Here is a 144,179-nt window from a genome sequence, read left to right as displayed (position 1 = left end):
GTGGGTTCACCGGGTTATGTCAGTGAGACCTTCACCTGCAGTGTCCTATGAGACACACCTACTTAGGTAGTATAATGAGTAACAGCTGTGTGTTGCACTGGACCTGTATTGCTTTTGACAGCGTGAAATAAACATCACAAAAGAACATTTGGACTGGACCTTTACATTATTACATTGGCGACGAGGATAAACTAAACAGCTTGGAGTTTTAGCCGAACGTTAGAAAAATGACGACGTATGGGAAAATCCAGGAGTTTGATCAAGAAACAGATGATTGGCAGCAGTACGTGGAACATCTGGAATTCTACTTTGTGGCTAACAATATCACAGATGCAGGACAAAAGCGAGCCATATTCCTGAGTGCATGTGGAGGAAAAGTCTACGCTCTGCTGCGCGATTTGTGTCTGCCGGGTAAGCCAGGAGATTCGGACTTGACGGGGCTATTGAAACTGTTGAGTGATCACTTCACGCCTAAACCCAGTGCCATTGTGGAGCGTTTTAAATTTCATTCGAAAACGAGACAGCAAGGACAGTCTGTGTCATCATTTGTAGCCGAGCTGAAGAGAATCACTGAACATTGTGGGTTTGGCGCTACGTTAAATGACATGATTCGAGACAGACTGGTGTGCGGGATAAATGACGATCGCATTCAAAGGCGTCTGTTAACAGAACCAGATGACAGACTCACGTTGGCCAGGGCTATTGAGTACACTAAGATGGGAGGGGGGCCACTCCATCAAACAAAAATAAAACTGTACACATACACCAGAGACAGAGTAGGAGTGTTAGGCAAGATGCACGCACAAGTCACCTACAAAGGGCAGACCAAGAAATTAGCATTGCTGGTGGTAAAATTGGAAATTTGAAATTGGCTCAAAGCTATGCGGCTAGACTGGAGAGCCATTTTCAGACTACAGATAGGTCAGCAGCAGGAGTTAAATGCTCTGCTAGCACAACATGAGGATGTTTTTAAAGGCGAGCTGGGCACTTTAATAGGGGCTACAGCCAAGATATATGTTGACCCAGAAGCCAAGCCACGGTATTTTAAAGCCAGGCCATTACCCTATGCTCTCAAGGAGAAAGTGGAGGCAGAGTTGGTCAGATTGGAGAGGGCAGGCATAATTGAGCCTGTGGATTTTTCAGAGTGGGCAGCTCCCATAGTGCCCATACTAAAACCAGACAAGACAACCCGAATATGTGGGGACTATAAAGTGACAGTGAATCCAGTGTCCAAGTTGGACAACTACCCTATTCCCAAAACGGAGGACTTGCTGGCGGTATTAGGGGGGGGACAGAAATTCACAAAATTGGACATGTCACAGGCCTATCAACAGCTCCCACTGAATGAAGAATCTAAGAAATTCACAACAATAAACACCCACAGGGTCTGTTTCAGTACACCAGGCTACCCTATGGGGTGTCATCAGCACCAGGCATATTCCAGCGCACCATGGATAACCTACTACAAGGCCTTCCCCAGGTGGTGGTGAGAATAGATGATATTCTGGTGACCGGTGACGACGATGCCAGCCATCTACACAACTTAGAGGTAGTGCTGAAGAGACTCTCAGCTGCAGGACTGCGTCTGAGGAGAGACAAATGTGTGTTCATGGTACCAGAGGTGGTTTACCTGGGTTATCGAATTAACCACAAAGGGATTCAACCAGTGGCTGACAAGGTACAGGCCATTGTAAATGCCCCACAGCCGACTGACCAGACACAGTTAAAGTCTTTTCTGGGCATGCTAAACTATTATCACAAGTTCCTGCCAAATGTGTCGACCATATTGGAGCCACTACACAAGCTTTTGAGAAAAGAGATCCCATGGAGATGGGGAAAATGTCAGACCCAGGCATTTGAGGAGGCAAAAAAATGCCTCCAGTCTGAAACATTATTAGTGCACTTTGATGAGACAAAGCCGCTCTACTTGGCTTGTGATGCATCACCTTATGGCGTCGGAGCAGTATTATCACACCGGTTTCCAGATGGCTCCGACAGGCCAATCGGATACATGTCACGGTCACTGTCATCAGCAGAACGGGGCTATTCACAGCTAGAGAAAGAGGCGTTGTCTATCATTTTTGGTCTAAAGAAATTCCACCAGTATCTGTTTGGAAAACACTGCACTATTGCGACGGATCACAAACCACTACTAGGCCTTTTGGGAGAGAGTAAGGGAATCCCACAGCTCGCGGCAGCCAGAATGCAAAGATGGGCATTAATTTTAGCCGCCTATGAGTACACCTTGGAGTATAAGGAGGGCTCAAAAAACGGGAATGCAGACTCCCACTGCCCATAAAGCCCGGAAATGTACCACAGGAGGAAGAGGTGGTGCTGCTTATGGAGCATATGAATGGTACACCACTGCAGGTAAAAAACATCCGAGACTGGACTCGTCGGGACCCTATCCTGTCCAGGGTCCACCAGTGGTTGTTGCAGGGCTCCTGGCCCTCACAGAGCACAGACCCAGAAATACAGCCTTACACGAGACGACAATATGAACTGAGTGTGGAGGACGGGTGCATCCTGTGGGGAAGTAGAGTGATAATACCACCACAAGGAAGACAGACTGGACCTTTACATTATTACAAAATGTCTCCAAATGTTCAGGTTTGAAGGAAAAATATATTTGGATATCATCCACGTAGCAGTGGTAGGAGATGCCCTTAAATGAGCTTATGAGAAGGCCTAGGGGGAGCATGTAGAGCGCAAACAGGATTGGCGCTAGCACAGATCCCTGTGGTATGCCGCAGGAGAGGGGTGAAGGGTCAGATTTAAAAAGGCCAACAGCCACAGCAAAACTCCTCTCCTGAAGGTAGGAGGTAAACCAACTTTAGTAAACCAACCCTAGTGGGTAGAGCACTCATCCACGATCCCAGTCATTGTTGGTTCGTCTCCCGGTCAGTTTCTTTTGGACTTTGGCTGATACAAAACGTAAATATATTACTTACTGTATCCCCTTTACTCCTATGGTTCCATATATGACCATATTCTGAGCTTGACCTTCATGGGTTTGTGATGGATTATTTAGTTATTGGGTATTTCAAAGTACCTCATATATTTGGTACTGTTAGGGTTTGAACCGACCTCAATCGCACGGCACAGATAGGAAGTTCAGAGTTAGCCAAATACTAGGGCGTATTTATTTACAGAGTCACAAAAGGGGTAAAGTAACAATTATGAAACAACAAGGGAGACTGCCATCGGCAGAGTTCTCTGCGGCTCTGCAGATCCTCCTGGTGATAGCAGTGGGGAATCGGTATTTGACGTTGTAGCGGCTCTGCAGATACTCCCAGCTTTAACTCGAGGTGGAAAACGGAGAGAGAGAGAGATATCAATAACAGTCCAACGAAACACAGAGGCAGTGTGGTTCCCTCCTCCCTTAGCTGTGTCCAGAACCAATGAACAGTAACAATCTTCAGTGTTCTCCACAACACACAAGTTAGCTGAGTTTAGTGCGAACAGAAATTATATCTTCAGTGTCTCTTCAAAACACACACTTCAACTGAGTCCAGTGCAAGCAAAAATGATAATCTTCGGTGTTCGTCACACACACAGACAGAATAATCCAGAGGGGTTTGGTTCCAACTCACCCAAGCGCAAACGCGTAAAGCGGGTAAACGAGGCGCAGCTCCAAACGGGGAACAAGGTTCTCATCAGCGGATCTCCACAAAAAGTCCTGGAGGGAAAGAAGACGTGGCACAGCAACGGGGAAAAAGCAGGCAAAAGCAGTTGTATTCCAAAACGACCCGACCTCGATTGAAGGGAAGTCCCAGTATAAAAAGCCTCTGGGGCGCTAATCAAAAACTAAGACCGGTGCGCACTGGAATTGATACTTGCTCCAAAAGCGTGTGGCGGGGAATGCACCAATCAACACAGCACCTTAAAGGAGCGGAGCGTGTGGCGGGGAATGCATCAATCAACACAGTACCTTAAAGGAGCGGAGCGTGTGGCGGGGAATGAACCAATCCTCACAGTACCCCCCCCTCCACGGGAGCCACCCGGCGACCAGCCCGACCCGGCTCGTTCGGGTGAGCACGATGGAAGTCGGTGATCAGGCCGGGGTCCATGATGAGCTGGCGGGAGACCCAGCTCCGTTCCTCCGGGCCGTACCCCTCCCAGTCCACCAGGTACTGGAACCCCCGACCCTGCCGTCGAACGCCCATCAACCGGCGGACCTGCCACTGGGGGTGTCCGTCCACCATCTCGGGAGGAGGCGGGTCCGGAGCAGGAGGCATCAGGGGACTGAGAGAGACAGGCTTAACCCGGGATACATGGAAAACGGGGTGAATGCGCATGGACGCAGGAAGCTTAAGACTCTCCGCCGCCGGACTGAGCACCTTCAGAACCTCAAAAGGACCGACGAACCGGGGGTTGAGCTTCTTGGCCGAGGACCGAAGCGGAAGGTCCTTTGCGGACAGCCACACCCTCTGCCCAGGGTGGTACGTCGGCGCAGGGACCCGGCGCCGGTCGGCCCCACGACTGGCACGCTCCGATGACCGGAGCACCGCAGTCCTGGCGATCTCCCAGACCCGACGGCACCGGTCGAGATGCTCCTGTACGGAGGGAACTGCCACTTCCGACTCCTGTGCAGGGAAAAGAGGGGGTTGGTAGCCCAGGGATACCTCAAAAGGTGAGAGGCCGGTGGCGGAACTGACCATGGAGTTGATGGAGTACTCGACCCAGGGAAGGAAACGGCTCCAAGAAGCGGGTTTCTCGGCAGCCACACACCGGAGAGCAGACTCCACGCTCTGGTTCATCCTCTCCGTTTGTCCGTTAGTCTGGGGATGATAACCAGAGGAAAGACTGACCGTTGCCCCCAATCCCTTGCAAAAAGCCAGCCATACCTGGGAAGTGAACTGGGGCCCCCGGTCCGAGACGACGTCCTGGGGAAACCCATGCAGGCGAAACACGTGGCGTGTCAGGAGGTCCGCCGTCTCGGCCGCCGAGGGAAGCTTGGGAAGGGCCACAAGGTGAACCCCCTTGCTGAACCGATCCACCACGGTCAGTAGGCATGTGTTCCCCTGGGAAGAAGGAAGACCCGTGACGAAGTCCAACGCCACATGGGACCAAGGGCGGCTCGGAATGGGAAGCGGCTGCAATAGCCCGGAGGGTGCCTGGTGGGAGGCCTTGCTGCGGGCGCAGACCGCGCAGGCCAGTACGAACTCCTTGATGTCGTTCCTCATGGTGGGCCACCAGAATCGACGAGCCAGGAAGGAGAACGTGCGATGAACGCCCGGGTGGCAGGCGAACCGGCTGATATGGCCCCACTGGAGGACCCGGGACCGGACTGAGTCGGGGACGAAGAGACGATGAACCGGTACATTGCCTGGAGTGCGATGGAAGCGTAGGGCACGCCTTACCACCCCCTCGATGCCCAAGGTGACTACTCCTACCACCCTGGCCTCTGGGAGGATGGGAGTCGGGTCCTCAGTGGTTGGAGCCCCCTTGGAGTGTAACCGGGACAGGGAGTCGGCCTTCGTGTTGCGGGAACCAGGGCGAAACATCAGCGAGAAGTCGAACCGACTGAGGAAGCTGGCCCATCTTGCCTGCCGGCCATTGAGGCGCTTGGAAGCACGGATGTACGTCAGGTTCTTGTGGTCCGTCCAAATGCTAAATGGCTCCTCGGCCCCCTCTAGCCAATGACGCCACTCCTCCAAGGCGGCCACAACCGCCAGCAGCTCCCGATTGCCGATGTCGTAGTTCTTCTCGGCAGGGAGGAAACGACGCGAGTAGAAGGCGCACGGATGTACCTTCTGGTCCGTTGCCGACCGCTGGGATAAGATAGCTCCTAGTCCGGTATCCGAGGCGTCCACCTCTACGATGAACTGTCTCTTGGGGTCTGGATGGAGCAAGACCGGGGCGGAAGTGAACCTCTTCTTGAGGGAGCGGAACGCAGCACATGCCGCTGGGGACCAGTCGAACGGCAGGGCGGGAGAGGTCAGCCTGGTGAGTGGTTCCGCCACCTGACTGTAGTTCCGGATGAATCTTCGGTAGAAGTTGGCGAACCCGAGGAAGCTCTGTAACTCCTTCCGAGAGGTGGGTTCCGGCCACTCCTCCACGGCCCGGAACTTGCTCGGGTCAGCTCGGGTCAAGCCTCTCTCCATGATGAAGCCCAGGTAATCGACGGAGTCGGAGTGGAATCGACACTTCTCTGCCTTGACGAAGAGCCGATTGTGGAGGAGGCGCTCCAGCACACGGCGGACATGCTGGATGTGTTCCTCGAGGGTCTTGGAGAAAATGAGGATGTCGTCTAGGTATACCACCACAAACTCCTCCAGCATGTCACGAAGGACGTCGTTCATGAGCGCCTGGAATACCGCCGGAGTGTTGGTGAGGCCGAACGGCATTACCAGGTACTCGTAGTGGCCCCTGGGAGTCTTGAAGGCGGTCTTCCACTCATCGCCCTCTCGGATACGGACCAGATGGTAGGCACTCCGGAGGTCCAGCTTGGTAAAGACGGTAGCCTGGGTGAGAGGCTCGAAGGTGGAGTTCATGAGAGGAAGAGGGTACTTGTTCTTAATGGTGATCTCATTGAGCTGGCGATAGTCGATGCAGGGTCGAAGGTCTCCGTCCTTCTTCCCAACAAAGAAGAAACCGGCCGCCACAGGGGAGGAGGAAGGCCGAATGAGTCCTGCTTCCAAGGACTCAGAGATATATTGATCCATCGCTGCCTTCTCAGGGACGGTCAGACTGTAGAGGCGGCTGCCGGGAAGGGGAGCCCCTGAGCGGAGGTCGATGGCACAGTCGTAAGGCCGGTGAGGCGGAAGGGCCTGAGCCCTGGACTTACTGAAAACCTCCTCGAGGTCGTGGTACTCGGGGGGTATGGTCGAGAGGTCCGGAGGCGGCTCACAAACGGATCTCCGGGGCGAGGGACAGGACGCCGCCTGAAGACACTGGGCATGACAGGAGGAGCTCCACCCCCTGATGGTACCGGAGGACCAGGCGATGTGGGGCTCGTGCAGCGCGAGCCAGGGCCGGCCCAGGACTACTGGGACAAGAGGGGATCTGGTGATAAAAAACTGGAGTCTCTCAACGTGGTTACCAGCAATGGTGAGCAGGACAGGACAGGTGCGTTGAGTGATGTCAGCCAGGCGGTGTTGGTCCAATGCGAACACCTCCAATGGCCTCACGAGGTCCTCTAGTGGAATGTTGGCCCGGGTAGCAAACTCGAAGTCTAGGAAACTCTCGTCAGCACCCGAGTCAATGAGTGCCTCCACCGTGGCCCGTTGGTCCGCCCAGGCCAGGGTGACGCTCATCAGATGGCTAGGTGGTGCACGGCTCTGGGAATGAGAAAAACGGCTCACCAGGATCTCCCGGGGTCCCGGCGAGCCTGGTCTTTTGGCCGGGTGGGGCAGTTGGAGATACGGTGTCCATCCCGACCGTAGTAGAGGCAAAGGCCGGACCTTTACCTTGCCTCCCGTTCAGCTTGGCTAAGATGTGAACGTCCCAGCTGCATGGGTTCCTCCCCGGGCACCGAACGGGAGGGGAAGGAACCACCAGTTGTGTTGGGAGCAGGGTGGACCGCAGTACCGTCACGAGTACGGGGGGTCTGGGGAACCTCTGGAGGTCCCGGTCAGGTTCTCTCACGTCTTCTCTCCTGGAGGCATCCGTCGATGCGAATGGCGAGGCTGAATAGGTCCTCGAGGGACTCAGGTTCCTCACGGGTCGCGAGCTGGTCCCTGACAGCGTCGTTGAGCCCCCTCATGAAGGTGAGACGAAGCGCTTGATCGTTCCAACCGCTCTCCATTGCCACCAGTCTGAACTCCAGCACGTAGTCGGTGACCCTGCCACTGCCCTGCCGGAAGGTGCCCAACCGAGCTCCAGGGTCCTGGCCACGGGCTGGGTGGTGGAAAATCCTGCGGAGCTCTGCCACGAAGTCTGGGTAGGAAAAACAGAAATCAGCCCCCATTGCCCAGGAGGCAGTAACCCACTGTGCTGCCCGGCCTGAGAGCAGGTTAGTCGGGCTCCCCTTGAAGTGAATCGGCTGGGTTGATGACGAAAAACCAACTCACATTGCATGATGAATGTGGCACAATCCTCGAAGTTACCATTGAACAACCGTGGTTCGGAGAGACGGGGCTCCCGAGGTGCGGGATCGGGAGGCGCAGGGCCTGCCACGGCTGCGGGTGATGCTCCGGCCGAGGCTCCTGTAGTAGGTGGGGTTACAAGCAAGGTGTTAACAGCTTCACTCAGCGCTTGTAATTGGTGGAGAATATTAGTCTGCTGATTACCCTGGGCTGTCTGCAGGCTAGCCAGAGAGCCAAGGGACTCCTGAATAGGCAGGACCTGGTCTCGGAGCTCCTGTACAGCAGCCGCAGCCGCACCTAGCTGTAGGCTGTGGTCGTTGGTTAATTCAATCTGGACCGCCAACGCTGTTCTGACCCTGTCTGTGTCGGCTGAGGTCGTCATGGTCGGGTCGTAATGTTAGGGTTTGAACCGACCTCAATCGCACGGCACAGACAGGAAGTTCAGAGTTAGCCAAATACTAGGGCGTATTTATTTACAGAGTCACAAAAGGGGTAAAGTAACAATTATGAAACAACAAGGGAGACTGCCATCGGCAGAGTTCTCTGCGGCTCTGCAGATCCTCCTGGTGATAGCAGTGGGGAATCGGTATTTGACGTTGTAGCGGCTCTGCAGATACTCCCAGCTTTAACTCGAGGTGGAAAACGGAGAGAGAGAGATATCAATAACAGTCCAACGAAACACAGAGGCAGTGTGGTTCCCTCCTCCCTTAGCTGTGTCCAGAACCAATGAACAGTAACAATCTTCAGTGTTCTCCACAACACACAAGTTAGCTGAGTTTAGTGCAAACAGAAATTATATCTTCAGTGTCTCTTCAAAACACACACTTCAACTGAGTCCAGTGCAAGCAAAAATGATAATCTTCGGTGTTCGTCACACACACAGACAGAATAATCCAGATGGGTTTGGTTCCAACTCACCCAAGCGCAAACGCGTAAAGCGGGTAAACGAGGAACAAGGTTCTCATCAGCGGATCTCCACAGAAAGTCCTGGAGGGAAAGAAGACGAGGCACAGCAACGGGGAAAAAGCAGGCAAAAGCAGTTGTATTCCAAAATGACCCGACCTCGATTGAAGGGAAGTCCCAGTATAAAAAGCCTCTTGGGCGCTAATCAAAAACTATGACAGGTGCGCGCTGGAATGGATACTTGCTCCAAAAGCGTGTGGCGGGGAATGCACCAATCAACACCTTAAAGGAGCGGAGCATGTGGCGGGGAATGCATCAATCAACACAGTACCTTAAAGGAGCGGAGCGTGTGGCGGGGAATGAACCAATCCTCACAGGTACCATTTTGAATCTAACAACTGGGGTTTCCAATGATATAAAATATGTGTATGATTATCATCATTATTATTATTCATATGAACTTGAACTTGAAATTGTTGAAATTGAACGTGGAAGATACAAATGAATTTTCAAGCACTTTCCTTACTTGGTATAAGGAAATATGTTGGCAATATAGAACAGCTGACAGATTAGAAATTGCATCTATTGTTCAAAAGTTATGAATGAATTAGTGAGATGAAATATTATTAAAAAAGAAAGAAAAAAATTATATTACATATTAATTCATAAAATAATTGAATGTGTGCGTTGAAATGTTTCTTCAAACTTACCCCGTTTTCTTCCTAGAGCCTTGTCTTCCTCTGTGTCCTCTGCCGTATATGGAAGCATGACGTATAGGCAGAGTCAGCCTGGAGGCAGCCTGGATTTCAGTACTGGATCGCTAGCTCAAGTACTCTTTGAACTGCTGCGGTCAGGCAAGCGATACCGGAGTCTCATGGCAAGCACAGAAAGACTCAGAAGAAGCTTCTATCCCCAGGCCATCAGGTTGCTCAACGAACAATAACACTATGCAACAACCATCAAAAGCACTCACAGCACACACATCCACACGCACACACTCACTTTAAACAAACAACTCACTGCAGCACCCACTCTACACACTTTAGAACACCTAAACACACTTTATATTTATTGGCAAATAATTTGCACTACAACCCATACCTCAGTACACCTTACTGTAAATTATACCTAAATTGTACCTCATCCCATTTCTGCTTTGCACTATATAGTATATTGTAATTAGTATATTGTATAGTATATTGTATGGTAACTCAGTTACCTCTACTCTGCATTGAACATTGTACATATGTACATACTGAACACTTGTGTCTACGTACGTGACTTCTATTTTATACTTGCTATACTTATTTTATTTTATACTTATCCTTTTGTCTAGCACAGTCTCTGGAGCGTAACAGAAAGAAGCATTTTGTATAAAAGTATTCTGTACTTCTGTATTGTTGTGTCCTCACATTACATGTTGTAGCTGTACTCCCAAGAGTCTCCACTATGGGGCGTAGTTGATACAATGCCATGTTATGCATACAGAAGGAGAGAAGAAGAAGAGTCCTTCCTTGCTGTAGGATGATACGTGCAGAAGAAGAGTACACGATGCTGTATGATGATACCCTGCTGTACCATGCTGTAACCTAACGTGCTTGACTAAAAGGCTAACGAGTAACCTGCTTCCTGAGTCTTATTACTACACCTCTACCTACATACAAAATACTACGTACGTACTACGTACATAACAATTGGCGACGAGGAAGTTGAACCGGGGAATTTTTTAACAGACATTTTTACTGCAGGAGAGATGGCTAATTTACATGTAGCTTCTCCGACATCGTTTTGACCATGCCCTGGGGAACCTACTATGCCGCTCAAGACTTGGCACCAGATGTTCAAGAATTACATGCTGGTAATAAATGCGACTGGAAACGGTTGGTCCGAGGCTCGGAAGAGGGCTACCCATCTATATTGCCTTGGTACCGAGGGTCAGTAGATTTTCTACACATTGCCAGATACAGGTGATTCCGTGGCTGACGCTGTGGCAGCGTTGAATGCACATTTTACTCCAAGAATCAACGTAGTAGTCGAGCGACACACGTTCAGAAAGCGTGCACAAGCACCGCATGAAAGCATTGCACAATACGTCGTTGCTTTGCGTGACCTAGCTACCAGATGTGACTTTTATAATAAAACTGAGGAAAATCTCCGGGATCAGTTGATTGAACATGTAGCTAGCCCACAGATAAGGGAACGTCTGCTGCTTGAACCAGGTTTGACGCTGGACAAGGCTATTAATCTAGCTACGCAGTTTGAAGCGGCTGTACTCCACGCTAAAGCTATGAGTACCGAGCGTGCTGCTCCAGTACATGCCGTGATGCCGCGGTCTCAGAATACTTTCAAGAAACGGGACTGGCAGCACTACCGTCCAGCTGAACCTGCTGATGCTACTGATTCTGCTTCCACTCGCTCTTGCTACCGATGTGGCTCGGGGAACCACCTGGCGAACTCTTCACAATATCCAGCGGTAAAAGAGACTTGCAAATTATGCCAGAAAACAGGACATTTTGCTCGTGTCTGCCGTGCTAAAACACAGTACTATGCTTGGAAGCTTCTGACATTACAAAAAGGATTGTATGCAATGTGCATGTACACACACCTACTACCCAGGCTCAAGAATTGAGACTGGTTGTGGACACAGGTTCAACAGTATCCATAATGCCACTGTCTACTTATGAGAAATACTTCAGTGAAACTACCCTATCTGCACCTACTGTTCGGCTGGTGTCGTACACCAAGGCTAGCATACCTGTCATGGGGTGCCTACAGGCTCAGGTGAGGAGAGACAATGTCACGGTCCCTGCTACATTTTACGTCGTGGATAAAAGAACTCCCCTGCTGGGAATGGACCTGTTGACTGCACTCCACCTCTGCATTAGTGGAACGACTGTCCTTCCCTCCTCCGCTCCTACGCCGTCTACACCTGCCCCTGTGATGGCTACTACTGTCACAGCTCCTACGGCATTTGGCTGTGCAAAAGGCTTTGTGCATTGTGTAAAAATGTACCCTACTGTTAAGCCAGTCCACCAGAAGTTACGCCGCTTGCCTTTCGCGGTCAGGGACGCCGTCTCTACGGATACTACTACTACTACTACTGCTGCTGCGGATACTACTACTACTACTACTGCTACTACTGCTGCTGCGGATACTACTGCTACTACTGATACTACTACTGCTGCTGCTACTACTACTGCTGATACTACTACTGCTGCTGCTATTACTGCTTCTACTGACTCTGCTATGGATGTGGAGCCCGAGATAGTAGCACAAATCTTTGCTACACTCAGTGCCCTGTCGGTGACTGAGTTTGGGGATGCTTGCTCTACCTGCCCTGAAGTGACTGCACTGCGTGGTCAGATTAACAGGGGTTGGCCTCACTCAGCGAAATCAGTGAGCCAAGATCTGATCGCATATTTCAAGATCAGAGAGGAACTGTCAGTCAAGGACAATTACGTCCTCAGAGGCAACCGCCTCATCGCACCAGTGTCCTTACGCCATACATTGCTCACACTGGCACACGAGAGCCACCAGGGGGTCGTACGCACTAAGCAGCGTCTACGGGATCTCTATTGGTGGCCGAAGAGGGACGCTCAGGTTCAGGCCGACATATCCAAATGTGTCTCTTGTCAGTCTAATGACAAGACGGCCAAGATTTATTTTGCACCTCTACAGCCAGTTCCACTGCCAGACGGCCCGTGGAAGAAGCTAGGCCTCGACATAGTCGGGCCCTTCGAGTCAGCTGTGCCAGCCTGCCATTACGCGATCACACTGACGGACTACTATTCTAAGTGGCCAGAGGTAGCCTTTTTCTCACAACGCTACAACTACGGATGTAACCAAGTTCCTAAGCTCTGTGTTCGGTCGCCATGGTAACCCAGAGAGCGTCGTCACAGACAATGGACCTCAATTCACATCAGCAGCCTTCGCCGAGTACCTCAAGGAAAGAGACATTGCTCACAATCGGATTTCAGTTTACTATCCGGCTGCTAATGGTGCTGTCGAACGCTTCCATCGTGTTCTGAGGAGTTGCATTCAGACAGTGATCCAGCAGTCTCAACCGTGGAAAGAGGCTGTGTTGGGTTGTCTGCAAATATACAGAGCCACTCCCCACGTCACCACTGGCGTTTCACCACATGAACTGCTTTACGGTCGTAAAAAATGCGCACCAAACTGGACGTACTGCCCTTGCAGCCTACTGTGAGTGCACAGGACGAGACTGTGAGAGAAACGGTCCAAAACAAGCAAGCCAAAATGAAGCGCTACACAGATGATAAGCGTGGCGCTCGTGCACCTGTTTTTCGGGAGGGGGAGAGAGTCAGGATTAGAATACCACATCACGTCCCCAAAGCACACCCGAGATACAGTGCACCAATGACAGTGAAAAAGAAGATTGGCAAAAGCACCTTTCTGCTCAGTGATGGAAAGAAATGGAACGCATCCCGTCTGGCTCACACTTCTAACATTCCAGATGAGCATGACTTAGGGATCCGCCCTGCCCTGACAGCGCTCAGCGGTCACACTCCAGCACAGTCGCGTGCAAGAAACAAACCTAGTTGGCATCAGGACTTTGTTGCACACTGAGTGAGAACTAAGAGTAATATTGGTTGAGCATATATAATTATATCTTGATAATGATTGAATAACCTGTGCTCCCTTTGTTTAATGATTACCTTGAGTTACCCGTTTTATGATACTGACTGTTGGTTCAGTTTACTTAAGAAAGTGAAAAAGCAAAAGTTCTAAATTTGCATAATGCTGAGTAGCAAGTAACATTCTTTCCACAGAGAAGGGAGATGTTGTGTCCTCACATTACATGTTGTAGCTGTACTCCCAAGAGTCTCCACTATGGGGCGTAGTTGATACAATGCGATGTTATGCATACAGAAGGAGAGAAGAAGAAGAGTCCTTCCTTGCTGTAGGATGATACGTGCAGAAGAAGAGTACACAATTCTGTATGATGATACCCTGCTGTACCATGCTGTAACCCAGTGCTTCTCAAACTTTTTCTGTCAGGCCCCCCTTTGGCGGACAAAAATATCTTGGCCCCCCCCCCCCCCCCCCTCGCCCCAACAAAATAGTCATGAAATGGGCCATGTTTAAATTTATTGAAATAACACCAATATCGTGACCTTTCAAATTGACAACACCTTCCCTCGCGAGAGCCACCTTGCCTCGCTGTGAAACAGCACTGCAGAATGGTCAGCTCCCATCTCCTCACACAGCGCAGAGAACAGGCGCGCTTTCAGGGGTCGGGTTTTGATTAAATTTACCACGTTTATAACTTCTGTCAAAACCTCATTCAGCTCAGGGCTAAGCTGTCTTGACGCTGGCGCCTCTCTGTGAATTTACAGTGCGTCCATTGCGCGTTTGGCAAGACCCCCTTGATGAGCGCCTGTAGCCCCCTCCTTTTCCCTGCCATGGCCTGCGCACCGTCAGAGCAAAAGCCCACACAGTTCTCCCATTTCAGTCCATGTTCTGTGAGGTAACTGTCAATAATTTTGAAGAGCTCATCAGCTGTCGCTCTGTTTTTGACATATTTGCAAAACAGCAGATCTTCACTCAGAGACTGGGAATTTACAAAGCGAACATAGGAAATAAGCAAACAGTCTTTATGGCTGTCAGTCTTTGACAAGGCAACACGCATGTCATCCTCAAGGCTCAACTTGGCCCTATATATTGTTTTCAGAGCTGTCATGGATGAAAAGCCAGCTTCACACAGATATGTGGTGCTGAATGGTATCAACACCTTAACTGCTGCATCATGAGATACTTGGTACTCAGCACCACACTCTGAAACTAGCTCTCCAGGTGGTATCAGATGAGATTTCAATGAGTTCTTCCAAGAGTTTGGATGGAGATGTGTCAGGAAGCTTTGTCTCAATGTTGTCTGTAAAGTTTTTTTTTATTGAGAGTAACTTGGTGATCCTTTTCTGTGTTTTATTAAATAATGATTTTCAGATTTTGAGAAATGGTCAAACTTATCCAAATATGGTATTTTCATGGAGAACAGTGCAGCTGCAACAGATAGCTAGCACTTTAGTGATCATTTTCTGTAATCCAAAAAAAAAAAAAAAAAAAAAATCTTTTCTTTTTTTTTATAAATCTCAAGGCCCCCCCTGTCATGCCTCTGCGCCCCCCCTGGGGGGCGCGCCCCCCACTTTGAGAAACACTGCTGTAACCTAACGTGCTTGACTAAAAGGCTAACGAGTAACCTGCTTCCTGAGTCTTATTACTACACCTCTACCTACATAAAAAATACTACGTACGTACTACATAACATGTATGACAACTAATAAAGAAACTTGAACTACTCCCTCTGCGTCTTGAACCACACATCTCGCACATCCATCGGCCTATTTTGTCCGATCTGGGCCGATACAATGAAATATATTATATATCGAATAAGGCCCAGTTATGAATAAACTAACATTATGTTTCATAAACATTTGAAAATATTCCATTCGCTAAATAAATACATCAATTATGCATCTGCAAAGATCGCTAGCTCAAGGCTAAACCCGGCCATTTTCATCCACTTCCGGACTTTTAGAAATGTGTTTTATAGTGGAAAAGCATTACTAAAACGTCCAGACAAACCTTACGGGAGCATTACAGTCTATCATACAAATGTACAAATGCTATAAGGTGGCTAAAAATACACTATAAACCATACTTTGGTCGTCGTTTCTTGCGCTAGCTTTTGTTAGCCGGCCTTAGCCAACATTAGCGTGCATGGCTGGGGTAGCAGACCTCATGTTGAATGCCGAGTGAGGGGGCCCACGCTCTGCGTAAAAATTCACCATAACCCGGCGATTTCCAAACTGGCTTTTTATAAGTGAAAACATCACGGAAGCACTATAGACTGTCATACAAATGTAAAAATGATATAATTTTACCAACAATGACGTAGACAATGTACTTACGTCGTCGTTTGAAACTGCGTGAAAGAAGTTATTTGCTAGGCGAGAGCGCCCGCTCTGGATAAAATTGGCAAAAGGTTAGTCTCTCACTCCAACAGCTCTTATATAGACCATGTAGCGTCATGCGGAGTGATACTTCTGTGGAAAAATGCTGCTTTTGAGTACTCGATTAGAAATATAAAACAAAGGGCGGTCAGGTGGCGTAGCGGAGATTGCGCACGTCACCAATGCAAGAGGCTGCGGTCTCGACTCCCGGAGTCAGCATTGCCTTGGCTTGGGCTGATCGCTATACTAACTCGCTTGGCTGGGTTAGGGGGAGGGAAGCCGTGGGTGGGAAACTGGCGTTGTGGACAGCGACGCCTACAGGTCAGGTCTGGGCGCTTGCTCAGCGGAGGCAGGACTTGAGGAAGGCAGCGTGACCTCCCACGTGTTACACTTCACCAATCAAAGTCAAACAACTCAATCTGCATGTTCGAAAAGGAGTAGGAAGAAGTATACACTTATTTAATCCTACCCCTTTTCCATTACTCAAATGAGTGTACTATTTTAAACATAAAAAATAAAAGAAAGAAAAGAAGAAAAAAAATATATATGCAAAACAAAAAACAAAAACTATATATGTATAAAAGAAATAAAATAGAAAACAAAATAAAAATGTAAACACCCGTGAATATCAAGTCCCTTCCTCATCCCTGTACCTTGTGAACATAATTTCCTTATACATCAGTTTGAATTGTCTCATGTTTGGACATTGCTTTAGCACCACATTTAGACTGTATAAAAAGGACAAATGCTAAAATTGATATCGAACATCCCCTAAAAGTGCATATCATAGTTAAAACAGCGCTTCCACAAACCTGACTAATAACACTAATAAAAACACAGAAACTAAATAGGATAAAATACAAAACTAGCCTTTGGAGTCATTCAGGCTCCGCATAGCACTGGGGAAAAAGCTCTTTGTAAACCGAGAGGTAGAGCATGTGATAGAGCGGTAACGTCTGCCCGAGGGGAGGGGGACAAAGAGGTTTGCGGCTGGGTGACCAGAGGGGTCGTTGATAATGCCAGAGGCACGGGAAAGCAGCCTAGCACCATAGATCTCTTCTAGAGCTTGCAGGCTAGACCCGATTGTCTTGCGTGCAAGACGCACAATTCTATTCAGAGATTTCTTCTCCTGGTCTGTGATGTTACCAAACCATATTGTACAGGAGGAAGTAAGGACGCTCTCGATCACACAGCGATAGAAGTTGTGTAGAATCACCCTGTTATTTGTGAACTCTTTCAGTTTCCTGAGAAAGAAAAGACGTTGCTGGGACTTTTTAACAATGGTTCTGGTATTGGAGTGCCAGCTCAGGTCATTTGAAATAGTGACCCAGAGAAATTTAAAACTGCTCACCATCTCCACCTCTGAGCCATTTATGGTAATGGGGAGATGGGATACCTTGCTATGTCTAAAATCGATGACTAGCTCCTTCGTTTGGAAACATTCAGGGTGAGGTTATTGGTCTCACTCCACCTAACTAGGTTCTGTACCTCTGATCTATAAAATGACTCGTCGTTTGAGTTTATATGCCCAATGACCGTGGTATCATCAGCATACTTTACTATCAGATTGTTATCATAGGAAGCAGTACAGTCATGAGTGCAGAGAGAGAACAGTAAAGGGCTTAGAATGCAGCCTTGTGGAAAACCAGTACTTAAAACAAGTTCAATGAGAGCCCTCGCTGCCAGGTGAGAAGAGAGCCACTGGCTGTCGCCGCACGTGTCGGAGGAAGCGTGAATGAATGAATGAATGAAAACTTTATTTAACAGATTGCAGAATGGGTACAATACAGTACGGCTCAATACATACAATTGTTAAGGGGATGCAGACCTGAGAAAGACGTTTGTCTTGTTTCCATCAGGGTCCCCCATTTTCAATTAATATAGACATTTATGACATACACAACAACATACATGACATTTATGGATGACGTGCGGATACTTCAGGGTTCCCTTGTACCGACCAGTAGGAGAACATGCGCACAACAACCAGGTAGGGGAGGGGGGGGGGGGAATTGGCACAACGACTAAATTGGGATGGGGAGAAAACAGAAAAATCGGAGAAAGAGAGATACAAAAATAAAAATAAAAAAATAAATATAAAACAATGAATCTTTTTGAGAAAAACCTTACAGATGTGTTTCATAGACTCACAGGAATTGTGTAAAATGTTCCAAATAGTGAAAGAAACAGTTCCCCTTTAAGTTTAAGTTTATTTGGATCCCCATTCTTCCTGGGGTCCATAACACGTACAATACAGTTACAGACTTTATACACTCACAACCGTCACATGGCATTCAGACAATTAAAACAACAATTTAAATTAATTGATAATACAATACAGCATAACATACTATTTAGATTTTACATACATTATCTATGTTCATATCAACCAATTATACAATCTTCTAATAATATATCCATATCAGACCCATACCTTTTCATCCACGTATATCCCTATCTCTTTATCAGACACATACATTTTCATTTATGTACACACTATCTATTAGGGAATGTCAATTTCTTTGGTTGAAAATGTTGTTTTACCAAGATTCTGAAATGACATTTACTATTCTCCTGCTTAACTCTTTGGACTCCAGACCCGAGGATAGTCGGGTTATCTCACTGACCGTTCAGCACCAGACCCGAGTATAGTCGGGTTTTCATCGTTATTTCTTTTATTCGATATTTCCATTCATTACAGGCACACGAACTCGGGGGCTAAGAAATGACGTAAACTCCATGATCAAAACTGCTAAAAAAGAAATTCATCAATGACAAAACAGAGGAAAACAAAAATAAACCACGTGAACTTTGGAAATTACTCAACAATCAACTAGGCTGCAGTAAAAAACTTAAAACCAGGTTCTCAAACATAAACATAAAGACGGACAACACGCTCATCACAGACAAGCTGGATGTAGCCAATTACTTAAAGACTCACTTCTTCAACCATTATCTGAAATGATAAAAAAAAAAAAAAAAAAAAAAAAAATCTAACCCCGACTAACCTTACTGTCATGCACTTGTCCTAATAAACTAACCTACACTGTAACACGCAACACTTTGATGAACATTGTTACTCAGCTGATAGAGTTATACCCTTCTTGCTGTCTTGTCGCACAGAACTTGTAAGTCGCTTTGGATAAAAGCGTCAGCTAAATGACTAAATGTAAATGTACTTAAACACTTTCTTCACAAACATAGCCACAACACTGGTAAACAAACTACCCTCCCACTCAGGGCAGTATGGGGTTGAACACATAGTAGCATACTACAAGAACCTAGGCGTCCACAAAGACGACTTCAAACTGGAAATGGTAACTACAGATGAGGTACTCAAAAAACTGAGCGCCCTCCAACCAAACAAGGCCACTGGCCATGACAACATCCCCTCCAAATTCCTCAGAGACTCAGCAGCAGCCATCACCCCAGTCATCACACACATAATAAACCTCTCCATTAAACAGGGACACGTCCCCAAGGACTTCAAAATTGCGAGAGTAACACCCCTGCACAAAAAGGGCAGCAAATTAGACCCGGGCAACTACCGCCCTGTTTCTATCCTTACATCCATCTCGAAAGTCATGGAAAAAATAGTATACGAACAGATCGAAAAGTACCTTGCGGAAAAAAATCTAATCTACGAATTCCAATCTGGCTTCAGAACATCCCACTCCACTGACACATGCCTTCTCTATTTGAACGACCACATCAAACAAGAGGTGGACGCGGGCAAATACTGCGGCATGGTCATGCTGGACCTACAAAAGGCCTTCGACACTGTCAATCACACCATTCTGATTGACAAGCTAAAAGCAATTGGTTTTGATAGTCTATCAGTGAGCTGGATACAATCCTACCTGGAGGGGAGAGAACAGATGGTGGAGGTAAACGGTACCCTATCCCCCCCCTCACAGTGAGCTGTGGTGTTCCACAAGGAAGCATACTAGGACCGCTACTATTCCTAATTTATGCAAATGACATGTCGTCAGCTTGTGACTGCAACTTGTTCCTGTTTGCGGACGACTCAGCCCTGCTGGTCTCTGACAAGAACAAATTACAGGTTGAAAAAGCCCTCAGCTCGGAACTAGGCAAAATCTGCTTATGGCTCGCCGACAACAAACGTTACACATGGGCAAAACAGAGTCCATTCTCTTCGGTTCAAATAACAAACTCAGCAAGACCGACGGATTCTCGGTTACAGTGGGTGACAATATTGTCACAAGGAAAGATGAAATTACCTACCTGGGTTCCATCCTTTCCTGTGACAAAATGGCATCCAGTGTAATAAAAAAAGTCAACCAACGAACTCGATTCTTGTACCGGATCTCCTCTCTGGTAAACAAGAATACCCTGAAGACTCTAGCAGGAGCACTCATTCAAGGGTACTACGACTATACTTGCACCTCATGGTACCAAAGCACCTCAAAGGCACTAAAAAACAAATTACAAACATCTCAAAACAAGCTGGTCAGACTACTGCTTGACCTGACTCCTAGAACCCACCTCACCCCTGCCCACTTTGACAACCTAGGATGGCTTAGAGCAGGGGCGTTTTTAGGGTTAGAAAACATTGGGGGCTTCAGCCCTTTTTTTTTTTCTTTTTTTTTTTTTAAGCACAGAAATACGCAATTTTAGATTAATTAGAGATGGATACTGAATAACTAGAATCATTAGAGGTTCTCAAAGTGAGGTCCAGGTCCATGAGAGGGATATGGGCAGTCCCTAGAAAATTCAAAGTTAACAGGACCAAATCATCAGTTTCTTATTTATTTATTTATTTATTTAGCCAGATAAAACATTGATCTGGTCCAAGAAGCCCCAACAGGAGTACAAATATACATATATACACATATATATACATATAATATATATACATATACTGTACATACATACACATATACACCAATAACAAAATAAAAACACAGTTAATTGTAGATACACAATCAGGTTTAAGCACTATAAAAATGCAGCAGGTGAGTTCACCTGTCTTCAACCAAAATGGAAGGAGAGTGAAGTACTGTACACAGAGAACATGAAAATATACAATACATTCACCAAACACTACACAAGACAACCAATGATGCAGACTGATGAAAATATACATTTTCTCCCATTTTCCCAAATCAGTCAACATGGAGAATCACAACAAAAATTTATCTTGCCAGGTCCAGCTAGGCAAAGAGATAATGTCTAGTATTTTCTGTTTACATTTTTTCAAAAAAAAAAAATTGTGTTACTGTAATTTTAACCTGTACTGGATACAGTATTTTAGGTTTGTCTGATATTTGCTGAGCTTACAGTGTTATGCACATAGTAGCAGGAAAACTGGGACATGTATTGTTGTGATTCTCCATGTTGAAATGTTGACTGATTTGGTTATATGGAGAGAAAATGTTATTTTTTTCATCAGTCTGCATCATTGATTTGGGTATATGTAGATAAATAAATTATATTTTCATCAGTCTACAGCATTGGTCTTGTGTAGTGTTTGGTGAATTTATTGTATATTTGCACATTATCTGCGTACTTCACTTACAGTACTCTAATCACTGAGAAGTAGAATTGCTAAATGTGTTTTAGGTTAAGCACAGCAGTGTGTGTAACTGGTTCAAACAGAATTAAGTCATTATGTAACGTGTGTTTCATATGGTAACAAAATTAGTGTATGGTTTTGACAAGTGTTTAATTTAGCAAAGGATCTGAGGTGTTCTGATAATTGTGTGTGTGGTTGTGCTAATTGTGTGTTTTGAAACACCGGGCCCCGTTTTCAAAATCATGCTTAGGCAATCGAAAAAAAACTATTGTGTGTTTCATTATATACATATGTTTCAGTCTTCTCATTAAAAAAAGATTCGATTTTTGGGTCTTTTCCTGCCTTTGGTCCGCTTTGCATTCACATCACAAATGAACCGCAGCAGGGTTCACTTGCAAGAGTGAATGAGCTTTCACACCACCCCAAACCAACCGGACTATCCGAGGTTCGATTAAAGCTTATTATAGGACACTGGACATGGGTATGGATGGCTCCAGGTGCTGCTGCGTTAAAGTGCACATCTTCAATATCTGTACTATTTAAAAGCACAGTGCAGGACACACTCAAAGGTTATCGCACATCAGAGATGGCAGTGGACATGTATGACAGGACAAAGGCCATATGTAATGGCCTTTGGATTGAGGAACATACTACCAGCCAAAGGAGGAAGCAGAAAAGGATGGACGAGTATGTAGTTGAGTCATCTTGTGGCACAAGCTCAGACCTCAGCTCAGGAGATCAGCTGAGACAGAGACTGTTCTATCCAGTCGTCGACAGAATGCTGCAAGAGCTTGAGAGCAGGTTCTCATGAGTTGGATAACAATTTATGAGAGGCATACAGGCATGTTATCCAGCCTCAGACCAGTTTCTCTCAGTGGAATTGCTGCAACCCCTCGCCACACATTACAATATCCAACTATTGCCAGAGGAGATCACAGTTGCAAAGTGTTTCCTGGTCAGGACAGGCAGAGATGCAGTCCCTACTATCCAAAGTGTCTTTTCCCTCCTGGATGATAATAATAATAATAATAATGCATTTGATTTATAAGGCGCCTTTCAGGACACTAAAAAAAAAGTCCACAAATCGGTGAATGAAAGAATTATAGGATCAAATGAAAACTACTTACTAAAAATGTTTAAAAGTACTAAAAACCAACAAAAAATACCAAACACTAACAAACATTCAGCACAGACAATGGGGATGCTGACATAAAAAAAAAAAAAAATGTAAACAATTTTTTTTTTTTTTTTTTTTTTTTAAGATCCGGGGCTAGGAGAAAAACATCCGGGGCTAAAGCCCCGGAAGCCCAGGGCTAACGACGCCACTGGCTTAGAGTAGACGACAGAGTACAGCAACTTGCAATGGGCCTGGTCTACAAGATACACTATGCGACCAAGGTACCCATGTACATGTCAAAATACTTCCCAAAGGTCAGTGAATACCACGATCACAACACCAGAGGGAGCTCCACAAATCATGTTAAACCCAGATTCGGCTCAAACAAGGGACTAAACACGTTTCGCAATTATGCCACATCAATGTGGAATGCCCTACCCAAAGCTGTAAAGGAATGTGAATCACTACCCACTTTCAAAAACACTCTCAAAAAACACCTACGGGAGACTGCAATTCGAAACTGGCCCCTACAAATGTCCTAACCTAGTTGTACAGTAAATGACCAAGTATGGCTTTGTCAGTATTCCAATGTACAGAGTACAATGTGTGTGTGTCCCCTACCCAACCCCCCCCCCCCCCCTCCCCCCCACCTCCAATGTACAGCCCCCACCCACCCACCCAACCCCACCCAACCTCCTCCAATGTACAGTTTCTATGTCAAATGTATATACACTCTTTTTCTGGACACTTTTGTATCACAAACAGTACTGTATTTGCAAATCTGATATGTCATAAATGTATAGATGTAGCAGTACTGTCTATCTGTATGTCATGTATGTCATATATGTTATGATGAATTGAAAATGGGGGACCCTGATGTAAACAAGACGAAAGTCTTTCTCTGGTCTGCATCCCCTTAACAATTGTATGTATTGAGCTGTACTGTACTGTACCCATTCTGCAATCTGTTAATAAACTTTTCAATCAATCAATCAATTAACATGGGGAATCATCCTGAGAATGCCAAAGTGCAATACCAGCCGCATCCACCCAGGTGGCAGTATCGAGCACCCTTTGAAACATTATATCTTGGCCTGTGCGGCTCAGTGGCCTCGTGGGTAGAGTGTCCGCCCTGAGTTCGGGAGGCTGGGAGTTCAAGCCCCGGCTGAGTCATACCAAAGACTATTTAAAAATGGTACCCATAGCCTCCCTGCTTGACACTCAGCATCAAGGGTTGGTTTGGGGGGAAGTCCTTGCGACATACTAGCGTCATGTCCAAGGTGTTTTCTGGGATTAGACAGGATCACTCTAAAACTATACTTATATTCACCACGGTATAACACGCGAACGTATTGACGAATTTTTTTTCTTCTTTTTAACATATTGAACAATAGATAGTTGATGTCAAATGGGCCATAGTATTGTATCCATAGCTATAATATAGAATATATATATATCCCTGCAAACACTGCCACTTATTCCTATCTTTTAGAGCGTTGGCGTGGTAGGAACTAAGATGCTCTAGGCCTCCGGCGCTCAAAGAGTTAACATGTCTGGGAAGAGAGTTCCATTCCTGCATACCACGGAACATGACAGTTCGCTTCATTCAACCTCACTATTGGAAGTGTAAAACCTTGTGTAGAGAGCATGTCTGGTGGAATGGTTGTGTCTGTCAAGACTTATAGATAAATTGTTATATAAAATTGAGGGGATCTTTGTAACAAGAATATTCCTAGTGAATACAAGGAGTGAGCAGAGTAACTTATGTTTGACAAGTAACCAAGTTAAACAACTGTGCATTGCTGCAACATTAGTTCTGTACTCACAGCGAAGCGCTATACGTGCTGCTTTGAGTATGGTTTGAACCGAAAATGATGCTACTTGTCTTTGATATGTTTAGAACTAGTTTGTTATTCTTTATCCATTCCATCACTGATTGCAACTCTGCCTTTAGGACCGTATTTAATTAATTGGCTGTAGAGGCTGATGTGTAAATCGTTGAATCATCCGCATACATTTAAATATAGGACTTATTTAGGATAGCACTCATTCATCTCATCTTCAAAAAATTATTTTACTTCAAAAAAGATTTGTTAGACTGGCAACCCTCTCAGATCGATTTTAACAATCCGCTCCTCTTTTCAAGAAGCTAAACATTCTGACTGTGTCTGAGGTTAATTCTTTACAGATATGTATATTTGTGTACAAATGCATTTATGATCACAATCTACCAAATGGTTTTAATAGTTTTTTTTCTTTTAATTCAGATGTTCATTCATATGTTACACGTCAGTCCAGGGACCTGCATATACCTTATTGTGGTACTTCACTTAGGCAGTTTTCAGTGAGGTAAACTATAGAGGGTCCAATCTTTGGTATGCAGCTGATCCTATACTGAGGAAATCTCCATCTCTGTAGTAGATAGATAAATAGGTCATACATGTAGGTATGCATTTGGTTATGTGGGTGGGTAGGTTTGTAGGCAGGTGGGTGGGTGGTTATGTATTATTATGTACACAGTAGGGCTGACCCCTATTAGTCGATTAGTCGACTAATCGGTCTAAAGGAGCCGTAGTCGACTGGCCAACCTCTTAGTCGAATATAATAAAAAAATGTATTAATTTCTTTTTTTTATATATATTTTGTATCATTCTTTCCAAAAGAAAAGAGGCCTAGAAGCGTGGCTAACGCTAATGGCACGCATACCAGAGGCTAACTGCCTACGAAAACAGGCACAGAGGCACTGAAAGAGGATTTCACCCATCTAATGAACACACTAGACTATAGACAAATATCAAGATGTATCCATCAGTGGACCAATTGCATGCTTTTGCAGAGGACAAGAAGCCTTCAGTCGACTCCTTCAGACATTAAGCACCCCCACAGCCCAAATGGAATGATAAAAAAAATAAAAATTTTAAAACAAAATTTAAAATATTATATTTTTTTTTTTTACCAATAGTCGACTAACGGCAAATTTTGGCCAATCATAGTCGACCATCCAAATCCTTAGTCGGGGACAGCCCTAGTACACAGTATACAGTATATGCATGTATGTACTGTGTGTATGTATGTTTGTATTAACACGTATCTTTGGAATGTATTCTGGTATTTTATAACATGTATATTTTTGTATGTTTGATTTTACAAAACAGGGGAAGTTCTCGATAAGCCTCTAGGCTTCTAATTCTCCTTCACAATATGGTTATAACTTATTATGTATTTTTTTTACTTTTGTTTAACTGTGTTAATAAATAAATACAAATACAAGAGGCATGTCATTTGTAAATATGGTGTAGAGTAAAGGCCCAAGGCAACTTCCTTGGGGTACTCCACACCTTACCGTTTTAACTTCTGAGTAACTCCCATTAAAAAAAACTATTTCTTTCCGGTTTGCTAAATAAGTTTGAATCCAAGATAATGCAGATAAGGAGAAACCGTAACATTCAAGTTTTTTAAGTAACAATTTGTGATCAATGATGTCGAATGCTGCAGTAAAATCAAGCAAGACAGCACCAACCATTTTCTTTTTATCTATCTCTTTCAGCCAATCATCCGTCATTTGGGTTAAAGCAGTCACTGTTGAATTTCCTTCACGATATGCATGTTGAAAACCGGTGGTTAAGGTGTTCAAAGAAAAATAGCATTTAATCTGTTCACTTACTATTTTTTCCATCAGTTTACTGAAAACTGGCAGTAGACTTAAAACTGTCATTAGATCCTGAGAATGGCAATTTCAAATGTTTTGGCAGTGGTATTACTTTGGCAGTTTTCCACTGTTGCGGATACAAACATTCACTAAAGGATTGATTTATAATATGACAGATAGCAGGGGCAATTAAATCAGGGACCAGATGTTTCCCATCAAGACCGTCAACACCCGGTGGTTTGTTTTTAGTGGTACTTAACAGATGTTCTACAATACTTATAGTCACACTATCAAAATTTTATTGACTATTTTTATCTTTCATTATTTTATTCTTTATTAATAAATACGATTTTTCATTACCTATTGTTTGTATATTATTCCTTAAATTATCTACTTTTCCAATAAAATAATTGTTAACCCTTTCACTGCCACACGACAGAAGGTTAACCCTTTACTATCACACAACCGACGGCGATGCTCCATCATTAGCATCATTAGCTCCGCATCCGCGGAGCTAATGATGCTAATCTTCTTCTTCTTTCGTGTAACGTCAGAGGTCCAACTCCGTATCTTGTAGCCATGCCCTTAACTCTGGTCCCACATCAAAGAGGCTGGCTTCCGAGGGTGGTTTGTATAGGGGGCAGATGGTCAGGATGTGGTCAACAGTCTGCTCAGGGTCTCCACACTCACATGCAGCGCTGTCTGCCAGGCCCCACTTCTTTAATGATGCTTTAAAGCGACCAACCCCAGATCTGAAACGGTTTTGTCACCGGCTGTCGTGTGGCAGTGTTGTGGCTGATGGTTGTTTAACACAGCAGGAGACGATATTTCCAATTGTAACAAGTAGGTAATTTATTTAGGAAAAGAAGTTCTTAACAGCAAAAGCTATGGATCGAGCAGAGGATCACCACAGCTTGAACAAAAAACACTCTAACTCTCAATCCCTCTGCTTGTCCCCTAAATCCCCTCTCAGTCCTGCCCCCCCATGACAGATATGATGACGTATCATATCATGTCAGATCTGACATGACGTACATTAAGATGATACGTAGATTTAACATCGGAGAGAGATAAGAACATTAAGAACATGAAGAGAGATAAACAAGATATGATGTACACACACGATATGATGTAAAACATTAAGAACATTGAAGAGAGAGTGAGATGTGTGTGTGTGTGTGTGTGTGTGTGTATGTGTGTGTGTGTCTGTGTGTGTGTGCGTCTGCGTACAGACGTATGTGTATTGTATGTGTGTATTGTGTCACAGGGAATGTGTGTGTGTGTGTGTGTCGGTGTGTATGTCTGTGCGACTGTGTGTGTCTGTGTGTGTGTGTGTGTGTGTGTGTCTGTGTGACTGTGTGTGTCTGTGTGTCTGTGTGTGTGTGCTGTGTCTGTGTGTGTGTGCTGTGTATGTGTGTGTCCGTGTGTCTGTGTGTGTGTGCTGTGTCTGTGTGTGTGTGCTGTGTATGTGTGTGTCCGTGTGTCTGTGTGTGTGTGCTGTGTATGTGTGTGTCCGTGTGTCTGTGTGTATGAAAGAGAGAAAAGAACAAGATATGAAAGCGATACGATGTACGAGATTACAAGCACACAACGTGCCGTACTGAAATGTCCATCTGTCCAAGTTGTTTTAAGAACGTCAGCCAGACCGTCTTTCAGCACTGCTAGTTGACCTATATTAAACTAGTCCACCCCATACACATTTTCCACAACATTCCCCCATTTGGGGCTATCCCTAGTCCCACCCAAATCATATAACCAAGAAAATGTGAACGTCTAACTAAACGAGAAACCATATTTATATAATAAAAGTTTAAATGGCTGATCTAAACAAGAAACCTAGCCATATAATACATTTTAAATGTCTAACTAAACAAGAAACCTTACTTCATTCACTGGACCCCTAACGGACCAACAAAGGCTGACTACCGTTCTCACAATAAACACAAAACCGCTCAAAACAAGAGTAATAATAAAACATAAAAAAAAAATACCCCAATTTATAATCCTAACCTGACAGACAAATCCCCCCAACCTCCACCGCTTACCAAATGAGCCACAGTTCCGGCCGGAAACCGCGACTCTCATCAGGGAAAGGAGAAGTTGACCGTCAGAACTAAACATAGAACATCCCTCCCAAAAAAAAAATGACATTGTCTCTTCCATAACATTGAGTCCCAGTGTCCATCGCTCAGCCCCCCTTCCATGCCCACGCCATAGTCTCCTCACCGTATTGCCAAAAGTCACATTTTGCCAATACAGCAACCACCACGCCACACCTCCAGTCCTCGTAGAAGCATGTCCCCATGCCTGGACGGGAGGCGCTGGTACCGACCTCACCACGTGTCCCCCCATCTTCGACGGGAGGTGCCCATCTTGCCCACTGCGTTAGCCCCCCCCTTTGTCCCTCCAGTCCCCAGAACCGATCCCCAGACCACTTCTTCTCAATGCTTCCTCAGGCTCAGAACCGACACTCTGCCGATGCCCCTTCCCATTCCGGTTTGACCAGGACCACAAGTAAAATAAACAAAAAATAATAAAAAAATAAAAAACAATGCAATGATTTTCAATGGTTGCAATCTCTATGCCGAAGGATCATTAGAAAATCAGACTAAAATTCCTAGTTAAAGGAATAAACCAACAAAACTGCACTCAGACCATCCCCCGTCACTCTTAAAGGAAAGAACCAACAAAAAGAAAATGTCCCTACCTCACCATACCCCTAATCCTCTATCCCCTCGTCTCCCTCTAAGGCAGCATAAAGCTGAGGATATGGCCCGATTTGTGGCTCAATCTCTTTCTGTCCCACCATCAGCATTTGGCTCGTTACGTGTGAAGTTACCAGCCTACCCAAGAGAGGCATACCACAACAGAAAAGGAGAACCAATATCAACCCTGCCACCCCAATGGATATCCCCGTCTGCATCACTATGCTTCCCCACTGTCCCAATCTTTCCAACACCCCACTCCCCCACCATTCTTCATTCCGGCCAGAATTCCCCCTCAACTCCTCCCTCAAATCCTTCAGCTTAGCCATGGCCTCGGAGAACTTTCCCCCTGGCCCCACATTCGTCGGAATGAATGTGCAGCAGTACTGTCCAAACATGGAACAGACTCCACCCTTCTCCGCCATTAACCAGTTCAGAGCCTGTCTATTCTGCCACGCCACCGTACTGGTCGCGTGCATCTGGTCCCCCATTGCATCCAACGCCTCCTCGGTGTAGTTGAGATACCGCTGCTGATTGTAAAACAAATAGTTGATCCACCCGGTGTTCTTATTGACCGATATCCATGGTAGAATAGACTCAAACCCTGCCGCAATCTCATTCTTAGCCATGAACTCGGCTGGAATGCCCCTTGGCTGTCCTATGCTGTCCAGATACACCCTTGGGTCTGCCTTGTAGCTACGCTTCGTTCGAGAGATAGGAGACTCAGAAGGTCCTTCCGTCACTGATAATGGTAGGACCACCATTGGCATGATCGCCTGAACCCGGGCACATCTACCTGACCAATCTAAAGGAAGTGTATTCCTCAACCTCCTACCGCCGCAAAGCCAGTATTGGTCCGCCAGTGCCATATCCTGGACATGAAAAGGGCAAGCTACAGGCCGTGGGTTGGTATCCACTCCCTTTAACACGACCCCGTGTCCACACTTTCCTTCTTTCGTGCAGTTAGTCGTGATGCTCCAAATAGTAGTGCACCGCCCCTCTGCCACCTCCCCTACATCCCGGGTCCCCTCCTTTTGCAAGCACTCGAAATCCTTGGTCAGCCATAGTTTGACACCTCTGGGTATTGGCAACCCCGTCGCTACCCCCTGCACACGTACATCCAATTTCCTACAACGTTCCCGCATAGTGACATCCTTGAAATCCGTGACGTTTCCTGCCGCCTTAAAACGACTAGAGCCGAGAAACCCCAAACACTCTGCCTCGCACCAAGGGCGACTATTATGCGTCCCTGTCACACTGAGCCCAACTGAACTTCATGCCCTTCACCAGCAGCCTATCCGGACGTGCCTTGGAGCAGACATAACAATCCTCTATCTGATTCTGCGCGCTCGTGTACTGGACCCACTTAAACCACTCATTCCCTAAAGCCGCCCTATACATCGGGTCAGCCTCCGGGTCTTCCTCGTCATAGTCATAGTCGCCCCCATCTTGTTCCCCGGAAGGAAGCAAACCCCTCAACCTGGCCCAGAGTGAGCCCACTGAGTCCCTCAACGTTCCGGCTGTCCTCTGGAACATATCCTGTCCCCCCACCTCTTCCGACTCAGTGTCCTTGACCTCCCTTTTTCCCCTCACCCCTGTCCCCTGTGATTGGTTTGGGACAGGCTCAACCCTCCTATCTACCCCCACAACCCGATCCTCGTTAGTATAATGGTAAGTATCCCCGCCTGTAACGGGGGAATGGTCAAAATCAAAAACATGCCCTTGCGGTCCTACGGGAAACACCCCTTTTGGTTGTAGTCTTATCTTCTCCCCCCCTTCCTCGATGGAGGGAAGAGGGGGCGCCTGATTCTGAGCCTGGTCATGAAAGCCTGCTGGTACTTGAGCCTGAGCGGGACCCCGTGGGACTCCTACCCACTCAAACCCGTCATCCTCAAGGACGGGTCGACCGTGACGGTTCTCAATGACGTCGTTGTGCCCGGCCGACCGTCCGCACACTGCTGCCAACATCTGCGGGAGCATCAGCAGGCACTGCACCTTCCAGTTGCCGTCTCGGACCCTCCATGTCGGGTTCTGCATAACTGCGATCGATTGTATCCCCCAAGAGATCGCCGCTGGCCTTTATGCAGTGATTGAAGTGGAACCAGGTCGCTGATCCTTTGACTTGGACTGCCGTTCCAGTCGATCGGATCACCTCGTACGGGCCCTCTCTCCGGGGTGATGACCACTTTCTCTTGTGGACCTTTACGAAGACCAAGTCCCCAGGGATCAGTCTCGGTTTGGTGGCTTCCTTCTCCGCCTCCTTCACCCCCTTTCTCTCCTTTCTCTGCTCCTGTCGAAACACAGCTTCATGTATTTTAGTCACTTGCTGAAGATATTTTTTCAGATCTTGCTCAAAAATATCTAATGCCGGGCCCCTAGCCAGGTGTCTAAATGGCGGTGCTGGCATGCTGCGGCCTGTAAGCATTTCATGCGGTGTTAGCTGTGTTTGGCGGTTTACGCTGCTTCTAATAGCCATCAGAGCAAGTGGCAAAGCATCAATCCAGTTAAGCTTAGTTTGCATACAGATTTTCAACAGTTTGTTTTTAATGACCAGATTGGCCCTTTCCACCTTCCCCTGCGACCCGGGACTATAGACACAGGAAAGGCGCTGTCTTATACCTAATTTCTGCATCAGCCCTTTAACCACCTTGTCGATGAACTCGCGGCCATTATCGCTTTGTAATATCGTGGGAATTCCAAATCTCGGAATGACCTCGCGACACAGGAACTTGATCACTGTGTCCGCGTTCTTGTGTTTAGATGGAATGGCCTCAATCCAGCGACTAAAGCAGTCCTCTACTACCAGGAGGTATCGTTTGCCCTGCACTGGCGTTATCATGTCTGTATAGTCCATAATCAGATGTCTGAATGGTCCCTCAGGGAGGGGTGTGTAAGCCGCCACTGTCGGTACTCCTTTGCGCACATTGCCCTGTAAGCATGTTAAACACCTGGCTAGTGTAACGTCAATTTGTGCCTGAAGCTTTGGGGACCAAAATCCCATTTTCGTGATTCGTTTCAGGGTCTCTGCTCTTCCACAGTGATCAACACCATGAGCCTCAGGTATCACTAAGGACAGAAGATCGATGGAGGCGACTATCAAACCGTTATGACTCCTCCACAGACCATCTGCCCCCCTTACAGCCCCCCTCTCCGTCCACGACTGTTTCTCGGCCTGCGTGGCTGAGTCCTGAAGATCACTCAAATTATCCTCAGTTACCTCAGTCGTCAGTTCGGCCGCAAACATCAGAACAGCCGTGGACGGCACCGCAGCCGCCGCCTTCGCGGCCTCGTCCGCCGCGTTGTTTCCCGTCGTCACAAAGGACAGGTCTTTTCTGTGTGCCTGGCACTTTACGATAGCAATGCTTTTGGGCAACTTTACAGCCTGAATAAGCGCCACAACCTGCTTGTGGTGAAGGATCGGTGAGCCGTCCGATTTCTTAAAGCCTCTTGCCTTCCAAATGGCCGCGAATAGGTGGCATACGCCATGCGCATACGCAGAGTCTGTAAAGATGTTAACCGTGCGATCTTTAGCTATTATGCATGCTTCTGTTAGTGCTATTAGTTCTGCAAGCTGGGCCGAACATGGTTGCATGCATTGTTCGGCCTTTCTTGTTAGTGTTTCTCCGTTAGGTTTGCACTGTACGACGGCGTATCTTGACCTTAAATTTTCCCCCTCCCGATAGCAGGACCCATCCACAAAAAGTGAGAGTTCTGCTATCGCGAGCGGGTCGACTCCCAAATCAGGACGGAGTTTCACGAAAGCCTGTACCTCCACCTCACACTCATGCGGTTGACCCTCGCTCGGGAGTGGTACCAGATCCGCCGGGTTACTGCCGTGGCATGTTTTTATCGTAACGTCCGAGTACTGCAGGAGCCTCATGTAAGCCTGTTGCCGTTGGCTGGTCAGAACAAATTTGCCTCTTTCAATCAAGTTTGCCAATTTGTGATGTGTCCAAATGCAAATGTCATATCCCATTGTCACAGCCGTTGCCTTCTCATACATCAAATGTGCTGCGGCCAGGGCCTGATAACAAGGTGGCAGACCCTGCTCCACCGGCGAAAGAGCTCTAGAGTAATATGCTATCGGTTGTTTTTTCCCACTCCCCCCCTGTGTTTGAGTCAGGACAGCTGTCGCATGCTGCGCTCTATGTGAGACGAATAGGTGGAAACACTTCTCATAATCCGGCAGCGCCAGGGCAGGGGCCTGTAACAACAGACGCTTAATGTTTATGAACGCGTCCTCCCCCTCCTCGGTCCATGTCAAGGGAGCGCAAAGCTTGTCTGTACCCGCCTCTTTTATCATCATCCTCAACGGCGCTGTCGCTATCGTATAGTCCTCCACCCACTCAGAGCTGTACCCAGTCATCCCTAAAAACGTCATCATCTGTCGGACCGTCAATGGCCTAGGTGCCTTGGATACAGCTTCGAGTTGCGTGGGTGAGATGTTTTTTATGCCCTTTTGAATGACGCGAGACAAGTACTCAACTTTTGGCTGGCAGTACTGCAGTTTTGAACGGGATGCCTTGTGGCCTCCCACGGCTAATCCACTCAAAACTTTGATGGAGTCCTCATGGCACTGCTGACGTGTATCCGAGCAGATTAGAATGTCATCTGCATACAGTAAAACCGTGCTGAGTAGTGTGTCGCACACTCCTTGCAAGTCTTCCTTGAGCGCCTTCGAGAAGTAATGCGGCGAGTGCGCGAACCCTTGTGGCAACCGGGTGTAAGAGTATTGTTTCCCCCTGTGGGTAAAAGCAAACAGATACTGAGACTCTTTTTCCAATGGAACACTGAAGAATGCCTGCGTGAGATCAATGACCGTATAGTACTGCGAGCTACTCGGGATGTTTGTCAGGAGGGTGTGTGGATTAGCGACTTCCGCCTCTGGTCCAGACACCACGTCGTTCACCGCCCTCAAATCGTGTACCAGTCTGTACCTAGCCCTGTCCGCCTTTAGCACTGGGTGGATAGGTGTATTACATCTGGATTTGAAAGGGACGAGCACTCCCCCCTTTAACAGTCCCTCAATCTGATGTGATATAGCTTCCTCCGACTCTGGCTTCATTGTATACTGTCTGATAAAGGGTGGTCTACAACCCTTCTTTAACCTGACCTTCACTGGCTGTGCCGACAATATTAGACCCACATCTGTGTCGTGTTTTGACCACAACCGTTCCGGGGTGCGCGCCAACATGTCCTGTTCCAGCAAAGCATCCGCCTCTGGAATAACGCAAGGGTCTCCTGGTAATCTGATTACTTGCGGTTTTGCCAAAACTGAAAAGGAAATCATTATTTTTATGAAACTCCCATCTGCGCTGTTCCAAATTAGCGGAGATTCCGTGGAGACCCACCTTTGAGTCTCGGATTCCTGTATCATTGAACCTAGATGTTCGGATTCGTAACCAGGATTTATTCTCAGAGTGATGTGTGGGGCGGCGTCTCTTAGTCTATGTTGTTCCCGTAGATACTTACCCGTGTTAACCCTCAACGCCGCGCCCTGTCTCCCTACAATTATCGTAGATGAGTCAATCTGCACCTGCTCGGGCTGTCCCTGCAACCATGCCTTGTTCCTAACTAGGTCACTATTCGTCAAATATTGTAGTGTGCAATGTGCCTCCATGTTTGTTTGTCTAGACTGAGGCAGTTGGGTTTTCAGAAATGGCTCCCAGGGGTCACAGACCCTTTGCAGCTCTGCATCTATGTTGCCCAGCCAGAACACAGTGGCCTCTTTCTCCCCCATCCCTTGTAGCATCATTTGGTACACGTCTTGTTCAATTTGAATCCCCTCAGGCGTACATAGGATTTTACAGCCTAGTTTACACATTGCATCTCGTCCCAAGAGATTGCGCGGGGTGCTGTCCGAAATTAATACAGGTATTGTTATGGTCTTGTTGTTATACGTCATAGAGATTGGATCTGATGTGGGTATTAATTGTGTTTTTCCCGAGAATCCGACCGTCCGAACATACTGTCCAGACTGGGGTAAGTGAGCGGCGTATTTTTGCTTTATGCAGGAAAAACCTGCTCCAGTGTCTGCCATCATCTCTGTTAATTTGCCCTCCACTAGGACCTGCAGAATAGGTTCTTGCTCAGCTCCCTTGGAAACCACAATCATTTGATTTCCCCCCGTCGCATTCTCTGGGCACCCCTAGTGATTACCCCCCTGGTTTCGGGGCCCTCCTGTCTCCCCCTGGTCGTGGGGCCCTTGTGACTCCCCCTGGCGCACGGGTCTTCCATACTCCGAGCCGGGACGGTATGGTTGCCTACATCTCATTTCCCTGTGTCCCTGCATGCCGCAGTTCCAACAGTGGAAACGGGGAAACTGTTGTTCGTTCCCCGGTCCCTGTGTAAACCGTGGGCCTGATTGCCCATTCCCTGCCTGCCGCCTGGACGCCTGGTTCTGTGAACTATAGCCATAGCTTCTCACTACCTGAGGTGCAGGCGGGGGTCCCTGGTCCTGCATGGGTGGAGAGGTAGCAGATGACACCATTACTGCCTGCAACCTCCTTTGGGGCTGCAGTTGTTGCTGAGTTAACTTCCTTGAGTCATTTCTATCCTGATCCCTGACTTTCTGCTCCTGAGCCCTTTGCTTCTCCACACTATGTGTTACATGTGCACAGAACAAAGGATAAGTCATGTCCATTAACCCCACCACGTCTTCCAGTCTATTCTTAACCACCTCTGGAAGCCCTCTCATCACACTTTCTCTAAACATCGCCCTCTGCAACGGGTCTATTTCTGGGTTGTGTCCTAGCTCACCTCTCCACTCCTTCAGTATTTTGTTCACATAGGTGCCAGGCCCTTCCGTCTCCATTATGGGGTTGCCCGCCAGTTTTGCCGGATTAATACGTGATGGATATTGATTCCTGAGTTTGTACCACAACGCCGCTCTATGCGCGTTGAATATGTCTCCATCATGGGCCTGCGTGTCGCATGCCACTCGCATCGATGTATCACCCATGATGTCCCGGCAGGCACCAATTCCTAGCAAGCGCGTCAACAGGGATTTGACGTCACCCACTGCTAGCAGAAAAGATGACGTATTTTCCTCAAACTGCGTGATCCACCTGGAGGCTCCTTCTGAAAGGTCCGGTAGTCTTGCTATTATGCCATCGATGTCTAGAGGTGACCATGGCATGTGAAAGATATCGTTCCCCTTTATTAGCAGGGGAAACTGGCCTGTACTTGTCACACTTCCCAGGAATGTAGGGGCGAAAGTCAGGGTTCCTGTAATGTTTCCTTTCTCCTGTGCTGGTTTCGTGTCGTTCTCATCTTCCTCATCAGTCAACAGTTTGGTGTGGCCACACGCCCCGTGTTTCCCTGATGTCTGCTGTGCCATATTTTGACGGGCCTCTTCCTCTATCTTCCCCCCGACTCCCTCCCTCTGCCTGCCCAGGTTCTCTACCTCCTCTTCCTCTGCATCATACAACTTCCGACGTACTGTCTCGCCATATGCCGCCAGGACTTTCGGATAGAGATCCTGCGGGGTCAGTTTGGGGGGGGTATCTCGCCTAAGGGAGGTCTCTGATCTAGCGGAGGTTTCTGACCTAGCGGGGGTTTCTGACCTAGCGGGGGTCCCTAATTCCGTCTCCTCATATTCTCCTCTTATTGTCACAGTGCCCACCGGCAATTGCGTGACATAAGGTGGGGATGTTGGTTTCTCTATATCCGTCTCTCTCTGATTTAGCGCTAAAGCTTCCTGCCTGTATGCTCTCCCCTTCTGGGCGTAGAGCTTCATTACCCCCAACTCTTCTGTCCTCTTTTTCAACCTCTTTTTGCTGCTGTCACCTGGCTTGTGGTTACGAATCATTACATTCATCTCTTCGCATATGTCGAGATCAAAAGTACCTCCGGAAGGCCATTTTGTGTCCCCGGCCTTTGTACGCCTCTGCCAACGGACACCAACCTTGAGAATTAGGTTCTTTATCAGCGGGTTCCGGTCTAACAGTATGTCCTCTGCTGTATGCATCGTTGTTTAGTGTGTATATGTGTTTATTGTGTTGTGTGTGTGTGTGTGTGGTTGTACTTCAGCTACTACTACTCTACAACTACCACTCCAGGACACAGTTAACCTAGATCTACTACTCTACAACTACCACTCCAGGACACAGTTAACCTAGATCTACTACTCTACAACTACCACTCCAGGACACAGTTAACCTAGATCTACTACTCTACAACTACCTACTACTCTACAACTACCACTCCAGGACACAGTTAACCTAGATCTACTACTCTACAACTACCCCAGGACACAGTTAACCTAGATCTACAACTACAACGCTACTACAACTCGGTGTGTGTGTGTCTGTGTGTGACTGTGTGTGTGTGTGTGTGTGTGTGTGTATGTCGGTGTGTGTGTCTGTGTGTGTGTGTGTATGTGTGTATGTCGGTGTGTGTGTGTGTTTGTGTGTGATTGTGTGTGTGTGTGTGTGTGACTGTGTGTGTGTGACTGTGTGTGTGTGCGTCACAACCCGCTGTCTACCGGGACACAGGAATGTGTGTGTGTGTGTGTGTGTCTGTGTGTGTGTCGGTGTGTGTGTGTGTTTGTGTGTGATTGTGTGTGTGTGTGTGTGTGTGACCGTGTGTGTGTGACTGTGTGTGTGTGCGTCACAACCCGCTGTCTACCGGGACACAGGAATGTGTGTGTGTGTGTGTGTGTCTGTGTGTGTGTCGGTGTGTGTGTGTGTTTGTGTGTGATTGTGTGTGTGTGTGTGTGTGTGACCGTGTGTGTGTGACTGTGTGTGTGTGCGTCACAACCCGCTGTCTACCGGGACACAGGAATGTGTGTGTCACAACCCGCTGTCTACCGGGACACAGGAATGTGTGTGTGTGTGTGTGTGTGTCGGTGTGTGTGTGTGTCACAACCCGCTGTCTACCGGGACACAGGAATGTGTGTGTGTGTGTGTGTGTCTATGTGTGTGTGTGTGTGTGTGTCTGTGTGTGTGTGTGACTGTGTGTGTGTGTGTGTGTGTGTGTGTGTCTGTGTGTAGTGACTGTGTGTGTGTGTGTCGTGTGTGTGACTGTGTGTGTGTATTGTATGTGTGACTGTGTGTGTGTGTGTGTGTGTGTGTGTGTGTGTATTGTATGTGTGACTGTGTGTGTGTGTGTGTGACTGTGTATGTGTGTGTGTGTGACACAACCCGCTGTCTACCGGGACACAGGAATGTGTGTGTGTGTGTGTGTGTGTCTATGTGTGTGTGTGTGTGTGTGTGTGTGTCTGTGTGTGTGTGTGTGTGACTGTGTATGTGTGTGTGTGTGGTTGTGTGTGTGTGTGTTTTCTACCACCAGGGGTCAGCAAACCCAAGAGAGCAGCAAACCCAGGAGAGAGAGAGAGAGAGAGAGAGAGAGAGAGAGAGAGAGAGAGAGAGAGAGAGAGAGAGAGAGAGAGAGAGATAAAGATTTAGTGAGATGTGTGTGTGTGTGTGTGTGTTTGTGTGTGTGTGTGTGTGTATGTGTCTGTGTGTGTGTGCGTCTGTGTACAGACGTGTGTGTCTGTGTATGTGTGTTTATATGTGTGACTGTGTGTGTGTACGTGTGTGTGACTGTGTGTGTGTGTGCGTGTGTGTGTGTGTGTGTATTGTATGTGTGACTGTGTGTGTGTGTGTGTGTGTGTAGGACAGCTAGCCTCTCTGTAGCAACAACCTCACAAGCCAATAAGAAAACGAACAATAGTGTTTGACACAGAGAATGCCAGCTGTGATAGTGTGTTTTGAATAACAGCAGAGCGGTACCGGTTTTTGTTTTTGAAAATTGAGAGTCTTATCTACAGAGGACAGAAGGCACAGTTATGTGTGTATGTGGAGAGTGTCGTAAAGAAATCAGGGAAAAGGGTCGGGGAGAGGTTTGAAGAGATGGAGAAAAATTTGACCAGAGGTCGAAAACATGCAATTAAAATTGATTAGTGGCGTACTTATAGCCTGTTAAAAGAGGAATCGCCCCAGTGTAAACACCTCATCAGTCGTGTTCTTTTTAGCCGTCCATCCAGAAAACCAGTTCACACAACCAGCTCACTTTTTCCTCCCGCAGAAACTCTGACGGATATTTATATAACAAGCCCAACGCTTACCTTTTTGTCGACAACCGGCAGAATGTTTACGGGAGATTCCAGGAACTGGCCGTATGAAAAGGCCCGGTGGAGCGATCTACAGGTCAAGGGTCACCAAATGTTGTGGCTGATGGTTGTTTAACACAGCAGGAGACGATATTTCCAATTGTAACAAGTAGGTAATTTATTTAGGAAAAGAAGTTCTTAACAGCAAAAGCTATGGATCGAGCAGAGGATCACCACAGCTTGAACAAAAAACACTCTAACTCTCAATCCCTCTGCTTGTCCCCTAAATCCCCTCTCAGTCCTGCCCCCCCATGACAGATATGATGACGTATCATATCATGTCAGATCTGACATGACGTACATTAAGATGATACGTAGATTTAACATCGGAGAGAGATAAGAACATTAAGAACATGAAGAGAGATAAACAAGATATGATGTACACACACGATATGATGTAAAACATTAAGAACATTGAAGAGAGAGTGAGATGTGTGTGTGTGTGTGTGTGTGTGTATGTGTGTGTGTGTCTGTGTGTGTGTGCGTCTGCGTACAGACGTATGTGTATTGTATGTGTGTATTGTGTCACAGGGAATGTGTGTGTGTGTGTGTGTGTCGGTGTGTATGTCTGTGCGACTGTGTGTGTCTGTGTGTGTGTGTGTGTGTGTCTGTGTGACTGTGTGTGTCTGTGTGTCTGTGTGTGTGTGCTGTGTCTGTGTGTGTGTGCTGTGTATGTGTGTGTCCGTGTGTCTGTGTGTGTGTGCTGTGTCTGTGTGTGTGTGCTGTGTATGTGTGTGTCCGTGTGTCTGTGTGTGTGTGCTGTGTATGTGTGTGTCCGTGTGTCTGTGTGTATGAAAGAGAGAAAAGAACAAGATATGAAAGCGATACGATGTACGAGATTACAAGCACACAACGTGCCGTACTGAAATGTCCATCTGTCCAAGTTGTTTTAAGAACGTCAGCCAGACCGTCTTTCAGCACTGCTAGTTGACCTATATTAAACTAGTCCACCCCATACACATTTTCCACAACAGCAGTGAAAGGGTTAATTAGCAACCTCAACTGGTTTGGTGAGGAATTTTCCTTCTGTTTCTAGAAAGGATGGGATAGGTTTCTTATTCCTGCCCATTATTTCATTTAGAGTATTCCATAATAATTGACTGTCATTTTTAATATGATTAAACCTATTTTCATAATACAATTTCTTCTTCTTTTTATTACATTTTGTAACAACCTTTCTTAATTTACAATATACCTCCCAGTCTGATTTATAACCTGATGTATTTGCTATTAATTTAGCTTGATTACGTTCTATCATAATACTTTTAGTTCATTATCCAACCATGGTGTTCTGACGCTGCTGACGGTAAACTCTCTCAATGGTGCATGTTTGTCAACAAGTGGTATAAAAATGGTATCAAATTCCCATAGAGATTTTTCGGGATCTTTTTCCCTCAATACCTTTGACCAACATAGACTTTTAACATCCTTAACAAAGCTGTCTTGAATACCTCACAAGGTACAATAATACCTCACACAGAGAGCATACACAGGACAACATAACATGTAATTGGAAAGAAACTCAAATAAGAAAGAAAATGCCAAAGCACAAAAGGTCTCAACCTCAGCTGGAGAAACGCTGGATATGAAGGTTGTTGAAATGATGCACATCCTGCTGTATACTCACTCTGTGCCTTCAATTAAACCTCTCTTCTCAAAGGATTTTATCCTTAGTCATCACACACACACACACACACACACACACACACACACACACACACACACACACACACACACACACACACACACACACACACACACACACACACACACACACACACACACACACACACACACACACACACACACACACACACACACACACACCTTGGCTAGAACAATGGCTGTCCCTCCTTGCAGCCAAATTCAATGGATTGAATGTTGAATGATCACTCATTCAACTCACACATGTACACACATGTACACACACACACACACACACACACACACACACACACACACACACACACACACACACACACACACACACCAAAACTTACCACAGTTTTCTGTGTCTTCTGCATCAGCATGAGCATATTTCCTCAACTATTTCTTCAAATATATACTATATATCTCAAGTTCAAGTTCAAGTTCTTTAATAGTTGTCATACAGAAGTACAGAATACTTTCATACAAAATGCTTCTTACTGTTACGCTCTAGAGACTGTGCTAGACAAGATAGTATCAAATAACATAATATAGCATGTAATTTAGAAGAAGAAAAATGAGGTCACAGTGTTCGGTATAGACATATGTACAATGTTCTGAGTTACCATATAATATACAATACTATGCAGTGTACTAATGTACAGTACTATCTAGTGCAAAGCAGAAATGGGATGAGGTACAATTTTAGGTACAATTTACAGTAAGGTGTACGAGTTGTAGTGCAATCCTTCATCAATAAATATAAAGTGTGGGGAGTGGGTGCTACAGTGTGTTTGTTTAAAGTGGGTGTGTGCTATAAAGTGTGTGGAGTGGGTGCTACAGTGTGTTTGTTTAAAGTGAGTGTGTGCGTGTGGATGTGTGTGCTATGTGCGTTTGGTGGTTGTTGTTGTGTAGTGTTCATTCATTGTTCGTTTAGCAGCCTGATGGCCTGGGGATAGAAGCTTCTTCTGAGTCTTTCTGTGCTCGCCTTGAGACTCCGGTATCGCTTGCCTGACCGCAGCAGTTCAAAGAGGCAGTTGTTCGGGTGACTGGAGTCTTTAATGATTCTCTTAGCCTTGCCCATGCAACGCTTGTTGTAAATGTTCTGGAGGGTGGGGAGCCCCCCTCCAATTGTGCGTTCGGCTGAACGTGTCACTCTTTGTAGTCTGCTTCGGTCTTGTGCAGTGCTATTCCCAAACCAGGAGGTGATGTTGCCGGTCAAGATGCTCTCTATTGTACATGAGTAGAAGTTCTTAAGGATCTTCTGACTGACTTGGAACTTCCTTAGGCGCCTGAGGAAGTAGAGGCGTTGTCGTGCCTTCTTCACAACACTGTCAATGTGTGTGGTCCATGTCAAGTCCTCGGATATGTAGGCTCCGAGGTACTTAAAGCTGTTGACTCTCTCGACCGGTGCCCCGTCGATGCTGAGGGGGCTGTAGTCCTTGACCCCCGACCTCCTGAAGTCCACAATCATCTCCTTTGTTTTGCTGACGTTCAGGGAGAGGCTGTTTTCCTGGCACCATCCCGCCAGGACCTTGACCTCTTCCAGGTAGGCCCTCTCGTCGTTGGCAGAGATCAGGCCCACCACCACTGTGTCGTCAGCAAATTTGATGATTGTATTGCTACTCCGCTGAGCCACACAATCGTGTGTGTACAGGGAGTAGAGGAGGGGACTCAGAACACAGCCCTGGGAGGCCCCTATGTTGAGGGTGATGGATGAGGAGGTGCAGTTGCCTGCTCTCACCACCTGGGGTCTGCCAGTCAGGAAGTCCAAGACCCACTGGCAGAGGTCATAGCCCAAGCCCAGGTCCCTGAGCTTGGCTATGAGTATGGAGGGGACTATGGTATTGAATGCCGAGCTGTAGTCGATGAATAGCATTCTCACATAGTTCCCCTGCCTCTTGTCCAGGTGTGATGCTGCTGTGTGCAGCACATGGGCTATGGCGTCCTCCGTGGACCTGTTGGGGCGGTATGCAAATTGCAGGGGGTCCATGTCCATCTACTGCCTTCACTGCTTATAAACTGCCTTACACTGTAATCATACCTACCTACAGTACCTCATCCTATAGTCTACCCATATAACACTGTATGATAGTCATGTACAATATCAATGTATATATTGTATATATATATTTAGTTAAATATCTGCATACTGTATATAAGATAAGATAAGATAAGATAAGATATTCCTTTATTGATCCCCTTGGGGAAATTCAGGCATCATAGCAGCATGGGGGGGAGGGGGGAGGGGTACAGGTAGTAAAACAACACAGTATACAGGTAGTAAAAGACAACACAGGCAGTGTAAACAATTTGATCAATATGGTCAATATAATTTACTATCTGACTAGCTGAGGAATATTCACATTATTCACAGTGTCACATGAGGTGCAGTATGCAAGAGGTAGTGTTATAATTTACTATCTACTGAGTATACATTAATCAAAGTACCAGGGTAGTCTACTTTGTCCCCCTTGGGTTCCTATAAGTCCCAGGTCAATGTCTGGTAGCAGTCGCTGTCGCTGCCCCCTGTTGTGGGGCCTGGAGGCTGCTAGTCGCTGCCCACTGTTGTGGAGCCTGATGGCCGCTGGTATGAAGGACTGTCCGAGGCGGTTAGTTGAGTGTCGGGGGGGGATGAGTCTGTGGCTGAACGAGCTTCTCATCTTGACTAGCTCGTCGTAGAGGGGGTAGATATTCCTGTTTACATACCTGTGCATACCCACTCTGTACACTGTACACACATTTGCATATCTTGTATGTCACAAATGTACCAGGACTGTATATCTGTATGTCATAAATGTCATGATTAGATGATTAGATTAGATTATTATATCTGTATATCTGTTGTGTATGTCATAAATGTCATTAGGAATTGAAAATGGGGGACCCTGATGTAAACAAGACGATAGTCTTTCTCTGGTCTGCATCCCCTTAACAATTGTGTCTATTGAGCTGTACTGTACCCATTCTGCAATCTGTTAATTTTTTTTTATCCACTTTTTCTCCCATTTTCTATATTTTTCTCCCATCCCAATTTCGTATCATCCAATTCAACCCTCCCCTGTCACGGACGCTGTTTCTTGCCTCCCACAAGCCGGCTGCAATGTGGACTAAGTCATACATAGCACAAGTCCCCTCCGGTACTTGAGGTAACAGCAGTCGCATCTTTTCACCTGCGCAGCTCGATCTCTCAGTGGCGAGGCTCACGCTGCCCCCGACACTTCCTGATTCTACTGCGCAGGCGCACCAACCGACCTGTAGGAGTCGCTGTCCACAACGCCCGATCCCCACCCATCAGTTTCCCACCCCCTAATACGGCCAATGTGTATTAGTACGGACGACCAGCTAAACTGAAAGCAAATGTGGAGCGCTGGGCTCGAACAGGCAAGCCCAGCGTCTCCAGATTTTGTGGCGAGCGCCTTGCCCACTACGCCACGTAGCCGCCCCCAATCTGTTAATTAAAGTTTCAATCAATCAATCAAAAACCTGACATGGTCAACACACATACAGTAGATTCTGTGGTGAAAAAGGTGAAACAGCGCCTCTATCACCTGAGACAGTTAAGGAAGTTCAGAGTATCGGGGAAGATACTCCACTCCTTCTATTCCGGGGCTGTAGAGAGCATCCTGACTGGAAACATCACTGCCTGGTTTGGAAACAGCACGGCACAGGACAGGAAGGCCCTCCAGAGAGTGGTGCGCTCAGAAGAGCGTACTACGGGTATTGCACCATGACCCCTGCAGGACTTGTAGCGGTTACGTCATTGCCGTTTTTCGTGTTCCACCCTCTGTCCAACGCAATGTATTTCCCCATTGCCCATTTCTAAATAGTCTCGTTTAAAACAAATAAAGCATTAACATTTGCATGGTGTACCTTTCTGTGCTTATTCATCCACAATCTATAGCTCAACATGAAAATATTCGCAATTAATCATAAAAAAAATCGCAAAATTTTATTTCAACCTAAAATGCTTAAACAATAATGTTAGTGATAGAAGGGAACACATTTTTTCAAAAATGGAAAGCTTTTCAATTTCCGATAATCCAATTTCCCAATAATAAATCCCTATACGGGTGGAACAACCAGTGACGTCAGACTACACCTCCCTATAACAGGAGGTGCAAATCCAGAGCCTGCAGAATAATGAAAGACCCCCATCACCCCAACAACAGCCTGTTCAAGCTGCTGCGGTCAGGCAAGCGCCTACGTACACATGCAACGAGAACAGAGAGACTCCGGCTCAGCTTCTTCCCCCAGGCCATCAGAACACTGAACACTGAACTCTCTACACACAAGTACACATGAGCACACACACACATGCTGCAATCGCTTTAAAGTTTAAACAAAATGTCACTTTAAAACAAAATGGAAAAGTCACTTTAAAAGAATGAGGAATATAAAAGTCACTTTAACTGGTTCTGCGCCAAAAACGAGTATACTTGTTATTGCCGTCCAATCGAATAACGCCAACGAGTCAACTCGTTATTGTGATCGTTATTTCTTTTATTCGCTATTTCCATTCATAATTCATCCAGCAAGGCTCTGGGAAACTCTGGCACTCTGTCTGCGATTGCAACGGCCCGATACCGCCGCCTGGTGGATTTCGGCCGATGTTGCACTTACTTTTTACAGGAAGTATGACTCTGTGCATCGGTGAATGTCGTCCCGGCGCAGTTTTCTTGTAATGTGAATCCAGATGAACAGTTGAGTGCATTGAATCGCCTTCGAGACGCAAGAATCATTATGCTTTTGGAGTTTATGGTGTCGGCCAAATGGACATACGATCTAGCAGATGGCAATCAAATAATTGGAATATTTTTTCTGCAGTATGATCGGCCGGAGGTAAGAGCAATCTAACGTTAATTCCAGCTTGATTGTCCATTTCTTTCATTGCAATCCATCTGATCAACGTATGCTGATGCACTAAAGAAAGACGTTATTGACAATCAATTAATCATAAACGACCCCCCCCCATTTCCTTCATGCATGATGGAACATAATATATACCGATTATAATAATAATAATAATAATAATAATAATAATAATAATAATAATAATAATAATAATAATAATAATAATAATAATAATAATAATAATAATAATAATAATAATAATAATAATAATAACTTTATTTGTATAGCACTTTCAAAGTGCTTCACAACAGTAAAAATACAGGCATGACTTCCGGTTTAGCTTTAGAATGGAGTAGGTCGCATGTGACACAGCTGCTCACCCGTTATTTTTTTTTCGTTTTAAAATCATATTTATATACCATTAATGCGTTTAAAACTTGACGCATATATCAACTGAGACTATCAACTAACTATATTGACCAAAAGAATCGAGATGCCATCAAGGAAAGACCCAAAGAAAGACCAAAAACCAGTCGAAGAGGTCCCGCCGCGGGACCCAGGATACGTACAGCGGACAGCAGAAAGTATTGACTTGACAGAGGCCGCTTCAAGTTCAACCCCATCAAAGACCTCCGCAGATACCGAACATATCATCCGGAAAATGGAGGAAATGGGGAAGACAACGGAGAAGAGAATGGAGGAAATGATCACAGAATCACAGAAGATAATAACTCAAAAAGTAGATGCTATTATCACAGAATCACAGAAGATAATAACTCAAAAAGTAGATGCTATTAAAGAATCTATTGAAGGCAAAATTGATGCGCTGAGAGCGGACGCCGACGCACAGAATAAACGCACCGAGGCTCTGGAGAAAGTAGTGGAAGCCCACGAAATCAAATTCACTCATATCTACTTAAGCATTACATCACACGCAGGAGTGGTTTGTGACCAATAAACCATGCCTAGGGGTGGTTGTTAGGCCCGAGGCGCAGCCGAGGGTCGTTAGACCCCCCTAGGCATGGTTTATTGGTCACAAACCACGACTGCACGTGGTGTAAAGCTTTTATATAACTGCCAGATTCATCCAACCTTATTTCTATACAATAAACACACATTAATCGAAGATTTATTGAAAAAACCATCCGCCAGAAAAAGTAGTTCCCACAACTCCATGTGGAAGCAGCTTGAAGTGCATCCAACCAAACTAACACATCCAACTGTATTATTGGAATGATTGAGAGAAGTTGCCTCATGTGGAAGCAGCTTGAAGTGCATCCAACCAACTAACACATCCAACTGTGTATTATTGGAATGATTGATTGAAAATTTTATTACCAGATGCAGAATATAAAGTAGGTAAAACAAATTAAAACGTTTTCTTTGCCCTATAGGAAAAAAACGTTTTCTTCGCCCTAATTTTTTATTTATTTATTTTAGCCTAAACTTAACCAGTTGGAAACCAGGGGTACAGTAATAAAATTAGCAATCAACCAATCAATCAATTCAATAGACCATGCTCACTTAAAACAGCGCTGCTTCTCTCTCAGTCTGACTCCCCCGCTGTTGCAGACAGGAGTGTGTGTGTGTGTGTGTGTGTGTGTGTGCGTGTGTGTGTGTGTGTCACAGTGTGTGTGTGTGTGTGTGTGTGTGTGTGTGTGTGTGTGTGTGTGTGTGTATGTGTGTGTGTGTGTTTGTGGGTACGCCAGCGTCGGACAGTGAGAGTGAACGCTGCAGTGCAGTCAGTGGGGAGGAAGTAGAAATTTAAATCTATCAATTAATCAATCAAACAATCCGCGATTTTTCTTTTGTTCTAGATTGAGTCAAGACCCATCAATTACATCATCCAACATTGTTTAAAGGGCTAACACATTCCCCTTGACAGAATCGCTTCATATTTAGTCGTTATGGTGCTTTCAACATAACCATTTGATCTCCGCGATCTTGTTTTCTCCCGGAGTGAGCCGGGGAGGGTTATGTGATTTGGTTGTGGGCGGGTCCTGAGCCCAGGACCGTGGATTGTTCCCAATAAAGACGTGTGAATGGCCAATCAGAATCGAGAAATTTGCATGCCGTTGTATAAAAGGAAGTAGAGGCTAACACAGTTAACCTAACTGCTGAGATGAAGGGGAACTACAACGAAATCAAGACGGAGCTCAGCGAAATAACGGAGGAGCTCACGCGAATCAATAAAGAACAGAAAGCCAAAATATTCGAGATGGAATATCAAAAACGCAGGCTGAATATTCGCATTGTCGGTCTGGACGAATCAGTGAGATGTGAAAACCCTGAAGAGTTTGCCACAGAATTACAGAAAATCTTGGGAACAGGAATCCTTCCTAAAATACCGGAGGTGGATGAGTGCTTCAGATTGGGACCCCGCTCCAGTGACAACAACGCTAAGCCCAGAGTGATATTAGTTGTACTGCGCCAAGTCAGAATAAAAGAAATGATTATGCGTGAAATTCGCAGGATGAAAGGCAATCTGAAACACATGGAGGTACCAATACACTGCTTTGAAGATTATTGTCGTGAGGTAGTGGAACTGCGTGCCAAGTTCAAGACGGTGATGTCTCAACTATACCTGGGGAAATACAGACCCCTACTAATATACCCTGCAATACTTCGCGCCGTCGACAAACAAGGAGCAAAAGTTCTCCTCAAATCGCCTGAAGAGGCAGCCAAATTCCTGTCTGAACAGGAGCAGTAGAGTGTATAAATGGCCTTTTAAATCTCAGTTATGCAAGGTCACCATATAGTACAACCTTTAATAATCGAGGATTTGGGACAGAGAGACCTACGTGCTCAGAGTTTTTGAATGCTTTCCCCGACGTGTATATTATTGCGGACATATTGGATTTAAGATTGGAACACTCCAGAACATACTGGAACATTCAGACAATGTAAAAATGACATATTGGAATAATCTAGAACATCGAAGCATTCTTTGATATATGGAGCATTCTGGAATATCAGCAATACGTGGTCATTCATTCTACCAGAAGCCCCTCGGGGGAATAATCAACAGCTATCTAGATGCAAAACCACAGAGCCGTCATAGCCGGCCGGCTGAAAGATCACTCTACACAACGATCATCGCCCACCCCGGTCGGGGGAAATGCTGCATATACGTATTTAAAAATTGTTTTTTTATTAATGGGAAATAATTTCACTACTTCTCCAATTAATACTTTAGATGTTTAAGCATAACAATGCTCTTTTAAGATCTAAGTTAATGTTCTCTTCCTTTTACTTGTTTTTTTCTTTCTTTTTCATCCGCTCTCTCTGATTTATTGAGGCTCTCTCTTCAGTTCAATACCTTCATATTATTCATGGGTTACTATAAATTACTATAAATTACAAGTTCATATAAAATGTAAGTGATTAAGGCATGACAATTGAAGCTTATTTTTGGTCTTTATTTTTAGTTTATCTCATTTAAATTTTTATTTATTTATTTTTTACGGGTAAGTGGCCAAGCCACAGTCGACATTCTACTTATGGTAGAATTTAGAGTGTTAGATCCTATGGTATACATAGGAATGTTAAGGACAATTGGATCATTCTGGGATATCCGGTGGTGCAAGGGAGAGAGTCATACGCAAAGGTTGTGTTCATGGAACACAATCCTGTACGACTCTCGGTGGGAGGGAAGGGTAGGGGATTTTTATTTATATATATGTATGTTTTTAAGCTCGGCTCTCAACGGGACCTCACTAGTGGGATGTATATCTAGTATTGCCTCGCACTCTAGAAGCATTACCAAAAATTACAATGCAACATGTATAGACTATGGCTAGTTTGAATATAATGATATGGAACACCGGGGGAATAAATAACCAACTTAAACGCAAAAGCGTGCTCACACTGATGAAAAAAGAACATGTGGACATTGCTCTGCTAAGCGAAACACACATTCTAGGGAAAGACATAGGTAAATTAGCGGACAACATATACCATAATATCAGTCACTCCTCTATTGGTACGAGAACTCGGGGTGTAGCAATAGTCGTTAAACGTAAGTTGAATATTGTACTAAAGGGAGTATGGTCTGATGTAGAAGGTCGGATAACTATAGCTAAGATTGAACATAAGAACAGGAAAATAGCGTTGATAGCGGTATACGCCCCAAATTTGTACGAAGAAGATTTCTTCACTACACTAACCAATGCAATGTTAGACATTCCCGATTACTCATTTATAATAGGAGCGGATTTTAATGCCATCTGGAACCCAAGGATAGACAAATCTTACCTCGCCTTTTCCAGCGAACAAAAGAATTCATCGAAGGCATTAAAGGATTGGTCAAAGATTACAGGTGTAAAGGACTTATGGCGGTTACTTAATCCCACGACCCGAAAGTACTCTTGTCGATCTGCGAGACATAAGACACTATCCAGAATAGATTATGTCTTTGCATCACAGAGACTATTTGATAATTATGAAGTGGAAATGATACCCAACGCACTATCAGATCACTGTTATTTACTCCTTAAAGGTACATTTGGTATACTATCCTCCCGAGCCCCAAGATGGCGATTTAACTCGTTGCTGCTTAACAACAAGGAATTCATTACACAACTCAAAGAAGCTCTTATAGTATTCCAACGGGAGAATGCAAACTCGGTGCAAGACCCCAGAATAATATGGATGTCGGTAAAGGGAATGATCAAAGACTTCACGGATAGCTTTTCCTCCAAAATGCGCAAGAATCAAAACACAAAACTGGATGAGCTGGAAACGCTTTACTCAACGTTATTTAATTCTCTGAAATACAACAACTCAACTCGACTAGAAAATCAAGTTAACGTACTAAAAATAGAGATCAATGACATATACAGACAACAATCGGAAATACAAATACGCAGCACAAGACAACAGCAGTACTCCCATGGTTCCAAACCCAGCCACCTATTAGCCATGCGATTAAGAATTAATGCAACATTTGCAGATATAACTACCATTAGAGCACAACAAGTACTTGTAACAGATCCGGTAAAAATAAACGATACATTCAAAGTATTCTACTCCGATTTATATAAATCAGAAATGACCTTCGATCAAAACAAAATGGACACATTTCTTAATCAAATTATTCTCCCTAAACTTTCAGAGGATGACGCTAAACAATTAGAAATACCGATCACACTAGAGGAACTCAAGATGGCCATAACCGCAATGAAAAGTGGTAAGGCTCCAGGAAGAGACGGTTTCCCATCAGAAATGTACCTTTCTTGTTGGGACATAATTGGCCCCTTATTACTAAATATGATCTTATACTCAGTCAAGGAGGGGAACTTCCATAAAACCGACAATATTGCACTCATAACAGTCCTCCTTAAAAAAGACAAAGACCCCAACGAGTGCGGTAGTTATAGACCTGTAAGCCTCCTCGGAACAGATATCAAACTGTACTCTAAGGTATTAGCCATCAGATTACAAAAGCATATGACGTCTTTAGTTCACCCGGACCAAACTGGCTTCATAGGAGGCCGCCTGATCACTGAGAACATAAGACGTATACTGCACGTACTTGATGCCGACAAAGAGGACACCATACCTAAGGCGATGCTGTCCCTGGATGCTATGAAGGCCTTTGACAGGCTGGAATGGTCGTATCTGTGGGCAGTGCTAGAAAGGATGGGGTTAGGAAAAGGATTCATCGATATGATTAAAGTATTATACAAAGACCCATCGGCCATGATTATAACAGGCACAATCATCTCTGAAATATTTCCGGTATCACGCTCTGCCAGACAGGGTTGTCCTCTTAGTCCCGGTCTGTTCAATCTATCATTAGAGCCGTTAGCACAATATATAAGACAATCCCAATCCATAGAACCTATCGTAATCAAGGGCACACAACAAAAAATGTGTTTATATGCGGACGATGTAATATTGTTCATGAAAAACCCCAACACCACATTGCCTCATCTGCTCAAGTTGATTGAGGACTTTGGTGATTTATCGGGATTTAAGATAAATTGGCCGAAGTCGGCTTTCCTTCCACTTAACACCCCTGCAAAAAAAGATACAACCCTCCCAGGACAGATACCGATGGTAAAACATTTCAGATGCTTGGGAGTGGAAATATTCCCTACCATAAGACAAACGGTGAAGCACAACTACACAAAAATCCAAAACAAAATCAAAGACGACCTCGATAGATGGGCAAAACTTAAGAACACAGTACAAGCACGGATATCAATAGTTAAGATGGATGTACTACCTAAAATCAACTTCTTCTGTTCAATGCTACCGTTACCCCCTCCAGAGGGTTACTGGAAAAGATTACACTCCTCCACATACAAATTTATTTGGAATAACAAACCACCACGTATAAAAAGATCCACCGCACAGAGAAATAAAGCAGATGGTGGCATGGCATTTCCAGATTTTTTCCTATATTTTAAGGCGTACTCATTAAGTCCATTGACAACATGGTTTGACTCCCAAGCATTAGCATCTTGGAGAAAAATAGAAGAAAACATAGTAGCCCCACATAGACTGAAGGACATAGCATACACTAAACTACCAATCAAGCACTGTGAACGAAAATTTGGCCCCATAATTACTCATGCGATCCGGATATGGCGTGAATCACAAAAAAAAAATCCTAACCCACAAGAATGGCACAATCATACTCCCTTATTCAATAACAATGCTCTCTTAATTGGAAAACGACCTATAAGATTCCCTATATGGGAAGAGCAAGGCATACACTCATTAGGGGATATTTTTAACAAACAGGGTTTTTGTAGTGATAAAGAAATACGCAAAAAATTTAATCTCACCAAGTCCACATGGCTTTTTCACAAACAGTTAGAGCTATGTTTGAAGTCTCACGGTGTTCCATTAGACAGACCAATTGAACACCACAGATACCACAAATTCTTCTACTCAAGAGAGACATCGAGAGGTTTTGTTTCAGAATTTTATCATCAATTACTAACGTCCTCGTATGAAACCCTCCAACTTGACTCTGTCTGGAGGAGGGATATACCAGACCTGGAAAACGACTTTGATTGGCAAGGAGCCTGGGCAAATGTCCGACTTACATCAAGGAACCCGGATCATCAACAAATCAATCTTAACTATATTCACAGGACATACTTGACTCCTATAAGACTGTGCCGAATGGGGCTCAAACAAGATTCCAAATGCACCCAATGTACAAATGGGGACGAAGGGACATTTATGCACATGTATTGGGACTGCTCACCAGTTAAGGCATTCTGGAAAGATGTGACCCAACAAATATCAAAACTCGTATCTTGGAATATACCTGTACACCCCTCGGTATTGCTGTTGAATGATGTTTTTGAGTTTGCAGTGAATCCACAGCTAAAGAGATTGGTTTTATCGGGTATCACAGTAGCCAAAAAGCTGATCGCATCACGCTGGTTTCAACCGGAAAAAATGTGCCGTAAAGTTTGGTTTCTTACATATCTCGATGTAATTTACCATGAAATATCTACAGCAAGAATTCTGGGTCTCAATGAATCCAAAATGTCAATGTGGTTAGAAGTGGTGGAGAGAATAAAAGCTAGCTTATAATGGTAGTGTCTGGTTAGGTGCGAGGGATAGTGGAGGTACTTCTCAAGGTGGGGTCCGGGAGGGGGGGGTTCGAGCTGAGCATATGTATGTAGGTTTTTTTTTTTAGATAACAGGTATTATGGGTATATCTTATATAAAACAACTAACCAAAAGGTGATCCCATTGGATGTGCCCTGACAATTAATGCTTGTATATCTTATCGTGTGTTGTCATGTTTGTTTATATGTTTGTTTAAAAAAGAATAAAAAAATAAAATACAAAAAAAAAAAAATACAGGCATGGGTGAGCATAGCAGGGTATGGTAAATCACAGTGTTTCACATTAGGATCTAGCATCCTAATAGGCTCTCTATTCAGTAATACAAATAATAAAGTAGTTTAAAATGATTAAGTTTAAAAATAGTCTAAAAATTATAAAATAGAACGGACATACAACAACAGTAAAAAATTTATATAGCAAGGTTACAGTAAAAAGTGTGAAAAAGTTTAAAATGATTCAGTTTAAAAATAGTCATATAACCGACACATGAATTTGATAGGCAGTGTAAAATAAGATAAAATTAGCATAGAAAAGTAGGCAGGGTAAGAATAGTGCAGGTAAGTCATTGAAATGCCTGAGCAAAGAGATTTTTAAGCTGTCTTTTGAAGATGTCTAGCGAGTTGGCTTCCCTGATGTTTTGGGGTAGTTTGTTCCACAGTTTTGGGGCATAGTTGATAAAGGCTGCATTACCGATCCTCTTTTGACTGTTTCTGGGAGCCTCTAGTAGTCCAGCAGCTGATTATCGCAGTGTTCTTGCTGGCGTGTAATTTATTAGAGTGTTGGTGATGTAGCTAGGTCCCTGTCCATTTAGAGCTGTGTATGTAAGGAGAAGGACCTTAAAGTAAATTCTAAATGTTACAGGAAGCCAGTGTAAAGCAGCTAAGACTGGACTAATGTGCTCTCTCCTTTTGGTTCTAGTTAGTAGTCGGGCTGCGGAGTTTTGGATTAGCTGAAGCCTCTGTGGTTTTCTTAGGGAGACCTGTGAAAAGTGCATTACAGTAGTCTAACCGGCTAGATATGAATGCATGAATTAGCTTCTCAGCATCGTTCTGATTAATAAATGGTCGTAATTTTGCTATATTTCTGAGATGGAAGAACGATGTTTTCGTTACTTTGCTAATATGAGAATTGAAGTTCAGTTCTGAATCTATGATAACCCCGAGACTAGTGACCTCAGATTTGATCCAAGGGGTTAGTCCTCCTAGGTTCTTTATTAACGTTTCTTTTTTAGTTTTGGGGCCGATAATTAGAATTTCAGTTTTGTTCTCATTTAGTTTCAGGAAGTTCTTACTCATCCATTTATTTATTGCCAGTAAGCAGTCTGTAATGGAGCTAATCGCTGTATCATTTGGTTCAGCAGATATGTACAGTTGTGTATCATCCGCATAGCTATGGAAATCTACATTATGTTCTCTGATGATATCACCCAGCGGTAACATGTAAAGGGAGAAGAGTAAAGGACCTAAGCAACTCCCTTGTGCAACTCCATAGTTGTTGTCGTATATATCAGACATGTGCTCTCCTAGTCTAACATAGAATTGCCTCCCTCTGATGTATGTTTTGAACCAGCTTAGCACATGTTCTGAGAAACCGACAAGGTTTTCAAGACGATCGATTAGAATATCGTGATCGATTGTATCAAATGCTGCACTGAGATCTAGCAGGATAAGGATGGAGATCTTATTCTCGTCAGAGTTTAGCCTGAGGTCACTGATTATTTTGGTGAGGGCAGTTTCAGTGCTATGACATTTTCTGAATCCCGACTGAAATTCTTCTAAGATGTTGTTTTCTTCAAGAAAGGAATTTATTTGAACTGAAACTATCTTTTCAAGTACTTTGCTAATGAATGGTAGGTTGGATATTGGATGATAATTTGCCATTTCATTACTATCCAAGTTAGGTTTTTTTAGTAATGGCTTTACAACTGCTGCTTTAAAGGCATCTGGGAAAATACCAGTTCTAAGGGAAGTGTTTATGATATCTAGCACAGGGCTTGAAACACTATTAAACACCCGTTTGAAGAAAGCTGTAGGTATAGGGTCAATGTCTGAGGTGGAGGAGTTACATTCTGAGACAGTTTTGCAGAGTACATCTAATGTGATGCATGTGAAACTTCTCATGGTTACATTGCACGGTTTGCTGCAATCAGCTTTATTTCCATCATGAGTAATGCTGGCCCTGATCAAGGTTATTTTGTTGTTAAAGAATAGTGCATGTTCTTCACACTTAACCGTTGATGACTGAGGAGGTGTAGGGGCAGTGTCGAGTAGTAGATTAATAGTGGAAAAAAGGATTCTGGAGTTTCCAGCATTTTCTGTAATGATTTTAAAGAAGTAGTCTTTCCTTGCTAAGCGGATGGTTTTATTATAAGCAGTTAAAGCATCTTTGTATATATCACAGCATATGGTGGTTTTTGTTTTTCTCCATTTTCGCTCTGCTGCACGACATTTCCTTTTTTCTTTGTTGACAGCAGTGGTGCAGTGGCAAATTGACAGTAGGTCAAACGCTCCACGCGCGTGCGCGTGCGCGCGCATGCACAGTTTTTTTTGGCTGCTCTCGTCCTGCAGCTGGATACTATTGCCTCACAGCGCGGCCGTCAGCGCGCGGCCCAGAGAGCGCCGCTGGCTCTGCGGCTCTGCAGCTGCATGCTTCTCCGGGAGTCCGGTTGGATAATGCCATGTAAAAAGCGATTGCGCGTACTTCAGCCTCAGTGACCGAGGTATAACGCCGTTATACCGAGTTATACCAGCACTGCACCACTGGTTGACAGCATTATAGTTCAGCCAGGGCGAGGCTCTGGTTTTTTTCTTTTTCATTTTTAGTGGGGCGACAGAATCTAATACAGATGACAGTGCATCATTGAGATTTTCTACCATTTCATTTAGAGAGCTGTCATGATTGTGTGGTTCATGTAATCTGATAAGATTAATGAACTTTGATTCAGCCTTGTCGTTTAGGAGCCTCTTTTTAACTATAATTTCTTTTTTTGTTTTAGTAAGGGTTATTTGAGTATCAAAAAATATACAGTGATGGTCGGAGACAGGTAATTCAGTTATTGAGACATTTGTTATGCTTAGCCCAGTTGTTGTTATAACTAAGTCTAATGTATTTCCAAGCTTGTGAGTTGCATTTGTTATATGTTGTGTTAGGTCAAAGCTATCCAGTAGATTTTCTAGTTCTATAGTTTTGGAGTCTGTTTTCTTATTAAAATGGATGTTCAAGTCTCCATTTAGGATCACCTTATCATATCCGGTAACACATAATGAGATCAGTTCAGAGAGCTCCTGTATAAATATTGGTGAGTGTCTGGGCGGTCGGTATATTGTGACAATAATGGTTGATTCTGTTTTGAGCTCAATGGCAAGATATTCCATCGACATGAACTCGCCTAGTTCCGTGATTCTAAACAAGAGTTTTGAGGAGAAAATTGCTGCAACTCCGCCACCCCTTCTATTTTTTCTGGGTATTTGATAAAAAATTGGTCTGGTGGAGAAGCCTCTATCATTATTGATGTAGCTGTGTCATTATTTAGCCATGTCTCTACTAGGCAAATGCAATCTAAGTTATTTTCTTTAATCCGATCATTTACTAAAAATGTTTTATTATTCAGTGATCTGACATTTAGGAGGGCTACTTTTATTAGTTGGACTTCTTTAGAGGAGGTCTGCTTTGGCTTGACCTTGATGGCTTTGAGGTTAATAGCAGGTGAACGCATTGATGGTGTATATCTGTTATAGCTTTTACCATGCCATTGGCTGGTTAAGATTACCGGTATGTTTTGAAAGATGGCATGGTGTTTGTACTATAATCATATGCATTTGAATTTTTTATTGTAGCGTGTATAGGGACGAAATGCCAATGGATTAAGTATAATATGCGTCAGGGCCTATAACTATAGCGTTCTTGGAAAATACCCCAGACCGCTCTAAAACTATACTTATATTCACCACGGTATAAAACGACAATGTATGAATGGAAAAAGTATTACTTTCCCACATCTTGAACAATAGATACTCAATGTCGAATGGGCCATAGTATATCAGATATAGCTATAATATTTAAATAGTTATAGACCTGCAAACAAGGTGAGCAACTCCCATCGTTTACAGCGTGGCGGTAGAGCTATAAGATGCTGATATTGCATGGCAGTTATTGTGGTAAGGAAAGAAAATATGTGGTTCTTGTATAGTATAATTTAGATATAGTAAACATAGCACAATGAAGGAGTTAAAATTGTATAGTAGTGTAGATAGGAACCACTGCCGTCTCAGGAATTTAGCATGTCTATTTTTATCATGCACATCTTATGTCTTCTTATTACCTGTTTTCTTATGCCTATTTTATTATTGTATTATTGCACAATCGATGCGGGCATGACCACCCACATTTCACTGTATGCCCTGGTATGTATGTGACAAATAAACCTCTTGAATCTTGATACGACTGATCCTCCTCTTCCTGGATCACCTTCCTTTTGTCCTCAGACAGAGAGAGGCGTCTGAACGCTGTGTCTGGGTCCAGTGTGAGACGACATGCAGCTGATTAAGATACTATTAGAAATCATCATTCACTCAAACAAACAAAATAAATGACAGAGAATGATTACAACAACATAGACAGACAGACAGACTGACAGACAGACAGACAGACAGACAGACAGACAGACAGACAGACAGACAGACAGACAGACAGACAGACAGACAGACAGACAGACAGACAGACAGACAGACAGACAGACAGACAGACAGACAGACAGACAGACAGACAGACAGACACACGGTAACACACAATCATCTACAGTTCAACTCCAACACAAAGTAACACACAATCATCTCCAGTTCAACTCAATACACAATCATCTCCAGTTCAACAACACACAGTAACACACAATCATCTACAGTTCAACTCAAATACACAATCATCTACAGTTCAACTCCAACACAAAGTAACACACAATCATCTCCAGTTCAACTCCAATACACAATAATCTCCAGTTCAACAACACACACAGTAACACACAATCATCTACAGTTCAACTCCAATACACAATCATCTACAGTTCAACTCCAACACAAAGTAATATACAATCATCTCCAGTTCAACTCCAACACAAAGCAACGTACAAAACGCTGTCAAAATGTGTTAATTTTGAATGCAAAATGTGTTAATTTTGAATGCAAAATGCATGAAACAATAAATAAATGCTTCTTATTTTTCATCTTTGGCTGTCGACCAGGGTATAAATAGGATAATGCCCTTCAATGCCCTGTACATTATCCGAATTTAATGGACTACGAGTTGCGATGGTTGGCTTTGCATCGGACGGTTCTTCAAATGTTCCATTAAATGGGGCGGCTGGGTAGCGCAGTGGACTAAGCGCTTGCCTACCACCGCAGAGACTCTGGGATCGAATCCAGCTGTCAGCAGTACCTCCGGCTTGGTCAGTCGTCCCTACTAACACAATTGGCAGTGTTAGCGGGTGGGAAGCCGGTGGGGTATATGTATCCTGGTTGTTGTAGACAGCGACTCCTACTGGTTGATCGGGGCGCCTGTTCAGCAGGGAAGGGATCTGGGGAAGATAGTGTGATCCTCCCACGCGTTACACTCCCCCGGTGAGAGTCCTCGCTGTCAGGTGAAAAGAAGCGGCTGGCTGACTCCACATGTATTGGAGGAAGACATGTGTTAGTCTTCTCCCTCCCCAGGCCGACAGTAGGGGGCAAAAGCGCGCAACGACCATGAAGGGAATTGGCATAACGACTAAATTGGGATGGGAAAAAAATTAATAAAAAGTTGATCAAATTATTTTTTTTCCATTAAATGTAATTAAATTAAATGTACTGTACACCTTATATAACATACAGCTCTCAGTCAATCAGATTGTTGTATTGTTGTTTCAAACATGGCCGAAACGGAGAAAAGGAGAGTTTACTTCAGACACTTCATATAAAGAAGGCCTGACAGTGATTTGATTTGCCATACACTTTAAATCCTGGCAGCGGAATTCAAATGATGCAGCACAATGTGTTCTCCAGTGACATCACTGAACCACACCTGCAGTACTACAAAAAGAAAGACAGGGGACAAACTTTGTTTTCCCACAGTTTTTGAGTGGCAATATCTCATATATGAATTTAATCATGGTTGATCCGTGATCCATATGGGTCGCCCCCCCCCCACGGTTCGGCACGCATGTGAACCGCAGATTCATAATCACAGTGAGCTATATCACATGATATTTTCCAGCATTGTTTAAGTCTGCTGTTTGGGCACATTACAGATTTTGTTTAGTCTATCATAAAGATTGATTAACCAGCGACCGTGTGCGAGAATTGCACACCACGAGGCGTATGTGAACGTCAGTCCGTTAAATCTGGATAGCGGTCCGTTACCAGGGCGAGAGATCCACTCATTCTCCCCAAAGTATTTACACAAAACAACATCTGCATTTATATACAGGGCAAAAACAACCTTAAAAACACAACGCTGAATTGCAGACACTACTAGGCCTACACAGAGGGATGGATCTCCAGACCAAAGTCACCAGACCCACAACTCTTTCATTACACCAGAGTGAGAAAAGAAAAGGTTATTCAGACCTCTTATGAGAGCCACCTAGAATGAACAAATAGGCCTAATTGATAATAGACAAGCTAATACATTTAATTTAAAAAAAAATTGCTGATCTTAAAAATGATCCTTGACTCAAAACCATGAGTTGTGTGATCCGTTGCATCCCTAGTCAACTGAGTATGAAACTCATCAACATGGACTAACTCAACCCTCTGCTAACCTGAGAGTATCCAGTCTGGATCCTCCAGGCGAGCAGAGAGCAGCTTCTGAGTCTCCTGGGTGGTTGAAACTCAGGTCCAGCTCTCTCAGGTGGGAGGGGTTGAGGTTCAGAGCTGAGGCCAGAGCAGCACAGCCTTCCTCAGTCACCAGACAGAATGACAGCCTGCAGAGAAATGAGGATTTGAACAAATTGCATGGACTGCTGGCAATAGTTGGAAAACTAACAGCTGGAGAACTTGAGAACTGTTAGGACTGTCTGACTCTTAACTCATTGACCGCCACGCTGTTTTCCCATCTCTACTCAATGGCGCCAGCATTATTGACCATTTTAGCGATGTTTGCGGACCCATCGTGTGTTCTGTATTATAGCTATGGAGACAATAGTATGGCTCATTTGACAAGCATTGTTCATAGTCCAACACTTACTAACCAGTTAATTTCTACATACTGTAGTTTGTGCGCTATTCCATGCTAAACATCGCCCCTTTCCAAAATAATCCAGTCTTTTTTCATATGCATTATGCCCAAATTGTTCGGGTTGCTCGCCTGAAACTCCAAATACTTCCAAATCAAGGGTATATACCATACATATGTGTCTTCGCAAAATCATCAAGGGGGGGGGGGTAGTTTTAACTTGAAACGGCGATCATTACCAAAAGCATGTTTTAGGTCCGGTACATTGTGATCGGTACAGAAGCATGTTTTAGGTTAAAAAAAATACCAGCAGGTTACCTAAGATAGACCTTACCTCAGTCAGAAGGTACTCCAAAATGAATAATTCCCAGTCGATCCCATGGCGATCGCAATTACTTGTGTATATTGGGCATGGCGGAAGCAGCCGGAGGTAAGTCAGTACTGGAAGACAACTGATATCCCCAGTTCAAAAGGTAGGTGATACTGCCACCTGGCGGGATTTGATCTGCATTGCAATTCCAACATAGGCAGCTGTGCCAGGGAGACCCAGGCAGCTCCGAGCGAGTGTTTAGAAATGGGATCAAAGGAAACATATCAAAGGAACTAAAAACGAGATATCTCGTTTTTGGTGCTCAAGCGTTGGTGACGAAACACGAGATTATTTGTTTTTGGCGCCCAATGAGTTAATACTAAACACTGTACAGACTCTGGTGCAGTGTGCTACCACAATATATACCATACCATTATTCTTAATATTATTACAATTATTATTGATTTAATTCTGCCATTCCACTAGTATTACTATGTTATACTCTATAATTATTATTAGGGCTGGGACTTTATCGCATTAATTTCTATTAATTAACTACAGAAAGAATTAAAAGTCAAACAAATTGGTGCATCACATGATCGCATGATGATTTTTCTTTATTGTGTAAGAATGTTACCTTTCAAAGGAGACCAGACTCATGCATGTGCTATAAGTATAAAGTATAAATCGCAAATTACTTTTTTTCTTAGTCTGGTTTGTTCATAAAAAAATTAAATAAGAGAAATTGAGATCAATCAATAGTTTTTTCCCCAACTGTTCTGGAATGTACTTGAAAGTACTGCATTTTACTTTTACCTCGAAAGTGCTTGAGTTTACAAAAGGTCCTTTGCGCTATATATATATATATTATTCCTAAAATTGCTGCACTTTGTTAAAAATTGCATTGATCTGTTGGTCTGTGTAGTAGCTAATACAGGATTTTGCTGCTTAAACGTATGTATAATGTATTCATTGATTCCCTCGTATACCAAAATTAATTTGAATTAAAAATGTTGCTTTTTGCATCAAATATTGATATGCAATTAATTTAGATTAATTAACTATACAGTCTTGAATTAATTCGATTAACATTTTTAATTGAATCCCACCATTAATTATTATCTATATTATTATCTTTTCTGCTTGTACCTCCCCTCCCCCTTCCCAATGCTGCTATGACACCTGCATTTCCCTAAGGGGATTAATAAAGGAACACTTGACTTGAAATTGCTGCTGATGTTCAAACAGATATCAACAGAGTGACAAAAGATGATTGACCTGTGAGTGTCCAGTCCACAGTGTGGACTCCCCAGGCCAGCAGAGAGCAGCTTCACTGCCGAATCCTGCAGCTGGTTGTTACTCAGGTCCAGTTCTCTCAGGTGGGAGGGGTTGGAGCTGAGAGCCGAGGCCACATCTTCACAGCATCGCTCTGTGAGCAGCCAGCGAGTCTGTGGTTAGGGAACAAATGGAATGTCAATCAATCAAGCTTCGCAAAGACAACAAACAAGTGTCGTCTGTAACTGTAAGTGTATCGGCTTTTGATCTCCCAAACGTCATAAACCGAGATCAGATCGGGGTAAAACTTTTCAGACGCACTTTCCAGCAAACAATCCAGTTGAGTCATAGATACAAATCAAATGTTGTTTATTGTGATGTCACCATGGCAACTACAATGAAATAATGTCTTAGACCTGGCATAATCTGCAAAATTACGCAGATATTGGGCATTATTTTGTCATAGTGTGTGCGTGCGCCAAGTTGAGTTACTATACAATTAGAAGCATGTGGCCATGAAAACGCAGAGCTGGGACTAAAAAAACATGCATTTAGCTTGGACCCTGTCATTGCCGCTTGCAGCTATATTTAAGCATTACATCACACGCAGGAGTGGTTTGTGACCAATAAACCATGCCTAGGGGTGGTTGTTAGGCCCGAGGCGCAGCCGAGGGTCGTTAGACCCCCCTAGGCATGGTTTATTGGTCACAAACCACGACTGCACGTGGTGTAAAGCTTTTATACAACTGCCAGATTCATCCAACCTTATTTCTATACAATAAACACACATTAATCGAAGATTTATTGAAAAAACCATCCGCCAGAAAAAGTAGTTCCCACAACTCCATGTGGAAGCAGCTTGAAGTGCATCCAACCAAACTAACACATCCAACTGTATTATTGGAATGATTGAGAGAAGTTGCCTCATGTGGAAGCAGCTTGAAGTGCATCCAACCAACTAACACATCCAACTGTGTATTATTGGAATGATTGATTGAAAATTTTATTACCAGATGCAGAATATAAAGTAGGTAAAACAAATTAAAACGTTTTCTTTGCCCTATAGGAAAAAAACGTTTTCTTCGCCCTATTTTTTTATTTATTTCTTTTAGCCTAAACTTAACCAGTTGGAAACCAGGGGTACAGTAATAAAATTAGCAATCAACCAATCAATCAATTCAATAGACCATGCTCACTTAAAACAGCGCTGCTTCTCTCTCAGTCTGACTCCCCCGCTGTTGCAGACAGGAGTGTGTGTGTGTGTGTGTGTGTGTGTGTGTGCGTGTGTGTGTGTGTCACAGTGTGTGTGTGTGTGTGTGTGTGTGTGTGTGTGTGTGTGTGTGTGTGTGTGTGTGTGTGTATGTGTGTGTGTGTGTTTGTGGGTACGCCAGCGTCGGACAGTGAGAGTGAACGCTGCAGTGCAGTCAGTGGGGAGGAAGTAGAAATTTAAATCTATCAATTAATCAATCAAACAATCCGCGATTTTTCTTTTGTTCTAGATTGAGTCAAGACCCATCAATTACATCATCCAACATTGTTTAAAGGGCTAACACATTCCCCTTGACAGAATCGCTTCATATTTAGTCGTTATGGTGCTTTCAACATAACCATTTGATCTCCGCGATCTTGTTTTCTCCCGGAGTGAGCCGGGGAGGGTTATGTGATTTGGTTGTGGGCGGGTCCTGAGCCCAGGACCGTGGATTGTTCCCAATAAAGACGTGTGAATGGCCAATCAGAATCGAGAAATTTGCATGCCGTTGTATAATTCTTAATAATCAAGTAGCCCATGCATGGCCGGATTATGCCACTAGGGGGCTCTGGGGCAAGAAGACAAACACAACTAGAGGGGTTTACATTGGCATTATTCCAACTGAATTAGTGAGTCTAATCTACATGCAAACCTGGGATCCTCAAGACCTTTGGTGGTTCGGGGCCCCAGGGGCCCAATATGCGTGGGTGCAAAGCTGGCCTGACCGGGAGGAGGACAATCAGTTAGCAAGGCCAGAACTGTTATGGGAAAATATGCTGAAACTCATAACAGTGAGTAATAGTTTCCATGAGGCCATACAAATATAACTGGCACACATCTTTACACAGGTGATTACATGGTGAACTGTTGTGGTCTGGTCACTCACTAGAAGGAACCAGGTATGGTACTAGCCTACTGTTAATAGCATAAATACTATATCATTTACACTACAGTATGTGTACTTAGTTAGACACACTTCTCATAATTAAAGGGGGCATAGTATGTATTTCAACTTCCTTGAATCTGTGGAACATGTTTGCAAAGTTTGCAAAATAAACTAGCATAAATCCAATTAGAAAGAAATAACCCAGAACAATGCATGTGAGGGAGCATTCAGTATACAATAAACATCCAGTATACGATAAACATCCAGTATACGATAAACACCCAGTATACGATAAGCATACAGTATGCGAATGTGAATATGTATAGTATACAATAAACACACAGTATAGAATAAATATACAGTATACAATAAACATACAGTATACAATAAACATACAGTATACCATAAACATACAATAAACAGTACAAAAACACTTCTCTTGAATGAATGATAATTGCATTTATATAGTGCTTTTCTAGACACTCTACAGACATGCTTTATAATGTATGGTGGAAATTGCCTCCTTCACCACCACTGTGTAGCACCCAACCTTGGGCTACGCATACTGCACCAGGCACACATCACACTACACAATGGCTGAAAGGCTCAGGAGACAGGGATTGATATCATTCAATTAAGGGGGAGGGATGATTAGGTGTCCTTGATGTCAGAGACCTGATTGGGAATTTGGCCAGGAACGTCGGGGTACCCCCTACTCTTTGCAAAAGGTGTCCTGGGTTCTCTCTCACTTCCTTCCCACCAACAGGAAAAGGGAAAAAAGAAGAACTGAATCGAAATAGATTAATAGAAAATAATTTCCTCAAGGCATTTGCGTCAATACCCAGCATCTCTATATTTTCTTTTGATCGTTTATTTGATAGGGACAGCACATGTTAATGAACATCAAGTACAAAATACAAAATGTAAACATGCAGGGTTGTAGCAAGAGCTAATTTACACCCGTAGTCCCTAAACAGGAGACAGCAAAGCTCTTTCAATAAATAAATAGCCTGCTTAGGGTAAAAGCATTGTGACAATCAATGATAAAAACAACAATAAAAACAAGAAACAAGTTACATAAACTAAATCAGATTAAAAATGATCACAGTTCTGATTTGGCTTAAGATGCAGTTTAAGATTAGTCTTGAACATGAAGTATGTGGGTCGACAGTGGCTCGGTCGTCAATTCCGGCTACTCTTGGCAGTGTGTCGAAGTGTCCTTGAGCAAGACACTTAACTCCTAACTGCTACCAATGAGCAGGGTGGCACCTTGTATGGTTTCCTCCGCCGTCTATGACTGTGTGAGTGAATGGGTGAATGGATAAAAGCACTATATAAATGCAGTCCATTCTACTACCAAGGTAGTTTGGAGACATTATTAAGTCAAACTATTTGTGGAAAGGGGTACAGGCTGGGTTGTTTTCATAATTACTGATTGACATACTCAAATCTCCATTTACATTATGTAGTCATTCTGAGTGTTTTCTGTTACTTTTTATTTAATTTTTTTAAATATTTCCCCCCCTCCTTTTTCCTCCTTTTTTCTCCCATCCCAATGTTAGTCGTTATGCCAATTCCCAATCCCCTTCCTGGTCGCTGCGCACCTACCCCCTACGGTCGGTCTGGGAGAGTGGAGGCTATCACATGCTTCCTCCGACACATGTGTAGCCAATCAACCGCTGCTTTTCACCTGGCAGCGCGGACTCTCACTGAGAGGGTGTAACGTGTGGAAGGATCACACTACCCCCCTTAGATCCTTTCCTCACTGAGCAGGCGCCCCGACCGAACTATAGGAGTCGCTGTTTACAACGACCAGGACCCACCCACCAGCTTTCCCACCCCTAACACTGCCAATTGTGTTAGTATGAACGACCAGCCAAGCTGGTAGCAATGCCGAGAGCTGGGCTCGAACCCAGCATCTCCTGCACTAGTGGCGAGCGCCTTGCCCACTGCGCCACCTTTCTGTTATTTTTCAACAAAATCCACAGAACATGGAAGATTTTAGTCCAAATCGACTGAAATTTCAATAATGTTATTATCGTCATCTACAGCCATTATTAACAATTATTTAAAATCATAGAATTTTTTTTGCATCCATGATCTCCTGGGCAAATGCCTTTTTACTTAAAAAACGAACATCACATGTTATATTGATAACTTGCATTGCTCGATGATAGCTTGCTGTAGCCTGCTATGTTTTGTTTCCTGCTAGACTATTCGAACCGTGCCACACAGTCCGAAACATCTCTCAGGAAGCAGGGAGTTTGAAGGAAAAGCAAATCCCTCCCCAATAATAGAGTTTCCAAGCATGTCCCTAGGTGTTCAATGTAGATGGAATTCTCTTTTTCTTTTTTTAAACAGACTGTTCTCTGGGAGATGGTGGCACCACAGTTTACCAAATGGACAACTCCTCAGCAGCTACATCCACCTCCACTACTGCCACGACAGCACTGAGTCCAATCCCCTGACACACAAACCCCCTCTCCCTTTACAACAAACAAGCCAATGAACCGAAGTGCAACGCTGAGCCTAGCGTTGGCTAGCAACTGACCCTTTAGCTATAAACTAGGGATAACTGGGGCTGGCGCAGGGCGGGGGGGTTTGCTATTGTGGAAGCCGGTCTAAACGTTTCTTTGCTTTGTGAGAAAAGAGAAAGTGAAGGATTCAGTATAGGGGGGGGGGGGGGGGGGGGGGGTTGCTTAAGTTGAACACCACGACTGGTAATGTATGCAGCCTTATTGTGGCGAGTCAATGCACCGTGAGATAATGGGAGGCAAGGGTTGGTGCTGGGAGGAGGGGGGTATGGTGGTGAGATGTCTCCAGCCTTACGTATGCCCCCCACCGACCCCCCTCACTCTGACACACACTCAAGACCACTCAGTGTCACACAGAATCTCACCCGAGCTCAAGCAGTGCGTTCACTCCATTAATAACTTGTGTGTGTTTCTCACCGGAGAGAGATCTCAAAACAAGGCCCAAGGACAAGGCAGACAGATTTCAACAAGACTCAACAATAACAACACAGAAACACAGGTTGGTGTGACCTGCAGGCGCTGTTGGCTGAAGTCTTACGTGCAGAAACACACATGTGGACTTCCTCTGCAGACACCTGCCTGTGACATGCCAGACGCATGCTCTTCTCTGTGCAGAGTGTCACGAGAACGTCGTAGGACTCTCCAAGACAGCATGAACTGAGGTAAGGAGAGATGATTCAAGTGCTAGATCTATGCAATACTAATACCACAGAGAGACAGTAGAATACACAAAAAAAACTAACCCATGCATCATGCGGTAATTCATAAGTTATAGTTATTAGCTTGTTTACATTGTCACTGATGATGATGATGATGGTTTACATGCATGGATCCACACCTACACCAAGTAAATCTACTTTACAGTAATGTGCAAAGTTTAATTATGACAACAAATTCCAATATGCTATGACAGGGTGTGACATAACATAAGCTCTTATAACAGACTGATAACATGTCTGATTGTGTATCTCTAGACCATGTCTGATCACCAAGTGTGTCTGACTCTTGCCACCTAACGTGCACAGACTACAACGCATGACGTATATCATGCCATTAGGGTACCTTGTGTATACTGCACCTGAGTATACCGTTTACTTTACTTACTCATAGTATATTAGATTAGATTAAAATGTATTGTCATTATACAGCATAAGTAGCCTACAGTACAACGTAAATAAGTTTGGCATCCAACCAGAGTGCAAATATAGCAGTAAAGTGTAACAGCATTATACAATGTACAGGTGATTAAACTGGGTACACAATATACAAATTAGTAATACAGAGTGTAGTACATAGTATATATTCAGATTCGAAGTGTTTTATTGCTCATATTTATTGTAACATAGCATATAACTAATAGGGCATACAGACCCTCATCTGCACCTTTGATTACACTGTTTACCTTCTCATATTCAGAGTTAATTATATTGTTTACACTGTATATTTTTATCATTTTCTTATCTCCTTTTTTATATTTACTATTATTGTATTGCCTATATTTATGTCTTTCTACTATTACCATGCCTACATGTACCTCCCCTCCCCCCTCCCCCATGCTACTATGACGCCTGAATTTTCCCAAGGAGATCAATAAAGGAATATCTTATTTTACCTTCGGCTATGGTAGAGTATTCCACCTCAAGACAAAACAGATTTGCATACAACCGATTAAGACAAAGATCACAATTAACAAATCTAAATAAGAAAATTGATAGTGATTTAAAGGAACACTTCACTCAATTAAATTATGTAGATGAAAAATAGCTAACCCTATTGTAATCCCCATCACTATGTTTCATCTATGGGGTTCCCAAACTTTTTCATACCATGACCCCATTTTATTTAGGATTTTTTTTGGGGACCCCACAAAAAATGTATTGCGTAATTTCAACGGAAATAAAAGCACATGTTGTTGAACTTGATCATGCATATTTATTAGAAAATGTAATTACAGGACTATGTTATCAATACACATTTATAAAATGAGGCATATTTAGCCAAAATATGTTGCCAGAACATTACAAACGTTTTTTTTAATATTTTTTTATGCATTTATTTATAAATTTTTCCAATGCACTGTCACCTACCCGCGACCCCAATTTGGGTCGCGACCCGTAGTTTGAGAACCACTGATCTACATCATATCAGAGCTGTAATGCATTCAGTGTCCTCTGATGACATCACTGGAGGACATTAAAACTCATTAACTCTCAATAACTGTCAAACTAAATTAATGTGTGCAAAACAGTTTGGGGATATGTTTGCTGGTTCCCAGCTGTATGTCCCGCTATGCTTTGCTCGCTTCATATCACAGTCGGACAAAGACTGAAACAAACTTTAGATCTCCCAGGCGATGGTATATTGATGTCATTTCATTTCACTTACTCAGAAGCATTTTATATTACCTAAACATAAAATCCGGACCACACTTACCCCAAAGTTGTTGAAATGGTGTCTTTGTTTACTGGGTGCTGCCATGAAGAATTGAATAATAGTGAAAATAATACATTTTATGCTGTAATCAAGATGTCAACCCCCAGACTCTCCATTGAAATTTGGACCAGTTAAATAAATGGCCCAGATTTTATGTTTAGGTAATAAAAAAAAATTCTGAATAAGTAAAATAAAATTACATGACGTATCGTAAATAAATTTCAATTTATGTATATATATGTAGCAAGCAAAGCATAGTGGTACATACTGTATACAGCCAGGAACCAGCAAGGACATGTGTGAGATTGTGAGCATAATAAATCAATGTTTTTTTTGTTTTGTTTTTGTTAAGTGCTCCTTTAACACTTTCAGTGCCAACGACGAGATTTCTCGTTAGTTCATTGCCAACCGTTGAGTGCTAGCCGACGAGAGATCTCGTTTTTAATCGTTATTTTTAAAATGATCGATTTCCATTCATTTTTCATCAATCTAGCCTCACGTATCTGGGTATCTGTCTGAGCTCGAACAGGGAAAATACCGCCCCCTATCGTCTCTCCGGATGGTACTGCACCCCATTGGATTGGATTGAATGAAACGCATGGGGGGAAAAAAGTCCTGCTTCCACATTTTACTTGTCATGCATGTAATCCGAGCCTACTGAAGTCATCGCCCACCATCAGAACAGCGGAGAATATGTGTTTCCAGTACCCAGCGTTGGATCAATAAACGCGATCGATATTTGGAATGGCGATCAGGAATTGGAATAATCTTTTTGGAGAACATCTGATCTGAGGTAAGGAATCAATTTTACCAGTCTTGGGATAATCAGAGCTATTTTCACCTATATATCAGCGTGTGCCATATGTGTGTATGTGTGTGTGTGTGTGTGTGTGATCAGGAAATAAGATAATCGATTTTTCAGCCCGTTTCTATAGCGTGCATAAGTACACATATACTATCGATAATCTAGCGTTTATTTGAAAACTATTCATAAATAGGCCAAAAAATGACAACGTGTTTTGTGTATTCCAGTGTATTCCAGTAAAGGGCTTTTATCACAGAATCTTTATTTTTTTCTGAAACTTAAAAAAAACGAGTGTTTTTCAAAATGGTATAAAACGTAAATGAACCGATTAAAAAAACAATCCGTTTCGACAATGTTGACTGCAAACAAGTCATTGATAAGCGACGGCCATATTAGACACATAGCCATAATTTAAGATATAGTTTATGCGTTCGCAAATATGAGAGCTCCGTCATTGAATATAGCAGTGGCACGCAACAGGGTTCCTAGGCACCGCATGGCTGGCACGGAAAGTGTTAAGCAATTTAGACACAATCAAATGTGGATAATTATGGGTTATTATGAGCCAGTATGTGTGTTTATAACCACGGCTATGCTGCATCATGGTTACCACCATTATGACCATCATTATACTGTATGTGTTAAAGCTTTTCCATGTTAGGGTTAGGGTTAATTCAGCATCATTTTGTTTCTTTTGCATCATTGCCTTTCATGGTGAACGTAACGATGCATTTTGAGTGTCGGAATGCAACATGAAGTGAAAGGAGTCTTTGGTCTGTGAAACCTCAGTTCAGGAAGACCCGCCAATCAGTTGAGATTGATTTGTTGAATGGAGCATGACGGAATAGAGGGAAAAGCTTCTTATTGTTGTTTCAGCCTGTGGGAACAAAACCTTTTGTATCTGCATACAGATAACAGGACAATAGGAGTCTCTGTACAGGCTGAGAGAAAGGCTTGTGGGAGGAAGCTACAACTGAGTGATTGGTGCAAACTGCTCAAATTAGTCATTCACTTTCATTTCAGGGAGTGTTTAAATTATAATTTTTTTTTAAATACTATACATAGTAATAATTATACAATTATAAAAACGTATTGTTTACCAACTTATCTGATATAATAGTAATACAACTATTTGTATAGCACATTTCATAAGAATTGCAGCCCAAAGTGCTTCACAGCAGTCAAATATATATAAAATTAACATACAGTAAGATAGATATAATAAAAGCAATGCAGAGAATGGTAAAAGCAACAACAATACAATATTGATGGTTTTGATTGATTGATTGAAAACTTTATTAACAGATTGCAGAATGGGTACAATACAGTAAGAACCAATACCACACAGTTTAAAACCTGACAGTCTTTCTTAAAGGAAAACTCCAACATTTTGGGAAATTAGCTTATTTAACATCTTCCCTGGAGTTAGACAAGAAGATACATACCTTTTTTGTCTTTGTGCGTGCATTTAGCTTAGGGAACAGTCGCTCCGTTAGCATAGCTTAGCTTCATCACTGGAAGTGGGGGGGTTTTAGAGCCTGACGTTCCCTACAGTCACCAAATACAACTCCAAAAAACGTTCCTGTAAACATGTTGTGACCTGTGTATTTACCACGTGGAGAAATAAAAAAATAATTGAATTCGACAATTACGTTTTCTAAGCAGATATACTCTGAATTTTCTTTTGCCGAACGACTCCTCTCTGAGCGCAGTCAGTGATTTCTACGTGGAAGCCGTGTTTGTTTACATTCTCATTCATTCAAAGGATCCGAACCGATTGAAGTTTATGGATACCATGACTTAAACGATTAAAAGCCTCCCCAATTTATAAAACAGTAATCCAATGGCTGGTATTGATAATATACTACTAACTACTGCACGCTCGGAGCTAACCGGAGCTAACACTAAAGCTAATATAATGAATTCCTTTCTGGGGGGTTTCAAAATAAAAGAGCGACGTCTATAGCAGCGGAATACGTTTATTTTGTACATTATAACGTTAACACGAACCTAAACTAACGTTACAACTAACCTAAAGTTAGCTCCGGTTAGCTCCGAGCGTGCAGTAGTTAGTAGTATATTATCAATACCAGCCATTGGATTACTGTTTTCTAAATTGGGGAGGCTTTTAATCGTCAAGGTAAGAGGATTTTAAGTCATGGTATCCATAAACTTCAATCGGTTCGGATCCTTTGAATGAATGAGAATGTAAACAAACACGGCTTCCACGTAGAAATCACTGACTGCGCTCAGAGAGGAGTCGTTCGGCAAAAAATTGTTCAGAGTATATCTGTTTAGAAAACGTAATTGTCGAATTAAATTATTTTTTATTTCTCCACGTGGTAAATACACAGGTCACAACATTTACAGGAACGTTTTGGAGTTGTATTTGGAGTGTATTTGGTGACTGTAGGGCACTGTAGGGAACGTCAGGCTCTAAAAACCCCCCACTTCCAGTGATGAAGTTAAGCTACTAAGTCAATTTAAGTACATGTGTCATGTACAAAGGTCTGATGACCATGGAATATAGCTGGAGCGGGCTGTACATGAAACCAGCCCGTCCAGTAGGGTTGGGCATCGTTTTGATTCGGATTTGAGCGATTCCGGTTCCGATTCTCCATGTCGATTCCTGTTCTGAACGATTCTCGGTTCCGATTCTTTGAGGTGCAGGTCACAGCTTATTTCGCAGGAGATTTTTTTTTTTATTTAAATTTTTTTTCATACTATTCACATTTTCAATGTGTGAGGGTTTCTCACCATGTGGGGCCTTTTCTGACAGACTGTTCCATGTGAATCAGTTGCCAAACCCCGCTGAGATTAAGACCACAAGTCTGCAGGAAATACAGTATAGACGGTGAATGAGATGCACGTCTTCATGCATTTACAGTACCAATACATGTCTTCATGCATTTACCAATGCACATGAGGAAAACATACACAATTTCTTAAAAAGAAGAAATATCCTGATGGAATAGTCCTCCGTTTGAAATTCTACTTAAGGTAGGGTGACCATATTGTGATTTCCAAAAAAGAGGACACTCTGCCCCCAGCCTCAAGATACTTAAAGTTTACTCAAGATGCCTTATAATTTTAATGTATTTAAAGTATGCCTCCTCTGTATGGATAGAACATTATTTATATTATTATTTGATATAACAAAATAATATCTATAACCAAAGTTTATAAAGTAGATAAAGAGCACTTTAAGTCAGCATCACTGCTAGAGTTCTACTCTGCTCTCAAGGAGGAGAACTTTCCAAACATGAGGAGACATGCTCAGAAGATGTTGGTTCTCTTTGGATCCACCTACATATGTGAACAGACATTCTCAGTCATGACGTTTACCAAGTCCAGGTACAGATCCTCTCTCACTGATGAACATCTGGCAGCTGTGCTTCGCATCTCCACCTCAGACATGCAACCTGACTTTGATGGACTTGTTAAAGCTCAACAGAGACTGGATTTCTCACACTGAATGAGAAAAAAAAGAACTGAAGAACACTAAAATGTGGAAATATAACAAGTGAAATGGGACACTTGATCTTTTTTTTTCTTTTTTTTTGCACAGTTCTGAAAACATTAAATGTTTAATATAGGCATGTAAAGTAAAAAAGGCTATAAAACTGGGACACTTTTCTTTACACAGTTCAGTGACATGTCTTGTTTATTTTGGCTACAAGATGATGTGATGTCTTTAGAAAGCTAAGAAAATCCTTGTTTCAATAGTATATGAAACTCAAAATGCCCTTTGTGATTAATGTCTCACATTTTGTTTATCATTTTGAAAATAAATTCTATTTGAATAAATGATATTTTTTAAAGCTAACCTCACCTTTTAATTGCCAAATAATAACATACACTCTTACCAGGGGTCAAAACAATGCCATTTACTGCTTTTTATATAGAAATAAAATTTATATTATGCATACTTGAGTTTGGAATTTTGGCCCGGCCCTCCAACATATTTTCAGTTGCTCATTCGGCCCTCTGGGAAAAATAATTGCCCACCCCTGCAATAGGGCATCCACACACAGTGGCAAACAAAGGCAACCTCCAAGCTCTGGTCACTGGCAACTGATGCCACCACGTTAATGAATGGGAGGACGAGCACATTTGAGAATGCATAAACTATATCTTAAATTATGGTCTAATACACCTGTCGCTTATCAAGGACTTGCTTGCAATCAACATGTATGAAACGGATTGTTTTTTCATCAGTACATTTCCGTTTTATACCGTTTTGAATACGAGTATAGTTTCGGAGAGTTCTAGTAATTTCAGAGAAATTCCGCGAAAATAGCCATTTACTGGAATACACAAAACACGTTGTCATTCTCCGGCTGATTTATGAATCGTTTTCAAATAAACGCTAGATTATCGAGAGTATTTGTGTTCTTATGCACGATACAAAAGCGGGCTGAAAAATCATTTATTCGTGCCGCGCTCAGCGCCTAACGCCACACATACGTTGTGAAATCTGTGAAACACAACTCTGATTAACCCAAAACTGGTAACATAGATTCCTTACCTCAGATCAGATGTTCTGCAAAAAGATTAATCCAATTCCTGATCGCCATTCCAAATATTGATCGCGTTTATTGATCCAACGTTATAGTCCGAAACTCATGATCCAAGCTGCTTCCAGCCTCGCCAGTGTATCTGTTAACACGACACTGCTTGCCAGAGGTGGGGAAACCCTGGGCCGGAGTTTTTCTCTCATGCACTTTTTCACTCAATCCAATCCAATGATGTGCATTACCATCCGGGAGACGATAGGGGGCGGTATTTGCCCTTTTCGAGCTCGGAGCCATTACCAATGATAATGTCAGGCTGGATGAAAAATGAATGGATATCACTAATAAAAGAAATAGCGATTAAATAACGAGAAATCTCGTTATTGGCAACCAACGCATGGCGGCCAACAACGAGATTTCTCGTTGTTGGCAACCAATAAGGAACACACCAACATCATGGAAAATGTGCTTTCGGTCTTCTCCAGAGTCAGACGGAAGATGGATATAAATTTCCTCTCTGTGCATTCAGTAGAAGCAAGCTAGCCTGGCTTAGCACAAACGAAGGGAGCGGATACGGACCAGCTAGCCTAGCGGCACGGTGGTGTAGTGGTTAACACTTTCTCCTCACAGCAAGAAGGACCAGGGTTCGATTCCTGCTTGGGGACCAGGACGACGGGATGGGCCAAGTGCAGTGACTCAATCGCATCGGCGACCCAAGAAATTGCATGCGTGTGTTCCTGTGTGTGTCGTTTGCGTGCCAAATAAAGACTTCCTAAGTCCTGCATTATTATTATGTTGGCCAAAAACACCTCTCCCAGAGTTTTAAGCTAGGATAGTGGTCCGTATCTGCTGTGGGGCACCTGGCCTAGCTGGAGGCAAGTTCAACCAGCAACTAAAAGCAAGAAGACTCACAGTCCAATTTGCAAGTTGAAAAAGAAAATTATATTTATTGTGAGGGGAATGGGGGTGGGAGAGTAAAGCAACTTAAATCCTTCCCGTCTGGGGTACTGGCTTCACCTGGCCTTCCCATCCAGGGTACTGGCTTCACCTGGCCTAAAGAGAGAGTGTATAGTTTTCCGTCTTCAAGTCAAACATTTAAAGGACGATGCCCAGCATTTACTCACGACCCGGGGGGAGGTATCTCGCTGTCTTCCAGGGGTGGTGGAGAGCTCCTTCTCCATGACTGTCGTGACGTCTGGAGTCTCTCCACGTTCTTCCTGTTTGCCCCTGCTTAAAACCCCAACAGTTAATTAGTGATGCAGCTCACCTGTTCCACAGTGTGAGCAGGTAATTAGGGAGGTACCTGCCCTCAATTACCTTCCCCAGTGGCCAGGTTTGGGGGAAGGGTCTCTGACGTAGGCCATTTCCCTCTGTCAGAGGCACTGGGGTACCACGCCGCTTCCATAGATCTTTGCGCTTCCCATAATGTTGGTGTGTTCCTTTAAGTAAAGTGTTTGATAGCCTACACTGAATATACTGAATATTTCAAAGTACTCACCTCACAGTTTGTATATCCCTGCTTGTGAGTTGTTCACTTGTTGTTGAAGTGGGAGGCTTGAACCCTGAAACTACATAATGTTCATAAATGTATCACGCTCATGCAAAACAGTTTTTCTTCAGATTAATGTAGTGAAGTTAAAAGGTAGGATATTTCTAACCCTAGAGAGACCTGGTAACATGGTGCTCAGTGAGCACAATTATTTTTTTTATCATTTGAATTGGTCCACACAGTAAAATGGTTGTTGTGGTTTCAATGCCACATGTGATTATAATCTAGTGAAGTGATTAAACGCACAGAGAGTTGAACGTTCTACGGTCAAACATCTCTGCCCAAACAGAGAGTAAACTAACCGGTGCTACGTTTACTCTTATTATTTCCCAATAACATAGTGAAAAAATAGAAAGAAAGAAAGAAAAAAGTTAAAATGTTGAAGATGTTGCGGCGTCTGTGCAGCCTTGTTCATGGAAACGACAACGAACACAGCCATAAAGGTATGGTTTCCTTTCGCAGAAAAGACATAGCACTAATAGTCTGTTTACTTTTCTGATAACTACATCATTGCATAACTCAGAATTGTTCAAGCTTAATGTTTGGTTATTAGTGATACTCTCTATACACCCAATTCAACGTTATAGACACGTTCTTTTTCAAACTAATGTGCCGATTTGGTCCACATGTTAGGTTAGGTGTTTCGGAGGCTATGGCGGCTGAGACAGCTCTGCATAGGAGTGTGAATTAAATGTAAACAAGGTGTAGTGATACCAGTCAAGTGGTAAGATACCTGGACCTACAGTATTGTGGTTAGAACCACACATGTATGCAAGATGTTTTTTGCACCCACCCTGTTGTGAATTGGGATGCATGTATTTCTTCTAGTGCTGTCAATCGATTAAAATATTTAATCTGATTAATCGCATGATTGTCCATGCGATTAATCGCAAATTAATTGCATTTTTTTTCTTTATTTTTTTATTTACCTTAAACAGATCTTTTTCAAGTTCCAAGTTTTAATACTCTTATCAACATGAGAGTCAACAAATGCTTGCTTTATGCAGCCATTTAACACTAAAGGATGACCCTCATGCATTGAAAATTTGCATCAAATTCAGAACAGAGTGATACACAAAATAACTTAAAAGAAAATTATAATTTAAAACAATGAATAAAGTGTGCATGAAATAATAGGGGAAAGAAAACGTTAGGAACTTGTTACATTCACCCACACAAGCGCTGAGTAATCACCCCCCCCTCTCTCTCTCTCTCACACACTCTCCCAGCTCTCTTTCTCTTTTGCCCCTTCCTCATCTCTCTCACCCCCCCTCTCTCTCTCTCTCACACACACACACACACACACACACACACACACACACACACACACACACACACACACACACACACACACACACACACACACACACACACACACACACACACACACACACACACACACACACACTTCAGAAACAAACATAGTATCAATGAGAGCATCAATAATACACCCGAGTGAAGTCTAGTACAAAAAAAATTAAAAATCTTAAAAGTTAATCGTGAGTTAAAAAAAATAGTGGCATTAATAGAATCTGGCGTTAACGCGTTAATACCGCATTAACTTTGACAGCCTTAATTTCTTCTCATTCCTTATGACCACACGTACCGACAAAACCGAAGTGAAGGCACCTTAACCCTTTCACTACCACACTACTAAGGGTTAATTATTTCACTACCACACAACATAAGGTTAACCCTTTCAATACCACACTACAGAAGGTTAACCTTTTACTACCACACTACAGAAGGTTAACCTTTCACTACCACTACATAAGGTTAACCTTTCACTACCACTACAGGAGGTTAACCTTTCACTACCACATTACAGAAGGTTAACTCTTTCACTACCACACTACAGAAGGTTCTGTATCATAGTCGGTTCCGCTCGGCGTCACTCATGCACTGTCCTCGCACACGTGCACGCGCACTGAATAAAGACCACAATGTACCTTTATATCCCAATATTTGTCTGACCACACCCCTATCAGCTCACCTACATAAGCAGGTGTCTGGTCACCTGCTCTCCTCCTTTCTCGCTTTCACCACAAGGAAGTGCCTCTGTAGATCCCCACTTGACGTGAATGTGATAGTAGGAGAAGAGTTGGAAAACAAGAGATACGTTGACATCATATCTTTATTTTCTCTCTCACTATATTCGAGAAAATACGGCGATATTGTCTTCGTACTGGAGTGTCTGGAAGATGATGATCATTCTAAAAATCCTCCACCGGTTTTCGTATTGGGAGTTCGCGCCGCTACATGCCTTCCAACTGCAGTCCTTGCTGTGTGCTGGTTGCGGTAAAGGCACAGCTAGACTGTAGGACGCGCCGCTGTTGTGAGAAGCGGTGGGTTCCAGGTTTGGTGAGTAATGTTTTGCTTGCGAGCTCCACTTGTCTGTTAGTGCTATGGGGGCTAGCTGACAATGTTTATGAAAACCGGCCCCAGACTAGGGTCCTTTGTTCAGCCTCGTAGGCAACGGCGGAAGACCTTGGTCTGAAGCCCATTATAGTTAACTAGTGGGCCACGACCAATAACACTGGTGATCCCTGTGTTTTCTGGACGAGTGGATGTTTCTCTGTCACCGTGAGGCCCCTTCTTTCATATACAAATGAGAGTATTCCCTCACGAGGAAATATGGGCATGGATGTTCGTTAGCGGAAGATCTGTGTTCAAGTCAGCTACAGCCCAGTTGGGTATTGTGCTGGCTCCGTCGGGTGTTGGTAAAATCACCGTTGTAAAACTGTGTTAACATCTTGTTTCTCTTTTCTCTTAAAAAGTGAGGAGGGTTTCAGAACGGCGGCCTGTCGGAGTGTGACTTGTTGTATCGTTGTGTACGAGTTCAGGTGGTGGCTGCTTAGCTTGCATGCTAGTTGTGGCCTACTGTGTTAGCCAGTCAGCTGTTAGCTGCGGCGCTAGCTCGCTGTGTTTGCCAAGCCTGTTGTGTCACTAGGCTAGGTAAACGTTAGCTTGCTGCTTTCGGCCGAGAGCGGCCGTTAGCTTAATGCTACATTGTTGAACGTGCTGTGACGGTAACATGTTTTTAACACTCTTGACTACGACGTCATCTTTGACAGAGGATGTTCGTCGAACCTGCCCTGAGCCAGGCCGGCGAGGGCTGCGTCAACAAGGAGCACCGTAGCGGCGGGTTGGAGCAGCGAGCTGCCCGTGCCGTCAAACACAGGACGGCTGTGTTTACTTTGGTGCCATGTTAGAGACTGCAGTTTCGCTTGATCTGCGCTCAAGGTAGGCAAGGTCCTGACCAGGCCTTGAACACTTCTTCTTGCTTTCCCTTCTAAATGTTTTGTAAATAACGATGTTTTCCAAAACGAGTGTTGCTGCACTACATTTAGGATACGACGCGAGTTATGTGTGAACTGTTTTGTCACTGGTATTTAGCTTCTCCATGCAAATCGGGTTGTTTGTTACAGATGTGAAAATGATCTGGTTTGTTGTGTTGAGAAACATCATGTGTGTTTATGTACTGTGTACTCACAACTAAGGGGGTTAAACTAACCTATAAAGCTATGCCTAGTGACATATGAGTAAAGAATGGTTCTTTTCTCAGCCTGTAATGACAATGAACAGTGTGTTCACACATTAACAGGTGTACCTGTTTAACTGGCCGTATTAAGGGTAAAGTAGGAGGGTTGTGTTTCCCCCCGGTTCCCTGGGGACTTCTTCATCCTCCTCTCAGACATGTTGTTACACTATATTGTGTCACTGTGTTGTGGGATACGATGTAACCCTTGGCTTGGTTGCTGGGGTTGTGCTAAAACTGCTTGAGAAACTATATTTTCCTAAAGAAAAGATTGTTTGGTCACTTTTCGTGTGTGCTTAGCAAGGCCTGTGGCCGATACTAATCGAGAATTATGTAAAAAACGGCGTTCCTCTGTAGTGTGTATTTGCCATTTTTTGTGGTGATAAAGGGTTGTGTGTGTACTTGTGATCTACAACTGGGTTAGGTTGGCCACAGAAGCACATGGGTAAGTCTGGTACCGGGGCTCTTAAGGGGGCCCTCTCTATTCTGTGTTTTTTCCTTAGTAAAAATCAGATAGCAGGTTAGCACATGAGCTGTGTGAAGCTGTTAGACACTTCATGTAGCTGACTATGACTGTGTCATGCTCTTTTTTGTCATTACATCGTATCATCGGTGTGGGGTCATAAAGGGGTGAACTGGTAATCCTTTCCTCCCCTTTTGATGGGCAGGGGTTACAACCTCCTGTCCTTCAAGGTTCCTGTCACGTTGCTTTTTGGCACGTTACAGGGTAAGAGGGGGGGGGGGGAGGGAGTTTCCTGGTCCCACGCCCTGGAAGATTGGGCGTGTGCACCGCAGAAATTCCCCCGCCATAGAGTACGTCACAGTGCGCGTCTCTGTTGGTAAGACTTACGTGAGCTGTTCAGGTCCATATGATGGATCTGTTTCAGGGAGTGGTCAGGGCTCCTCCTCACGAAGCTCCTGCTCGGGCCTTCTGTGAGTTAGGACTCTCCTTCCATGTGAGGGAGCCTCCTCAGAGTGCAGAGCCTCCTCCTCAGATTGTCAAGGTGAGTAGAACTTCAAAAAGGAGTCCTGCTCTATTGTGTGTGTATTCGATTCAATTCGATTATTGAGTGTGTATTGGTTCAGTGCCTCCTACTCGGAGAGCCCTAACCCAATTTTTTACATGGCTCAATGTTGCAATATATTTTTTTCAATCTATACAGCTCGCGTGGGAAGTCTCTCTGGGGATTTCCGTCTCCTCCCTATGGGAGGGTGGTGGGATGTAAAAATGTATAAAAAAAATTACCCTCAGCGGCGTCACGAGGGATTCATGTCGGTCTGTGTTCTTTCTTTTTTGAATAAAAAGAGGAAGGTACATGAAGCACGACGGCTCCGTGTCGTTCTCCCAGGCGACTTGGAGGAACAATATTTGGTGTCTTGCTAGACAATCCATTGATGTGTTTGGGTCTCGACGCATACATAGTGCTGGCTCAGGTGTGTTTCTGTGACAGAATCACACACAGGCTAAGTGCGCCTTGGTTGCTTGTTAAAACAGCGTTTTTATAGGGCAACTGGGATGGAGTTTTGTCTCTTCCAGTTTACTAGGTTGTCTCGATGAATTCTCGTTCATATCTGGGGGATGTTAACGGAATAGATCTGAACATAGGTAGAGGGGTCTCACGCCCTTGGGGTGGGCCACTGAACACGGTCTAAATGGGGACCGTCTGGGTGGCGCCCTCTTTTCATGTTTTAGATCGACACGCATACCTACCCCCTCTCCTGGAGTGGGCATGTCGGCATGGTTAGGACACGGGACTGGTCTGGTCACGCTGGTCCAGGTCAGTTAACCCCGTTGTCCGCCGGGGATACAGATCTGCTGTTCTGGTACCCTGAGGGACTTGTGCTTTTTTCAGGTCGGTCCGGGTGTCACAGGGTTAGGTGCTATGGAGACCCTTGTTGGGTACATGTTGTACTCTGCACTATCGTAAGGGCTTACGGCCATACCAACCTGTATACGCCCGATCTCGTTCGATCTCGGACGCTACGCAGGTTTGGTCCTGGTTAGTACTTGGTTGGGAGACCGCCTGGGAATACCAAGTGCGGTGTGCTTAGGGCTGGTTCTCCATTATTTTCGCTCCTCTCTCACGCGTGGCGAAGAGGGGGCTGTTGGGGTGGTCTTGGACCTCCTCTGGTAACCCTGTGCTTCCCGTGCCGCCGGGCCCGGTCCGAAGTAAAGTTTTGTTGATACCGTAGGCCTGGGATAACCCTTTTTTGAAAACTGAAACACTTGTACTGCGGTATAGCCAGTGTATGCCCGCAGGTGTGTTTTGGAGTTTTTTCTTGGGGGCTTATAGGAACAACCACCGCATATGGTAACGACAGGGTTGTTGGTTCCCTGGTGTGTTGGAGCAGAGTCAACTCCCGGGTTACCCGGTTGAGTGTGCCCCTGCACGTTCATGACGTCTGCCAATCATGTCAGCCTTCTCTGCCTCAACCCCTCTGGGTGGGTTTTTTTTAATGGAGGCTTTGTCATGCAACAATGCCAGCATACGCCCCTTCCGCCGGGGGGGCTGTTTTCAGCTGACTCCTTTGGCGCCTGTCTCGTCCGCAGTGCTCCAGGCTCAGGTTACAGCCTGTTGCCTTGTTTCCCCGGTGCGCTGACTGCTTCCGTTGGTTAACCTTTTTTGTGTGCTTACGGCCATGCTGACTGCCTGTTCTGCAGGGTCAGTGTGCCAGGCGGTGTGCTATTGGGGGGAAACGGCCCGCTCTTGGAGGGGCCTTATCCGAATACGCTGGCGATGTGGGGGGCGGTGTCACTAAGTGACCACCTGGTGGGGTCTTGATGCCTGGCGTCATTGACCTCTCCGGGCCCCCGTTTTCCAGGGGATCCAGTCCCTTCAGTGGGTCTGGGTCTTCCTTCGCGCTCCGCTGCTACGGCCTTGCCACGGGGTTGGGTTTGCTCTTGACCCCGTGATTCTGGGGGCAGTAACGAGGTTGTTCCTTCCGTTCGTTCCCGGGTGGCATGCGGGTTGTGCGTGTGTGTAGTCGTGGGGTCAAGCCACGGTCTGCTCACCCTGTGCGTTGAGTTGCTTGAGTGCCTCTTCGCACGGTCGGATCCGTCGCCCTCCCGTGAACCTCCAATAGGGGGGGTATCCTCCATTAGGGAGGGTCGGGGGGGCTCGGTCCTCCCCGGTCTGATGGTTGTGGGGGGCCTCAGCGGGGTACATTTGTCGGGCTATGGCTCTCGCTCAGCCTCCCTTGTGCAGTCGTGACGCTGAGCGAGATCCATTACGAAACAGAACGATAGGTTATAACTATAACCAAGTTCTGTGAGTAATGGTGACGCTCAGCGTCAGGCATCGCTGCGGCCCTTGATCTCACCTTGTGGTGAAAGCTTGGGAAGGAGGCGAGTAGGTGACCACACACCTGCTTATGAAGGTAAGCTGATAGGGGTGTGGCCAGACGAATGTTGGGATGTAAAGGTACATTGTGGAATTTTTTATTCAGTGCGCGTGCACGAGTGAAGTATAGTGCAGTTGTGACGCTGAGCGTCACCATTACTCACAGAACTTGGTTATAGTTATAACCTATCGTTAACCTTTCACTACCACATTACAGAAGATTAACTCTTTCACTACCACACTACAGAAGGTTCTATGTCGTTAATGGCTTGCTCAGCACCTGTTCTGCACTGTACTTCACTTCGTGCACGAGCACTGAATAAAAAATTCCACCATGTACCTTTACATCCCAACATCCGTCTGACCACACCCCCTTCCGCTTACCTTCATAAGCAGGTGTGTGGTCACCTACTCGCCTCCTTCTTCACTTTCACCACAAGGAAGTGCCTTCGGTAGATCCCCACTTGACGAGGTTGTTAGCTGAAGAAAGTTGAGACGTGTTTACATTGTGCTTATTTTTTTCTTTTCTCATAAATATTCAATCGAAAAATCTAAGTCATAATGTCTACTTCGGAGAGTCGCAGAGCCACTCTCCACCAGCGGTTCTACATTTCCGCCTCCGTCGTGCGTTCTGGTGCAGGGCTGTTGCCTCTCTCGTGGTTGACAGCCACGCCCGGTAGGCGTCCGATGGGTAGTTTGCCTCTCCAAGGAGCTGGTGCACCGGTGCCGTCGCCTCTGTGATGGCCTGGTCATGGCTCTGGTTCCTCTGCTTCCGGGGAATCGTCCGCTGTTGAGCGGCCGGTTCCTTTGGTTCCAGAGGATTTGAGACGCAAACTTTTTGCGTCTGCTCGCTCCCGTCGCAAGATGGTGGCTTGCAGACGCGAACGGCCTGGGTTTGGTGAATTGCTGGAGCCCAGTGAGGATGCGTCGGTCTCTACCTGCCCGATGGAAACAGAGGATTACATGGTAGAGGCAGACGGGTTCTTATTTGAAGGCCCGGTGGAGACATGTATCCCGCCCGTCCAGGTAACACTGGAGGGGGGTGAAATGTCTCCTTGGGGCGCCTTGTTTGAAGACGTCGGGGAAGACCCTCTGACTCGTCGGCAGGATGCCCTACTATCAGCCACATCGGAATGTGGCTCCTTGACCAGTCGTAGCCTGCTGCATGTGAGGGATGCGGGCTCGGTGGAGGAAAGTCTGCAGGGGGAACTGCAGGCTTTGTTTCCCGAGCTTATGGCGGTGGCGGCCGTTGCAAACGGCGTGCCGCTGCCGCAGCCACTGCCTGTTCCTGTCCCTGATGATCTAATAGGTCATCTCTGGCAGCATCGCCCGGTGAGAGGGGTGGACGTTGTCTACCCATTTTTCCCCTCAATGGGGGCCTATGTTCGTCGGGCCAGGTGGTGTCCCACATCATTGGCCTCACCCCCGCCTACGTACAAGTTACGCGGGTGGCGGGTTTGGTCGAAGGTATGAGAGAGGGCGTGCCACGGCTTGATAGGCCGATGGCCGCTCTCCTCTGTCCAGAGGTGGTGTGGGAGCCGTTACGCAAGCCGGTTCCTCAAGGGAAATCGGCGAGGCGGTTGGCTTATTGGAGCGACCAGTCATTCATCTCTGGAACACAATCTCTGGCTGCCGCGTCTAACGTCGCGCAGCTGGCAAGATTCATATCCGGGATATTGACGGGCGGCATGGAGCTGAGTGATGTCCAACATGACCAGCTCACCCAGGCGGCAGGAGCTGTCCTGCATCTGACTCAGCTGCAGGCCATAGCCGCTGGGAAAGTGCGAGCCCTGGCGACTTTAACCCAGCGCCACCTTTGGCTGGAGCAGGCCCGTGTGCCGGAGAAGAAGAGAGGTCCTCTTCTAACGGCCACCCTCTCCGATGCTGGACTGTTCGGGAAGGCCCTGCACTTGATGACCTCGACGCGCAGAGAAATGCAGGAGGAGCGCTCCGTGCTTCAACCTCATTTTCCCCCTCCCGACATCGCTGGTGGAGTCAGACGGCTGCCACGTCGTCGAGCTTCCTCCGCCGTGACTGCTGCTGCTACCACCGCCACTGCTGGCCCTTCGAAGAAGGCCAGGAGGAGAGAGGGCGCCGCCGCTGCAGCCGGCCCATCTGCGCCTGGAGGAGACGGTAGGGATCGCCGTGACCAGCCGCCGATTGTCTACCGTCCCTCCGGGGCTTCCCGGGGTGGCAAATCCCGAGCGGCTCGAGGCGGCAGGCGCCGCTAGGCCCAGTGACTTTTTTCCCCTGTGGTCCCCTCTGTTAATCCCCTCCCCGGCCTCTCATATAATTTTGTTCGACAATAAAAAAGTCCCCTCTAAAGGGGGACTGTATTTTTTGTTAACAAACTGTGTGTTTCTTCACCAAAACATATGATGAGGTTGCAAAGTGTGAATCTTCACTAGTATACATTGATAGAAGGGTTGCGTTCGTGTTATGAGCTTAAGCAAGGTCTGCAGCCTACACTCGGTTATAGAATGGTTTCTACCTCGGCCTGACACTCCACATGCAGGTAGAGGCTAGTTGTATGGTCTGTTGCTTACACAAGTAATGTTGAGCTACAACACTGTTGTGTTAGTTGCAGTAATGCTCGTATACACACGCTCCACGGCCCAGCCGTTCGCTCTCTCTATCGGTGTTTTTCTATGTACAACATAGGATGCGGGTGTAGGATTCACACACACACGCGACTTGGTTTTGTTGTAAACCCTGTTCACAGTTATCTGTGGGTAGCGTGCATTGTATTAGCTTGCGCTATTTCATTAGCATTTTACCAAAGGTATCATATGCTACAGTTGTTATTGTGTGCAGGGGGAAGGGTTTGTGAGGGGGTGCCGAATAAACCCCTCCTTCCCTCTTCTGATTGGTCAGGGGGGTTTACTCATCTCCTGTTAGGCCAGTCGGGGCCAAGCCGTTAGGCGACTTGGCAGGGAGGGGGGGGGGGGAAGGGTTGCCCTGACTTTTAAAAACAGGCGTTGAGTGTTGGGTTTCCCCCCGTCATGGCATATGTCACTACGCACGTTGCTATGATGATGGCTTCCGTGAGTTGGATCTTTACGTACGATCTGTTGTGTCAAAGTGTCGGGATAGAGCGTAGGACTTACGGGTCCACTACGCTCGATTTTATGTGTAACTTGAGTCAGTTGATCACATGACTCGTAGTTACCATGGCTTTTTCATTCTACGACTCACGTGGGAAGGCTCTCTGGGGAATTTCAGTCTGAAGTCCTCTGTGATAGGGGTGACTGGATGTAAAAATGTAAACAGTTATATCTGGGGGATGATAACGGAATGGATCTGAACATATGTACAGGGGCACGCCCTTGGGGTGGGCCACCGAGCGCGGTTCACACCAGCCCGTCTGGGTGGCGCCCTCTTTTCAGGTTTTAGATCAACACGCATATCTGCCCCTTCTCCTGGAGTAGGCATGTCGGCGTGGTTAGGGCACGGGACTGGTTCTGGTCACGCTGGTCCAGGTCAGTTAACCCGTTTGTCCGCCGGGGATGCAGATCTGCTGTTCTGGTACCCTGAGGGACTTGGGCTTTTTTCCAGGGGGGAAAAAGGCCGGGTCAGCCCGGGGCGTCACAAGGTTAGGCGTTATAGAGACCCTTGTTGGGTACTTTGTACCTGGCACTATCATAAGGGGCTGGTTCTCTTTTCCGCACCTCTCTCATGCATGGCGGAGAGGGGGCTGTTGGGGTGGTCTTCTGGACCTCCTCTGGTAACCCTGTGTGCTTCCCGGGCCGCCGGGCCCGGTCCGAAGTAAAGTTTTGTTGATACCGTAGATCTGGGATAACCCTTTTTTTCTTGAGGGGTTATAGGAACAACCACCGCATCTGGTAACGACAGGGTGGTTGGTTCCCTGGTGTGTTGGAGCAGAGTCAACTCCCGGGTTACCCGGTTGAGTGTGCCCCTGCACGTTCATGACGTCTGCCAATCGTGTCAGCCTTCTCTGCCTCGACCCCTCTGGGTGGGTTTTTTTTTAATGGAGGCTTCGTCATGGTGGTCAACAACGCCAGCGTCCGCACCTTCCGCCGGGAGGGCTGTTTTCCAGCTGACTCCTTTGGCGCCTGTCTCGTCCGCAGTGCTCCAGGCTCGGGTTACAGCCTGTTGCCTGGTTTCCCCGGTACGCTGCCTGCTTCCGTTAGTTAACCTTTTGAGTGCTTACGGCCATGCTGACTGCCTGTTCTACAGGGTCAGTATGCCGGGCGGTGTGCTATTGGGGGGTAAGGGCCCGCTCTTGGAGGGGCCTTATCTGAATACGCTGGCGATGTGGGGGGCGGTGTCACTAAATGACCACCTGGTGGGGTCTTGATGCCTGGCGTCATTGACCTCTCCGGGCCCCCTTTTTCCAGGGGATCCAGTCCCTTCAGTGGGTCTGGGTCTTCCTTCGCGCTCCGCTGCTACGGCCTTGCCACGGGGTTGGGTTTGCTCTTGACCCCGTGATTTTGGGGGCAGTAACGTGGTTGTTCCCTCGTTCGTTCCCGGGTGGCATGCGGGTTGTGCGTGTGTGTAGTCGTGGGTTCAAGCCACGGTCTGCTCACCTTGTGCGTTGGGTTGCTTGAGTGCCTCTTCGCACGGTTGGATCCGTCGCCCTCCCGTGAACCTCCAATAGGGGAGGTATCCTCCATTAGGGAGGGTCGGGGGGGGCTCGGTCCTCCCCGGTCTGATGGTTGTGGGGGGCCTCAGCGGGGTACATTGGTCGGGCTATGGCTCCCGCTCAGCCCCTGTTGCAGAACAGGTGCTGAGCAAGCCATTAACGACATAGAACGAAGGGTTATGTATATAACCCAGTTCTATGAGTTAAATGGTGCGCTCAGCACCTGGACGCCGCTGCGGCCCTTGATCTCGCCTTGTGGTGAAAGTTTGGGAAGGAGGCGAGTAGGTGACCACACACCTGCTTATGAAGGTAAGCGGAAGGGGGTGGGTCAGACGGATGTTGGGATGTAAAGGTACATGGTGGAATTTTTTATTCAGTGCTCGTGCACGAAGTGAAGTACAGTGCAGAACAGGTGCTGAGTGCACCATTTAACTCATAGAACTGGGTTATATACATAACCCTTCGTTAACCTTTCACTACCACACTACAGAAGGTTAACCTTTCACTACCACACTACAGAAGGTTAACCTTTCACTACCACACTACAGAAGGTTAACCTTTCACTAACACACTACATAAGGTTAACCTTTCACTACCACATTACATAAGGTTAACATTTCACTACCACACTACAGCATGTTAACATTTCACTACCACACTACAGAAGGTTAACCTTTCACTACCACACTACAGAAGGTATAACCTTTCACTAACACACTACAGAAGGTTAACCTTTCACTAACACACTAGTACACTACAGAAGGTTAACCTTTCACTACCACATTACATAAGGTTAACATTTCACTACCACACTACAGCATGTTAACATTTCACTAACACACTACAGAAGGTTAACCTTTCACTACCACATTACACAAGGTTAACATTTCACTACCACACTACAGCATGTTAACATTTCACTACCACACTACAGCAGCTTAACCTTTCACTACCACACTACAGCAGCTTAACCTTTCACTACCACACTACAGAAAGTTAACCTTTCACTACCACACTACAGAAGGTTAACCTTTCACTACCACACTACAGAAGGTTAACCTTCCACTACCACACTACAGAAGGTTAAGATGTCTGTCTGAGGGCTTATAAAAAACATCTAAAAAAAAAAAAAAAAAAAAACTGACATTCGAAGCGATACAAATGCAATATACCGTAGATGCAAAAGGTCATGCTCAGGATTGTTGTTCCTGGTTCTCACTGCCGCCTACATTTTTTTAATGGCCAATAACTGGTTGTACGGTACCTTGTTTTTACGGCTGGAGCCAAAACTAACACCTGTCATCCGTTTACTGCCCTCACTTTCAAAAATAATTCTTGTCTGTGTGCCCCCTCCCCATGGAGGCCTGTCAACTCCACAGTTAAGCTCTTTTGATTTGGGAACAAATTCTCCCTCCCCCTGAGGAGGACATTTCAGGACATTTGAAAACCCAACAGATTTTGACTGGTCTGTTTCTGCATGCACCCTGAAACTCCTCCTCATGGAATAAATGCCACCAACTCCATTCAAATTACTATCCATGTGTTGGTTATGACGCCACCCACCAGTAATTTTCTCACGTAACAGCAGAGTAGTGTTTAAACACATGCAAATTAATTCAGTGGTGAACTGATCAGGAGCCATTTTTGTTTCGATGACAACACTGACTCCTCTCCTTATTATACTTCCAGCTCTGGAATCCAACTTACTTCTAAAGTACATCAATAAAATAGACGTTTAAAGTCTAAAGAAATGTCTAATTCTATATATTTCCCCTGCACAGGTATGATGTCATCCATCTGCCCTATATTCCCAGGAAGCAATGTCACAGAGTAGAGGAAGTTGTTGGGGAGGGATTGGGGGGCGGAGCTTCTGGTGGGGTCTGGCCTACCTGCTCCTGGCCCCGCCTTGCACAGGTTTCCTCCCAAACTTCTGGTCCCGCGTGTTGACACTGGCCTGGGATTCACACACGCACCAGCACATGACCGAGAAGGCCATCCTCAACGTCACCATGGAGACCCTGGCGAGCGTTGGCAAACATCAACACCAGCACCAACACACACAGGAGCAGGTGAAGCATGAAACATCAGCACCAACACACACAGGAGCAGGTGAAGCATGAAACATCAGCACCAACACACACAGGAGCAGGTGAAACATGAAACATCAACACCAACACACACAGGAGCAGGTGAAACATGAAACATCAGCACCAGCACCAACACACACAGGAGCAGGTGAAACATGAAACATCAGCACCAACACACACATGAGCAGGTGAAACATGAGACATCAACACCAGCACCAACACACACAGGAGCAGGTGAAACATGAAACACCAGCACCAACACACACAGGAGCAGGTGAAACATGAAACATCAACACCAACACACACAGGAGCAGGTGAAACATGAAACACCAGCACCAACACACACAGGAGCAGGTGAAACATGAAACATCAACACCAGCACCAACACACACAGGAGCAGGTGAAACATGAAACATCAGCACCAACACACACATGAGCAGGTGAAACATGAGACATCAACACCAGCACCAACACACACAGGAGCAGGTGAAACATGAAACACCAGCACCAACACACACAGGAGCAGGTGAAACATGAAACACCAGCACCAACACACACAGGAGCAGGTGAAACATGAAACATCAACACCAGCACCAACACACACATGAGCAGGTGAAACATGAGACATCAACACCAGCACCAACACACACATGAGCAGGTGAGACATGAGACATCAACACCAGCACCAACACACACAGGAGCAGGTGAAACATGAAACACCAGCACCAGCACCAACACACACAGGAGCAGGTGAAACATGAAACATCAACACCAGCACCAACACACACAGGAGCAGGTGAAACATGAGACATCAACACCAACACACACAGGAGCAGGTGAAACATGAAACACCAGCACCAACACACACAGGAGCAGGTGAAACATGAAACACCAGCATGAAACATGAAACACCAGCACCAACACACACAGGAGCAGGTGAAACATGAAACATCAACACCAGCACCAACACACACAAGAGCAGGTGAAACATGAGACATCAACACCAGCACCAACACACACAGGAGCAGGTGAAACATGAAACACCAGCACCAACACACACAGGAGCAGGTGAAACATGAAACATCAACACCAGCACCAACACACACAGGAGCAGGTGAAACATGAGACATCAACACCAACACACACAGGAGCAGGTAAAACATGAAACACCAGCACCAACACACACAGGAGCAGGTGAAACATGAAACACCAGCACCAACACCAGCACACACAGGAGCAGGTGAAACATGAAACACCAGCACCAACACACACAGGAGCAGGTGAAACATGAGACATCAACACCAGCACCAACACCAGCACACACAGGAGCAGGTGAAACATGAGACATCAACACCAACACACACAGGAGCAGGTGAAACATGAAACACCAGCACCAACACACACAGGAGCAGGTGAAACATGAAACACCAGCACCAACACCAGCACACACAGGAGCAGGTGAACATTGAGCCACTAGATGTCCGACTAGTGCACCAGCATGTCAGCATCTCAACTAGCAGCACCAATCAGGTGCATTCCATGTGGGGAAATGGGAAGTAGGGACAGGATACATGTAAACAACAACATTCATTTTTGACCTGCCAACCTTTTTTAAATGATACATTCATAAATCAATCATTTCTTTGGGGGAAAAGCAATACTTTTATTCTGCACCTGCAGAATTCTAAAAGCTCTGTGGATGTATTATATATATAGATACATATATTAATATAGATATATAGATAAAACATTTGATGTAGACTAATCGTGAACAAATAAATGCAAAATAAATGTTAAGGAAAACACAAATAGTGTGAGGGCTGGGTAGGACTGCATGCTGCCCAACGAGGGGGCGTGCCGACGTTTCTTTCTCGTGGTTGGCATTTAGCTCGTTGTGAGACTACAAATACTGCCGACTGGCTTCCACTCATTGCCAGGTCGCTCTGTATCTACCATCAACTGCGGCGTTCCTGGTGAGACATCGTCTTCGCTCTCTATAATCCCACGGGAGAATTTCCTATGTTCTCACTGGGAGACGTTGTGCCATCCATTGCTACCATCTACCGCCGCGTCTTTAGGGTGAGACGTTGTGCCATCTACTGCCTCCAACTCTCTCTCCGTGGGCCTCGTTCCTGGTGTGAGACATCGTCATCGCTCTCAATGTTTCCACGAGAGGATTCCTATGATCACACTCCTTTTCCGTGGGTCCCGTTTGCTGAGTTGCACGTCGGCAGTGTTCGGTGGTGTGAGGCATCGTCATTGCTCTCTATGCTTCCACGGGAGGATGCCTATGTTCTCACTCCTTTTTCATGGACCCCTGTTTGCTGTGTTGCCCGTCGGCAAGTGTTCTGGTGAGTATGAACAGGACCAGACTCAGAACTTTCATTTCATTCATGGACTCTAGAAAGATTCACCTGTGTATTTTGAGTTCTCCCTTAAAGGGACAGTGCCGTTTTTTTGTTGTGAATAAATTATGCCCTTGTTTTGGCTAACTCTGATTACCTGTCTGTGTCGTGCAATTGGGGTCGCATCACTATCCTTAACAGTTACGACCTGGCTACGTCGACGACCCCAGCCGGCACAGACAGTGTATTAGAGAGCCCCTGCAGCTACCGGCTTCCTCAGCTAGTCCAGCCGTCTGCTAGCTTAGCCCCTGCAGCTAACCCCATGTGTTCTCATGCTAGTCCAGCCTGTCTGCTAGCTTAGCTCCGGCAGCTAGCGCAGCCCTTATGCTGATGTATGTGTTACAGCTAGCATAGGCCCTGTAGCTAGCAATGCCCAGATAGCTACCCTGTTCCCCACTGCTAGGACTGCCCCTTCAGCTAGCAAGGTCAGTTTTCCTGGAGCCGCCCTGTAGGCTAATCCCTTGTTCCCCACTGCTAGGACTGCCCCTTCAGCTAGCATGGTCAGTTTTCCTGGAGCCGCCGTCGGCTAATACCCTGTTCCCCACTGCTAGGACTGCCCCTTCAGCTAGCAAGGTCAGTTTCCCTGGAGCCGCCCTGTCGGCTAATCCCTTGTTCTCCTGCTAGTCCAGCCCCGTCTGCTAGCTTAGCTCCGGCAGCTAGCACAACCTCTGTGCTAATGTAGCCTTACAGCTAGCATAGGCCATGTAGCTAGCGATGCCCAGGCAGCTACCCTGTCCCTCTGCTAGCCCCACTTTACGTGTAGCTTCCCCTGCTAGCATGGCCTCCTTTTTTTTATTGTTTGCTCTGTCAGGTTCCTTGCCCCGCTCTCTGAAAGGAAAGGTTTCCACCCCTGCGGGCCTGGCTGGTCGCCAGGTGGCTCCCGTGGAGGGGGGGGTACTGTGAGGGCTGGGTAGGACTACATGCTGCCCAACGAGGGGGCGTGCCGAAGTTTCTTCCTCGCGCACCTGAGAGTGGTTGGCATTTAGCTCATCGGGAGACTACAAATACTGCCGACTGCCTTCCACTCATTGCCAGGTCGCTCTGTATCTACCATAAACTGCCGCGCTCCTGGTGGTGAGACATCATCTTCACTCTCTATAATCCCACGGGAAGATTTCCTATGTTCTCACTGGGAGACGTCGTGCCATCCGTTGCTACCATCTACCGCCGCATCTCTAGGGTGATACGTCGTGCCATCTACTGCCTCCAACTCTCTCTCCGTGGGCCTCGTTCCTGGTGTGAGACATCGTCATTGCTCTCAATGTTTCCACGAGAGGATTCCTATGATCACACTCCTTTTCCGTGGGTCCCCTTTGCTGAGTTGCACGTCGGCAGTGTTCGGTGGTGTGAGGCATCGTCATCGCTCTCTATGCTTCCACGGGAGGATGCCTAGTTCTCACTCCTTTTTCATGGACCCCTGTTTGCTGTATTGCCCGCCGGCAAGTGTTCTGGTGAGTCTGAACAGGACCAGACTCAGAACTTTCATTTCATTCATGGACTCTAGAAAGATTCACCTGTGTATTTTGAGTTTTCCCTTAAAGGGACAGTGCCGCTTTTTTGTTGTGAATAAAGTATGTCCTTGTTTTGGCTAACTCTGATTACCTGTCTGTGTCGTGCAATTGGGGTTGCATTACAATCCCTAACAAATAGTTTGAATATATTTTCATTATTTACTAAATGCAATGATTAAACATGAAATATCCTTGTATGCATAATATGTATGTGAATCCTTGGGATCCAGCAGCTGCTGGCACCTATGGCTATTTCGTTTTTTTATGATTTTTTTTTTAATGTTTTATCTATACTATAGCATCAATAACACATCTGAGGATATGTGACATTTTGAACTTTTCCTTCTTTGGGACAATATATTTTACTGAATCAAAGTTAATTTCTTTGAGATCTTTTGGAGGTCATCCTGGTTGTTGAGACCAGTGGAATGTGGAGTGAATGGAGAGGGATATGTGAGAGAAGGACTATACTAGCTAACACTGGGGTATGTGAGAGAAGGATTATAATATCTAACACTGGGGTATTTGAGAGAAGGATTATAATATCTAATGTTGGGATATGTGAGAGAAGGACTATACTATCTAACACTGGGGTATGTGAGAGAAGGACTATACTATCTAACACTGGGGTATGTGAGAGAAGGATTATAATATCTAACACTGGGGTATGTGAGAGAAGGATTATAATATCTAACACTGGGGTATTTGAGAGAAGGATTATAATATCTAATGTTGGGATATGTGAGAGAAGGATTATAATATCTAACACTGAGGTATGTGAGAGAAGGACTATAATATCTAACACTGGGGTATGTGAGAGAAGGATTATAATATCTAATGTTGGGATATGTGAGAGAAGGATTATAATATCTAACACTGAGGTATGTGAGAGAAGGACTATAATATCTAACACTGGGGTATGTGAGAGAAGGATTATAATATCTAACACTGGGGTATGTGAGAGAAGGACTATAATATCTAACACTGGGATATGTGAGTGAAGGACTATAATATCTGTTACGAGTTGGGTAGGTGTGTTGGACCCAGGTGCAGTGCAGAACGGATAGACGAGAGACAGGTGTTGATTCTCAAACAAAGGTTACTGTTTTATTTGTCGAACATGAAAGGCGTACACGCCGACAACGGTGAGCAAACAAAAGGGGAGAATACTTGTCTCCAAAAAGAGGGAAAGCAAAGGGGAGAAATCAAGTCTCCAAAACATGCAAAGCACAAACAATAAACTGAACTATATATAATAAATGGGGAAAGCAAAGGGGAGAAAACGTTGTCTCCAAAACACATCACAAAATAAACACGACGGGCGACGGTGCTACATAAGCACACAGTAAGTTTACATAATGGAAAAAGTCAAAGACACTGCAATTACTATACATGGCGAACAAACAGGAAGAACATATAAAGCCAACTTTATAACTATACACACCAGGTACCAATTAATGCAATCAGGGCAGATAGACAGGTTAATTACCATTGGGTAATGCTAGGGCTTTTGCTCCCAGAGGAGAGCAAAACCCCAAACGTAAAAAATATCTAACACTGGGGTATGTGAGAGAAGGACTATAACATCTAACACTGGGATATGTGAGAGATGGACTATAACATCTAACACTGGGATATGTGAGAGACTATAACATCTAACACTGGGATATGTGAGAGACTATAACATCTAACACTGGGATATGTGAGAGACTATAACATCTAACACTGGGATATGTGAGAGAAGGACTATGAATGAATGAATGAATGAATGAATGAATGAATGAATGAAAACTTTATTTAACAGATTGCAGAATGGGTACAATACAGTACGGCTCAATACATACAATTGTTAAGGGGATGCAGACCTGAGAAAGACGTTTGTCTTGTTTCCATCAGGGTCCCCCATTTTCAATTCATATAGACATATATGACATACATGACATACAGATAGTCAGTACTGCTACATCTATACATTTATGACATACCAGATTTGCAAATACAGTACTGTTTGTGGTACAGAAGGAGTCAAGAAAAGGGAGTATATACATTTGACATAGAAACTGTACATTGGAGGAGGTTGGGTGGGGGGGGTTGGGTACATTGGGATATTGACAACCATACTGGGTAATTTACATTGGAGGTGGTTGGGGGGGGGGGGGGGGCCGGGGGGCACACTGTATAAACAAGTAACACTGTACATTGAGGGGGGGGGGGAGGAGACACTGTACAAACAAACACAATTGTACATTGAACTATTGACAAAACCATACTAGGTAAATGACTGTACATTGGAGGGGGTTGGGTTAGGATATTTACAGGGGCCAGTGTTGAATTGCAGTCTCCCGTAGGTGTCCCTTGAGAGAGGTTTTGAAAGTGGGTAGTGATCCACATTCCTTTACAGCTTTGGGTAGGGCGTTCCACATTGATGTGGCATAATTGCGAAACGTGTTTAGTCCCTTATTTGAGCCGAATCTGGGTTTAACATGATTTGTGGAGCTCCCTCTGGTGTTGTGATCGTGGTATTCACTGACCTTTGGGAAGTATTTTGACATGTACATGGGTACCTTGGTCGTGTAGTGTATCTTGTAGACCAGGCCCATTGCAAGTTGTTGTACTCTGTCGTCTACTCTAAGCCATCCTAGGTTGTCAAAGTGGGCAGGGGTGAGGTGGGTTCTAGGAGTAAGGTCAAGCAGTAGTCTGACCAGTTTGTTTTGAGATGTTTGTAATTTTGTTTTTAGCGCCTTTGAGGTGCTTTGGTACCATGAGGTGCAAGCATAGTCGTAGTACCCCTGAATGAGTGCTCCTGCCAGAGTCTTCAGGGTGTTCTTGTTTACCAGAGAGGAGATCCGGTACAAGAATCGAGTTCGTTGGTTGACTTTTTTTATTACATTGGATGCCATTTTGTCACAGGAGAGATTAGCCTCTAGGATGGAACCCAGGTAGGTAATTTCATCTTTCCTTGTGACAATATTGTCACCCACTGTAACTGAGAAGCCGTCGGTCTTGCTGAGTTTGTTATTTGAACCGAAGAGAATGGACTCTGTTTTGCCCATGTGTAATGATAGTTTGTTATCAGCAAGCCATATGCAGATTCTGCCTAGTTCCGAGCTGAGGGTTTTTTCAACCTGTAACTTGTTCTTGTCAGAGACCAGCAGGGCTGAGTCGTCCGCAAACAGGAACAAGTGTTAACATCTAACACTGGGATATGTGAGAGATGGACTATAACATCTAACACTGTGTGAGAGACTATAACATCTAACACTGGGATATGTGAGAGAAGGACTATAATATTTAATGCTGGGATATGTGAGAGAAGGACTATAATATTTTATGCTGGGATATGTGAGAGAAGGACTATAATATTTAATGCTGGGATATGTGAGAGAAGGACTATAATATTTAACACTGGGATATGTGAGAGAAGGACTATAATATTTAATGCTGGGATATGTGAGAGAAGGATTATAATATCTAATGTTGGGATATGTGACTACTGTATAATATCTAATGCCTGTATCAATGTACTGTTGCTAATGTATTTTGTCTGGCATGGCAGAGAGCAAGGATGCCATACTGATGACAGTAACATTTAGTCTTGTGTTCCTTACAGTCAGGACTGGGTCGTGGGTTCTGGCGAGCCATGGGGGAAGTGGTGAAGTCCAACGCAGCCATGGACTTCCTGAGCTCCACCAGGTCCGACCCGGTGTACCACTTTGACTCTGAGCGTGTGGAGAGTTCCACACTGATGCTGCGGCAGATGTGGGCTCAGACCCTACTGTCAGTACGAGCCAAAGAGTACCAGGGAGCCCGCCACAGCTTGGGACAGCTGTTCCACTCTCTACAGGTACTTTCTTTTCTATTTTTAAATTATTATAATTCTTCTGACAATATCACTCTGCCACTCAGTCAGTCAGTCAGTCAGTTACTCACTCACTCACTCACTCACTCACTCACTCACTCACTCACTCACTCAGTCAGTCAGTCAGTCAGTCAGTCAGTCAGTCAGTCACTCACTCATGTATGACTGTGTGGCCAGGTTCAGCTCCAACTCCATAGTGAAGTTTGCAGACGACACGGTGGTGGTGGGTCTGATCTCTAACAACAACGAGAAGGCCTACCGGGAGGAGGTTGATGTCCTGGCACTCTGGTGCCGGGATAACAGCCTACTCCTGAACATTGGTAAGACCAAGGAGCTGATTGTGGATTTTAGGAGAATACAGCAGGGGACACACAAGCCACTGTGGATTACAGTAATGGGGCTATCGTGGACAGGGTGAGCAGTTTTAAGTACCTGGGAGTTCACATCTGACATGCGACAACTGACACACACAGACACTGTGGTAAAAAAGGCAAAACAGCGCCTCTATCACCTGAGACAATTAAGGAAGTACAGAGTATCAGAGAAGATACTCCAGTCCTTCTATTCCGGGGCTGTGGAGAGCATCCTGACTGGGAACATCACTGCCTGGTTTGGCAACTGCACTGCCCAGGACAGGAAGGCTCTACAGAGAGTGGTGCGCTCAGCAGAGCGTACTACGGTATTGCACTACCTCCCCTGCAGGACTTATACAATAAGAGTTGTAAATCCAGAGCCTGCAGAATAATGAAGGACCCTCAACACCCCAACAATAGCCTGTTCAATAATTATTGTATATAGTACTTTACCTTCATTCTTAAGCTTAGCATTGTATTGTATTTTATTTAGCATTGTATTGTATTTTATTTAGCATTGTATTGTATTTTATTCTTATTACTTTTTAGCATGACTATTTTATTATCTATTCTATTTTATTATTTGTATCTTTGCACAAATGTCTTGTGTATGTACGTGACAAATAAATCTCTTGAATCTTGAATCACTCACTCACGGTTAGTCACTCTACCCCTAGTACATGCATTGCACTTTGTGTATGACCAATTTAATGGGTACGTTAACAGTAGATTGTTACGATTAGTACGCTTCTTTGGCATGATGAACCCAAATGGCAGAGTATTGATGAGACCGGAGACAGAACGTGACGATGAACAGTTTACTACACAACAAGGTACATACACGACTAACACACACAGGTAACATTTAACAATGGACCAGGACCGGAGGAAGTGTTACGTACAGTACCCCGCCCTCGAAGGTCGACTCCCAGGCGACCCAACAGGCCCCCCGGGAATGGGGAGGGTGGGGGGGACGGAAGCCGCATCGGCGAAAAGAGGAGGGGGGAGGATGGGGGAGGATGGGGGTTCGAGGGACGGGGCCTGCGGGAACAGGAACGGGGGGAGGGGGCTGACGAGGAGGGCTGGAGCAGGGAAGGATGGGGGGAAGAGGCGACGGCTCCGGAGCGCGACCTGGGGCTGGGGTCTCCACGGTGGCGAGACCCCCCCGAACCCCGAACCGGAGGCTCCCTGGCGACAGGACGCGGTGCAGGACCCCCAACCGGGGTCCCTCCGGCAGCGGAATCCGACGTCGTCCTCCAGGTCTGCCATGGTGGTGGCTCGTCTTCTGGAACCTCCCAGGGCGGGGGGGGGCCTCGACCAGGCCGGCGAGGAAGACCTGCGGTCCTGGGAACCCCTTCCCCTGGGGCTGTGGCGTCGGGATCCGCGCCCCGTCCCCGACGCTCCCCTGCGGACCAGGCGACTCCCCACCCAGGGATCCAGCACCGGGGTGGCCGCGGCGCAAGCACCCGATGTCATCGGCGCCGCTGGCCCAGCCACTGCGTCCCATGGTGCCAGACCCAGAGCGGTCGCCTGGTCGCCTGTTACTGTTCCGCAACTATAAGTTACTTCCGGGGTAGGCCTGATTGGCCCCGACAGGCACGTGACAGGCGCGGCCACGCTCCCGCGGCAGCATCAGGACGCGCAACTTTCTCTGCCGCGCGGCACGCTCCGCGGCAGCATTATGTAGTAATACGCCCTTATTCACTATTCAGAAATAGCTCAATTGGCAGTGTTGCATTGGTGTGGATCCTACTGTCCGTTGCTGGCGAGTTCGATTCCCTTCAAATATTTTTTTTTTTTTAACATGCATTCGTTCGCCGTTAAGTTTAGGCATGTTAACTTTAAGCATTGTTTCGGAGTTGGTTAAGGTTAGGCATTGTTTCGGAGTTGGTTATGGTTAGAAAGGTTAAGTTTAGGCACTGTTAAGGAGCTGGTTAAGGTTAGAGTTTGTCTTAGAGAATGGCAATATTCTTTCGGAGTTGGTTATGCCTTATGGTTAAGGTTAGGCATGGTTAAGGTTAAGGTTAAGGTTAGGCATAGTTTCGGAGTTGCTTAAGGTTAAAGGGTTAAGTTTAGGCGCTGTTAAGGAGCTGGTTAAGGTTAGAGTTTGTCTTAGAGAATGGCAATAGACAGCCTATTTCCGCGCGACAGCTCTCAGCAGCCTCGTTGCGCATCCTGAGGCTGCCGCGTCACGTGCCTGTCGGGGCCAATCAGGCCTACCCCGGAAGTAACTTATAGTTGCGGAACCGGTACAGGCCGCCTGGTCGGCACGCAGGACGGAAGCTCCCAGGATCCCGAGCGCGAAGCTGGCTCCGTCTCTCCTCTCTGCCGGGTTCAAGACAAGTTCGGCGCGATCATTCTGTTACGATTAGTACGCTTCTTTGGCATGATGAACCCAAATGGCAGAGTATTGATGAGACCGGAGACAGAACGTGACGATGAACAGTTTACTACACAACAAGGTACATACACGACTAACACACACAGGTAACATTTAACAATGATCGCGCCCAGCAGGGCAGGACAGACAAGACTATATACACAGACTAATTGACAAGACACTGATAGACACAGAGGGTAATTTACAAACAAGACACAGGTGTGGTAGACAGAAACAATAGAACACAGAGTACACTGGGAAAACAATAACAACTAAACAACCAGACTAAAACATAATTACAAACCACAGACAGGGGAACACAAGACCAACAAAGTGGAGACAACAGACAATAAACACAACAAACACAACTGACAATAAATAACAATGAGTTGGTGTGTGAGCTGATGCCAGATCTGCATCAGCCCACCGGGGGGCAATGTTGATTGAGAGTTATTGTTGATGGGAGGTTGTGAATATGAATGTCTGAGTCCTGGTCCCACAGGACCAGGACCGGAGGAAGTGTTACAGTAGATTAAGGGAAAAACGTTATTCATGCTCTGCTTCCGTCCAGTCCAGGCATCAAACCAGAGTCAAATGACTGGAAAACCCCTCCCACCCCCTCTGTGAGGAGCTAGCCAATATGAGGAGCATGACACACCACAAACCACCATGGCCAGGTCTTCATACCAGTAGCTATCAGACTGAATTCTGCCATTCCACTATTATTACTATATTCTACTCTATTATTATTACTATTTCTATTATTATCTGCTCTACCTGTACCCCCCCCCCCCCCCCCCCCCCACACAATGCTGCTATGACACCTGCATTTCCCTAAGGGGATTAATAAAGAAACAGTTGAAACTTGAATAATTCAACCCCAGGAATAGAGCTCCTAAGCTGATCTCAAAATGCATAATTCTACTCAGTATAAGATAAGATATTAATTAAATTATTAATTAAATTCAGGCATCATAGTAGCATGGGGGAAGGGGGGAGGGCGTACAAGTATGGGCATGGTAATGGTAGAAGACATACATATAGGCAATACAATTATAGTAAAGATAAAGACAAATCTCTCTTTTGTCTCTAGTAAAGACAAATAAACAGTGTAAACAATATAATTAACTCTGAATATAAGAATATAAAGTAAACAGCATCAATGGTGCAGATGAGAAACTGTATGCCCATCAGTTATATTATATGTTACAATAAATATGGGCAATAAAACACTTCAAATCTGAATATATACTACGAGTAAGTAAAGTAAACCGTATACACAGGTGCAGTATACACAAGGTACCCTAACTGGCATGATATACATCATACGTTATGTTGTAGTCTGTGCAGGTTAGGTGGTAAGAGTCGGACATAGTGATCAGACATTCCTAGTACTGTAGTTCTTGAGTAACTGCCTCATGGTGCACTTGATAAACGCACAACTTCGCCCGGTACACCTGATACTGTATGCCATGCTGCTAATATTGATGTATGCCTGTTGTGATCCGTTGTGATAGGATTTCTACAGCCATAGTAACTGGGTGGAGATGGGCCAGAGCTCCATCTATCTCCACCTACTACAGCCTGAGGAGCCAGCCTTCCCTGTGGCTAAAGGTAAATTTACATGTGCATATTAACCACTTCTCTGTTCACCTCACTGCCCCAATGTTCCATAGTCTCCTAGCTTCAGATTATGTGTTCAGTGTGTATTTTAATGGGACTCACTATTACATTAATGTTGATGTTTTTCATGTCAAGGACACAAACTAATTTAGACGAGGACCCCTGTTACGAGTGGGGGTAGTGTGGAGAGGAGAGAGAACACAATACTGCGGACAATGACTAATGAATGGAGGAAACGGAGACGCCAGAGCGGCGCTGGCACAATATACAAAACGAACTGGGAAAACGAGAAAACAAAGATGCACAAAACGGAATACTAAGCTTACTTACAATGACTCAAAACAAAGACAGCAAGGCAAGGGAGAAGACAGGAGACACGACGAGCAGGGGAACACAGAGGTAACTGGAGGAAATTATGCCACGACGAGGAGAGAAAGACACACACTTAAAGGGGAACTATTTTACTATTTCTTTCACTATTTGGGCACTTTTACACAATTCCTGTGAGTCTATGGAACACCTCTGTAATATATATATTTTTTTATTCATTGTTTTGTATTTCTAATCAAGTCCTCAAAAACAGCATTTTACTACCTCAAGATCTCGAGCCGTTTTGAGCCTGGGCTCCAGGTCCAGGTCCAGCCACTGTGTGCAGCTCATCTTGTATCTCAACATTAACATGCAGCGGTGTCTTTCTGACATCACAAATCATCACATTTTCAAATGACTCAGTTCAGTGAGGGTGAATATTGTGAGAGGAGAATTGGAAGAATGCGCCAATATGAGAATTTTGAGACATAGATCATATTAATATAAGTTCACATAGCTAGGAAACAATGCTAAACACTCAAAAAGGCCATTTATAAGATAGTTCCCCTTTAAATACCTAGACTAATCATGATTGGCAACAACTGGCCAGGCCAGTCTAAAAACAAACATTTAACCACTAGACACATAAGCATAATTACCAAACACAACCAGACAGGGGAAACATCACACCAGGGAAGGGAACGTCAACACACATAATGAAATCACATTAAACAAACAATTGATTACATTATTTACATATATCAGAACAGTCAAGATGGATCATCTGATCATCTGATGAACCATCTGATGGTACCCACTAGAGGGCACCATGAGACTGGAGGGAGGTAGGACTCCAAAGTTTCCTCTCCCATCACAGCCCAACGGAGGGCTGAGTATGGGATTGTTACAGACCCCCTGGAATTCCCCTGGAGTCTGAACCCATTATTCCATATTATTATTATTCCAAAATCATGCTTTGTATTGGCTGCTTGGCTCTGGTACTTCTAAACATGTCAAGACAAACAATAGTGTTGTCCACACATCATTAACTCATTGAGCGCCAGATATTAGCCTTATCCTTATAGCTAATGCGCCAGGTTTCCATACCCTACTTTCACTGTTTGTCACTATGTTTGGAGAGCTATATCTATATTCTATATTATAGCTATGGAGACAATACTATGGTAATTTGACAGTAACTTTCTTCTGTCGAACATGCACAAAAGAGAACTTTTTTCATCATGTATACGTTTGCGCGTTATCCCGTGGTGAATATTGTATAGTTTAGGAGTGATCTGGGCTAATTCCTGAAAATATAGTGTGAGTGTAATATTCTCTACAATGTTTGTATGCTTTATGGATGCCTCTAAGGCATTCGATAGAATAAACCATAACATACTGTTCCATAAACTGTCCCAAAGAGGGGTTCCTAAGGTCATAGTTAGGATTTTAGCATTTTGGTATGCCCATCAGCTTATACAAGTTAAATGGGATAACTCGATGTCAGCTCATTTGAATGTGGGTAATGAAGTAAGACAGGGCGGGATTTTGTCTCCCTTCCTGTTCAATGTATATATGGATGACCTCTCCACTAAACTAAGGGAATGTAAGACTGGATGTATGGTGGGGGAGAGCCTTATCAACCATCTGATCTATGCTGATGACTTAGTCATACTGTCCCCTTATAGTGCTGGTTTACAGCAACTGCTTAAAATCTGCTCTGTGTATGGTATACAACATGATATCAAATTCAACCCTAAAAAGAGTGTTGTTATGATAGTGAAAACTAAGGAGGACCAGAAGCAAAAGTGTCCCTCCTTCTTGCTGTCTGACTGTGCTCTAGATGTGGTGAAGAGTGTGCGATATTTGGGTCACAATATCACTGATGACATGTGTGATGATGTTGATGTGCAGCGCCAGTGCTGCAAACTGTATGCACAGGCCAGTATGCTGGCACGAAAATGTTATATGTTGTAAGATCCTGATCAAACTGGCCAGTATCACGTCTTCGTCTGTTTGGCCCTCCATCCAATTCCTCTGCGTTGTGTCATTTTAATGGTCCTGACGTCTCCGATACTGGCAGATAAGATCCTTATCTCCCCCGTTAGTGCAATCCATAAACCATAATAATTCTCCACTTCCCTAAGAATTCGACACTCCGACACCGTGAGATACCTTATGAGGAAAAGCGTTGTTTTATTGCTATAAACAGAACCTCCTAATCAGATGTTATCAGATGTTATCAAATTGTATCGTCCTTGGAGAGTCTATTCTAATGATCTTTCGGTGTGTTCGTCTATCGTCCTGTTGTTATTCAGTCCAATAGTGGTCAGGCCTGTTCGTTAGCCGAGACCATCCTCGTGGTAGCCGAAGCTACTGGTGATGTGGCATCCCCCCCCCCCCCCCCCTCTCTCTCAATGAGAGGAGAGAGTGTCTGTGTGATCTCAGTCCTACTCGCTCTTGGTCAGATTCTAGTCTGCCTTACACCCGGAAACACCGTTCGACTCATAGATCTTTGTCGTAGAAACGATAGCCCCGCCCCTCTTCTGGTTGTCAGGGCGACGCGCTGTCATGACAACCGCATTTAACCTTTACACACACTTCAAAACGTTTCTCTACTGTTGCATTAAAGAGGTCACCCCTCTCCCTCGCTCTGGGCCTACAGTACACTCGCTCTTATCTGTGTTCTTCCAAGGAATGCAAAACAAAACACCCTCGCTGGCAGTGTATTCAATCCACTGGTCACCGTTCTATCACCGTCTTTCATGCACATTTCGATCTACCATTTTAGCTGTGGTCCCCCCAATCTATCCATCACATACATTGAAAAAGGACCCCAAATCCCTCAATGTGTACAGACAATGTAAAAATGAGCCTGTTCAGAGCCTATTGCACTCCATTTTGTACTGCACATATATGGTGTAATTATAGCAACAACAAAAAAACTGCAGGTAGCATGTAATGATGCATTTAGGATCCTTCTTAAGCTCCCAAGACGGACTAGTGTAAGCCATTTGTTTGTGACTACAAATGTACCCACCTTCCATGCTCTGCTGAGGAACCTGATGTTTAAATGTATGTGTCGTTTATTAGAGTAAAAAAACACCACACACGCTGATCAGCTGGATCCGTATGTAAACATTGTAGGATCAAGGTGGAATTGACGTCAGATAGTCCTTACCTTTGATCGGGGTTATTCCAAAAAAATAGTCCAATTGTCTGATCGCGATGTCCAGTATTGATATCCATCTGGTCCCGGACATAATTTGGCACAATTTATGGGTCGAGTGTGCTAGATGCGTTTCAAAGTGGTCGGATGAAGCTATTTACTTGGCTCCGTCTAAATTATGCGCCCGGAAGGGTTTAAATGTAACACAGGGTCTAGAACAGGGTTTCAAAGGGTGGGCGATACTGCCACCTAGCAGGATCTGGCCGGTACTGCACTTTTGGCATCTCAGTATGGCTTTCAGCGGTAACATATAGGTCTGTGAGTGTAATATTGATATTAACTCATTGGCCGCCACGCCCATATGACCAAATTAGGGCTACCACGGGAAATTTGCGAGTGCTTAAAATATATCTTAAATTATGGCTATGGGTCTAATACACCCGTCGCTTATCAATGACTTGCTTGCAGTCAACATGTACAAAACGGATAGTTTTTCTTCTGTACATTTCCGTTTTATACCGTTTTGAATACGAGTATAGTTTTGGAGATTTCTAATAATTCCAGAGAAAGACGCGATAATAGCCCTTTAGTGGATTACACGTTGTAATTTTTCGACTGATTTATTAATCGTTTTCAAATAAATGCTAGATTATCGATAGTATATGTGTCCTTATGCACGATACAAAAGCGGGCTGAAAAATCGCTTATCCGTGCCTTGCTCAGCGCCAACGGCACGCACACACACATAGACACGTTGTGATCGCTATGAAAAAAACATCTGATTAACCCAAAACTAGTAACATAGAGTCCTTACCTCACATCAGATGTTCTGCAAAAAGATTAATCAAATTCCTGATCGCCATTCCAAATATTGATCGCGTCCATTGATCCAACGTTATAGTCCAACACACATAATCCACGCTGCTCCCAGTCCCCCAAGTCAACGTGGTACAACAATACTGCATGCCCGAGAAGCAAAACCCGGACTGGACTTTTTTTCTTGATGCACATCCCCAGCCAATCCAATCCAATGATGTGCAATACCATCCGGGAGACAATAGGGGGCGGTATTTGCCCTTTTGCAAGCTCAGACCCATTCCCAACGATAACATCAGGTTGGATGGATGAAAATGAATAGATATCGCTAATAAAAGAAATAACGATTAAAACCCGACTATACTCGTGATTGGCACTCAAGCGTCTGCGAGTTAACCCGACTATGCTCGTGACTGGCGTCCAATGAGTTAAAATAGGGAAAAAAAGGAAAATCTATCCAAAAACGTATTATTACGTGTTTGGCGCCCAATGGTTGTCGAGCAAACACGTAATAATACGTGGTTGGCGCAGAATGAGTTAACCGATTATCAAGCGGGCAGAAAAGTGTCAATTCTTTTACTTAAACTTGAGGACTGTATACTTTTTTTGCAAACCAAAACAACATACTTTATACTTATAGCCCATGCATGAGCCTGGTCTCTTTTGAAAGATGACTTTTAGTGCTAACGTAATAGAGTAACATAGGTCTGAACTTGAGTTGTAGAAAAACTTGTTACTCAAGTTTTTCTGTAGTAGTTAGTAGTCCAGAGGTAGTATTTCCCCAGAAAGTGGTATGGCTTACAAATCCAGACGGAGCCATAGCCTGAAGCCTTATGTATTACATATCCAAATTTCATAAAGATCCATTCAGAAATGAGTGATTAGGAGTGATTTTGGTAAACTGTGTACAAAGAAAAACTCAGTTTTCTCATAGACTTCAATTCATTTGGCTTCCTGTTAAAGAATTTAGTTGTTCACCTAGATCCCTTATTCACACATCCCCACATGGGGTATCATTGGAAGCCACACTCATTGGCTACAACAATCCACAATCATTTTCGAGATCGGATCTAGATTGATGGAACTACTGCAGCCTGAGTCGGGAGTGGTATTTTGTGCAATACCGTGTACTTTGCACAAGCCTCAAATACCGGCATGTAACTCGAGAACCGCTGAACGGATTTTGTCGGATTTTGTCGCTATCGACAGGCAACAAATAAGCCTTCAATTCGATATATATATTGTATTACAAAATATGCACACCCGAGCCACTAGGGGTCGCCAAAGTGCCGTTGCAAAAAGTCCTAAAAACGTCCCGCCGGCGGGCTGTTGCAGGCTAAGAGATGCATTAACCCAAACAAAAATGCAAACAAAAACACATCCATTCATCGCCATATGTCAAGGTTAAACCACGGTTAAACAAGGTTTTGTTGTGGTAAATTTTATTTAAAATGCTACAAAGCATTTGTATATATAGTGCTGTACGCCCATGTGGCCTGAGCACCTTGGCACATCTACAGTAATCTATAAAGGAAGGAATCTCTCTGTCTGTCTGTCATTTTCACATCTCGAGAACCGTTCATCCGATCGACTTCACACTTGGCGGGTGTATATCCGAGGACCCAGGGGAGCGCAGTGTTGAGTGTGAAATCGATCGGAGGAGTGGTTCTCGAGATACTGTGGTTCTCAAAAATGCTGCAAGCCGCAATACCGTGAGTCAAGCAACTGTTTCGAATGGCTGAGAAACTTAGCACTACCTCCGAACAGCCACACCCCGAATGTACAATGCACTACTGGAAATCAATAGTTACAAATCACATCATGTCTAAATAAAAGTTATTTTGCTATGTCTTGGCTGTATCGGCTTTACATAAAAAGTCATATTTGGACCAGAGGAGTGAGTTCGATCAGGATCCTCAACTCCACTATACTAACTCCTGCTGCTCTGCATCAACAGACGAGACTCCCACCTGCATGGAGTGCTTCAGTGCCACATGTAGAGACAACCTCCTGCCAAGACTGGCTCAGATACACCAGCACTCCTCACTGCTCACTACCGGCTACTTCAGCACCACGCCTGCCAAACCAGAGGGTACGTCACTCACACTACATCACAGTACATCACAGTACATCACAGTACATCACAGTACATCACAGTACATCACAGTACATCACAGTACATCATATTACATCACAGTACATCACATTACATCACATTACATCACAGTACACCACACTACATCACAGTACACCACACTACATCACAGTACACCACAGTACATCACAGTACATCACAGTACATCACAGTACATCACAGTACACCACAGTACACCACAGTACATCACATTACATTACATCACATTACATCACAGTACACCACACTACATCACAGTACATCACACTATATCACAGTACATCACAGTACACCACAGTACATCATTACACCACATTACATCACAGTACATCACACTACATCACAGTACACCACATTACATCACAGTACACCACACTACATCACATTCACATTACATCACAGTACACCACAGTACATCACACTACATTCAATCTTTATAATACTCCCACTAGGCCTAATTATGCAAAAAAATACGAAATAGGTTACCATAACTTTGCAGATGACATCCAACTATACATAGCCCTCTCATCCAATGACTATGCTCCCATAGACTCACTGTGTCAGTGCATCAACCAAATAAATGACTGGATGTCCAAAACCCCCCTCCCCATGCTTGCACCTTGCACCCCCTCCCCCCAACCACCCCCTCCAAATGTACAGTCTCCTCCCCCTCGTGTGTATATATTTTCTGTTAGGATCTCTGTTTAACAGTACTGTATATTTGCATTATCGTGTATGTCACAAATGTAACAGTACTGTATATCTGTATGTCAGGTATGCCATAAATGTCATCATATATCTGTATATCTGTATGTTGTGTATGTCATAAATGTCATTATGAATTGAAAATGGGGGACCCTGATGTAAACAAGACGAAAGTCTTTCGCTGGTCTGCCCTTAACAATTGTGTGTATAATTGAGCCGTACTGTATTGTACCCATTCTACAATCTGTTAATAAAGTTTTCAATCAATCAATCAATCAATCAATCAATCAATCAATCAATCAATCAATCAATCAATCAATCAATCAATCAATGTGGCAGAACCTCCTCCAACTAAATAAAGACAAAACGGATATAATTGTCTTTGGTGCTAAAGTAGAAAGAGTAGTTATTATTGACTCTGATCTCAACTTTAACTCCCACATCAAGTATATAAGATAAGCCTTTTACCATCTTAAAAATATAGCAAGAATTTGAGGCTATAATGTCCAAGACCTAGAAAAACGAATCCATGCCTTCATCTCTAGCAGGTTAGACTATTGTAACAGTCTTTTCTCAGGCCTCCCCAAAAAAGCAATCTGCAGCTCATTCAAAATGCTGCTGCTAGGGTTTTAACAAGGACTAGGAAAGCTGAACACATTACACCAGTCCATTGGCTACCAGTGTGTCATAGAATAGACTTTAAAATACTGTTACTTACTAGTCTATAAGTCACTTAACGGATCAGGTCCTAAATACATATCTGAATTGCTTCTACACTATGAACCCTCTAGACCTCTTAGGTCATCAGGGACTGTTCTGCTAATTGTTCCTAGGACCAAAACAAAACATGGTGAAGCTAAACACTGAACAAGGAAGAACGGCTTTTTCAAGCTTCGCACCTTGGGCATGGAATGGGCTACAGGACCATAACCACTTAGATACCCTGGTCTCCCTCTGCAAGTTTAGGTCTGTATTACATAACTTCCTACAGGAAGAGTGTCGCTGCTTTCTCTAGTCGGGTCCCAGCTGCAAAACTGCAGAGTTACTGTATTGCCCTGTATTTTACTGTTGTACACTTTTACTGTTATGTAGACTGTTCTGTTTTGTGTTTTTATGTTTACGTGTGATGTATTGTGTATTGTGTACATGCACTTTTATTATGTTCTTGTGTGATGTACCGCACATTTTATTGCTGTCTGATGTTTTCGGGTGTTATTGCTGTCATCTTGGCCAGGTCTCCCTTGCAAAAGAGATCTTGTATCTCAATGGGACTTCCTGGTTAAATAAAGGTTAAATAAAAATAAAAATAAAATCACTGCACTCTTTTTTGCACTTCACTGCACTTTTTTTGTTTTGTTTGTTTTAGTGCACTGCAAATTTATTTGTGAGAATGTACCACTTTTATACTTTACCCTTCTGTGTTCCTTTTATATATATTTTTCTATTCCAGAGAATCATTATTTTTTATGCTGTGCCTTCTCCTTTTTTATTGTTTTTTTGTGTACAGCACTTTGGATTGCCTCTGTGTATGAAATGTGCTTTATACATACATTTGACTTGACTTGACTTGACTTACATCACACTACATCACAGTAAATCACAGTACATCACAGTACACAACTGGACAGAAAATCACATTGGAATAAGTGGATTCAAATGTATATTTGGTTGAAATCTGTGTTGTGTATGTTATGTTATGTTATGTTATGTTATCAAAATGAATGGCATTGTATTTAACTGAATCATATTTAAGATGCTATGATACTTGAGTCTAAATAATCAGCATCGAACCGACACTGACTCTGCCATGCATCCCAACCTTTCCCACATTATTTAATTTCCAGGCAAATGCAGTCATGGGGGTATTCTGGATAGTAGCCGCCACAAGGGTGCCAAAGGGGGAATCAACAAGGATAGCACCTCACCTCTCTTCTCCCCACACCACTACCTCCACAAGGAAGCAGCCACCCTGGCCACCAAGGCCACCCTGGCTGTACTGAGGGACCTGCGTGACACTGTGGGCCCAACAAGCTTCCTCAGGTGGGATTTATAGTAATAGAAGAAGGGAAGATACTTATCTATAAATATCTAAACCTTCTCAGTGTGGGTGTTCTATGAAGCCTCTATGATGAAAAAACAAGGACATCTTGCAACCCACTATTGCAATATTTGAATGTACTTTAGTATACAGTATATATATATATATATATATATATATATATATATATATATATATATATATATATATATATATATATATATATATATATATATTTTTTTTTTTTTTTTTACTTTAGCTAATTTGATCTAAAAAAAAAGTGTATTTGGTTGTCCTTCGAATGTCTGATTTTCCCCAAGGTGATTCATAAAGGAACACTTGACTTGACTTGACTTGATTGGACCAAAAAGAAACTTGTGCACGCTGATTATTGTATTTGATTTAATTGATTTTTATCCAGGATCTATTTAAACATTGTCAGGCATGGTGTTGACTAGTACAGGCCATCATTTCACTGATGGCTTTATTATTGAGAACCTTACACTGTGCTGCATCCTCTCACCAGGCTCCTATCCATTCCAATGGGGCAAGTGTTTTAGCCTTCAATAAACCATGATACATACCCTTTTACAAAATATTAAGGTCACAGTATAATCAGATGTTCTACAGAGGAAATGGTTGCAAACGGTACATTTGATCAAAAGTTCTTGCATGTATGTAAACTCTGCATCTTATACGCACAAGGCCTATGAAACTCATTATAATGTTTGATTTGATGTACGGTTTGCAACCATTACCTCAGTAGAACACATGAAGACACATCTGATTATACTGTGAACTTCGTGTTTGCGCTTACAGTCTTCTCCAGAGTCAGACAAGAAGGTACAGTAGATATATATATAGATATATAGACAAGAAGATAGATTTCCTCTCTGTGCGTTCAGTAGAAAGCTATCCGGCTGCAAGCTAGCCTAGTTTGATTACTATGATGTGTATTATTTATTTGGCAGGCTCTTCAGTGTTATTATGATGTGTATTTATTGGCAGGCTCATCAGTGTTATAAGGATGTGTATCTCTTTATAGGCTGATTGATTGATTGAAAACTTTACAGATTGCAGAATGGGTACAATACAGTACATCTCAATACAACTGCTAAGAGGATGAGGACCTGGGCCTTGGTTCAACTAAGTCGATCAAAAGTCCCATTATCCAGATTCAATTAACCAGATGTTTCAATCTGCGCTTTCCCTGTTCCTCGAACGCTGATTCAGTCTTGTTCATTCGAACCAGACTTGATACTCAGGATAATTGCGCGCGGCCGCCTCACCTGAAAAGACAGCAGGTGTCGATCGCAGAAATCCTGATTTCCTAACGGCATTGATTGATTGATTGATTTAAAACTTTATTAACAGATTGCAGAATGGGTACAATACAGTACGGCTCAATAGCCTCGCCGACAAGTTAAATGCATATCTATAGGCACATTTTAAGTCCCTCATTATTACCCCAATCAATCAGATTATATTTTTTTAAATGTGCCTGCTGGCAGTAGGCTTAATGGAATGAATAATCGAATGAGATCTTGCTAGCGAAAATAATTAGTTCAACTCTTTCAGAATAAGTAGATAAAAACAAGCCCAAAGTGTATCTAATTGATACGAATTAATAGATACTTATGAGGATATCTGTACTGTATGCGCTTAGGTATCATGTACTATATAAATACATGGTTCCCAAAGTTTTCAAGGCGCGACCCCCGAAATAACATGTCAGAGAGGCTTGGAGGCGATACGGTTTCACTATTAATCAGGTTTTAATCTGTTTCAGACATCATCCATACATGCATTGAATTGATTAACCTTTGGTTTATACCAGTGACACCAGTCATGTTCATCACCCTCTTGTTCATCATCAGATAACAGTGCTTGAAGCGCACTTATGTTACTTAATAAAAGAGAAAGGGAAAACGCGATCTTGGAGCTCATATCGGAGATGACAGAGATAGAAATCCCGACCGATCCTAAGTTATGTATACTACACTTATATCCAGATACATTTCCAGCTTATATTAGAAAGAGGAAATTGATAAATTTTTGTCTGTTACAAGCCATACAGAGGCCAGGAGCTAAACAGTGGCTAAAGGAAGTGTCTGAAAACTTAGCAATGGAGAAACTAACATAGCTACATACAGAAGGGAAAAACAGAACAGTTTGAAAAGTCATGGACATCATTTATACACTTCCTGAAAAATTTGAGAATCTAAAGGAGAGAGATAGGAAACAAGAAAGGTAAGGGATAGGAAAGGGGGAAAAGGGAGAAAAGTAAAAAAAATTAAATTAAAAATTAAAATTAAAAAAGCAGATAATTTTTTTTTTATATAATCTTTTTTGATTTATTTTATTTTAGTTTAGTTTAGTTATTTATCTTAAATTTTCTTTTTATATTTGCTTATTTAAAAAAAAATTGTGTTGGTATTTCCGTGATTTCTGTCTGCGGGAATGTCAAGTTGAATTATAATTAGGGAAGGGAGGGGATTGAAAGGTGTCTTTTTTATTTTTGTCATGTGTTATTGTCTGTATATATATGTATGTTTGTATAAAAGGCATTTTCTCAAATTCATTCATCAAAACGTCAAAAGGCTTGCAATTGCTCATTCACTTTTCTCAAGTCACGTCCACGTCATCAGATCCGTCAAACAGTGCATCTCCTCAGACATTTTAATGACAGTTACAATATCACAATAACGTGTGAGTGACAGTGATACAATTCAACAATCCACAGATTCAGATTCGTCGCAATTCACATCCACAATCCACGCATAAAGACGCTTAAATGTATGCTTGAATGAAACACAATTCGGGCGTTCCGTTAAGCAAATACATCCACAGCGGAGAATATGAAACGAATCAGAGCCAAACGGCCATTAAAAATATCCCCGCAGGATTCACATTTGCAATGCTCGGTTATTAAAATAACCACATAGTGTGTGTCGCGACTCGCAATCGCTGTATAGCTATATGACGTGCATTATTTAGGACAAAGTAAATCCATAGCCTGAATATGATTTATTACCAATATCAGCATGTTAGGTCTATTATTTTACATTTCAAAAGCCCCCATAAAAAACAAAGCACAAAAACATAATTCAGAATCTGTGAGGAAGGGAGCTGGCATTTTTTGCGAGGGCGTGGCCAGGTTATCCAGCTAACTGAACTAAACTCTGCGCTGGAGCAGGTTCAAACTTTTTGATCTGTTGCCATAGTGATTTAGACAAACGTCGGGGAACCAAAAAGTCTAGCTTATGTCAAGTTATCCTGAAAATTATCCAGCTAACTCAGTTAGCCAGGTACGAGGAACAGGGCCCAGAAAAATATTTTTGGATTGTTTACATAAGGGTCCTCCATTTTCAATTCATCAAAACATTTAGAGACATACAAATATACAGTACTATGTAAGAGAGAGGCTCTTCAGTGTTATTATGATGTGTATTTATGATGCGTATCTCTTGATAGGCTCTTCAGTGTTATTATGATGTGTATCTCTTTATAGGCTCTTCAGTGTTATTATGATGTGTATCTCTTGATAGGCTCTTCAGTGTTATTATGATGTGTATCTCTTTATAGGCTCTTCAGTGTTATTATGCTGTGTATTTATTGGCAGGCTATTCAGTGTTATTATTATGTGTATATCTTGATAGGCTCTTCAGTGTTATTATGATGTGTATCTCTTGATAGGCTCTTCAGTGTTACATTTCGTACTAGCTCTCGCTCTGCTCTGCTATGGGACAATCCCTTGTTACCTACTGTAACCTGAAAGCTTCCGCTACAATGTACCTACACCTGTCCGGCCACGCCCACTCTCGCCCATGGATTTAAGCGAGGGGTGTGACCGTACTTCCACTCTTCCCTCTTCTTTCACTTACGGAAGTGTTTTGCTACAGGCACACGTCAGCAAGTGTTATTAGTGTATTAGATTCATTTTTTGTGTTGCTATTTTTGTCGAGATGGCATCACCACCAGAAAAAGATTTCTGGGCTCCACCAGCGGTTCACCGTCGCAACCTCCTCCACGCGCAGCAGGGGCTCCCTAATCCCACGCTTGTGGCGAGAGGGTCAGCCTCAGCGGCATGCAGAGCTGGGTGCGTGCCGCTCGCCAGCCGTCGAGTGCCCCTCCCCAGTGAGGTGGCCCTCTGGCTCCAGCATCCCCATCGGGAAACCTCCGGCCAGTTCGGCGGCCTCTTTGGTGGGTGACGACTTGCGGTGCAAGCTCCCCGCCTCTACTCGCTCCCGCCTTTCGGTGGTGAGCGGCTGTGGCGGGTGGTCTGACGAGCTCTTCAGAACTGCTTGCTCTCTTCCCCGAGCTCATGGTGGCAGCAGCACGCACCAATGGCATTCCGTTGCCAACGCCCCTGCCAACGCCTGTCCCCAAGGACGGCGTGCCACGGCTGGATCATCACATCCTGGAATGTTGTATGGAGGGGGTTTTCATCTTTGATGCCTCGCTGGCGAAGTCAGGGTTCGGTCAGAGCCCAACCCCGAATGGCGAGGGGCCTGAGACGCGAGACATAAATGCGGAGAGAGACGGGCAGTTGGAACGCACCTCAAGGGTTTTCTTATTGGCCCGAGAGATATGTCCGTGAGTTCAGGTCTGCGTGGCAGGTCCCGACTCACGTTGTCAATTGAGAGGTCTCTCCGGGATAAACCTGGCGTCTTCCCCTCTTGTGTGAGCAGAATTTGTGACAGATGTTTTTTTCCCCCAGGCTCTGTATGTAAACCCTGTGTCAGTGTCTTTGCGAGGACCGGTCAGCTCCCGTTTTTACCTAGACAGGGGGAGAGGCGTTGTGTTGGGAGCTCTTTCTTGTTAGAATTCGCCCACCACCGCTCTCTGGTCTTACGAGCCTACATGCTGTTCGATATCAGCGCTTGGTCTTGCGGGACCGATATCAGCGCCTGGCCCGGGCATGTTCTCCAGTGTTTATTTGAAACAGCCTTTTTGGGGCCGGCGCGCCCTGGTCTGTCCAACGACATAACAGCGTTTTTATGCGGTCGGCCGGGAAGGAGTTTTTATCTCTACCGAGCGCCAGATCACTGCCAGCGGCATGCAGAGCTGGGTGCGTGCCGCTCGGCAGCCGTGAAAATGGGGGACCCCGATGTAAACAAGACAAACGTCTTCCTCTGGTCTGCATCGCCTTAACAGTTGTGTGTATTGAGCCATACTGTATTGTACCCTTTCTGCAAACTGTTAAATAAAGTTTTCTTTCTCTCATTCATTCACCCCTCCCTCCCCACTCGGCGGGGGGGGCCGTCGGGGTGCTGTTTTTTTAGCAGTCAGCCCCTCTAAGCGCTCCTGTGTAGTTCCCGGTCCTCCAGGCACAGGTCGAGCCTTGCTCTTGTTACCTGTCGGCCTGGGTTAACCCATTTTAGACCTGAAACACCTTAACTGCATTGTATAGCCTGTGTATACGCGCAGATGTGTTTCCCAGATTCAATGGGTTAAGGGAGCAACCTTTCTGTTTTTGGGGTGGTAGTCTCCCCGGTATGCCGGTAGCGGAGTCTCTCTGGCAGAGCCCGGGTTCGGCCCCGGCTCCTCGAGAGCATGCCCCTGCATGTCTTATGCTGTCTGCCAATTGTGTCAAACTCTTTTCTCTGAATCCCGACCCCGCGGAACTATTGGCGGGGTCAGGGTTCATGGCAGGGTCGGTTTACGGGGTCCGAGACCCCGACCCCGCGAGGTTGTGACCCCACGAGATTCTGACATTGTGCACGGCATGCCAAACACCCTCCCTTCCCCCCCACTCGGCGGGTGGGCCATCAGGGTACTGTTTTTACAGTCAGCCCCTCTAGGCGCTCCTGTGTTTAACAACCCCGACCCCACGAGGTGTGGAAGCAGTAACGCAGGCTTATTCTTCACGTACGTTCCCTGGTAGCGAGCGCAGTCGGTGTCCTGTTCCCCCTCCCACCCCTCACTAGGGGGGGGTGGGGGGACTCTGACCCTCCCCGGTGTTCTGATGGTTTTAGGCGACCTCAGCGGGTGCATTTGTCGGGCTCTCCGCCCTGCTCCGCTCCTGTGTCCCATAGCAGAGCAGAGCGAGAGCTAGTACGAAATGTAACGAAGGTTATCCTATAACCCTAGTTACATGAGTTCTAGGGAGCGCTCTGCTCTCACGCGCTGAGGACCCCTAATTGTCTTCCGAATAACAATCAAGACTCGGGAAGAGCGGAAGTACGGTCACACCCCTTGCTTAAATCCATGGGCGAGAGTGGGCGTGGCCAGACAGGTGTAGGTGCATTGTAGCGGAAGCTTTCAAGTTACAGTACTGTAGGTAACAAGGGATTGTCCCATAGCAGAGCAGAACGCTCGCTAGAACTCATATAACTAGGGTTATAGGATAACCTTCGTTATTATACTGTGTATTTATTGGCAGGCTCTTCAGCGTGCGACAGCCTCCTGCCCTGGTATTTGTCATGGACACCACAGGCAGCATGTTTGAGGAGATCACCGCCGCCCGTCGCCGAGCCTTCTCCATCATCCAGAGCCGTGCAGACACTCCCGGGCAGCTGGGCACCTTCCTGCTGGTGCCCTTCCATGACCCGGGTGAGAGCGTGCGGCCATTACCATGGCGACTAAAACCCCACGTTTCTTTGTAGGGCCGGGGAAGGAAAATAACGCATTAACAGCTTCACCAATGGGATGAAAACCAGAACAGTTCCTCCAGTCTCCAAAATGGGCGGGACTTTTACACAGGCACTATCGTTAACACTGTGAGATTGAAGTCGTAAACAAACATGTTTGCTTCTTTTGCTGCACTTAAAAGTATGATCTCCGACCACTGTGTGTATACTTGTAACTGTCTTAGCTGATTTTTTATTGTTTATTCTTTTTTATTGTGCCTATATGTATGGAATTGCTGATAAATCATGTTGTTTTGTAACAGCTTGTTTTGTAAGCTTGTTGTCGCTGTAAATGAAGGTAACCTCAGTGTCTCACAAGTTGAAATAAAGGTTTGAAATTAAATAAAATTTGGTTAGTCTCCCTTTGAAAGGTCTCTGGTTCTAAACATTATAGGAAGTGAGAAGAACTTGGTTAGTCTCCCTTTGAAAGGTCTCTGGTTCTAAACATTACAGGAAGTTAGAATGACTTGGTTAGTCTCCCTTTGAAAGGTCTCTAGTTGGGATCAATTCACTTGGAATGCAGGAACAGTTTTTTTTTTCATATATTGAAAAACCTTTGGCATGAAAATGTTGTATTATCCAACCTACTGACAAGTATAATGAGAAAGAATGTCCTGTCATCACCAAGTAAATGTGTGCGAGGGACAAAACAGAATGAGAAGAGAACATTCTCACGTCACCTGCATTAGTATATTCAGGCATCAATATTCACACATTTGTGTGTTCCTTGTGCTGCAGAGGTGGGGCCAGTGCTTGAGACTGATGACCCAGAGCAGTTCATGCACTACATGGAGAACCTGATGGCGTTGGGGGGAGGAGACGAGCCGGAGATGTGCCTGTCAGCCATTCAGGTATTTCCTCTACACCAGGCACTCCCAGCCTTGGGCTCCAGACTCTGTAGCATGAAAGGAGTTTTAATTTTCAACCATAATAATGACATACTATAACGGGATACAACTATAACAAGATACAACTATAACGAGATACAACTATAATGAGATACAACTATAATGAGATACAACTAACGAGATACAACGGGATACAACTATAACAAGATACAACTATAACGAGATACAACTATAACGGGATACAACTATAACAAGATACAACTATAACGGGATACAACTCTAATGAGATACAACTATAACGAGATACAACTATAATGTGATACAACTATAACGAGATACAACTATAACTTTATTCTTCAGCTGGCTCTCACTCACAGCCCTCCGCTGTCAGAGATATTTGTGTTCACTGACGCCTCTCCAAAAGACATCCACCTCTACAGTGTGGTGAAGGCCCTCGCACTTGAGAAACAATGCAAGGTAATGGTCAACATATTACATGTAACAAAGCATTCAACCTAACAATGACTTGGTTTCAAGACATTTTTAAAGTGGAGTGGGTATAGAAAAGTGACTCAGTCAGTTGTAACTGAGAGTGTGTAAAAAACCTTCTGTTGTGATTCCATCTCCATCATATCCATACATCACAGCTCAGTAGAACTACCTTGTGGTTTAGGCCAGTGGCCATCAAAGTGAGGTCCGGGGACCCCCATGGGTCATTGGGGGGTTCTAGGGGGTCCCCAGCAGATTCAGATGCCTTTATTGTCACTTATTTCAGTACTTTACAGCAAGAAGAGTGAAAATCTATTTATTGTGGTCCCTCGACAGCAGCTTCCAATAATAAAAATACAATAATTTGAGCATAGAATAAACAGGGAATAGTTTAATTCCACGAATAGTTTCTTCACTAGAAGTTAGTACAGTGAGTGAGTGTATAATAAAGACTATTCCACTCTCTCCTCTGTTATTCAGTTTAGACAGTTATGGAATTCTGGATTTAATCATAATAACAACAATTATCGGGTCCCTGGGACAACATTGTATCATTATGGTGGTCCTTGGACAAATACAGATGAAATTGACGTGAAAAAGCTACTGTTCTTATGCAACTACAGCTACAACTCAATACACCTGCCTCCACAACCACAAACTCACTGTATGCCACACTGTTAAAACTGATCTACAGTACTACATTACATTTACATTTTACATTTTGTCATTTAGCTGATGCTTTTTTCCAAAGCGACTTACAAGTTCTGTACAACAAGTCAGTAGGAAGGGTACAACTCTGCCAGCTAAGGGTAAGTAACATTGTTCGTCAAACAGTCAAACTTGAGTGCTACAGTCTTGAGTGCATATTAGTAGTATAGACATATTAGCATAGTAGGTAGTAATATAGGCAAGGTATATTACTTAGTAGCAAAGTGCATAACAGTAAAAGACAGTATCTTCAGATAGTATTGGATATTGAAAAACATTTATTTTAAAAAAATACGTCATTAGCGAACGTCATTAACCCTTTAATCGCCAATGACGTGTTAAGACGTCATTCCTCGCCATGCGTAATCTGCCAATGACGTTTTACAGCGTCTTTGAGATCAATATTTCAAATTTCTGTCATGGTATTCATATTTCACCCACGGATCATTGACTGGTGCTGTAGGACTCCGCTCAACTCTCCAACGCTTCAACACCGCCACCTGGTGGCCAATCGGCGAGTTACAACCGGATGTTGATAATTGTGACGCCGGTTTGTCTCCCTATTCCCTATACTCCATCTGGACACACTGGATAATCGATCCGTTGCAATAACTCGATAAACAACATTATTTGGACGTATATAGTATTATACAACCCGGAAATGGTTCGCCTAGATCAACATCCCATAATAGCGATCTTTTTGCTCCAGTATCATCCCCCATCGCTACGAGGAAGCTGCGGTGAGTTTCAGCGTTTTTGATTATTATTATCCATACAAACTTCTATGATCTATATATCACCCATACTACATGAAACATTTAACGTCGGTCATTGCATTATAAACGACCCCCCCCCCCCCCCCTCCGGTCACCAGCAGATGATGAGTCATGACGTTTAAGACCTTGTACAATTGACATTTTTTATCTGGCGTCAATCGCTATCTAACTGCATTTGATGATATAATATATGCATAAATGGCTATAACTCACGTTCTATGAAATACTGCAGAAAACGATAAAAACATATTTATACTCTAGACCGTATTTTTGTATGAATGTGTGAATGAAAAAGTAAAACGTTCCTACACCCTGAACGATAGCTAATCGATGTTGAATGGGCCATAGTAATGTCAATTTAGCAATACAATTTAAAAAGTTATAGCCCTGCAAAGTAGGTGAAAATAGAGCTGGCAGACTGGCTACAAGGATGGATATAAGCGTGGCAGAGAAAGGGTTAATATCAGGAATGTCACTTTTAATATTGTAAATAAAATATTTTTGACGATTGTTTGTAAATTTGCCAAAAATGTGAAATATGTCATCAGTATAACAAATATAACAAAAAAAAGCCTGAATGACATTCAAAGTTTAAATGTCAATATGTTTCTGAGACCCTAAACATGGCAAATCGGTTGGTCAATCAAATAAGGCTGCACTACTTTTACTGGTATAAACTATTTTACGTCTCACTCTATTCATCTTGTGGAGTCTTGTCTGTTTATTTTCCCAGAGCTGGTGATGGAAGTAGCTAGACTGCTAGAGAGTACCTCGTCTCGGTTCCTCCTCCCCGTCTCGATCATATAGCAGCCTATGTTTCCCCAGGCAGGTGGATTCATCAACCCGAACGTCGTCTTTTTCTTCACACAGGTGACCTTCCTCCTCACTGAAGACCCCAGTCATGAGACAAGGAAGGGCCACGGGAGGAGAAGGAGGAGAGAGACTCTGTCCCCCGACCGCTTCTCCCTCTACTCCGCCTTATCGGCCGTGTCCGGCGGCCTGACGGTGTTCACGACCAACTCCGACATCCACCGGGTCTCTGCCATAGTGGAGGACAACACAGCTGTCGACAAGGTACACGACACCAAGGCACCGCAGGGCTGTACCCACACTACGGTTTTGAGTGAGGTCCAAATATCGAAACCTTTACTGGGGGACAATTAAGGATCCAATTTGATGGTGGGTGCAAGGTGCAAGCATAGGGAGGGGGAGGGTTTGACATTTACGGGGGCCAGTTTCGAATGGCAGCCTCCCGTAGGTGATCTTTGAGAGCAGTTTTTGAAGGTGGGTAGGGATTCAAATTTTTTTACGGCTGTGGGTAGGGCGTTCCACATTGATGTGGCATAATCGCAAAACGTGTTTAGTCCCTTGTTTGAGCCGAATCTGGGTTGAACATGATTTGTGGAACTCCCTCTGGTGTTGTGGTCGTGGTATTCACTGACCTTTGGGAAGTATTTCGACATAGTGGTGTAGTGTAGCGATTGGGGGTGATGATGAAGGTGAGAACACAGTATGCAGACAAGGAAGAAGGAACGGAGGCAGAGACAAAGGGTGATGCTTAGAGAAGGGATATTTACTAACTCACAACTACAAAACAAAAGAAAGGCACAGCCGGGCTGGCTCTGGGACAAACACGGACTGATAACGAAAAACAAAGAGCACCAAACATTGCTAACATAACATACTGAGGAACAAACTCACTTGACAGGACAACAAACTCACTTGACAGGACATAGGCACACAGGCACGATACGGGAACAACGCAGGGACAATGACGCCACAACAATCCAAACAAACCACAAGCAATAAATACTGACACTAATTAACACTGATTAATAATGGAAAACAGCTGGGGGAAGAAGGCACTAGAACTAATACAATAATCAACAATACCGGAACAAGGACTAGGCTAATACAAAACACAGAATCAGAATGCCAACACAGAGAACAACCTAAACAGACAACACTTGTAACATAGACACTAATTGCCACAACAGTATGTTATTAATATGACCAAGCAGGGTCAATGTTGACTGCATCATCTGCAGGTGACTCGGCCCAGAAGATCATTGGCTGCCCCCTCCCCTCACTGGAGGGACTATACAACTCCTGCTGCCTCAAAAAAGCAGTAAAAATACTGAAGGACCCACACCACCCGGGCAACAAGCACCTCGTGCGGCTGCGCTCGGGCAGGCGTTTCAGCGTCATGCCCACCCGGACTAACAGACTGAAGTTTAGTTTTTATCCCAGGGCCATATGTGCACTAAACTCAGCTAAATTTTAAAACAAGTCTCATTGCACCCCCCCCCCCCCCCCCCCACGCACACGCACACACAACATTAGGGATAGTGCAATTATCTTTTACACCCCCTGTTTATATTAATGTTATTTATGCCCCACCCCTGTTTTTATATTTAATACTGTGTTTAGGACTGTTTTTATTTTTTTACTAGCACCTAGGGTTGCATTTTTTAATTTCGTTGTAACAACTGTAACAGTGACAATAAAGATCTATTCTATTCTATTCTAGATGGCGGTATGACACCACTGTCCACTCTTTGTGTGGGGCATTGATTCTCCCAGACTTGAGCTGGTCTGGGAGTGTAACAGTGTAGTGTATCCAATGTAGACAAGGCCCATTGCAAGTTGTTGTACTCTGTTGTCTACTCTAAGCCATCCTAGGTTGTCAAAATGGGCAGGGGTGAGGTGGGTTCTAGGGGTAAGGTCAAGCAGTAGTCTGACCAGTTTGTTTTGTGATGTTTGTAATCTTGTTTTTAGTGCCTTTGAGGTGCTTTGGTGCCATGAGGTGCAAGCATAGTCGTAGTACCGTTGAATGAGTGCTCCTGTTGTCTTCAGGGTATTCTTGTTTACCAGAGAGGAGATCCGGTACAAGAATCTTGTTCGTTGGTTGACTTTTTTTTATTACATTGGATGCCATCTTGTCACAGGAAAGATTTGCCTCTAGGATGGAACCCAGGTATGTAATTTCATCTTTCCTTGTGACAATATTGTCACCCACTGTAACAGAGAAGCTGTTGGTCTTGCTGAGTTTGTTATTTGATCCGAAGAGAATGGACTCTGTTTTACCCAGGTGTAATGACAGTTTGTTATCAGCGAGCCATGTGCAGATTCTGCCGAGTTCTGAGCTGAGGGTTTGTTCAACCTGTAACTTGTTCTTGTCAGAGACCAGCAGGGCTGAGTCATCCGCGAACAAGAACAAGTTGCAGTCACAAGCTGATGACATGTCATTTGTATAAATTAGGAACATTAGGTCCTAGTATGCTTCCTTGTGGAACACCACAGCTCACTGGGAGGGGGGGGTTAGGGTACCGTTTACCTCTACCATCTGTTCTCTTCCCTCCAGGTAGGATTGCATCCAGCTTACTGATAAACCAATTGCTTTTAGCTTGTCAATCAGAATGGAGTGATTGACAGTGTCGAAAGCCTTTTGGAGGTCCAGCATGACCATGCCGCAGTATTTGCCCGCGTCCACCTCTTGTTTGATGTGGTCGTTCAAATAGAGAAGGCATGTGTCAGTGGAGTGGGATGTTCTGAAGCCAGATTGGAATTCGTAGATTAGATATTTTTCCGCAAGGTACTTTTCGACCTGTTTGTAGAGTATTTTTTCCATCACTTTCGAGATGGAGGTAAGAATAGAAACAGGGCGGTAGTTGCCTGGGTCTAATTTGCTGCCTTTTCTGTGCGGGGGGGTCACTCTCTCAATTTTGAAGTCTTTGGGGACGTGTCCCTGTTTTATGGATAGGTTTATTATGTGTGTGATGACTGGGGTGATGGCGGCTGCTGAGTCTCTGAGGAATTTGGAGGGGATATTGTCATGGCCAGTGGCCTTGTTAGGTTGGAGGCCGCTCAGTTTTTTGAGTACCTCATCTGTTGTTACCATTTCAAGTTTGAAGTCGTCTTTGTGGACCCCTAGGTTTTTGTAGTATGCTAGGATGTGTTCTACCCCAAAATGCCCTGAGTGGGAGGGTAGTTTATCTTGTCTGTGATGAGAGTGTTTTCTTTCTTTATGTTTATGTTTGTAAACCTGTTTTTTTGCTGCAGCCTAGTTGGTCATTGAGTAATTTCCAAAGTTCACAGGGTTTGTTTTAGTTTTCCTCAGTTTTGTGATTGATGACTTTTTTGGCGGATTTGGTCATGGTGTTTACGTTGTTTCTTAGTCTGTTTATTTGTATTTTGAGTTAATCCACGTGGGCTTGGAGAACACTGTTTGAGCTTTTGGAGAGCTTTGTCTGACTTTTATGAAGTTCAGAGCATTTTTTGTCTCTGGTTTTCATAGCGGTCAGTATTTCAGAGTGCATCCATGGTTCAGCACGATTTTTAACCCTGGTGGTTCTTAGGGGGGCTATGTTGTTAAGTATTGTTGTGAATTTGGTTTTGAATCCAAGCCATGTTTCTTCAACTTGTGTACCACTGAGCTCATCTGACCAGTCCAGGCTCTCCAGTTCTAGGTTAAAGGCCTCTCTAGAGTAGGTTTTGAGGTCCCTAGATGTGACTGTTTTGTGACAGCCGGCCTTTTGTTTTAGCTTTTTACAGAATATCATATAATGATCACTTAACCCGCATGCTATCAGCCTTTTGTTGGAGATCATGGACTTGTCAGAGGTCAGAATGAGATCAATGGTAGTTTGTGTTGAGTCACATACTCTTGTGGGTAGAGTGATTAGCTGGCTGAAACCGTGGAGATCACAAAACCTACTGAAGGCCTTGAAGACGGGTGCTTCTTTACATAGCATATCCGTGTTCCAATTCCAGTATGGCCTCCTTTGATTGACAGATGGCTAATTGAAGCACAGTTTCTCCATAGACCACTGTACTTCCGCGTTACATTGAGCTCATTGGAGAGAGAGCGGGGGGAGAAAATGAATGAATGTGGATGAGAGCCTTGACATTAAGTGGGTGTAGCTACGGCTGTGGGGGTGCTGGATTGTCAGATTGCCCACGGACTCTCTGGATTGTCCAGAGATCTAGGTTTATCAATCTGCGCATGCAGAGTTCGGGAGTAGGTGCGGAAAGGTTACTATAGGTCGGCAGAGAAAATGCTGATCGACTTAGTATTGGTCTCTCCGTGTTCAGGAGACTAAATCAATGATGCCATGTAAACTCATCTTTAAGACTGGCCTATTTTAGATTTGCATGAACACTAGTTCCCTAAAGCCACCTCCCCTTTCCAAATAATCTTTCTTTCTTTCTTTCTTTCTTTCTTTCTTTCTTTCTTTCTTTCTTTCTTTCTTTCTTTCTTTCTTTCTTTCTTTCTTTCTTTCTTTCTTTCTTTCTTTCTTTCTTTCTTTCTTTCTTTCTAACCAACTGATTAAGTGGTAACAATTTACAATAGGGGTACATTAATTCATATTAGTTAATACAGTAATACACATTCATTAGCAGTTAACTAATGTCCCTAGTAATCATAGTGTAATGGTATGTAGTGTTGGCCATGCCAGTCTTAAAGATGAGTTTACATGGCATTCATTTAGTCTCTCTCACACACACACACACACACACACACACACACACACACACACACACACACACACACACACACACACACACACACACACACACACACACACACACACACACACACACACACACACACACACACACACACACACACACAAACGCACCTACATCTATCATACATCCCAGGGAAATTAGGAGGTCTAGAGGGCCTCCACAGATGCGCTTGATAGAGCTGGCGGACACTATGGGGTTGTGACTTAAAGAGGCGATGCTTCAGTTTAACACATTGGTTGCCAGCCGGATATGACGATTTATCGCTTGGATGCCACCACGTTAATCAATGGGAGGACGAGCACATTTGCGAGCGATTAAACTATATCTTAAATTATGGCTATGTGTCTAATACACCCGTCGCTTATCAATGACTTGCTTGCAGTCAACATGTATGAAACGGATTGTTTTTTCATCAGTACATCAGTATAGTTTCGGAGAGTTCTAGTAATTTCAGAGAAATTCCGCGAAAATAGCCATTTACTGGAATACACAAAACACGTTGTCATTTTCCGGCTGATTTATGAATTGTTTTCAAATAAACGCTAGATTATCGAGAGTATGTGTGTTCTTATGCACGATACAAAAGCGGGCTGAAAAATCATTTATTCGTGCCGCACTCAGCGCCTAACGCCACACACACACGTTGTGAAATCTGTGAAAAATAACTCTGATTAACCCAAAACTGGTAACGCGTTTATTGATCCAACGTTATAGTCCGAAATGCATAATCGAAAGCTGCTCCGAGCCTCGGCAGGGAATCTGGTAACAGACACTGCTTGCCAGAGATGGGAAAACCCTGGACCGGAGTTTTTCTCTGATGCACTTTTTCACTCAATCCAATCCAATGATGTGCATTACCATCCGGGAGACGATAGAGGGCGGTATTTGCCCTTTTCGAGCTCAGAGCCATTCCCAATGATAACGCCAGGCTGGACGGATGAAAAATTAATGGATATGGCTAATAAAAGAAATAACGATTAAATAACGAGAAATGTCGTTATTGGCAACCAACGCATGGCGGCCAATAACGAGAAATCTCGTTGTTGGCAACCAATGTGTTAAGGATTTGTATTCAGGGAAGAATATGTGGTTTCTACAAGGAAATACAATACAATATACATTAATAAACACTAATGACATACATAAACATAATGTCATAAACATGTTGTCTATAACTACAATAATACGACTAATTAATAATACAGTACAAATAGTAACTAAGACATATTTGGATTAATATAAGTAGTTAATATAATAATATAATATAGTTATTAATATAACCTACCGTTATCACATTTACATAGACTGTATGTAGCGAAATACTAGGCAAAAGAATACAATTAGGCACAAACGGTAAATCAAATGTAAAGGTAAATTCAGTGCTCTAACAGTAACAAAATGACAAGTTATATTTATATAGCCTAGCTAACACTCAACTAAGCTAACCAGCATGGCATGGTTAACAGCATCTCTGTGAGGGTTCGCCTGTCCCTGGGACCTTCTCCTCTCCTCAACAGCCCCCACCCTTGCACAAACTTTCCTCTCCTCCTCACCAGCCCCCACCTTTGGACAGACTTTTATTCTTGGCTTTTGTATTGTCTCCCATGTGTTTTAACCTTGTGTTATCTTTAGTCTTGTTCCCTTGTTAATTGTTTTGTTTGTCCCTTGTATGGTGGTTGTTTACTCTGTCTAGTGTTCAGTTTTTCTTGTGTGGTTAGTTTTGTTTGTTTCCCTGTTTATTTCCCCAGTGTTTGGTCTTGTGATTCTCCCCATGTGTGCCTCGTTGGTAATTAGCCCTCCTGTGCCCCATGTCTTAATTAGTCTGTCTATATATGCTGTGTGTTCCCTACCCTCCTTTGTCGGTTCATTATTGGAGTTCATTGTTTTGAGATCCCTGTCTTGAGTTTTCCTGAGTATCCTGTCCTTGCTGTTACCCTCGTCCTTGCGCTGTCATTCGTTCCTTGTCTCCCCATTTTCAGTAAGTCTAGTTTTTCAGTTTGTATTGTCATCTTTGTTTTCGTTTTTACAGTCTCGTTTTATTAGTGTTTATTTTGTAGATTAGTTGTGCCTTCCCCTACCAGCTCTGCTGTGGTTCCTCTGTTGTTTTTGTACCTGCTCTCATTTATGAGATTACTCGTTTTGGTTGCTACCCTTTTTGAAGTAAAGACAATTTTTACACTTCACCCCTGGCTCCACGTCTCGTTCCACTCGTCTGCCTGTTCTCTCCTCGTTCTGTTCCGCGATTGGGTCCTCAGACAACACTATCCATAACAATCTCACTAGCAGAGGGAAACAACATCAACAGAAAATGGATTAATATGAACATATTTCCAAAGTAAGTTGCAGTAAATGAAATAGGCACAAATTAAACATAAATACTCTACTTACTTCTGTCATAGACACACAATTTCCCCAAATGAAGAAAGGTAACTGTAGCATACTACCAAACAGCTGGACTGAGACAAACTGGTTAAATTATTGGAAAATCCCCTGCTCTCTTATAGGGCCAGTAACATTAATCATTATATCTTGCCAATGAACAATGATAATATATTTAAACAGCAATTACCAATTAAAGTTATCTTATTAACAAGGGTTTTCCTACACTTATTGTAAAATGTTCACCAACCAAGTTATCTTTTCACATTGACAGTCTAATTTCTCACTTAGACCACAGTGTGTATAATAATAATAATAATAATAATAATAATAATAATAATAATAATAATAATAATAATAATAATAATAATAATAATAATAATAATAATAATAATAATAATAATAATGGATTGGATTTATATAGCGCTCTTCATGACACCCCAGTGACCCCAGAGCGCTTACCGAGTCCATTATTCGTTCATACACAGTCATACCGTTTGCACAATACAATTGCAGCCAGAGCTGCCCTGAGGCAGACTCACGGAAGCGTGGCGAATAATCATCGCCTACGGCCCCTCCGACCACCACCAACATTCATTCACATGCATACAAGGCAAGTAGGTTAAGTGTCTTGCCCAAGGACACAACGGCAGTGGGATGGACATGGGCTTGAGCGGGATTCGAACCACCAACCCTTCGATCATTGGACAACCCGCTCTACCCCTGAGCCACGCCGCCCCAATGTTAGGTTAAAGGGCACAGATAGTAAAACTACATTTACATGAAGGAAACACAAGGCTAGGCTACAAGACTGACTGCTGCCTGTCACTGCAGCGTGAAAATGGCTGTGCTACTGTAGGCATGTGTAGCTGTGGTTTTAATTGTACAGGACAAATAATTACAATCTGTGGCTACGTGTGTTGCTTGTACCTCGTTCAGTTTTCTGATGGAGACATTTTCCATTACTTCAGGGGTTGCTGGGCAACAGAGAAATTATATTGAAAATAACCAGAATTATCATCTAAACACCAGTCATGCTAGGTTTCAGTCCTGGGTGTAATGCTAGGTTTCAGTCATGGGTGAAATGCTAGGTTTCAGTCCTGGGTGTAATGCTAGGTTTCAGTCCTGGGTGTAATGCTAGGTTTTAGTCCTGGCCTTGGTGTAATGCTAGCTATGTTTCAGGGTGTAATGCTAGCTATGTTTCAGTCCTGGGTATAATGCTAGGTTTCAGTCCTGGGTGTAATGCTAGGTTTCAGTCCTGGGTGTACTGCTCGGTTTCAGTCCTGGGTGTAATGCTAGTTATATAGCATTACTGTCAATCGCGTCTTGCTCTTCACCATAATGAGATATCTCTTATCTCCAGCACCTACTGTGCTCATGAACAAAACAAATGCACCCATGCACCTGACCAGGCCATGCCCCGGCGTCCTCCTATAAGACGCCGGACATGGTCACACCCCCCCTTCCTCTTTTTTTTGTTTCCATCATGGACGCTGCAGTGCACTCCATGAACTAGTTGTTATGAAATTCAGAGAGAAATTACACAATGTTGGGTTTTCGCCGGAGATTTACCAGCTCCTGGAATCTTCTCGGCACATCCTAACAGCACATCGGCTCTGTCCTGGGTTTCCTCGTCTCGTGACAGCGGACCGAGGGACGTCGCATGGCGGCTAGCTGTCGGGCCAGGTCGCGCACAGGTAGGGCATGCGTTGCCAGGCATTAATGATAGCATTTGTGACACTGCTCGTTGTCCCTTGAGACAGCCGAGTTGTGTATTGGCGCGAGGGGCAGGATATTTGGGAAAACATGGTCGTCATGACTCTGTTTTGGGTGTTTTCCTAGGCTAATGATAATGCTACAATGCTGGGTCTCCGTTCTTGTTCCCCGCCGAGGGCTGTCTTTTTTAAAAGGTCTTGCCTCCTCTTAACCATTCATGCTGACGGTCAATCGGTGTCTACTGTTGGGGGTTTTGACGGGGGCTTGTTTACCATTTTATGGGTGGATGGGCTGAGGCCTAGGGCTGGTGTGCTTTTAGTGAATCTATGAATTGTGTGCAGGACTGGTGTTTCTCTGGTCTGCATCCCCTTAACATTGTGTGTATGGGCTAGCCCATTCTGCAGTGTGTTAGTGGAGTTTTCGTTCATTTATTAATTTACCCCTTCATGGGTGCACACCACAGTGGAGGTTGCTGCATTCCTACTAGTGAGGCAGTGCTTTCACTAGTAGTAGTTTTTTGTTGCAGCCGCCACTGGTGCTCCGTACTTGTGAAGCAGGTGGCATCAGTCCTTTGCCTCTGACATGGTGGAACGGTGTCCCGCCCGGCCGACGCCATGAGGCGAGTCGGCCCGGCAGGTGGCTGGTGGGCTGTTAAGCCTATACCGCCACGGTATAGAATTAGCAGCGACTAGTAACATTGTTCGAATTGCTGTTTTTTCTGTCAAAAATGGTGTCGGGTGGCGGGGCCTTAGGGCCAGCCGACGTCGAAACATCGTGCAAGGTTTTGAGGTTATTAGCTTTGACCTAGCCGCAAGCTATAACTGCAGGGAGGGCTAGGATGCTGTCAACGCTTGTTTACAGACATCTTGGTTGGATCAGTCTCCCCTTGAGGGGGAGAGACGTTTTTTCCCTCCTCAGGGCTCCCCTCTCCGCAGAGGGACTTTGGTCTTTCCGCAGGAGCGCCGGCGGTATTTGACCTAGGCCCCACACCGCCTCACACCGCGCAGCCAGAGGTGAGGGTGCGGCCTCGCCAGCGGCTATGGCGAGGCCCTCAACCAGCGGCCATGTTTCCCCCGCCTGAGGTACCCTGGACACAAAGAAAACAGGTGATCGCAAGGCCGACAGCCTTGGTGGCCGAGGAATCGGCTACATTAGATGAGCACGCCCTAAAAAACCGTCGCCGTCTAGCTGTGTCTAGCTCGCTCTCCGGTCACTCCCCCCCCCCAACACCAGCGGGATAAGGGCTCTGATTTGTTTCCTTTGACTGCGGGCCGCGGGCCTTCAATAAAGCGCAAGCGGCCCCACGTTTCGCTTCTCATGGGGACAGGGGCTGACACCCAGTTGCTGGCCAGGCCTGGGTCTGTCCGTGAGAATGTTGTGCTGTCAAGCGGCTCCCACGCCACACATTCTGCGTCTGTGTTTGGTGAGCCTGGTGTTGTGTCTGTCAACAACAAAGGTTGTCAGCGGGGGAGCTCGAGGCCCTTGGGGTCGCAGTGCGAGTTCCCCCAGCCCCGCCCTCGCCAGGCCGGGTATCACGTTAGTGCCACCCACGGCCGGAAGACCGGCGGTGGTCTGGCAGGCGCGCGTGATTTGTGTGGTAGTAATATCACTGCAGGTGTGTAGGAACCCACCCTATCGGGCAGTGTGGGGACCTCACATCTTGCATGTCCAGCTGTAGAACAGTTCCTCAGCAATCCATGCCGGGGAGGTGTTCAGTGGGGGAGCTTTTGTCACCCAGTGTGATGTCAGCTTCCCCCGTATCAAACCGGCTCTTTCTGTCGGGGTCCCCCCTTGGGTGCGATTGCCTCGTTGGTAGTGTCGGGGTGCAGTATCACAGCTCCACGAGACGCCCTGCTCGCGCGGTTGGCGAGTCCAGGGTTGGCAACGCACAGCGGGTGGGACCGGGCCGCCTATCTACGGTTTCTGGCGGACCAGCGCCAAGTGGCGGCGGGTGCGCTTGGGATTATCATCACATATGGCTACAACAGTGCCATATGTCGAGGTGGATGGAGAGAACACTGAGGCGGGGACTTGTGTTTACACAACCCCACCCGTTTTCAGGTTTGGTACAGACCCTATTGTCGGGTCAACAGCAGTGACAGCTCTGGCCGACGAGATCCAATCTCTGTGGGTGAAGCAAGCCATCGTCGTGGTCCCAAAGGAGGATGCGATGCGTGGCGTTTCCTCCCGGTGTTCTCTGGTGATAAGAGATATCTCATTATGGCGAAGAGCGAGACGCTCAGCCAGTATTCATATAACTAGGTTATAGGATAACCTTTCGGTTTCAGTCCTGGGTGTAATGCTAGGTTTCAGTCCTGGGTGTAATGATATTGTCTAATATTGGCGTATTCAAGGTAGTCAACCAACATGGTTTGCTTAATGATGAGATGATGAACAGAACGGTGTACACAACAAAGGTGGTTTGTTTATCCCATATTTATTAGAGGTGGAGAGACCCTGGAGAGAATTTGGGTCCACACAGGGAAACAAATGATATTACTGTGCATTACATGGTTATCCAGACATATTCACCCTGGTCCAGTGCAGTGACCTTACATTAATTTAGTACACAAACAATTGTTCAATATATTTAGAAGCCAGTTTACTCACATACAGCACAGTATTTCAAGATGTGGCGGAGGAGGTCAGACTGGGTGCCTGACCTAACCTCTAATACTTTTTAAATGTGGGTTTTATAGTGGTTATGACATCACACACTGCCTGGCCTTGTCTGGCCAATCAAAAGTTACATCCAAAACATTGTCTCCCTCCTGGGCCGGTCTTTCCAAATACGATCATGTCATTTCACACCTGGCTTCCTTCTGACTGTGGCATCTGCTGGCTTCTCCCCCCATGAGAGGATGATTCTTCAGAGTCATTTCTTGTATAGCATTTGAATAATAAAACATTTCTAAGGATCTTTAGCGTAATGAATTATATATATATCCAGAATTAAAACAATGTATTCGTTACCTATAGTTCAATACCAGACAGATGTTATAAGATAACACAATACCTGTATTTACCAGACTGAACTTATGGATACTGAGATTTCCATACTATATATATAAACATTTTAACAGAGAATATCTTCTATTGTCTTCTGTTATCCTACTCACACAGTCCTGAAGCTAGGTGAAACTGCCTGTCAGGAACTAATCATTCATGCATTCTTGGTCAAACAGAATTACTTTTCATATTACATCCACGTCAATTTACTACACTATGTTTCAGTCCTGGGTGTAATGCTAGGTTTCAGTCCTGGGTGTACTGCTCAGTTTCAGTCCTAGGTGTAATGCTAGCTAGGTTTCAGTCCTGGGTGTACTGCTCAGTTTCAGTCCTAGGTGTAATGCTCGCTAGGTTTCAGTCCTGGGTGTAATGCTAGGTTTCAGGCCTGGGTGTAATACTAGGTTTCAGTCCTGGGTGTAATGCTAGGTTTCAGTCCAGGGTGTAATCCTACAGTAGGTTTCAGTCCTTGGTGTAATGCTAGGTTTCAGTCCTGGGTGTAATACTAGGTTTCAGTCCTGGGTGTAATACTACAGTAGGTTTCAGTCCTGGGTGTAATGCTAGGTTTCAGTCCTGGGTGTAATGCTAGGTTTCGTTGTGTTCCTGTCTCATTCTCGTGCAGGTGACTCTTCTCCATGTGGACAGTGACAGTGGCGTGATGACGTCCCATTCCTTCAGAGTGGACAGTGAAGTCAGGACCGTCACTCTGCACCTCAGCGGCACCCTGACCCACTGTGACCTCACCAGCCCTTCAGGTAGAACCTGCATGCATGCACACACACCCACACACACACACACACACACACACACACACACACACACACACACACACACACACACACACACACACACACACACACACACACACACACACACACACACACACACACACACACACACACACACACACACACACACACACACACACACATGGAGTCTCTTTTACTTATAGAGCAACTAAACACCAAACATGCAGGCATGTCTATTGAGAGACTGTGATCTAATGGTTTAAGCCAGTACAAGGAGCATCTTCAACAATGTATAGCATAGGCAGATGCTATTAGCACCCAGGTGTCCATAGCGAACAATGCAATTTGCACCCGGGGTGGAATAGCGTAGCTCTTTACACCCGAGTGTATATAGCATGGTAGACAAGCACACAGGTGTATATAGTGTTGTGGAATATTTTAAAGTAGCCAAACAGTGAAACTGTAGATATTCAGATGAGTCAAATTGTATCAAAAGAACATTTTATTTCTGTGGTGTGTGTACACAAGCGTCTGACCAGAAAGTGAGAAAGAGCTCTGGTCAGACAAGCTCCTGTTGGAATTGGCTCAGTTCAAGGTTTCCTCTCTGCTATTCCCAGGTCATATCCAGTCTCTGTTGAGAGAGCAGGGCCCTCTGGCAGGGTTTGAGTGCTTCAAGGGTCTGTGCCGTGTGAGTCTGCTCTCTCCGATAGAAGCAGGCCAGTGGACCCTCCAAGCCAGGAGTGACGGGCATCTCACATTCAACATCATAGGTAACAGTTCTCTCAGGATCTCACATTCAACGTCATAGGAAATGTTCTGGATCTTCTTAACCTGTTAAGCCCTAGCCATATTTTCAGAAAATTTGCCTAAAAGTACATACCCAAGTAAATGGAAGATTGCTCCACCTCTACAAGGTCCATTTGTATGATCTTGGTATCTAGGGACATCTATGGACCTCTGCGAATGTATTCCCACTCCCAGTCAGAGACCAGCTCGGACCTTCAATTGAATTGAATTGACGCGAGCCACCAAGCTAACTGATGTTAGCCGCCGCTAGGCTAACTAATGTTAGCCGTACCCTAGACAGTGGAGTGACTCCATGACACCAGTTCCATTAGTGAGGAAAGGGGGGGGGGGGGGGGGTATATTGACGAGGATTGACAACAGAGGTTCAAAGATAACTTCAGATGTATTGGCTATTTGTTTTTTTATATTGCTTTATGGATCAAGCTCCTCCAGCTTCCAAACCTGTGTGTTGATATCCTAGTGTGACATTATCAACTACGGCAACTAGGAAGCTCAAAACTCAAACCTAATTTTGTCCAGTAAGACTTGAAAAGAGATATTATTTTCTATATTATTATCTACTGGCCTAGATCTTTATGCAGTTTTAAAGCACCTTGGCTTTGTTCTGAATGCACTTTGTTGTAGTTATCCTACAGAGAAAAGAAAATGCACTTGACTTTAATGTACATTTTGTTGTATGCAAAGAGAAAATGTTTAAATTGTACAATCTTTCAGCAGTCAGTCTGGAATTAATGTATGCATTCAAAAGTGCTGAATAAATCTTAGTGATTATTAAGTTTTGCCATAATCATGTCTTTTGCCATAACAACATTGGTAAAAAATAAATACATTATATATATTTATATTAATCATATTCTGCCTTTCGGCATTTGGTTTTCGACCAACTGTTTCCTATTTTCGGTATTCGGTTTCGGCCAAGAATTTCCCATTCAGTGCATCCCTAATGTGCATTCACAAAATCATCAAGGGGGGGGGGGGGGGGGGGGGTGTCGAGCATGTTTTACGTCCGGTAAAAAAACAGACTGTGATCGTTACAAAAGCGTGTTTCAGGTTCGGTCAAATAGACATAGAATATACCTTACCTTAACCAGAAGGTATTCCAAAAAGAATAATTCCAAGTGATCGCATCACCATCGCGATTACCAGTGTATATGTCTATACACGTTTATATGGGAAATATGCTCCAGGCAACAACATTTCGAGGCGAGGAGGAGCCCTTACAAAAAAATAATAAAGGAAAACGTGTATTCACATCAAGCCATTCCAGTTCAAAGGTAGGCGATACTGCCACCTGGTGATATTCGATCGTCATTGCAATTCCAACGTAGGCATAGTATAAAACAGGGATCAAAGGAAAAAAATCAAAGGAGAAATCTCGGGTTTTGGCGTTCAACGCATGGCGAGATAACCCGATAATCTCGGGTATGGCAGAGAAAGGGGATGTTTTTTTCAGTTAGGACTTTCCTTAAAGGAGGACTTCAAGCTTTTTGGACTTCCCGTTTTTAAGTGCCTCTCGCTCTGGGAATTGCCTTTGTGCCCGCTACTTTGTTGGTGATCCTTGTTTTTTTCTGTTTTAATAAATTACGCCATATTTTGGCTCACTCTGATTCCTGTCTTGTGCATTTGGGGTCGCTCACAAACCGCAACAGTATGAACTAGCCATGCCGAATCGCCGATGGCTCTCACGGTGGCGCTTATCTCCCTGCCGCCAGGCCAACCTGCTTATGGAGCCCCGGTTGACCCACCCCCCTTGCATGCCGCACCAGCTAACCCTGCGCCTCTCAACCCAACTCCCCAGGAGCCTCTTCTCTTCAGCCCACAACCGTTTGATGGCAACTTCGAGACCTGTGCCACATTCATCATGCAGTGTGAGCTGGTCTTTGTTCACCAACCCAGCATGTTCATGATGGATGCTGCCCGGGTTGCTTACGTGACAAACCTGCTCACAGGTCGAGCAGCACAGTGGGCCACTGCTTCCTGGTCCATGTGTGAACAGAACCTTGGTGTTAGGCTGAGCAGTATCCAGCAGGGCAGTGTCACAGACTACTCAGTGGAGTACAGGCTGGCCGTAGCTGAGAGCGGCTGGAATGACCAGTCGCTTCGCGTCACCTTCCGGATGGGTGGTGAAGGACCAGCTCGCCACCTGGGAGGAGCCTGCCTCCCTCGATGACCTGATCAACCTCGCCATCCACATCGATGGACGCCTCCGGGAGAGGAGGCACAAGCAAGCCCTGTATGGACTCCCGGCCATCCCCCAGTTTTCCAGCACTCCTGACAGGACTGCTCGCTCTGCCTCCCCTGTGGTTGGTTCGCCCTCCACATCCCAGACCGTGACCAGGGAGGAACCTATGCAGCTGGGGCACACACGCCTTAGTCCGGCCAAACGGGAGGCCCGATTTAGGGCCGGTCTTTGCATCTACTGCGGCCTTAAGGGACATCGACTCAGCAGTTGCCCTACCCGGCCAAAAGACTAGGCTCACTGGGACCTTGGGAGATCCTGGTGAGCCGCTTTTCCTGTTCCCGCCACCCTGCTCCACAGAACCATCTGATGAGTGTTACCCTGGCCTAGGCAGACCAGCGGCTCACGGTGGGTGCACTTGTCAACTTGGGGGCTGATGAGTGTTTCCTGGATTCCGGGTTTGCCACCCAGGCTAACATCCCGCTAGAGACACTGGGTTGGGTGGGGGGGGGGTTGGACATTTACCGGGGCCAGTTTCGAATTGCGGCGTCCCGTAGGTGCTCTTTTAGAGCGGTTTTGAAGGTGGGTAGGGATTCACATTCTTTTATGGCTGTGGGTAGGGCGTTCCACATTGTTGTGGCATAATTGCGAAACGTGTTTAGTCCCTTGTTTGAGCCGAATCTGGGTTGAACATGATTTGTGGAACTCCCTCTGGTGTCGTGGTATTCACTGACCTTTGGGAAGTATTTCGACATGTACATGGGTACCTTAGTGGTGTAGTGTACTCTTGTAGACCAGGCCCATTGCAAGTTGCTGTACTATGTTGTCTATTCTAAGCCATAAATTAGGAACAGTAACGGTCCTAGTATGCTTCCTTGTGGAACACCACAGCTCACTGGGAGGGGGGGGGGGGGTAGTGTATCCAGCTCATTGATGAACTATCAAAACCAATTGCTTTTAGCTTGTCAATCAGAATGGAGTGATTGACAGTGTCGAAAGCATCTCGGAAGGAGCTACAGAGCTTCCTTGGGTTTGCAAATATTTTGGCTCACTCTGATTCCTGTCTTGTGTCGTGCATTTGGGGTCGCTCACAAACCGTAACAACAGGGCAGCAAGGACCGCAAATGAAATCTACTGTAAGTACAGTTACTTTTGTATAATGTCCATAGCTCTTTTACCGGTTTGCTACGCGTCTTTTCAGTATATGCTGTATTTCATGGCAATAACATTGAGGTTTGGCTTCCTATGTCTGCTGCTGGTGTGAGCTGGGTAGTGTAGTTTTATAAAATGTCGACCTTTATCGAAAGCCCTGGGTATCCTCTTTCTTATGACTACAATGATTTCATGACGGTGTCATGTCCTCACGTCTAAATCATCCGGTTACTGATGCAATGCACAGAGCTTTTTATAAGCTCATATTTAGCTAATAACACTTAAAATAATTGGTAAACAAACCTAGTGCTGAACACTTTGACTGCTGTTTTGAAGTGGTTAGGGTCTTTACTCCTGGCTACATTTGAAAAAGAAACACACCACTTAATACCGACTGTATTGATCTATTTGTGACGTGAAATTAATCTCGGCCCGGTACCAGGCCCATCAGGCTTAAGAGGTTAAAAGAATATACCACCACGCAGGGTGTTGGCTAGTAGAAACAGACAGGAGGGAACAATAACACTTTCCAATACAACATTATATAACCAGTCAAGTCGGCTAAGAAGCAACCACTGGATGTGCCTATTCTACTCCCTACTATGCTAACATGTCTGTACTACTACTGTATGTATCCAGAGTGTAGCACTCAAGTCCAACACTGTTTGACAAACAATACCACTGACCCTTAGCTGCCAGAGCTGCCTGCTGACTTGTTGTATACAACTTGTAAGTCGCTTTGGATAAAAGCATCAGCTAAATGACTAAATGTAATGTTCTATCGTGATAGGTGACAGCAATGTGGACTTCCTGTACTACTTTGCCACTGTAGCCAATGAGACCCATCCAGGTCTGGCCAGAGTGGAGGGCAGTCCAATAGCAGGTGAGTGGGAGGGGACTTCCAGATCCTTTTGGGTATCAACTGGGGTTGGCTCTTGGCTAAAGACATTCTTACTAATTGAATAAAGGGAAGCCGTTCTGTGCAATACTCAGACCAGTCAGGGTGGAGTGAAGTGCATTAAGATTTACCAAAAAAAAATTATTTTATCATAAAACCGTGAGGAAATGACTAAATCCAGAATTAAGACTGCCATTGGAAAGAGGAGCTTTTTCCCTACCCATAGGTGTATGATTTAGCCATAATAAGGTCAAGTTCAAGGTCAAATATGAATTTATAATTAAAATGGATTATAATTGATTACTGTATCTACAAATCCTTCTGTTTAATAATCGTCCCTTTATTAATTTGCTTAGATTTTTTGTACACTTGATCTCGAGAAGTGGTGAATGAGCTCAGTGAGCGAGCCCGGTGGTTGCACAATTGTAACATGGTGTTATTCACCGGAATAGATGCAAAACAAATCATAATTTATATTCTCCTTTGTTTCATCACAATTTACTAAAGCCTAGTAACAGACACAATATTTCTGACACTGGGAATACATGCAAATTGACCTTGTAGAAGTGGAGCAATCTTCCATTTACTTGAGCATGTACCTTTAGGCGAAATGTCTGAAAATAGGGCTACAGCTTAACAGGTTAATAGACCTCTCATGGTTCAAGTTTCTTTATTAGTTGTCATACAAAAACACAGAGTACTTTTATATAAAATGCTTCTTTCTGTTTTGCTCCAGAGATTGTGCTAGATAAAAATATATAAGTATAAAATAAGTATAAAATAGAAGTCAAGTACGTACACAAAAGTGTTCAATGTACATATATACAATATACAATGCAGAGTAGAAAAGTAACTGAGTTACAATACAATATACAGTACAATGCAGAAATGGGATGAGGTACAATTTACAGTAAGGTGTAATGAGGTATGAGTTGTAGTGCAAATTCTTTACCAATAAATATAGAGTGTGTTAGGTGTCTAAAGTGGGTAAAGTGGGTGCTGCAGTGAGTTGTTTGTGTGCGTGTGGATGTGTGTGCTGTGAGTGTATTTGATGGTTTGTTACATAGTGTTTATTGTCCTTTTAGCATTTAGCATCCCGATGGCCTGGGGATAGAAGCTTCTTGACGTTGGGTGACGTATTTTCTTTGCTGCAACTCTAAAAATAAATGTATGGACTATTAATATATCTCTCCTAGCTTTGTCTGTGGTCCATGCAGCTGTGGTCCAGCGAACAAAACCTTCTGATATACATTTCTCTCTGTGATAAGGCCAAAACTAGCTATGTCACCAGCATCAGTGCATTCTTTGCAACATCCAGTCATTTAATGTTAACAATTTCACTTTAAAAAACGCACCAAACTTGAACACGTGAGATGTTTATGAAAGGTCTATGTGAGGTCTATGAGAGGTCTATGAGAAGTCTATTAGAGGTCTATGAAAGGTATTGGCGACTACCTACCTAGGTCTCTGACATCAAGGCCACCATCATCCCTTCCCCGCAATTGGCTGATATCAATCCCTGTCTCGTGAGCCGTTCAGCCATTGTGTAGTATGATGTGTGCCTGGTGCCAGTGTATGGCAGCCATTGAGCCTGCGTAGCCCAAGGTTGGGTGCTACCATTGGTGGTGAAGGAGGCAATTTCCACCCTACATTGTGGGGAGCGCTTTGAGTGTCTAGAAAAGTGCTATATAAATGTAATTAATTATTATTATTATTACGCTAAAACAAAAACATTCCAAGCATTCATAACATGTAAGTAAATTGTAACATATTCTAATCTGGCTATAGACCCATCCAGTTTGGCATGCAAACACTCAAGAGGCAAAAGTCATACTTTGTTTATGTTTTGAGCAGTGCAAGCTGAACGATAATCGTGGGCCACCTGGCTCTCGGCCAGACCCACAAAGCTAGATAAAAGGATGCAATTCATAATGAACCAATACATTTAGCAACGTGTGTTTAATTTCCCAGGTGTCCCCACCTTCCTAGTGCTGGTCGTTACGGGCCTAGCTCCCAATGAGGAGGCCTCTTTCAGTCACGTGACACTGCTGGGAGCCGACGGGGAGAGCCTCCAGCAGGTGTGGCTCAACTCCTCATCCCCCTCTTCCTCCTCATACTCTGGGGAGGAGCTGGTTGGCCAGATGGACTCTGTACCCAGAGTTCCCTTCTGTGTCCGTCTGTCTGGCCGAGACAGGGGAGGGAACCAGCTGGAGAGGGTTTCCACAGAGATGATCCAGCCCACTCATGTTCAGATACAGGTTAGTGATAACAGCAAACAACAATACCTAGTAGGCTATCAGACATGATACCACTTATGAATCACATTATTGGGAAATTATTACATTAATGGGTGCTACAAGCTCATACATCCCAATGAGCAGGTTGGCACCTTGCATGGCAGGCCTCCGCCATCGCTGTGTGAATGTGTGAGTGAGTGAATGGGTGAATGTGAGACAGCTTTGGATAAAAGCTGTTATATAGATGCAGTCCATTTACCATTTACCAAATATCTTGGGGACATTTTGGGAAAATGTCTGATTTCACAGAATAGCAGGCTAAAATCCCTTCCTTTGCTCAGGTACTGTCTTCCCCGCGCCTGGTACCTGGTCACAGCACCATGGTTCACTTTGATGTCCAGAACCATGGCCCGGCCCGCCTCTTTAACCTGACGGCAAACGATGACTGTGGATACCTTCGTCAGAGAGGACCCTACAGGTACAGCATCCAAAGATCATGTAATACTTAAAGGTGCTGTAAGTGGTATTTTCTTTGTTAAAATAAGTGGTCTACGTGTTAAATAGCTCTACATTCCTACAGCCATCACTGATATAGAGTGTTTTAGTCAGTATTGTGGGTATGTCCCTACGCTCTGCAGTACAGTTCTGGAAAATACATGTTCCCGTTACCACTTCATCTAATCAGGAGAGAGAACTTCACACTGCAAAAATGGTCTGACAAAAACAAGAAATAAAAACTATTTTTAAGCAAATATGTGCTGGAAACAAGTACATTTGGCTTGGCAAGATTTCTTGAAATAAGTAAGAAATGTCTAGGGTTTTATCTCCTGATTGGTTAAAGTGGGAAGGGAATAAGGGATACCAGGACATTTGACTAGTACTGAACCCAGGTTCTATTTAAACTTGCTTTGAAGGGGCGAGCCCAGTAGCCACAGTTACAGGTACATCATCATTATAATCTAAAATTTATGTTTTTGCCTTTGTCAATGTCCTCACGTGGTGAAGGAAACAACATAATATTACAACAAACATTGACCGTAATGTTGAGGTAACTGTCTAGTCCTAAAACGTGCAGATTTTGAGTCCTTGAATTTGACAAAATTAGACGTTGAAAGTCATTAAAAAGTCCAATGATTTTTAGGTCTGAGGGGAAACCCTGAAAACATGTTGATTAAACCATATAATAGTAACATTATATATCCCATCAATAACCAGATAGAATTGATGATAACGGTGAAATTGATGACGCCACTATTTCTAACTTGCTTTATGAGGAGACATAACATGTCTTAAGCCTATTTCTAAGAGCCTCTTGTGGCCTATACTCTAGTAGTCTAGTTCATCCACTCTAGGTTAGATGTATTACTTGAGTAAAGTGTAAAGTGTTACCGAAACATTATACCGCTCTCCCCTCAGCTTCCCTGTTGCGGAGCACGGCTCCATCCGGGGGCAGGTAGACCTCCATACCCCTGCTACAGCCCAGGCAGGAGGGATGGTCACCCTGACCCTCAGCGTGAGAGCGCTTGACTCCCTCGACTCCAACTACGCAGTGGCATACCTGACTGTGGTGCCAACGGTAAGGCCCTTCATTCACTGTTTAACAACTTACTAGGCAGGATGTTAATATTAACATCTGGTTAAGGTCTTCGTTAAGATAAAGTGTCTACATTGCTGCTATCGCCTGAAAGCCTTGTGACTCCAGATTGTGTTTTTACGTAAATTGAAGGTGTGTACCTGTTTTACCATCTTGTATGTAGTCTCACACAAGATTACCTCTCTACACACTACATTAGAGATGTGCTAACGCTGGAGAGATCTGGCTGAATCTATTATCATTCCGGTACAGTTGTACAGTGTTCCCCACCCACCCCTCCTACCCATCCCCCCCCCCCCACCCACCCAACCACCTCCAATGTACAGCCCCCCACCTACCCAACCTCCTCCAATGTACAGTTTTTACGTCAAATGTACTCTCTTTTTTAGACTATTTTTGTATCACAAACAGTAGCCTACTGTATTTGTAAATCTGGTATGTCATAAATGTATAGATGTAGCAGTACTGTCTATCTGTATGTCATGTATGTCATATGTCCTGATGAATTGAAAATAGGGGACCCTGATGTAAACAAGACGAAAGTCTTTCTCTGGTCTGCATCCCCTTAACAATTGTGTGTATTGAGCTGTACTGTATTGTACCCATTCTGCAATCTATTAATAAAGTTTTCAATCAATCAATCAATCAATCAATCAATCAATCAATCAATCAATCAATCAATCAATCAGTACAGGGGGGGGGACAACGCTCTGTATGTGTATGTGTCACTGTTACCATATCAGAGAACTGTGGGTATCTTACGTTACATAGTACATTTATTGTGATCTTAGTTTTCACCAGAGACCATAGAAAATATATCTGGAAACTTGAGGGGGCGGCCCTTCTGAGCTCTACTGAACCAACTCTGTATGACATCACTACCTCATCCTCCTACAGGACCCTGACATGTCCCCCCCGTCGTGCTCCACCATGCGAGTGGAGCAGTCTTGTCCTCCCAGCTGCGCCAACTCCAGCTGGAGTGTCTCCCTGGCGTTGTCAGACAGGGGGCGCTCTGGCCTCGCCTCCCTGCAGCTCCTCCAGGGGGGCGGCGTTCTCACCCTGCTCCGCAGCCCCGAACTTCCAGGGGAAGACGGGGAGAGCGCGACCCAGGGGAGCGACCACCACCACCAGGCCAGGCTGGAGAGACGAGACCCCCCTCTGAACGTGTCGGAGTGGGGAGGGGGCTCGTCTCAGCCGCTGTGGGTGAGATACGCCTCCGGCTGCTGCTCCCCCCGGGCAGAGCTCCTGGTGTGGGACGGGGCTGGGAACCTGAGGCGGTGTCATCTGACCTCTGGCCAGCAGAGGGGGCTGAGAGACAGGAGCACAGACACTAGTGGAAGTGGAGAGACTACGCTGACAAGCTGCTTCCTAGTGCTGTTCATCTCACTGTGTGGACACTTCTGCTTTAGGTCCATTTGATTACAAATGGAGTAAAACGGCCTCGCTGTGGATTAATTTACAGCGCTTACTGGGAATCAACTGTCTTTAGTAAATATGAAGAACATTTGGACTGAGGCAATTCTTGGGATTTATTTTTAAATGTACCCTTTATTTAGCAGTTAAAGGTGCTATATAGATACAAATTTGATGTAGAGTAATTATAAAATAAAATAAAAACATATATCCATAGAGCTTTTAGAAAGGTATGGAATAAAAATATTGCTTCCCACTCCCAAAGAATGATTTTTTTCATTTTAAACTTTTCCCTATTTCCCAATGCACCTGA

At 44.6% G+C, this 144,179-nt stretch overlaps 1 protein-coding gene across 1 annotated transcript; it reads left to right on the top strand.

The window, feature by feature from the left end:
• Window positions 1-89,182: 89,182 nt before the first annotated feature.
• Window positions 89,183-143,947, top strand: vwa7 (von Willebrand factor A domain containing 7; the record flags this gene model as incomplete). Its single annotated transcript, XM_084310133.1, has 16 exons — window positions 89,183-89,431; window positions 96,976-97,209; window positions 101,475-101,571; window positions 107,832-107,966; window positions 110,558-110,753; window positions 117,137-117,306; window positions 118,122-118,234; window positions 118,592-118,708; window positions 121,075-121,278; window positions 133,460-133,592; window positions 134,204-134,356; window positions 138,515-138,607; window positions 140,594-140,880; window positions 141,201-141,337; window positions 142,276-142,435; window positions 143,351-143,947. The coding sequence occupies 16 exons, from the start codon at window positions 89,183-89,185 to the stop codon at window positions 143,870-143,872; spliced, it is 3,000 nt and encodes a 999-aa protein (XP_084166259.1). The 3' UTR covers window positions 143,873-143,947.
• Window positions 143,948-144,179: the final 232 nt, after the last annotated feature.

Source organism: Notolepis coatsorum (assembly GCF_963971535.1).
Source record: "Notolepis coatsorum genome assembly, chromosome: 1".
In the NCBI taxonomy this organism is placed as follows: Eukaryota; Metazoa; Chordata; class Actinopteri; order Aulopiformes; family Paralepididae; genus Notolepis; species Notolepis coatsorum.
This window is presented reverse-complemented; position numbering and strand designations above follow the sequence as displayed.